The 144,179-nt window shown below is 42.3% G+C and overlaps 1 long non-coding RNA gene and 9 other non-coding genes across 11 annotated transcripts; 5 read left to right on the top strand and 5 right to left on the bottom strand.

Annotated features, from left to right (window-relative positions):
* Positions 1–47,131: 47,131 nt before the first annotated feature.
* trnak-cuu (transfer RNA lysine (anticodon CUU)) lies at positions 47,132–47,204 on the top strand. Its single transcript has one exon. It is a non-coding gene; the product is annotated as a tRNA-Lys (tRNA).
* Positions 47,205–49,215: 2,011 nt separating this feature from the next.
* On the top strand, positions 49,216–49,297 carry trnal-aag (transfer RNA leucine (anticodon AAG)). Its single transcript has one exon. It is a non-coding gene; the product is annotated as a tRNA-Leu (tRNA).
* Positions 49,298–53,129: 3,832 nt separating this feature from the next.
* Positions 53,130–53,201, top strand: trnaa-cgc (transfer RNA alanine (anticodon CGC)). The gene has a single exon. It is a non-coding gene; the product is annotated as a tRNA-Ala (tRNA).
* A 17,381-nt stretch (positions 53,202–70,582) lies between these two features.
* On the bottom strand, positions 70,583–70,655 carry trnar-acg (transfer RNA arginine (anticodon ACG)). Its single transcript has one exon. It is a non-coding gene; the product is annotated as a tRNA-Arg (tRNA).
* Positions 70,656–74,143: 3,488 nt separating this feature from the next.
* trnan-guu (transfer RNA asparagine (anticodon GUU)) lies at positions 74,144–74,217 on the top strand. The gene has a single exon. It is a non-coding gene; the product is annotated as a tRNA-Asn (tRNA).
* Positions 74,218–90,282: 16,065 nt separating this feature from the next.
* On the bottom strand, positions 90,283–103,536 carry LOC147272247 (uncharacterized). 2 transcript variants are annotated; one of them, XR_015115854.1, is made up of 4 exons: positions 103,459–103,536; positions 102,457–103,090; positions 90,585–90,722; positions 90,283–90,489 (listed from the first exon to the last, which is right to left on the bottom strand). It is a non-coding gene; the product is annotated as an uncharacterized LOC147272247 (long non-coding RNA). The 2 variants fall into 2 exon arrangements; XR_015115856.1 differs by having other exon boundaries at positions 103,319–103,506.
* A 671-nt stretch (positions 103,537–104,207) lies between these two features.
* trnaa-ugc (transfer RNA alanine (anticodon UGC)) lies at positions 104,208–104,279 on the bottom strand. The gene has a single exon. It is a non-coding gene; the product is annotated as a tRNA-Ala (tRNA).
* A 4,086-nt stretch (positions 104,280–108,365) lies between these two features.
* On the top strand, positions 108,366–108,447 carry trnas-uga (transfer RNA serine (anticodon UGA)). Its single transcript has one exon. It is a non-coding gene; the product is annotated as a tRNA-Ser (tRNA).
* Positions 108,448–130,227: 21,780 nt separating this feature from the next.
* trnam-cau (transfer RNA methionine (anticodon CAU)) lies at positions 130,228–130,299 on the bottom strand. The gene has a single exon. It is a non-coding gene; the product is annotated as a tRNA-Met (tRNA).
* A 10,590-nt stretch (positions 130,300–140,889) lies between these two features.
* Positions 140,890–140,972, bottom strand: trnal-cag (transfer RNA leucine (anticodon CAG)). Its single transcript has one exon. It is a non-coding gene; the product is annotated as a tRNA-Leu (tRNA).
* Positions 140,973–144,179: the final 3,207 nt, after the last annotated feature.

Genomic DNA, 144,179 nt, shown 5'->3' with positions numbered 1-144,179 from the left:
AGGTTGTTCGAAACACTTAGTACATTACTGTAAGCATCACTGAGTTGATTAGCAACTATCACTACATTACTGTTAGCATCGTTTTGAGTTCATTAGCAATTCTTACTAAATCACTGTCACATCATTTTGAGATCTTTTGCAATTCTTTCGACATCACTGTCAGCATCATTTTTTATTTACTCGCAACTCAAACAACATGACTGTCAGCATCACTTTGAGGTTATTCGAAACTTTCACTCCATTACTGTTAGCACCCTTTTGTGTTCATTAGCAATTCTTACTAAATCACTGTCGCATCATTTTGAGATCATTAGCAATTCTTCCGACATCACTGTCGCAACATTTTGAGGTTCGTATTAACTCTTACTACATGACTGTCAACATCACTTTGAGGTAATTCGAAACTTTCACTCCATTAATGTTAGCATCATTTTGAGTTCATTAGCAATTCTTACTAAATCACTGTCGCATCATTTTGAGATCATTAGCAATTCTTCTGACATCACTGTCGCATTATTTTGAGGTTCGTAGCAACTCTTACTACATTAATGTAAGCATCACTTTGAGGTTGTTCGAAACGTTCACTCCATTGCTGTTAGCATCATTTTGAGTTCATTAGCAATTCTTACTAAATCACTGTCGCATCATTTTGAGATCTTTTGCAATTCTTCTGACATCACTGTCGCATTATTTTGAGGTTCGTAGCAACTCTTACTACTTGTCTGTCAGCATCACTTTGAGGTTATTCGAAACTTTCACTCCATTAATGTTAGCATCATTTTGAGTTCATTGGCAATTCTTACTAAATCACTGTAGCATCATTTTGAGATCATTAGCAATTCTTACTAAATCACTGTCGCATCATTTTGAGATCTTTAGCAATTCTTCTGACATCACTGTCGCATTATTTTGAGGTTCGTAGCAACTCTTACTACATTATTGTTGCATTATTTTAAGGTTCGTAGCAACTCTTACTACATTACTGTCATCATCACTTTGAGTTTATTAGCAACTATCACTACATGACTGTCAGCATCACTTTGAAGTTGTTCGAAACACTTACTACATGACTGTCAGCATCACTTTGAGGTTATTCGAAACTCTTACTACATTACTGTAAGCATCACGCAGTTTATTAGCAACTATTACTACATTACTGTTAGCATCATTTTGAGTTCATTAGCAATTCTTACTACATCACTGTCGCATCATTTTGAGATCATTATTAATTCTTCCGACATCACTGTCGCATTATTTTGAGGTTCGTAGAAACTCTTACTACATGACTGTCAGCATCACTTTGAGGTTATTCGAAACGTTCACTCCATTAATGTTAGCATTATTTTGAGTTCATTAGCAATTCTTACTAAATCACTGTCGCATCATTTTGAGATCTTTAGCAATTCTTCTGACATCACTGTCGCATTATTTTGAGGTTCGTAGCAACTCTTACTGCATGACTGTCAGCATCACTTTGAGGTTGTTCGAAACACTTAGTACATTACTGTAAGCATCACTGAGTTGATTAGCAACTATCACTACATTACTGTTAGCATCGTTTTGAGTTCATTAGCAATTCTTACTAAATCACTGTCACATCATTTTGAGATCTTTTGCAATTCTTTCGACATCACTGTCAGCATCATTTTTTATTTACTCGCAACTCAAACAACATGACTGTCAGCATCACTTTGAGGTTATTCGAAACTTTCAGTCCATTACTGTTAGCACCCTTTTGTGTTCATTAGCAATTCTTACTAAATCACTGTCGCATCATTTTGAGATCATTAGCAATTCTTCCGACATCACTGTCGCAACATTTTGAGGTTCGTATTAACTCTTACTACATGACTGTCAACATCACTTTGAGGTAATTCGAAACTTTCACTCCATTAATGTTAGCATCATTTTGAGTTCATTAGCAATTCTTACTAAATCACTGTCGCATCATTTTGAGATCATTAGCAATTCTTCTGACATCACTGTCGCATTATTTTGAGGTTCGTAGCAACTCTTACTACATTAATGTAAGCATCACTTTGAGGTTGTTCGAAACGTTCACTCCATTGCTGTTAGCATCATTTTGAGTTCATTAGCAATTCTTACTAAATCACTGTCGCATCATTTTGAGATCTTTTGCAATTCTTCTGACATCACTGTCGCATTATTTTGAGGTTCGTAGCAACTCTTACTACATGACTGTCAGCATCACTTTGAGGTTGTTCGAAACACATAGTACATTACTGTAAGCATCACTGAGTTGATTAGCAACTATCACTACATTACTGTTAGCATCATTTTGAGTTCATTAGCAATTCTTCCTAAATCACTGTAGCATCATTTTGAGATCATTAGCAATTGTTACTAAATTACTGTAGCATCATTTTCACATCATTAGCAATTCTTCTGACATCACTGTCGCATTATTTTGAGGTTCATAGCAACTCTTACTACATGACTGTCAACATCACTTTGAGGTTGTTCGAAACTCTTACTGCATTACTGTAAGCATCACTGAGTTGATTAGCAACTATCACTACATTACTGTTAGCATCGTTTTGAGTTCAATAGCAATTTTTACGACATCACTGTCAGCATCATTTTTTATTTACTCGCAACTCAAACCACATGACTGTCAGCATCACTTTGAGGTTATTCGAAACTTTCACTCCATTACTGTTAGCATCATTTTGAGTTTATTAGCAATTCTTACTAAATCACTGTCGCATCATTTTGAGATCTTTAGAAATTTTTCCGACATCACTGTCGCATTATTTTGAGGTTCGTAGCAACTTCTACGACATGACTGTCGCATGATTTTGCGGTTCGTTGCAACACTTACTACATGACTGTCAGCATCACTTTGAGGTTATTTGAAATGTTCACTCCATTACTGTTAGCATCATTTTGAGATCATTAGCAATTCTTACTAAATCACTGTCGCATCATTTTGAGATCTTTAGCAATTCTTCTGACATCACTGTCGCATTATTTTGAGGTTCATAGAAACTCTTACTGCATGACTGTCAGCATCACTTTGAGGTTGTTCGAAACACTTAGTACATTACTTTAAGCATCACTGAGTTGATTAGCAACTATCACTACATTACTGTTAGCATCATTTTGAGTTCATTAGCAATTCTTCTGACATCACTGTCGCATTATTTTGAGGTTCGTAGCAACTCTTACTGCATGACTGTCAGCATCACTTTGAGGTTTTTCGAAACACTTAGTACATTACTGTAAGCATCACTGAGTTGATTAGCAACTGTCACTACATTACTGTTAGCATCATTTTGAGTTCATTAGCAATTCTTCCGACATCATTGTCGCAATATTTTGAGGTTCGTTGCAACTTTTACTACATTGCTGTCGCATTATTTTGGGGTTCGTAGCAACTCTTACTCCATGACTGTCAGCATCACTTTGAGGTTATTCGAAACTTTCACTCCATCACTGTTAGGATCATTTTGAGTTCATTAGCAATTCTTACTAAATCACTGTCGCATCATTTTGAGATCATTAGCAATTCTTCCGACATCACTGTTGCATTATTTTGAGGTTCGTAGAAACTCTTACTACATGAGGTTAAGGTTATTTGAAACTTTCACTCCATCACTGTTAGGATCATTTTGAGTTCATTAGCAATTCTTACGACATCACTGTCGCATCATTTTGAGATCATTAGCAATTCTTCCGACATCACTGTCGCAATATTTTGAGGTTCGTAGCAACTCTTACTACATGTCTGTCAGCATCACTTTGAGGTTATTCGAAACTTTCACTCCATTAATGTTAGCATCATTTTGAGTTCATTAGCAATTCTTACTAAATCACTGTCGCATCATTTTGAGATCATTAGCAATTCTTCCGACATCACTGTCGCAACATTTTGAGGTTCGTATTAACTCTTACTACATGACTGTCAACATCACTTTGAGGTAATTCGAAACTTTCACTCCATTAATGTTAGCATCATTTTGAGTTCATTAGCAATTCTTACTAAATCACTGTCGCATCATTTTGAGATCATGAGCAATTCTTCTGACATCACTGTCGCATTATTTTGAGGTTCGTAGCAACTCTTACTACATTAATGTAAGCATCACTTTGAGGTTGTTCGAAACGTTCACTCCATTGCTGTTAGCATCATTTTGAGTTCATTAGCAATTCTTACTAAATCACTGTCGCATCATTTTGAGATCTTTTGCAATTCTTCTGACATCACTGTCGCATTATTTTGAGGTTCGTAGCAACTCTTACTACATGACTGTCAGCATCACTTTGAGGTTGTTCGAAACACATAGTACATTACTGTAAGCATCACTGAGTTGATTAGCAACTATCACGACATTACTGTTAGCATCATTTTGAGTTCATTAGCAATTCTTCCTAAATCACTGTAGCATCATTTTGAGATCATTAGCAATTGTTACTAAATTACTGTAGCATCATTTTCACATCATTAGCAATTCTTCTGACATCACTGTCGCATTATTTTGAGGTTCATAGCAACTCTTACTACATGACTGTCAACATCACTTTGAGGTTGTTCGAAACTCTTACTGCATTACTGTAAGCATCACTGAGTTGATTAGCAACTATCACTACATTACTGTTAGCATCGTTTTGAGTTCAATAGCAATTTTTACGACATCACTGTCAGCATCATTTTTTATTTACTCGCAACTCAAACCACATGACTGTCAGCATCACTTTGAGGTTATTCGAAACTTTCACTCCATTACTGTTAGCATCATTTTGAGTTTATTAGCAATTCTTACTAAATCACTGTCGCATCATTTTGAGATCTTTAGAAATTTTTCCGACATCACTGTCGCATTATTTTGAGGTTCGTAGCAACTTCTACGACATGACTGTCGCATGATTTTGCGGTTCGTTGCAACACTTACTACATGACTGTCAGCATCACTTTGAGGTTATTTGAAATGTTCACTCCATTACTGTTAGCATCATTTTGAGATCATTAGCAATTCTTACTAAATCACTGTCGCATCATTTTGAGATCTTTAGCAATTCTTCTGACATCACTGTCGCATTATTTTGAGGTTCATAGAAACTCTTACTGCATGACTGTCAGCATCACTTTGAGGTTGTTCGAAACACTTAGTACATTACTTTAAGCATCACTGAGTTGATTAGCAACTATCACTACATTACTGTTAGCATCATTTTGAGTTCATTAGCAATTCTTCTGACATCACTGTCGCATTATTTTGAGGTTCATAGAAACTCTTACTGCATGACTGTCAGCATCACTTTGAGGTTTTTCGAAACACTTAGTACATTACTGTAAGCATCACTGAGTTGATTAGCAACTATCACTACATTACTGTTAGCATCATTTTGAGTTCATTAGCAATTCTTCCGACATCATTGTCGCAATATTTTGAGGTTCGTTGCAACTTTTACTACATTGCTGTCGCATTATTTTGGGGTTCGTAGCAACTCTTACTCCATGACTGTCAGCATCACTTTGAGGTTATTCGAAACTTTCACTCCATCACTGTTAGGATCATTTTGAGTTCATTAGCAATTCTTACTAAATCACTGTCGCATCATTTTGAGATCATTAGCAATTCTTCCGACATCACTGTTGCATTATTTTGAGGTTCGTAGAAACTCTTACTACATGAGGTTAAGGTTATTTGAAACTTTCACTCCATCACTGTTAGGATCATTTTGAGTTCATTAGCAATTCTTACGACATCACTGTCGCATCATTTTGAGATCATTAGCAATTCTTCCGACATCACTGTCGCAATATTTTGAGGTTCGTAGCAACTCTTACTACATGTCTGTCAGCATCACTTTGAGGTTATTCGAAACTTTCACTCCATTAATGTTAGCATCATTTTGAGTTCATTAGCAATTCTTACTAAATCACTGTAGCATCATTTTGAGATCATTAGCAATTCTTACTAAATCACTGTAGAATCATTTTGAGAACATTAGCAATTCTTCCGACATCACTGTCGCAATATTTTGAGGTTCGTATCAACTTTTACTACATTACTGTCGCATTATTTTGAGGTTCGTAGCAACTCCTACTACATGACCGTCAGCATCACTTTGAGGTTATTCGAAACTTTCACTCCATTACTGTTAGCATCATTTTGAGTTCATTAGCAATTCTTACGACATCACAGTAGCATTAAATTGAGTTCATTAGCAACTCTTACTACATGACTGTCAGTATCACTTTGAAGTTGTTCGAAACGCTTACTACATGACTGTCAGCATCACTTTGAGGTTGTTCGAAACTCTTACTTCATAACTGTAAGCATCACTGAGTTTTTTAGCTACTATCACTACATTACTGTTTGCAACATCTTGAGTTCATTAGCAATTCTTACGACATCACTTTCGCATCATTTTGAGATCATTAGCAATTCTTACGACATAACTATCGCAATATTTTGAGGTTCGTATTAACTCTTACTACATGTCTGTCAGCATCACTTTGAGGTTATTCTAAACTTTCACTCCATTAATGTTCGCATCATTTTGAGTTCATTAGCAATTCTTACTAAATCACTGTAGCATCATTTTGAGATCATAAGAAATTCTTCTGACATCACTGTCGCATTATTTTGAGGTTCGTGGCAACTCTTACTACATCACTGTAGCATTATTTTTAGGTTCATAGCAACTCTTACTACATCACTGTCAGCATCACTTTGAGGTTGTTCGAAACACTTACTACATTACTGTAAGCATCACTGAGTTGATTAGCAACTATCACTACATTACTGTTAGCATCATCTTGAGTTCATTAAAAATTCCTCCGACCTCACTGTCGAAATATTTTGAGGTTCGTAGCAACTTTTACTACATTACTGTCGCATTATTTTGAGGTTCGTTGCAACTCTTACTACATGACTGTCAGCATCACTTTGAGGTTATTTGAAACGTTCACTCCATTACTGTTAGCATCATTTTGAGTTCATTAGCAATTCTTACTACATCACTGTCGCATCATTTTTAGATCATGAGCAATTCTTCCGACATCACTGTTGCATTATTTTGAGGTTCGTAGAAACTCTTACTACATGACTGTCAGCATCACTTTGAGGTTGTTCGAAACACTTACTACATTACTGTAAGCATCACTGAGTTGATTAGCAACTATCACTACATTACTGTTAGCATCATCTTGAGTTCATTAAAAATTCCTCCGACATCACTGTCGAAATATTTTGAGGTTCGTAGCAACTTTTACTACATTACTGTCGCATTATTTTGAGGTTCGTTGCAACTCTTACTACATGACTGTCAGCATCACTTTGAGGTTATTTTAAACGTTCACTCCATTACTGTTAGCATCATTTTGAGTTCATTAGCAATTCTTACTAAATCACTGTAGCATCATTTTGAGATCATGAGCAATTCTTCTGACATCACTGTCGCATTATTTTGAGGTTCGTAGCAACTCTTACTGCATGACTGTCAGCATCACTTTGAGGTTGTTCGAAACACTTAGTACATTACTGTAAGCATCACTGAGTTGATTAGCAACTATCACTACATTACTGTTAGCATCATTTTGAGTTCATTAGCAATTCTTACGAAATCACTGTAGCATCATTTTGAGATCATTAGCAATTCTTACTAAATCACTGTAGCATCATTTTGAGATCATTCGCAATTCTTCTGACATCACTGTCGCATTATTTTTTAGGTTCGTAGCAACTCTTACTACATTACTGTCAGCATAACTTTGAGGTTGTTCGAAACGTTCACTCCATTACTGTTAGCATCATTTTGAGTTCATTCGCAATTCTTACTACATCACTGTCGCATCATTTTGAGATCTTTAGCAATTCTTCCGACATCACTGTAACATTATTTAGAGGTTCGTAGCAACTCTTACTGCATGACTGTCAGCGTCACTTTGAGGTTATTCGAAACACTTAATACATGACTGTAAGCATCACTGAGTTGATTAGCAACTATCACTACATTACTGTTAGCATCATTTTGAGTTCATTAGCAATTCTTACTAAATCACTGTAGCATCATTTTGAAATCATTAGCAATTCTTACTAAATCACTGTAGCATCATTTTGACATCATTAGCAATTCTTCTGACATCACTGTCGCATTATTTTTTTAGGTTCGTAGCAACTCTGACTACATGACTGTCAGCATCACTTTGAGGTTGTTCGAAATGTTCACTCCATTACTGTTAGCATCATTTTGAGATCATTAGCAATTCTTACTAAATCACTGTCGCATCATTTTGAGATCTTTAGCAATTCTTCCAACATCACTGTCGCAATATTTTGAGGTTTTTATCAACTCTTACTAAATGACTGTCAGTATCACTTTGAGGTTATTCGAAACTTTCACTCCATTAATTTTAGCATCATTTTGAGTTCATTAGCAATTCTTACTAAATCACTGTAGCATCATTTTGAGATCATTAGCAATTCTTACTAAATCACTGTAGCATCATTTTGAGATCATTAGCAATTCTTACTAAATCACTGTCGCATTATTTTTTAGGTTCGTAGCAACTCTTACTACATGACTGTCAGCATCACTTTGAGGTTGTTCGAAATGTTCACTCCATTACTGTTAGCATCATTTTGAGTTCATTAGCAATTCTTACTAAATCACTGTCGCATCATTTTGAGATATTTTGCAATTCTTCTGACATCACTTTCGCATTATTTTGATTTTCGTAGCAACTCTTACTACATGACTGTCAGATTCACTTTGAGGTTTTTCGAAACTCTTACTGCATGACTGTAAGCATCACTGAGTTGATTAGCAACTATCAGTACATTACTGTTAGCATCGTTTTGAGTTCAATAGCAATTTTTACGACTTCACTGTCAGCATCATTTTTTATTTACTCGCAACTCAAACCACATGACTGTCAGCATCACTTTGAGGTTGTTCGAAACGTTCACTCCATTACTGTTAGCATCATTTTGAGTTCATTAGCAATTCTTACTACATCACTGTCGCATCATTTTGAGATCATTAGCAATTTTTCTGACATCACTGTCGCATTAATTTGAGGTTCGGAGAAACTTTTTCTACATCGCTGTCGTATTATTTTGAGGTTCTTAGCAACTCTTACTACATGACCGTCAGCATTACTTTGAGGTTATTCGAAACTTTCACCTCATTACTGTTAGCATCATTTTGAATTCATTAGCAATTCTTACTACATGACTGTCGCATCATTTTGACAGCATTAGCAATTCTTCTGACATCACTGTCGCATTATTTTGAGGTTCGTAGCAACTCTTACTACATGACAGTCAGCATCACTTTGAGGTTGTTCGAAACACTTACTACATTACTTTCAGCATCACTGAGTTTCTTAGCAACTATCACGACATTACTGTTAGCATCATCTTGAGTTCATTAGCAATTCTTCTGACATCAGTCGCAATATTTTGAGGTTCGTAGCAACTTTTACTACATTACTGTCGCATTATTTTGAGGTTCGTAGCAACTCTTAGTACATGACTGTCAGCATCACTTTGAGGTTATTTGAAACGTTCACTCCATTACTGTTAGCATCATTTTGAGTTCATTAGCAATTCTTACTAAATCACTGTCGCATCATTTTGAGATCATTAGCAATTCTTCTGACATCACTGTCACATTATTTTGAGGTTCGTAGCAACTCTTACTACATTATTGTTGCATTATTTTAAGGTTCCTAGCAACTCTTATTACATTACTGTCAGCATCACTTTGAGTTTATTAGCAACTATCACTACATTACTGTCGCATCATTTTGAGTTTATGAGCAATTCTCACGACATCACTGTAGCATTCAATTGAGTTCATTAGCAACTCTTACGAAATGACTGTCAGCATCACTTTGAGGTTGTTCGAAACTCTTCCTACATTACTGTAAGCATCACTGAGTGAATTAGCAACTATCACTACATTACTGTTAGCATCATTTTGAGTTCAATAGCAATTCTTCCGACATCACTGTCGCAATATTTTGAGGTTCGTAGCAACTTTTACTACATTACTTTCGCATTATTTTTTGGTTCGTAGCAACATTTACTACATGACTGTAAGTATCACTTTGAGTTTATTCGAAAGTTTCACTCCATTACTGTTAGCATCATTTTGAGTTCATTAGCAATTCTTACTACATCACTGTCGCATCATTTTGAGATCATTAGCAATTCTTCCGACATCACTGTCGCAATATTTTGAGGTTCGTAGCAACTCTTACTACATTATTGTTGCATTATTTTAAGGTTCCTAGCAACTCTTACTACATTACTGTCATCATTACTTTGAGTTTATTAGCAACTATCACTACATTACTGTCGCATCATTTTTAGTTTATGAGCAATTCTCACGACATCACTGTAGCATTGAATTGAGTTCATTAGCAACTCTTACTAAATGACTGTCAGCATCACTTTGAGGTTGTTCGAAACTCTTCCTACATTACTGTAAGCATCACTGAGTTGATTAGCAACTATCACTACATTACTGTAAGCATCATTTTGAGTTCATTAGCAATTCTTCCGACATCACTGTCGCAATATTTTGAGGTTCGTAGCAACTTTTACTACATTACTGTCGCATTATTTTGAGGTTCGTAGCAACACTTACTACATGACTGTAAGTATCATTTTGAGGTTATTCGAAAGTTTCACTCCATTACTGTTTGCATCATTTTGAGTTCATTAGCAATTCTTTCTACATCACTGTCGCATCATTTTGAGATCATTTGCAATTCTTCCGACATCACTGTCGCAATATTTTGAGGTTCGTAGCAACTCTTACTACATTATTGTTGCATTATTTTAAGGTTCGTAGCAACTCTTAATACGTTACTGTCAGCATCACTTTGAGTTTATGAGCAGCTATCACTACATCACTGTTAGCATCATTTTGAGTTGTTGAGCAATTCTCACGACATCACTGTCGCACTAAATTGAGTTCATTGGCAACTCTTACTACATGACTGTCAGCATCACTTTGAGGTTGTTCGAAACTCTTACTACATTACTGTAAGCATTACTGAGTTTCTTAGCCACCATCACTACATTACTGTTAGCATCATCTTAAGTTCATTTGCAATTCTTCCGACATCACTGTCGCAATATTTTGAGGTTCGTAGCAACTTTTACTACATTACTGTCGCATTATTTTGAGGTTCGTAGCAACTCTTACTACATGACTGTCAGCATCACTTTGAGGTTATTCGAAACTTTCACTCCATTACTGTTAGCATCATTTTGAGTTCATTAGCAATTCTTACGATATCACAGTAGCATTAAATTGAGTTCATTAGCAACTCTTACTACATGACTGTCAGTATCACTTTGAGGTTTTTCGAAACTCTTACTACATTACTGTAAGCATCACTGAGTTTATTAGCAACTATCACTACATTACTGTTAGCATCATCTTGAGTTCATTGGCAATTCTTCCGACATCACTGTCGCATGATTTTGAGATCATTAGCTATTCTTCTGACATCACTGTCGCAATAATTTCAGGTTCGTAGCAACTTTTTCTACATTACTGTCGCATTATTTTGAGGTTCGTAGCAACTCTTACTACATGACTGTCAGCATCACTTTGAGGTTATTTGAAATGTTCACTCCATTACTGTTAGCATCATTTTGAGTTCATTAGCAATTCTAACTAAATCACTGTCGCATCATTTTGAGATCTTTAGCAATTCTTCTGACATCACTGTCGCATTATTTTGAGGTTCATAGAAACTCTTACTGCATGACTGTCAGCATCACTTTGAGGTTGTTCGAAACACTTAGTACATTACTGTAAGCATCACTGAGTTGATTAGCAACTATCACTACATTACTGTTAGCATCATTTTGAGTTCATTAGCAATTCTTCCGACATCACTGTCGCAATATTTTGAGGTTCGTATTAACTCTTACTACATGACTGTCAGCATCACTTTGAGGTTATTCGAAACTTTCACTCCATGAATGTTAGCATAATTTTGAGTTCATTAGCAATTCTTACTAAATCACTGTCGCATCATTTTGAGATCATTAGCAATTCTTCTGACATCACTGTCGAAATATTTTGAGGTTCGTAGCAACTTTTACTACATTACTGTCGCATTATTTTGAGGTTCATAGCAACTCTTACTACATGACTGTCAGCATCACTTTGAGGTTATTTGAAACGTTCACTCCATTACTGTTAGCATCATTTTGAGTTCATTAGCAATTCTTACTACATCACTGTCGCATCATTTTGAGATCATGAGCAATTCTTCCGACATCACTGTTGCATTATTTTGAGGTTCGTAGAAACTCTTACTACATGACTGTCAGCATCACTTTGAGGTTATTTGAAACGTTCACTCCATTACTGTTAGTATCATTTTGAGTTCATTAGCAATTCTTACGACATCACTGTCGCATCATTTTGAGATCATTAGCAATTCTTACGACATCACTGTCGCAATATTTTGAGGTTCGTATTAACTCTTACTACATGTCTGTCAGCATCACTTTGAGGTTATTCGAAACTTATACTCCATTAATGTTAGCATCATTTTGAGTTCATTAGCAATTCTTACGAAATCACTGTAGCATCATTTTGAGATCATTAGCAATTCTTACTAAATCACTGTAGCATCATTTTGAGATCATTAGCAATTCTTCTGACATCACTGTCGCATTATTTTTTAGGTTCGTAGCAACTCTTACTACATGACTCTCAGCATCACTTTGAGGTTGTTCGAAATGTTCACTCCATTACTGTTAGCATCATTTTGAGTTCATTAGCAATTCTGACTAAATCACTGTCGCATCATTTTGAGATCTTTTGCAATTCTTCTGACATCACTGTTGCATTATTTTGAGGTTCATAGCAACTCTTACTACATGACTGTCAGCATCACTTTGAGGTTGTTCGAAACTCTTACTGCATTACTGTAAGCATCACTGAGTTGATTAGCAACTATCACTACATTACTGTTAGCATCGTTTTGAGTTCATTTGCAATTCTTACTAAATCACTGTCGCATCATTTTGAGATCTTTTGCAATTCTTTCGACATCACTGTCAGCATCATTTTTTTTTTACTCGCAACTCAAACAACATGACTGTCAGCATCACTTTGAGGTTATTCGAAACGTTCACTCCATTACTGTTAGCACCCTTTTGAGTTCATCAGCAATTCTTACTAAATCACTGTCGCATCATTTTGAGATCATTAGCAATTCTTCCGACATCACTGTCGCAATATTTTTAGGTTCGTATTAACTCTTACTATATGACTGTCAACATCACTTTGAGGTTATTCGAAACTTTCACTCCATTAATGTTAGCATCATTTTGAGTTCATCAGCAATTCTTACTAAATCACTGTCGCATCACTTTGAGATCATTAGCAATTCTTCTGACATCACAGTCGCATTATTTTGAGGTTTGTAGCAACTCTTACTACATTGATGTAAGCATCACTTTGAGGTTGTTCGAAACGTTCACTCCATAGCTTTTAGCATCATTTTGAGTTCATTAGCAATTCTTACTACATCACTATCGCATCATTTTGAGATCATTAGCAATTCTTACGAAATCACTGTAGCATCATTTTGAGATCATTAGCAATTCTTAATAAATCACTGTAGCATCATTTTGAGATCATTAGCAATTCTTCTGACATCACTGTCGCATTATTTTTTAGGTTCGTAGCAACTCTTACTACATGACTCTCAGCATCACTTTGAGGTTGTTCGAAATGTTCACTCCATTACTGTTAGCATCATTTTGAGTTCATTAGCAATTCTGACTAAATCACTGTCGCATCATTTTGAGATCTTTTGCAATTCTTCTGACATCACTGTTGCATTATTTTGAGGTTCATAGCAACTCTTACTACATGACTGTCAGCATCACTTTGAGGTTGTTCGAAACTCTTACTGCATTACTTTAAGCATCACTGAGTTGATTAGCAACTATCACTACATTACTGTTAACATCGTTTTGAGTTCATTAGCAATTCTTACTAAATCACTGTCGCATCATTTTGAGATCTTTTGCAATTCTTTCGACATCACTGTCAGCATCATTTTTTTTTTACTCGCAACTCAAACAACATGACTGTCAGCATCACTTTGAGGTTATTCGAAACGTTCACTCCATTACTGTTAGCACCCTTTTGAGTTCATCAGCAATTCTTACTAAATCACTGTCGCATCATTTTGAGATCATTAGCAATTCTTCCGACATCACTGTCGCAATATTTTTAGGTTCGTATTAACTCTTACTACATGACTGTCAACATCACTTGAGGTTATTCGAAACTTTCACTCCATTAATGTTAGCATCATTTTGAGTTCATTAGCAATTCTTACTAAATCACTGTCGCATCATTTTGAGATCATTAGCAATTCTTCTGACATCACAGTCGCATTATTTTGAGGTTCGTAGCAACTCTTACTACATTGATGTAAGCATCACTTTGAGGTTGTTCGAAACGTTCACTCCATAGCTTTTAGCATCATTTTGAGTTCATTAGCAATTCTTACTACATCACTGTCGCATCATTTTGAGATCATTAGCAATTCTTCCGACATCACTGTCGCAATATTTTGAGGTTCGTAGCAACTTTTACTACATTACTGTCGCATGATTTTTAGGTTCGTTGCAACACTTACTACATGACTGTCAGCATCACTTTGAGGTTATTCGAAACTTTCACTCCATTACTTTTAGCATCATTTTGAGTTCATTAGCAATTCTTACTACATCACTGTCGCATCATTTTGAGATCAGTAGCAATTCTTCCGACATCACTGTCGCATTATTTTGAGGTTCGTAGAAACTCTGACTACATGACTGTCAGCATCACTTTGAAGTTATTCGAAACGTTCACTCCATTAATGTTAGCATCATTTTGAGTTCATTAGCAATTCTTACTAAATCACTGTCGCATCATTTTGAGATCTTTTTCAATTCTTCTGACATCACTGTCGCATTATTTTGAGGTTCGTAGCAAATCTTACTACATGACTGTCAGCATCACTTTGAGGTTGTTCCAAACACTTACTACATTACTTTACGCATCACTGAGTTGATTAGCAATTATCACTACATTACTTTTAGCATAATTTTGAGTTCATTAGAAATTCTTACTACATCACTGTCGCATCATTTTGAGGTCATTAGCAGTTCTTCCGACATAACTGTCGCATTATTTTGAGGTTCATAGCAACTCTTACTACATGACTGTCAGCATCACTTTGAGGTTATTCGAAACGTTCACTCCATTACTTTTAGCATCATTTTGAGTTCATTAGCAACTCTTCCTACATGACTGTCAGCATCACTTTTAGGTTGTTCGAAACAGTTACTACATTACTGTAAGCATCACTGAGTTGATTAGCAACTATCACTACATTACTTTTAGCATCATTTTGAGTTCATTAGCAATTCTTACTACATCACTGTCGCATCATTTTGAGTTCATTAGCAATTCTTACTAAATCAGTATCGCATCATTTTGAGATCTTTAGCAATTCTTCTGACATCACTGTCGCATTATTTTGAGGTTCGTAGCAACTCTTACTACATGACCGTCAGCATCACTTTGAGGTTATTAGCAACTATCACTACATTACTGTTAGCATCATTTTGAGTTCATTAGCAATTCTTACTACATCACTGTCGCATCATTTTGAGATCATTAGCAATTCTTCTGACATCACTGTCACATTATTTTGAGGTTCGGAGCAACTTTTACTACATCACTGTCGCATTATTTTAAGGTTCGTAGCAACTCTTACGACATGACTCTCAGCATTACTTTGAGGTTATTCGAAACTTTCACTCCATTACTGTTAGCATCATTTTGATTTCATTAGCAATTCTTACTACATGACTGTCTCATCATTTTGACATCATTAGCAATTCTTCTGACATCACTGTCGCATTATTTTGAGGTTCGTAGCAACTTTTACCACATTACTGTTGCATTATTTTCAGGTTCGTAGCAACCCTTACTACAAGACTGTCATAATCACTTTGAGGTTGTTCGAAACACTTACTACATTACTGACAGCATCACTTTGACTTTATTAGCAACTATCACTACATTACTGTTAGCATCATTTTGAGGTTAGTAGCAACTCTTATTACATGACTGTCAGCATCATTTTGAGATCATTAGCAATTCTTCTGACATCACTGTCGCATTTTTTGAGGTTCATAGCAACTCTTACTACATTATTGTTGCATTATTTCGAGGTTCTTAGCAACTCTTAATACATTACTGTCAGCATCACTGTGAGTTCATTAGCAGCTATCACTACATTACTGTTAGCATCATCTTGAGTTCATTAGCAATTCCTCCGACATCACTGTCGCAATATTTTGAGGTTCGTAGCAACACTTCCTACATGACTGTCAGCATCACTTTGAGGTTATTCGAAACGTTCACTCCATTACTGTTAGCATCATTTTGAGTTCATGAGCAATTCTTACTAAATCACTTTTGAATCATTTTGAGAGCTTTAGCAATTCTTCTGACATCACTGTCGCATTATTTTGGGGTTCGTAGCAACTCTTACTACATGACTGTCAGCATCACTTTGAGGTTATTCGAAACACTTACTACATTACTTTAAGCATCACTGAGTTGATTAGCAACTATCACTACATTACTGTTAGCATCATTTTAAGTTCATTCGCAATTCTTCCGACATCACTGTCGCAATATTTTGAGGTTCGTAGCAACTTTTACTACATTACTGTCGCATTATTTTGAGGTTCGTAGCAACACTTACTACATGACTGTCAGCATCACTTTGAGGTTATTCGAAACACTTACTACATTACTTTAAGCATCACTGAGTTGATTAGCAACTATCACTACATTACTGTTAGCATCATTTTAAGTTCATTAGCAATTCTTCCGACATCACTGTCGCAATATTTTGAGGTTCGTAGCAACTTTTACTACATTACTGTCGCATTATTTTGAGGTTCGTAGCAACACTTACTACATGACTGTAAGCATCACTTTGAGGTTATTTGAAAGTTTCACTCCATTACTGTTAGCATCATTTTGAGTTCATGAGCAATTCTTACTCCATCACTGTCGCATCATTTTGAGATCATTAGCAGTTCTTCCGACATCACTGTCACATTATTTTGAGGTTCGTAGCAACTCTTACTACATTATTTTTGCATTATTTTGAGGTTCGTAGCAACTCTTACTACATGACTGTCAGCATCACTTTGAGGTTGTTCGAAACACTTACTACATCACTGTCAGCATCACTGAGTTCATTAGCAACTATCACTACATTACTGTTCGCATCATTTTGAGTTCATGAGCAATTCTTACTGAATCACTGTCGCATCATTTTGAGATCTTTAGCAATTCTTCTGACATCACTGTTGCATTATTTTGAGGTTCATAGCAACTCTTCCTACATGACTTTCACCATCACTTTGAGGTTATTCGAAACACTTACTACATTACTGTAAGCATCACTTTGAGTTTATTCAAAACTCTTACTACATTACTGTAAGCATCACTGAGTTGATTCGCAACTATCACTACATTACTGTTAGCATCATTTTGAGTTCATTAGCAATTCTTCCGACATCAATGTCGCAATATTTTGAGGTTCGTAGATACTTTTACTACATTACTGTTGCATTATTTTGAGGTTCGTAGCAACACTTACTACATGACTGTAAGCATCACTTTGAGGTTCTTCGAAAGTTTCACTCCATTACTGTTAGCATCATTTTGAGTTCATTAGCAATTCTTACTACATCACTGTCGCATCATTTGGAGGTCATTAGCATTTCTTCTGACATCACTGTCACATTATTTTGAGGTTCGTAGCAACTCTTATAACATTATCTTTGCATTAGTTTAAGATTCGTAGCAAATCTTACTACATTACTGTCAGCATCACTTTGAGTTTATTAGCAACTATCACTACATTACTGTTAGCATCATTTGGAGTTTTTGAGCAATTCTCACGACATCACTTTAGCATTAAATTGAGTTCATTAGCAACTCTTACCTAATGACTGTCAGCATCACTTTAAGGTTTTTCGAAACTCTTTCGACATTACTGTAAGCATCACTGAGTTTCTTAGCAACTATCACTACATTACTGTTAGCATAATCTTGAGTTCATTAGCAATTCTTCCGACATCACTTTCACAATATTTTGAGGTTCGTAGCAACTTTTACTACATTACTGTCGCATTATTTTGAGGTTCGTAGCAACTCTTACTACATGACTGTCAGCATCACTTTGAGGTTTTTCGACAGTTTCACTCCATTACTTTTAGCATCATCTTGAGTTCATTAGCAATTCTTCCGACATCACTGTCGCAATATTTTGAGGTTCGTAGCAACTTTTACTACATTACTGTCGCATTATTTTGAGGTTCGTAGCAACTCTTACTACATTACTGTCAGCATCACTTTGAGGTTGTTTGAAACACTTACTACATTACTGTCGCATTATTTTGAGGTTCGTAGCAACTGTTAGAACATGACTGTCAGCATCAATTTGAGGTTATTCTAAACTTTCACTCCATTACTGTTAGCATCATTTTGAGTTCATTAGCAATTCTTACTAAATCACTGTCGCATCATTTTGAGATCATTCGCAATTCTTCTGACATCACTGCCGCAATATTTTGAGGTTCGAAGCAACTCTTACTACATTATTGTTGCATTATTTTAAGGTTCCTAGCAACTCTTACTACATTACTGTCACCATCACTTTGAGTTTATTAGCAACTATCACTACATTACTGTTAGCATCATTTTGAGTTTATGAGCAATTCCCACGACATCACTGTAGCATTGAATTGAGTTCAATAGCAACTCTTACTAAATGACTGTCAGCATCACCTTTAGGTTGTTCGAAGCAACACTTACTACATGACTGTAAGCATCACTTTGAGGTTATTCGAAACTTTCACTCCATTACTGTTAGCATCATTTTGAGTTCATTAGCAATTCTTACTACATCACTGTCGCATCATTTTGAGATCATTAGCAATTCTTCCGACATCACTGTCGCATTACTTTGAGGTTCGTAGCAACTCTTCCTACATTATTGTTGCATTATTTTAAGGTTCGTAGCAACTCTTACTACATGACTGTCAGCATCACTTTGAGGTTGTTCAAAACACTTACTACATCACTGTCAGCATCACTGAGTTGATTAGCAACTATCACTACATTACTGTTAGCATCATTTTGAGTTCATGAGCAATTCTTCTGACATCACTGTCGCATTATTTTGAGATTCGTAGCAACTCTTTCTACATTATCTTTGCATTATTTTAAGGTTCGTAGAAACTCTTACTACATTACTGTCAGCATCACTTTGAGTTTATTAGCAACTATCACTAAATTACTGTTAGCATCATTTTGAGTGTATGAGCAATTCTCACGACATCACTTTAGCATTAAATTGAGTTCATTAGCAACTCTTACTAAATGACTGTCAGCATCACTTTGAGGTTTTTCGAAACTCTTAATACATTACTGTAAGCATCACTGAGTTTCTTAGCAACTATCACTACATTACTGTTAGCATCATTTTGAGTTCATTAGCAATTCTTACTAAATCACTGTCGCATCATTTTGAGATCATCAGCAATTCTTCTGACATCTCTGCCGCAATATTTTGAGGTTCGTAGCAACTCTTACTACATTATTTTTGCATTATTTTAAGGTTCCTAGCAATTCTTACTACATTACTGTCAGCATCACTTTGAGGTTTTTCGATACTCTTTCTACATTACTGTAAGCATCACTGAGTTTCTTAGCAACTATCACTACATTACTGTTAGCATAATCTTGAGTTCATTAGCAATTCTTCCGACATCACTTTCGCAATATTTTGAGGTTCGTAGCAACTTTTACTACATTTCTGTCGCATTATTTTGAGGTTCGTAGCAACTCTTAGTACATGACTATCAGCATCACTTTGAGGTTTTTCGAAAGTTTCACTCCATTACTGTTAGCATCATCTTGAGTTCATTAGCAATTCTTCCGACATGACTGTCGCAATATTTTGAGGTTCGTAGCAACTTTTACTACATTACTGTCGCATTATTTTGAGGTTCGGAGCAACACTTACTCCATGACTGTAAGCATCACTTTGAGGTTATTCGAAAGTTTCACTCCATTGCTGTTAGCATCATTTTGAGTTCATTAGCAATTCTTACTACATCACTGTCGCATCATTTTGAGGTCATTTGCATTTCTTCTGACATCACTGTCACATTATTTTGAGGTTTGTAGCAACTCTTACGTCATTATTGTTGCATTAATTTAAGGTTCGTAGCAACTCTTACTACATGACTGTCAGCATCACTTTGAGGTTGTTCAAAACACTTACTACATCACTGTCAGCATCACTGAGTTGATTAGCAACTATCACTACATTACTGTTAGCATCATTTTGAGTTCATGAGCAATTCTTCTGACATCACTGTCGCATTATTTTGAGATTCGTAGCAACTCTTACTACATTATCTTTGCATTATTTTAAGGTTCGTAGAAACTCTTACTACATTACTGTCAGCATCACTTTGAGTTTATTAGCAACTATCACTAAATTACTGTTAGCATCATTTTGAGTTTATGAGCAATTCTCACGACATCACTTTAGCATTAAATTGAGTTCATTAGCAACTCTTACTAAATGACTGTCAGTATCACTTTGAGGTTTTTCGAAACTCTTACTACATTACTGTAAGCATCACTGAGTTTCTTAGCAACTATCTCTACATTACTGTTAGCATAATCTTGAGTTCATTAGCAATTCTTCCGACATCACTGTCGCATTATTTTGAGGTTCGTAGCAACTCTTACTACATGACTGTCAGCATCACTTTGAGGTTATTCTAAACGTTCACTCCATTACTGTTAGCATCATTTTGAGTTCATTAGCAATTCTTACTAAATCACTGTCGCATCATTTTGAGATCATCAGCAATTCTTCTGACATCTCTGCCGCAATATTTTGAGGTTCGTAGCAACTCTTACTACATTATTTTTGCATTATTTTAAGGTTCCTAGCAACTCTTACTACATTACTGTCAGCATCACTTTGAGTTTATTAGCAACTATCACTACATTACCGTTAGCATCATTTTGAGTTTATGAGCAATTCCCACGACATCACTGTAGCATTGAATTGAGTTCAATAGCAACTCTTACTAAATGACTGTCAGCATCACCTTTAGGTTGTTCGAAGCAACACTTACGACAGGACTGTCAGCATCACTTTGAGGTTACTCGAAACTTTCACTCCATATCTGTTAGCATTATTTTGAGTTCATTAGCAATTCTTACTACATCACTGTCGCATCATTTTGAGATCTTTAGCAATTCTTCTGACATCACTGTCGCATTATTTTGAGGTTCATAGCAACTCTTTCTACATGACTGTCATCATCACTTTGAGGTTATTCGAAACACTTACTACATCACTGTCAGCATCACTGAGTTGATGAGCAACTATCACTGCATTACTGTTAGCATCATTTTGAGTTAATGAGCAATTCTTACTAAATCACTGTCGCATTATTTTGAGATTCGTAGCAACTTTTACTACATTACTGTTACCATCATTTTACGTTCATTAGCAATTCTTCCGACATCACTGTCGCAATATTTTGAGGTTCGTAGCAACTTTTACTTCATTACCGTTGCATTATATTGAGGTTCGTAGCAACTCTTAGTACATGACTGTCAGCATCACTTTGAGGTTATTCGAAACACTTCCTACATTACTGTAAGCATCACTGAATTGATTAGCAACTATCACTACATTACTGTTAGCATCATTTTGAGTTCATTAGCAATTCTTCCGACATCAATGTCGCAATATTTTGAGGTTCGTAGCAACTTTTACTACATTACTGTCGCATTATTTTGAGGTTCGTAGCAACACTTACTTCATGACTGTAAGCATCACTTTGAGGTTATTCGAAAGTTTCACTCCATTACTGTTAGCATCATTTTGAGTTCATTAGCAATTCTTACTACATCACTGTCGCATCATTTTGAGGTCATTAGCATTTCTTCTGACATCACTGTCACATTATTTTGAGGTTCGTAGCAACTCTTACTACATTATCTTTGCATTATTTTAAGATTCGTAGCAAATCTTACTACATTACTGTCAGCATCACTTTGAGTTTATTCGCAACTATCACTACATTACTGTTAGCATCATTTTGAGTTCATTCGCAATTCTCACGACATCACTTTAGCATTAAATTGAGTTCATTAGCAACTCTTACTAAATGACTGTCAGCATCACTTTGAGGTTGTTCAAAACACTTACTACATCACTGTCAGCATCACTGAGTTGATTAGCAACTATCACTACATTACTGTTAGCATCATTTTGAGTTCATGAGCAATTCTTCTGACATCACTGTCGCATTATTTTGAGATTCGTAGCAACTCTTACTACATTATCTTTGCATTATTTTAAGGTTCGTAGAAACTCTTACTACATTACTGTCAGCATCACTTTGAGTTTATTAGCAACTATCACTAAATTACTGTTAGCATCATTTTGAGTTTATGAGCAATTCTCACGACATCACTTTAGCATTAAATTGAGTTCATTAGCAACTCTTACTAAATGACTGTCAGTATCACTTTGAGGTTTTTCGAAACTCTTACTACATTACTGTAAGCATCACTGAGTTTCTTAGCAACTATCTCTACATTACTGTTAGCATAATCTTGAGTTCATTAGCAATTCTTCCGACATCACTGTCGCATTATTTTGAGGTTCGTAGCAACTCTTACTACATGACTGTCAGCATCACTTTGAGGTTATTCTAAACGTTCACTCCATTACTATTAGCATCATTTTGAGTTCATTAGCAATTATTACTAAATCACTGTCGCATCATTTTGAGATCATCAGCATTTCTTCTGACATCTCTGCCGCAATATTTTGAGGTTCGTAGCAACTCTTACTACATTATTTTTGCATTATTTTAAGGTTCCTAGCAACTCTTACTACATTACTGTCAGCATCACTTTGAGTTTATTAGCAACTATCACTACATTACTGTTAGCATCATTTTGAGTTCATGAGCAATTCCCACGACATCACTGTAGCATTGAATTGAGTTCAATAGCAACTCTTACTAAATGACTGTCAGCATCACCTTTAGGTTGTTCGAAGCAACACTTACTACAGGACTGTCAGCATCACTTTGAGGTTACTCGAAACTTTCACTCCATATCTGTTAGCATCATTTTGAGTTCATTAGCAATTCTTACTACATCACTGTCGCATCATTTTGAGATCTTTAGCAATTCTTCTGACATCACTGTCGCATTATTTTGAGGTTCATAGCAACTCTTTCTACATGACTGTCAGCATCACTTTGAGGTTATTCGAAACGTTCACTCCATTACTGTTAGCATCATTTTGAGTTCATTAGCAATTCTTCCGACATCACTGTCACATTATTTTGAGGTTCGTAGCAACTCTTACTACATTATTGTTGCATTATTTTAAGGTTCGTAGCAACTCTTACTACATGACTGTCAGCATCACTTTGAGGTTGTTCGAAACACTTACTACATTACTGTAAGCATCACTGAGTTGATTAGCAACTATCACTACATTACTGTTAGCATCATTTTGAGTTCATGAGCAATTCTTCTGACATCACTGTCGTAATATTTTGAGGTTCGTAGCAACTTTTACTTCATTACTGTTGCATTATATTGAGGTTCGTAGCAACTCTTAGTACATGAGTGTCAGCATCACTTTGAGTTTATTAGCAACTATCACTACATTACTGTTAGCATCATTTTGAGTTTATGAGCAATTCTTCCGACATCACTGTAGCATTGAATTGAGTTCATTAGCAACTCTTACTAAATGACTGTCAGCATCACTTTGAGGTTGTTCGAAACTCTTACTACATTACTGTAAGCATTACTGAGTTTCTTAGCAACTATCACTACATTGCCGTTAGCATCATCTTGAGTTCATGAGCAATTCTTCCGACATCACTGTCGCAATATTTTGAGGTTCGTAGCAACTTTTACTACATTACTTTCGCATTATTTTGAGGTTTGTAGCAACACTTACTACAGGACTGTCAGCATCACTTTGAGGTTGTTCAAAACATGTTCCACATTACTCTCAGCATCACTTTGAGGTTATTCGAAACTTTCACTACATTATTGTTCGCATCATTTTTGAGTTAATTAACAATTTATCCTACCTCACTGGAGCATTATTTTGAGGTTATTAGCAGCTCTTACTACATCACTGTCAGCATCATTTTTAGGTTACTCGCATCTCGAACCACATGACTGTCAGCATCACTTTGAGGTCATTCGAAACTTTCACTCCATTACTGTTAGCATCATTTTGAGTTCATTAGCAATTCTTACGACATCACTGTCACATCATTTTGAGATCAATAGAAATTCTTCCTTCATCACTGTCGCATTATTTTGAGGTTCGTAGCAACTCTCACTACATGACTGTCAGCATCACTTTGAGGTTGTTCGAAACACTTACTACATCACTGTCAGCATCACTGAGTTGATTAGCAACTATCACTACATTACTGTTAGCATCATTTTGAGATCAATACCAATTCTTCCGACATCACTGTCGCATTATTTTGAGCTTCGTAGCAACTCTTACTACATTACTGTCAGCATCATTTTTAGGTGACTCGCAACTTTAATCACATGACTATCAGCCTCACTTTGAGGTTGTTCGAAACACTTAGTACATTACTGAAAGCATCACTGATTTTATTAGCAGCTATCACTACATTACTGTTAGCATCGTTTTGAGTTCATTAGCAATTCTTACAAAATAACTGTGGCATTATTTTTAGGTTCGTAGCAACTCTTACTACATGACTGTCAGCATCACTTTGAGGATATTTGCAACTTTCACTACATTACTGTTAGCATCATTTTGAGTGCATAAGCAATTTTTACTCCATCACTGTCGAATCATTTTGAGATGTTTATCAATTCTTCCGACATTACAGTCGCATTATTTTAAGGTTCGTAGCAACTCTAACCACATGACGGTCAGCATCACTGAGTTTATTTGCAACTGTCACAAAATTACTGTAAGCATCATTTTGAGATTATTAGCAATTCTTACGACATCACTGTAGCATTATTTTGAGGTTATTAGCAACTCTTACTACAGTACTGTCAGCATCATTTTTAGGTTATTCGCAACTTTCACTACATTACTGTTAGCATCATTTTGAGTTCATTAGCAATTCTTACTACATCACTGTCGCAATATTTTGAGGTTCGTATCAACTCTTACTAAATTACTTTTGCGTTAGTTTGAGGTGAGTAGTAACTCTTACTACATGACTGTCAGCATCACTTTGAGGTTGTTCGAAACACTTACTACATTACTGTCGGCATCACTGAGTTCATTAGTAACCATCACTACATTACTGTTAGCATCATTTTGAGTTCATGAGCAATTCTTACTACATCACTGTTGCATTATTTTTAGCTTCGTAGCAACTCTTACTACAATACTATCAGCATCATTTTTAGGTGACTCGCAACTTTAATCACATGACTGTCAGCCTCACTTTGAGGTTATTCGAAACACTTTGTACATTACTGAAAGCATCACTGATTTTATTAGCAGCTATCACTACATTACTCTTCGCATCATTTTGAGTTCATTAGCAATTCTTGCGAAATAACTGTGGCATTATTTTGAGGTTCGTTGCAACTCTTACTACATGACTGTCAGCATCACTCTGAGGTAGTTCAAAACACTTACTACATTACTGTAAGCATCACTGAGTTTATTATCAACTATCACTACGTTACTGTTCGCATCATTTTGAGTTTAATAGTATTTCTTACGACATCACTGTCAGCTTCATTTTTAGGTTATTAGAAACTTTCACTCCATTATTGTTAGCATCATTTTGAGTTCATTAGAAATTCATGCGACATCACTGTCACATTATTTTGAGGTTCGTAGCAACTCTTACTACATTATTGTTGCATTATTTTAAGGTTCGTAGCAACTCTTACTACATTACTGTCATCATCACTTTGAGGTTGTTCGAAACAGTTACTACATTACTGTCAGCATCACTGAGTTTTTTAGCAACTCTCACTACATTACTGTTAGCATCATTTTGAGTTCATTAGCAATTCTTACGACATCACTGTAGCATTATTTTGAGGTTTGTAGCAACTCTTACTACATGACTGTCAGCATCACTTTGAGGTTGTTTGAAACACTTACTACATTACTGTAAGCATCACTGAGTTTATTAGCAACTATCACTACGTTACTGTTAGCATCTTTTTGAGTTTAATAGCAGTTCTTATGACATCACTGTCAGCATCACTTTGAGGTTATTCGAAACTTTCACTCCATTACTATTCGCATCATTTTGAGTACATTCGCAATTCTTACTACATCACTGTCGCATCATTTTGAGATCATTAGCAATTCTTCCGACATCACTGTCGCATTATTTTGAGGTTCGGAGCAACTCTTACTACATCACTGTAGCATTATTTTGAGGTTATTAATAACTCTAACTACATTACTTTCAGCATCATTTTTAGGTTACTCGCAACTCAAACCACATGACTGTCAGCATCACTTTGAGGTTATTCGAAACTTTCACTAAATTACAGTTAGGATCATTTTGAGATCATTATCAATTCTTCTGACATCACTGTCGCATTATTTTGATATTCGTAGCAACTCTTACTACATTACTGTCAGCATCACTTTGAGGTTGTTCGAAACATTTACTACATTACTGTCAGCATCACTGAGTTTATTAGCAACTATCACTACATTACTGTTAGCATCATTTTGAGGTTAATGGCAATTCTTACGACATCGCTGTCAGCATCATTTTTAGGTTACTCGCAACTCTAACCACATGACTTTCAGCATTACTTTGAGGTTATTCGAATTTTTCACTACATTACTGTTAGCATCATTTTGAGTACATTAGCAATTCTTACTCCATCACTGTCGCATCATTTTGAGATCATTAGCAATTCTTCTGACATCACTGTCGCATTATTTTGAGGTTCGTAGCAACTCTTAATACGTTACTGTTGCATTATTTTAAGGTTAGTAGCAACTCTTACTACATGACTGTCAGCATCATTTTGAGATGATTAGCAATTCTTCCGACATCACGGTCGCATTATTTTAAGGTTCGTAGCAACTCTAACCACATGACTGTCAGCATCACTTTGAGGTTGTTCGAAACACTTACTACATTACTTTCAGCATCACTGAGTTTATTAGCAACTCTCACTACATTACTGTTAGCATCATTTTGAGTTCATTAGCAATTCTTACGACTTCACTGTAGCATTATTTTGAGGTTTGTAGCAACTCTTACTACATCACTGTAGTATTATTTTGAGGTTTGTAGCAACTCTTACTACATGACTGTCAGCATCACTTTGAGGTTGTTTGAAACACTTACTACATTACTGTAAGCATCACTGAGTTTATTAGCAACTATCACTACGATACTGTTAGCATCTTTTTGAGTTTAATAGTAGTTCTTAAGACATCACTGTCAGCATCATTTTTAGGTTACTTGCAACTCCAACAGCATGACTGTCAGCATCACTTTGAGGTTATTCGAAACTTTCACTCCATTATTATTCGCATCATTTTGAGAACATTAGCAATTCTTACTACATCACCGTCGCATCATTTTGAGATCATTAGCAATTCTTCCGACATCACTGTCGCATTATTTTGAGGTTCGTAGCAACTCTTACTACATCACTGTAGCATTATTTTGAGGTTATTAGCAACTCTTACTACATCACTGTCAGCATCATTTTTAGGTTACTCGCAACTCAAACCACATGACTGTCAGCATCACTTTGAGGTTATTCGAAACTTTACTCCATTACTGTTAGCATCGTTTTGAGTTCATTAGCAATATTTACTACATCACTGTCGCATCATTTTGAGGTTCGTAGCAACTCTTAGTACAAGACTGTCAGCATCACTTTGAGGTTGTTCGAAACACTGAGTACATTACTGTAAGCATCACTGAGTTTATTAGTAACCATCACTACATGACTGTTAGCATCATTTTGAGTTCATTAGCAACACTTACTACATGACTGTCAGCATCACTCTGAGGTTTTTCGAAACACTTACTACATTACTGTAAGCTTCACTGAGTTTATCAACTATCACTACGTCATTGTTAACATCATTTTGAGTTCATTAGCAATTTATACTACATGACTGTCAGCATCATTTTGAGGTTCGTAGCAACTCTTAATACATGACTGTCAGCATCACTTTGAGGTTATTCGAAACTTTCACCACATTACAGTTAGCATCCTTTTGAGATGATAAGCAATTCTTACGACATCACTGTCGCATCATTTTGAGATCATTACCAATTCTTCTGACATCACTGTCGCATTATTTTGAGGTTCGTAGCAACTCTTAATACGTTACTGTTGCATTATTTTAAGGTTAGTAGCAACTCTTACTAAATGACTGTCAGCATCACTTTGAGGTTGTTCGAAACACTTACTACATTACTTTCAGCATCACTGAGTTTATTAGCAACTCTCACTACATTACTGTTAGCATCATTTTGAGTTCATTAGCAATTCTTACGACTTCACTGTAGAATTATTTTGAGGTTTGTAGCAACTCTTACTACATCACTGTAGCATTATTTTGAGGTTTGTAGCAACTCTTACTACATGACTGTCAGCATCACTTTGAGGTTGTTTGAAACACTTACTACATTACTGTAAGCATCACTGAGTTTATTAGCAACTATCACTACGTTACTGTTAGCATCTTTTTGAGTTTAATAGCAGTTCTTAAGACATCACTGTCAGCATCATTTTTAGGTTACTTGCAACTCCAACAGCATGACTGTCAGCATCACTTTGAGGTTATTCGAAACTTTCACTCCATTATTATTCGCATCATTTTGAGTACATTAGCAATTCTTACTACATCACCGTCGCATCATTTTGAGATCATTAGCAATTCTTCCGACATCACTGTCGCATTATTTTGAGATTCGTAGCAACTCTTACTACATCACTGTAGCATTATTTTGAGGTTATTAGCAACTCTTACTACATCACTGTCAGCATCATTTTTAGGTTACTCGCAACTCAAACCACATGACTGTCAGCATCACTTTGAGGTTATTCGAAACTTTCACTACATTACAGTTAGCATCATTTTGAGATAATTATCAATTCTTCTGACATCACTGTCGCATTATTTTGAGGTTCGTAGCAACTCTTACTACATCACTGTAGCATTATTTTGAGGTTTGTAGCAACTCTTACTACATGACTGTCAGCATCACTTTGAGGTTATTCGAAACTTTACTCCATTACTGTTAGCATCATTTTGAGTTCATTAGCAATATTTACTACATCACTGTCGCATCATTTTGGGATCATTAGCAATTCTTCCGACATCACTGTCGCATTATTTTAAGGTTCGTAGCAACTCTAACCACATGACTGTCAGCATCACTTTGAGGTTGTTTGAAACACTTACTGCATTACTGTAAGCATCACTGAGTTTATTAGCAACTCTCACTACATTACTGTTAGCATCATTTTGAGTTCATTCGCAATTCTTACGACATCACTGTAGCATCATTTTGAGATCATTACCAATTCTTCCGATGTCACTTTCGCATTATTTTGAGGTTCGTAGCAACCCTTACTACATGACTTTCAGCATCACTTTGAGGTTATTCGAAACTTTCACTCCATTACTGTTGGCATCATTTTGAGTTCATTAGCAATTCTTACTAGATCACTGTCGCATCATTTTGAGATCATTAGCAATTCTTAAGACATCACTGTAGCATTATTTTGAGGTTATTAATAACTCTAACTACATTACTTTCAGCATCATTTTTAGGTTACTCGCAACTCAAACCACATGACTGTCAGCATCACTTTGAGGTTATTCGAAACTTTCACTAAATTACAGTTAGGATCATTTTGAGATCATTATCAATTCTTCTGACATCACTGTCGCATTATTTTGATATTCGTAGCAACTCTTACTACATTACTGTCAGCATCACTTTGAGGTTGTTCGAAACATTTACTACATTACTGTCAGCATCACTGAGTTTATTAGCAACTATCACTACATTACTGTTAGCATCATTTTGAGGTTAATGGCAATTCTTACGACATCGCTGTCAGCATCATTTTTAGGTTACTCGCAACTCTAACCACATGACTTTCAGCATTACTTTGAGGTTATTCGAATTTTTCACTACATTACTGTTAGCATCATTTTGAGTACATTAGCAATTCTTACTCCATCACTGTCGCATCATTTTGAGATCATTAGCAATTCTTCTGACATCACTGTCGCATTATTTTGAGGTTCGTAGCAACTCTTAATACGTTACTGTTGCATTATTTTAAGGTTAGTAGCAACTCTTACTACATGACTGTCAGCATCATTTTGAGATGATTAGCAATTCTTCCGACATCACGGTCGCATTATTTTAAGGTTCGTAGCAACTCTAACCACATGACTGTCAGCATCACTTTGAGGTTGTTCGAAACACTTACTACATTACTTTCAGCATCACTGAGTTTATTAGCAACTCTCACTACATTACTGTTAGCATCATTTTGAGTTCATTAGCAATTCTTACGACTTCACTGTAGCATTATTTTGAGGTTTGTAGCAACTCTTACTACATCACTGTAGTATTATTTTGAGGTTTGTAGCAACTCTTACTACATGACTGTCAGCATCACTTTGAGGTTGTTTGAAACACTTACTACATTACTGTAAGCATCACTGAGTTTATTAGCAACTATCACTACGATACTGTTAGCATCTTTTTGAGTTTAATAGTAGTTCTTAAGACATCACTGTCAGCATCATTTTTAGGTTACTTGCAACTCCAACAGCATGACTGTCAGCATCACTTTGAGGTTATTCGAAACTTTCACTCCATTATTATTCGCATCATTTTGAGAACATTAGCAATTCTTACTACATCACCGTCGCATCATTTTGAGATCATTAGCAATTCTTCCGACATCACTGTCGCATTATTTTGAGGTTCGTAGCAACTCTTACTACATCACTGTAGCATTATTTTGAGGTTATTAGCAACTCTTACTACATCACTGTCAGCATCATTTTTAGGTTACTCGCAACTCAAACCACATGACTGTCAGCATCACTTTGAGGTTATTCGAAACTTTACTCCATTACTGTTAGCATCGTTTTGAGTTCATTAGCAATATTTACTACATCACTGTCGCATCATTTTGGGATCATTAGCAATTCTTCCGACATCACTGTCGCATTATTTTGAGGTTAGTAGCAACTCTTACTACATGACTGTCAGCATCACTTTGAGGTTGTTCGAAACACTGACTACATTACTGTAAGCATCACTGAGTTTTTTAGCAACTATCACTACATTACTGTTAGCATCATTTTGAGTTCATTAGCAATTCTTACGACTTCACTGTAGCATTATTTTGAGGTTTGTAGCAACTCTTACTACATCACTGTCGCATTATTTTGAGGTTTGTAGCAACTCTTACTACATGACTGTCAGCATCACTTTGAGGTTGTTTGAAACACTTACTACATTACTGTAAGCATCACTGGGTTTATTAGCAACTATCACTACGTTACTGTTAGCATCTTTTTGAGTTTAATAGTAGTTCTTAAGACATCACTGTCAGCATCATTTTTAGGTTACTTGCAACTCCAACAGCATGACTGTCAGCATCACTTTGAGGTTATTCGAAACTTTCACTACATTACAGTTAGCATCCTTTTGAGATGATAAGCAATTCTTACGACATCACTGTCGCATCATTTTGAGATCATTACCAATTCTTCTGACATCACTGTCGCATTATTTTGATATTCGTAGCAACTCTTAATACGTTACTGTTGCATTATTTTAAGGTTCGTAGCAACTCTTAATACATGACTGTCAGCATCACTTTGAGGTTGTTCGAAACACTGAGTACATTACTGTAAGCATCACTGAGTTTATTAGTAACCATCACTACATGACTGTTAGCATCATTTTGAGTTCATTAGCAACACTTACTACATGACTGTCAGCATCACTCTGAGGTTTTTCGAAACACTTACTACATTACTGTAAGCTTCACTGAGTTTATCAACTATCACTACGTCATTGTTAACATCATTTTGAGTTCATTAGCAATTTATACTACATGACTGTCAGCATCATTTTGAGGTTCGTAGCAACTCTTAATACATGACTGTCAGCATCACTTTGAGGTTATTCGAAACTTTCACCACATTACAGTTAGCATCCTTTTGAGATGATAAGCAATTCTTACGACATCACTGTCGCATCATTTTGAGATCATTACCAATTCTTCTGACATCACTGTCGCATTATTTTGAGGTTCGTAGCAACTCTTAATACGTTACTGTTGCATTATTTTAAGGTTAGTAGCAACTCTTACTAAATGACTGTCAGCATCACTTTGAGGTTGTTCGAAACACTTACTACATTACTTTCAGCATCACTGAGTTTATTAGCAACTCTCACTACATTACTGTTAGCATCATTTTGAGTTCATTAGCAATTCTTACGACTTCACTGTAGAATTATTTTGAGGTTTGTAGCAACTCTTACTACATCACTGTAGCATTATTTTGAGGTTTGTAGCAACTCTTACTACATGACTGTCAGCATCACTTTGAGGTTGTTTGAAACACTTACTACATTACTGTAAGCATCACTGAGTTTATTAGCAACTATCACTACGTTACTGTTAGCATCTTTTTGAGTTTAATAGCAGTTCTTAAGACATCACTGTCAGCATCATTTTTAGGTTACTTGCAACTCCAACAGCATGACTGTCAGCATCACTTTGAGGTTATTCGAAACTTTCACTCCATTATTATTCGCATCATTTTGAGTACATTAGCAATTCTTACTACATCACCGTCGCATCATTTTGAGATCATTAGCAATTCTTCCGACATCACTGTCGCATTATTTTGAGATTCGTAGCAACTCTTACTACATCACTGTAGCATTATTTTGAGGTTATTAGCAACTCTTACTACATCACTGTCAGCATCATTTTTAGGTTACTCGCAACTCAAACCACATGACTGTCAGCATCACTTTGAGGTTATTCGAAACTTTCACTCCATTATTATTCGCATCATTTTGAGAACATTAGCAATTCTTACTACATCACCGTCGCATCATTTTGAGATCATTAGCAATTCTTCCGACATCACTGTCGCATTATTTTGAGGTTCGTAGCAACTCTTACTACATCACTGTAGCATTATTTTGAGGTTATTAGCAACTCTTACTACATCACTGTCAGCATCATTTTTAGGTTACTCGCAACTCAAACCACATGACTGTCAGCATCACTTTGAGGTTATTCGAAACTTTACTCCATTACTGTTAGCATCGTTTTGAGTTCATTAGCAATATTTACTACATCACTGTCGCATCATTTTGGGATCATTAGCAATTCTTCCGACATCACTGTCGCATTATTTTGAGGTTAGTAGCAACTCTTACTACATGACTGTCAGCATCACTTTGAGGTTGTTCGAAACACTGACTACATTACTGTAAGCATCACTGAGTTTTTTCGCAACTATCACTACATTACTGTTAGCATCATTTTGAGTTCATTAGCAATTCTTACGACTTCACTGTAGCATTATTTTGAGGTTTGTAGCAACTCTTACTACATCACTGTCGCATTATTTTGAGGTTTGTAGCAACTCTTACTACATGACTGTCAGCATCACTTTGAGGTTGTTTGAAACACTTACTACATTACTGTAAGCATCACTGGGTTTATTAGCAACTATCACTACGTTACTGTTAGCATCTTTTTGAGTTTAATAGTAGTTCTTAAGACATCACTGTCAGCATCATTTTTAGGTTACTTGCAACTCCAACAGCATGACTGTCAGCATCACTTTGAGGTTATTCGAAACTTTCACTACATTACAGTTAGCATCCTTTTGAGATGATAAGCAATTCTTACGACATCACTGTCGCATCATTTTGAGATCATTACCAATTCTTCTGACATCACTGTCGCATTATTTTGAGGTTCGTAGCAACTCTTACTACATCACTGTAGCATTATTTTGAGGTTTGTAGCAACTCTTACTACATGACTGTCAGCATCACTTTGAGGTTATTCGAAACTTTACTCCATTACTGTTAGCATCATTTTGAGTTCATTAGCAATATTTACTACATCACTGTCGCATCATTTTGGGATCATTAGCAATTCTTCCGACATCACTGTCGCATTATTTTAAGGTTCGTAGCAACTCTAACCACATGACTGTCAGCATCACTTTGAGGTTGTTTGAAACACTTACTGCATTACTGTAAGCTTCACTGAGTTTATCAACTATCACTACGTCATTGTTAACATCATTTTGAGTTCATTAGCAATTCTTACTACATGACTGTCAGCATCATTTTGAGGTTCGTAGCAACTCTTACTACATGACTGTCAGCATCACTTTGAGGTTATTCGAAACTTTCACTACATTACAGTTAGCATCCTTTTGAGATGATAAGCAATTCTTACTACATCACTGTCAGCATAATTTTTAGGTTACTCGCAACTCAAACCACATGACTGTCAGCATCACTTTGAGGTTATTCGAAACTTTCACTACATTACAGTTAGCATCATTTTGAGATAATTATCAATTCTTCTGACATCACCGTCGCATTATTTTGAGGTTCGTAGCAACTCTTACTACATCACTGTAGCATTATTTTGAGGTTTTTAGCAACTCTTACTACATGACTGTCAGCATCACTTTGAGGTTATTCGAAACTTTACTCCATTACTGTTAGCATCATTTTGAGTTCATTAGCAATATTTACTACATCACTGTCGCATCATTTTGGGATCATTAGCAATTCTTCCGACATCACTGTCGCATTATTTTAAGGTTCGGAGCAACTCTAACCACATTACTGTCAGCATCACTGAGTTTTTTAGCAACTATCACTTCGTTACTGTTAGCATCGTTTTGAGTTTAATAGCAATTCTTACGACATCACTGTCAGCATCATTTTTAGGTTACTCGCAACTCTAACCACATGACTGTCAGCATCACTTTGAGGTTATTCGAAACTTTCACTACATTACTGTTAGCATCATTTTGAGTTCATTAACAATTCTTACTACATCACTGTCGCATCATTTTGAGATCATTAGCAATTCTTCTGACATCACTTTCGCATTTTTTGAGGTTCGTAGCAACTCTTACTACATTACTGTTGCATTATTTTGAGTTTAGTAGCAACTCTTACTACATCACTGTCAGCATCACTTTGAGGTTGTTCGAAACACTTACTACATTATTGTAAGCATCACTGAGTTCATTAGCAATTCTTACAACACCACTGTCGCATCATTTTGAGGTCATTCGCAATTCTTACGACATCACTGTAGCATCATTTTGAGATCATTACCTATTCTTCCGATGTCACTTTCGCATTATTTTGAGGTTCGTAGCAGCCCTTACTACATGACTTTCAGCATCACTTTGAGGTTATTCGAAACTTTCACTCCATTACTGTTAGCATCATTTTGAGTTCATTAGCAATTCTTACTAGATCACTGTCGCATCATTTTGAGATCATTAGCAATTCTTTAGACATCACTGTAGCATTATTTTGAGGTTATTAGCAACTCTTACTATCTTACTGTCAGCATCATTTTTAGGTTACTCGCAACTCTAACCGCATGAGTGTCAACATCACTTTGAGGTTATTCAAAACTTTCACTACATTACTGTTAGCATCATTTTGAGTTCATGAGCAATTCTTCTGACATCACTGTCGCATTATTTTGATATTCGTAGCAACTCTTACTACATTATTGTTGCATTATTTTAAGGTTCGTACCAACTCTTACTACGTGACTGTCAGCATCACTTTGAGGTTGTTGTAAACACTTACTACATTACTGTAAGCATCCCTGAGTTTATTAGCAACTCTCACTACATTACTTTTAGCCTCATTTTTAGTTCATTAGCAATTCTTACGACATCACTGTTGCATTATTTTGAGATTGGTATCAATTCTTACTACATCACTGTCGCATCATTTTGAGAGCTTTCGCAATTCTTCCGACATCACTGTCGCATTATTTTGAGGTTCGTAGCAACTCTTACTACATGACTGTCAGCATCACTTTGAGGTTGTTCGAAACACTTACTACATTACTGTAAGCATCACTGAGTTTATTAGCAACTATCACTACATTACCGTCAGTACCATTTTGAGTTTATTAGCAAGTCTTAAGAATATCACTGTCACCTCATTTTGAGATCATTAGCAATTCTTCTGACATCACTGTCGCATTATTTTGAGGTTCGTAGCAACTCTTACCACATTACTGTGTCATTATTTCAAGGTTTGTTGCAACCCTTACTACATTACTATCAGCATCACTGAGTTTATTAGCAACTATCACTCCATTACTCTTAGCATCATTTTGAGTTTATTAGCAATTCTTACTACAGCACTGTCGCATCATTTTTAGATCATTAGCAATTCTTCCCACATCACTGTCGCATTTTTAGGTTTGTTTCAACTCTTACTACATTACATTCAGCATCACTGAGTTTATTAGCAACTATCACTACATTACTGTTAGCATCATTTTGAGTTCATTAGCAATTCTTACTACATCACTGTAGCATCATTTGGAGATCATTAGCAATTCTTACGACATCACTGTAGCATCATTTTGAGGTTATTAGCAACTCTTACTACATCACTGTCAGCATCATTTTTAGGTTACTCGCAACTCTCACCACATGACTGTCAACATCACTTTGAGGTTATTCGAAACTTTCACTACATTACTGTTAGCATCATTTTGAGATCATTAGCAATTCTTCCGACATCACTGTCGCATTATTTTGAGGTTAGTAGCAACTCTCACTACATGACTGTCGCATTATTTTGAGGTTCGTAGCAACTCTTACTACAATACTGTTGCATTATTTTAAGTTTAGTAGAAACTCTCACTACATCACTGTAGCATCATTTTGAGGTTTGTAGCAACTCTCACTACATCACTGTAGCGTAATTTTATCCTTGAGATTGGGGACCAATAATTTTATTTTCCATTTTTGGGACATGTACTGTACACAGACACACAGATTTATGAAAGTCACTTTCAGATGCCTGAAATTCCTTTGGGGACTAAAGTCTAGAAAAGTAATTTGAACATTTGTGTGTACTTTGTTTTGTGATGATAAGATTTACACCGACCAAGTCAGCCATATTGGCACCACAATCCAATTGGCATGTCAATAAACATCACCCAATAAACCAAGGTCTTCTGTCTCAATGTATGTCACTGAAACATACTGTATTGTATTGCCTCACACTTACAGCATACAAGGATGCATGGCGTGGGTGGAACTGCCTGAATCTCTTCTGCAATGGAAGTTTGGTCAACCGTGTGGAACATTCCTGCACGATCCCCTTTGAGTGGGAAAGTAGCATCAACACAGCACCACGTGGTCCACCAGCAGCTTGGATTTCTGCTCCTTGTCTTGTAGTTCCACTTGACTTCTCCAAGGGAAGAGACTGCAAATAGTCAAGAACTCTGGGAAATTTGGTGGCTGTGGCCTCCTCAAATTCCACATTGATGTGGACACCAGTTCAAAGTTTGAAGTGCAGTTATCAACTCTGCACTGAAGTTGTTTCGTTAAAGGATAAATGATTTCCATTGTCCAATGATTATTTTACATTCCAATCCTCTAAAGTGATGGAGTGATACTGTAAATATGTAGAAATTCTCTATTGTTCAAAGTACAGATTCTGTGTTTATACATTGTATTAGTTTTTATACTTGGAGAAACCAGAATCTAACAGGAAATCACTGTAGAAAGTTGGCTCAGTTTCATAAAGTAACAACTAAATAGCTTCAATTGACAGTGATTGACCTTAAACTTGGCAATTTTAATCACTATGCTTGCTTTTCCACTGTCAAATGAACTTTTTAATGGGAAATTCCTGCTCATAGACTGGTTTGTTTCATACATGAACCAGTAAGAGCCCTGAACTTAGAGAAGAACCTGAAAGGTCCTTGTTCTTCATGTGTTTTTACGTGATGGGCCTTTTTTCCTGCAGTTTAATTCACATTTATCAACAATTAAAGGGCACCTAGAATGAAAATCATTGTTTTTGTGTTTTTGGTGTTTCTTCAACGTCCCCCAGCTGTGGGGAACACACACCAAGTGTGAGGCAGTGTCATAACCTCTGTTTGAAGGATCTCCCCTTTTTTGAATCGCCGTGGGAAAATGGACCAATGCGATTTTGGCTGAAGTGTTACGTCACAGTTCAGTCAGTGCCCCCCCCCCCCACTCACACACACCCCTTTGACATATTTCGGGGGGGGGGGGGGGCGATTATGCGAGCGAGCCGAGTGAGTGCAGCGCTCTTGTGTCGCAACTGGAGCCTGCAGCAGCAGCACTGACTGAGCAGATTGATTGAAGGAATGGCCTCGATAGAATTGAGACCTTTGTTTTATCTGCGCTGTCTGTCGCTAGCTGGCCTGGCCTGGCTTGAGGGGGAAGGAATCTCGCCAGCCAGGCAGGCTACCAAGGGGCCAGGCCACCAGGAAAACTCCCAGTTGTCCCGACGGTCACCCCGCCGCTGCATATACGGCTGGATCTGCGAATGGGCCGTGGCTACTTGGTATCTTATCTTACGAATGTTGTTGTATGATATGGAATGTTGTCAATTGACAGTAGCCGTCACACTTAGCACTGGCGACAGTTAGCCGAGAAAGTGGGAGTACTTTCTTTTCAGTGACAGTGAGGGCAGCCAATCACCGAGTAGTAGTTAAATGAGGTTGCCAGATAAACAACGGCAACTGATCGCCGTCAACTCATGCACTTGCATAAATAATGAGGTTGCCAGATGAGGTCAGAAACGACCCCAATAGGGACAAATGAGGCATTCTAAACCCAACATGGTAACATAGCGGTTTCAGAGAGCCTTTTAGGAAGCTTCTGAGCCATCACAGACCCAACCATTTTTTGTGGGGTTACATATCACACCACAGAACAAGAATTAATATCCCTTCAACCTCTCTATGGCACCTTTAATGTACTGTAATTTAATGAGTTGGGACTGTGAAAGCTGCTGTGTATTTTTACAGTTTATTCCATGTAATTTTGTGGAACAGTTCATCACTGTAATTTGACGGTATTCGTCTGGAAACTCTGCTGCCAGACTTTTTACCGTTTTTTTATAGTTTTTTTTCTTGACAGTGTACACAGAGGTCTCGTGGTTGAGCCGGGGCACACAGAGTCCCGCCCCCACACAGCTGAGAAACGCAGCTCTGAGCAGCTGCCTCAGTCACACAGAAGATAGACGCGTTTCCTGGTTGGCGAGTGCAGACACAACTTCTCTGAGTGCAGGGTTCACTTCTCTCATTGCTGTTTGTTCACTGTTGAGGTTTTATTCCTCCACCAACCTGCTTCTGTCTGGAAAGAAACAAATAACTGGAGTGCTGCACATCAACAGACTTGGTGTTTGGACACGGACGAATGAAGTTTGGCTTTTTGTTTCTTCCATCAGATCAGAGCTGATAGGAAAAACAATCAGGTGGTTTTATTAAACCAGCAGTGAGCTGGACTTCAGCCCAGGTCCTCAGTCCCACTGTCAGTTCACTTCAACATGGACGAACTAAATCCAACCCTCACCTGGCCTGGAAATCAATAACAATTACATAACAACTCCTTTATTTCTCTCCTGTTCAGGTCCAGTTGGACTCCATCCATCATCATCTTCCGCTTATTCCTTACTATTAAGGGTCGCGGGGGGGCTGGAGCCTATCCCAGCATCTACGGGCAAGAGGCGGGGTACACCCTGGACAGGTCGCCAGTCCCAGTTGGACTCATTCATCTCTATATGGTAGGATTTCACTTCATGAGTTCAGAAGCATCTTCACATGAGATGCTGGTTCCTCAAATTGATTGATTGTTGAATTCTGTGTTTGATGTCTGAATTCTGTCTTTGATCTCTGGGTTCTGTGCATTGAATTCCTGCTCCAGTCTTTGATCTCTGACTGATTCTAAACTCATCAAAGGATCACATCAGCATCTTGGTCCAGACTCCAGATGGTGATTTTACCAAGTGCACCACAGTCCTTGTTGCTGTCTGCTGTTGGGTCACAGCAAAGTAATGAAACAGCCTGACGGTCCTCAGGAGGAAATCCAACAACCTCCAAAGATGGAGGTGAATCTAGACCCTCTCATGTTGGCCATCCTTGATGAACTTGGGCGGTACTGTGGTGCTGGGATGAGGTCATGGAGCTGATCTGGGAGCAGTCCTGATGTTAAATGATGAGATGAAGGACAGTGTGGAGGCAAAATGGACAAAATGTGTTAACATAAAATAAAATTGTAAACCTGTTTGAAGTCTTATTTTGTGTTTGATGGACATTTTTAAAATCACTAATGATTTTTTGACTGAACGTCCTGGATCCTGTGGTGCCTGATGAGGAGACAACTTGAGTACAGAGTTGGAGAAGAGGGTTTTTGGAGGGGAGATGATTTTTGCAGTGCTACAAGTCAATAAAATGTCATCATTTTTCAAAATGTCCTCACTAAGATGGTTATTAATTCTCTCTCTCCCTCATTCTCAGCTGCTACAGCCTTTAAAGAAAACCTTTGACTGGTGGATCTAACAAAGATCAGATGTTGTCTCCTCTAGAACATCAACAGCTTAACGTTGTGGGCAGGACTCCTACCTGAGCAGGGAGACCCCAATGGATTTCTAGTCCTGATAGGGAGAGGGAGCCTCCTGGGTCACGGAGTGGGGAACCTGATAGGGAGTGGGATGACCCGCCCATTGTGGGTGATTGACAGGGCAGGTTTGATCTATGTTTTCATTTTCAAAAGTAATTTTGAATATTTGTGGAAAGTTAGCCCAACTTGAACATGGAGAAGATGTCTTCTGATAGTGAATCGACTGTTGTCACATTTAAGGATCACTTGAGCTGATAAGATGAAGGCTACACAGGACCAGCTGGAGATTCCAGGGATTGAACCCAGGGCCTCATACATGCTCAGCATGCGCTCTACCACTGAGCTACACCCCCTCTGGTAGAGTCACTGTTTAACTGATGCAGGAACACAAACACAGACACAACATTTATTTTCTTCATTTTAGGGATGTCTGTGTAGGTTCTCATTCGTCCAGGTCATCGTAGATCGAAGCGAAGTAAAATCTGGTCAAATGGACGTAAGTTTATCTTGAAGACGTTTCACCTCTCATCCGAGAGGCTTCTTCAGTTCTAGTGAAGAGTGTGGAAACTCCAGCTTATAAACCTATGTGGGAGTGGTCAGTGCTATTGTGGTGGAAACGACCCTCCCGAGACTCCCGAACACTGTCGTTTGGGGCCTCCCCAAACGACAGTCGTTGTGCGGTGTCAGGGAGTTTCACCGACCACTCAGATGCTAATGGACTGTGCTGGCAGCAGCAACTCAGTCGCGTTTTAAGGTCTCATATGTGTGAATGTCACTGAGAAGAGAACTGATCTTGTCCTGGTAGTCAGTTGTGTCAAGGACCACCATGCATCTTCCTTTGTCAGCCGGAAGGATGGTGATGTTCTCATCTTTGCTCAGTGCATTCAAGGCCTTCCTTTCCTGGACCGAGAGGTTGGCAGAGGGGACCTTCGCTTCGGAGAGGGCCGCTGTGACCTTGAGTCGTAGTTCATCTGCTTTTGTGGTGGAGAGGTTGTTCTTCTTGATGGCGGATTCTGTGGCAGTGATGAGGTCCACCGTCGGGAGATGTTTCGGGGTGACAGCAAAGTTCATTCCTTTGGCAAGGACGCGTTTCTCAGGACTGGTGAGCTCCCTGTTGGATAAGTTCCTTATCCACCTGTCCTGCGAGTCCGCTGGGGTTGGGCCTTCTGCTTCTCGTTCCCGGTCGAGGCGAGACTGGAGGCGAGCGAATGTCCTTTTCTGCCTCTCCTTGCTCTTCTGATGTTGAGATAGTTGGGCTGTCCCAACGAAGGAGGTGACCTTGTCCAAGATGGCGGGTGGCAAAAATGGCGATAACTCTTGATTAAGGTGATCTAGCTTGGTCTTTAGTCCCTCGATGGTGAAATGGACCTGTCTCACTCTCTCGTTGAGAAGCTGATTTTGTGCCCGTTCCAAAATCTTGCTGGCCCTGTGGCCCCTCACGGTGGATCCTAGTAGTAGGCTAGTGGGAATGAGGTTGTGTTGGCGGCATCGGAGGTTGGAACGTAGATGGTTCCTGTAGTCTGCGATTTTCCTTGCAGTCCTTTCGCATTCCCGCACCACACTAAGGATGTCCTTCCCATAGTGTTCGGCAAGATGTCTGTGTAGGTTCTCATTCATCCAGGTCATCGTAGATCGAAGCGAAGTAAAATCTGGTCAACTGGACGTAACTGAGCCTGTGATCTCAAAGGCTCTGTGATCTCTGTCATTTCACTGTGATGTCAGCCCTCACAGTCTGAAGGCGTGTTCACATCAATCGTGACACAAATTTTCGTGCAACAAGTTCACATGTAAAGTCCATGTAGAGAGCTGAACTGGTGTGTGTACTCGCCGGCAACATGAGTGACGCGTATTCATGCATTTGAAAGTATTCAACTTTTGTGACAAATTCTCATGACAAGGAGTCCAGAGAGCCTGTCAGCGTTGAGATTCCCCTGGCGTCAGGGAAGTCATGTCAACGGTCCTGGAGCCTGGAGTTGGTGTTGGACCTTGATATCCTGGCACCGATCCTCACAAACAGGTCATCGAACAGGAACCTCGTCAGCCTGAAGTAGCGCTGGAAACGGCCGTCGTCCAGGCACAGTTCTTGGAGAAAGAGAGTTAAGAAGTTTAGAGGTCCAAGAAGCTTCTTCAGTTCAAAACTTGCCTTTAACCTTCAGTCTAACGCTGTTCCAGCATTGGATGAAAGAGACTGGTGCTCTCATCTTCTTCAACACTGACTTGTTCTACCAGGACAAGAGAATCTGAGCTTGGATGTCATTTAGCAGTCAAAGGCTTGTTAAACTGGTCAACATCAGCTGGTGTTCACTCTGATGATGTAGCGATGGTCTGGATTCTTCCTTCTGGAGCACCAAGCTGCTGGGAAGAAGCCTGATGATGTCAGAGTTGTGTTCAGTGGCTCCTGCTGGGTCCATTTCTGACAAATGGGCTCCAAAGAGTTCAGCTGTTTCAAAGGTCAGGGTTGCTGTTAGCAGACGAGGTGGCCGAGTGGTTAAGGCGATGGACTGCTAATCCATTGTGCTCTGCATGCGTGGGTTCGAATCCCATCCTCATCGCAAGTGTCTCTAGTTTCTGCTCCTAGATTATGGAAAGACTCTGAACTGTGAGGCTTTTAACTGACACAGATACCAGTTGAGTCAACTTCCCTTTCACAACCTGACCAAAACAACTCTGACACCCAGAGCTCACATGTGTCAATCACCTCTGGAGAAGGTCCCGCCCCCTTAGAGCCATAAATCCTCCCATCAGTGAAGAAAACTGAAGACACCTCTTGGATGAGAGCTGAAGCGTCTTCTAGAAACCTGAAAAAGTCCACTTGGAACGTTTAAATCATTCTACAATCCTACAGTTTCACTGAGCTTTTGTCCAAAGCCATGTTCATGTATCACATGTATATAATATATATGTGACACTCTTTCATCTACTCATTAACCAAAAATACAGTCTCATACCAGTAAATTTGTGCAGAAGAAAACGTTATTTGTGCTGCTTCTTTATTCATTTATTAAGTTTAGTTAGTATTTTTTAATGTGTTTTCTTTCAAGTCACATTTTGTCCATTAACTTCATAATCAGAGTCGCCATCTCATCACATGACTAAAGTCTGGGTTCTGTATTGGTGGTAAAATATCCTTCCATGCCCCTCACTAGTTTGCACACAGAAAAGCATATTTTACTGGTTTCAGATCTCTTAGCTTGTTCTCTCTCTTAAACCAGCTGAGGCAGCTTTCATTGTGTGATTGATTTTAAAATATAAATATGGAACAGAACCATTGGAATCAGATGTCAGGACATTTGAAGGAATGTCAATCTCCTGTTGAAATGTTGCAGTGTGCAGCTGAGGCTCTCTGGCAGTGGCACCAGGAGCCACAATGGCAGAACCTGGACCCTCCTGGAGGAGAACCACAGGTGAGGGCCTTCTTGGCTCCAGATTGATGGAAATCAAGTGTCTGAGGCTGTTAGCAGCCATGAAGTTGATCTGGTTGGCACTGGTATTTGTTCTTGCTGCAGCTCAGGAGTGATTCAGGAGAAGAGTTTCAGAACAGCCCAGGTTGGGGACTGGAATTTTAAAATTTCCCCTGGAACCAAACAACCTTGGGAGGTAAAACCTCCAATCATAGCCACTCAGATGCAGCAGCAGAAAGAAGCTGTCATCCACCCTGACAGTCAGAGCATCAAGTCAAGAAAACATCACCATCTTGTAGTTCCAAACCTCCACCTGTCAGATTCAGCTACTTCTTATTGTGGGACTTTAAACTTGAACACCATGGAATTTGGACAAGGAGTTTTCCTTCAAGTCCAAACATCATCGTCCAGCCTCCAACCAGAGGTCCATCAGTTATCATGGAGCCACAGGTGGAGTCTGGATTCTTTTCAGGAATGAGACGGCAATGAGAGTCCTGCCAAGTGACATCACTGACATGAATGGATGACTTCAGTCATGTGACTGGATGACTTCAGTCACGTGACTGGAGGACACCCAGATAGCAAAGGTCCACTCGTGTGTCCTCACTGCTCCACAGGTCTGTCAAATGTTCTGTAAAATAGTTGGACCCAGCAGAGCTGCTAGATTAGGAGTTGATGGAGTCGTTGCAGATACCAGGGTCCAAAGTCCAGCTTGAACCTGGTTTGTGCAGTTCTTTGTCAAGCTAGCAGCCATTCTTTTCACTGCCAAGCTAAAGTGACTTCTGTCAACAAAGGTCAACATACAAAAGGATATTTCTACTGGCAGTTCAAGATTTTGATCAAACTCCTTTTTCAGAGCTGGAACCTTCCTCTTGTGTCAGCTTTCTGTTCCCATCTCCATGGTAACGGTCAGTTTTGACCCACGTCTTCAATCAGCTGTCAAATAAACTAAAACAGTTTTCTATCCTCCAAGTTGTTTCCATCTCTTGGTGACCTTGTTAGGCTTCCTTATCCATGGAAATATTGGTTTGAAGATTTAGTTGTGGGCCTCTGGACCTTTTTTTAGTCACTAAACCCTGGATTTATTTTTTCAGCAACAGAACTTTAATACAAACACAAAATGAAAAGCAGAACAAGCCAGAACCCAAAATATGGATTTGCAAGGTCAACAAACAACAACCAGTCAAGCAAACCAAACCAACAGAAACCAACTACAAATTGTTTGAGTCATGACAAAGTCCAGGACCCACTTTTCACCCTACAATGTAAACCAATGGGAGGCTGTCTCCTCAGACACACATAGCCTCAAACTGACGCTTCTCTCGTCTACACTGTAACTCTCTCCACTTCACAAATAACTTCACTACATTCCTGACAAAAATGCCTACTAAAATATGTTACATTCAACTTTTGACCACAATCTGGGGATTGATGAGCCTTTTTCAAACAACAAACTCTCCAAAAATCCTCTCTCCTCTCCACTCTGACAGAGAGCAGCGGGGGAGGGGCTCTTAGAGGCTCAGCTCTGATTCTCACTTGGTGTCACACTGAGGCTTCTACCTCCTAAACTACAAGTCCCACCGCTCTCATAAAATACATCCTTGGATTCAGGACGACTCCTGCTACTTTTCTGCAGTGGACAGAAGGAGGCTCAGGCCCAAACTACACTGCCTCCAGCTTTAATTAAGACCTCAGTTTTGTTCTCTGCCTCCATGACAGGTTAATGGACATCAACTGGTCCTGAGTCACCAGGAGACAAGGCGATGTCCAGCTGAGTGACATCAGCAGGACTGTGGAGGTTTATACTGAGTCTCCTGACGACAAGTGGCAGTACAGAGATATTAAAGAGGGTCTGAGCTAAAACTGAACCTTGGGGAACTTCAACCTTTGATCTCAGAGTTCTGTTTTTAATCTTAGAATTCTTTCTTTGATCTCTCCTTGATTTCTCAATGATTTCTTTGTGGACTCCAATTGTCTCTGATCTCTCAGTGAGACAAAGACAGAGCAGCTCCAACCTCAGCCTCCAGGAGGCCCTGATCCTCTAGTGGTCAGTCCTCTGTGTTGTGGCTGCAGCAACCCTGGTTTGAATCAGGGTCCCAGCAGCAACATTCCTACTGACTAGTGTTTGTTGTTCAACTGGACAGTTGGTCTGGTGAAGCTCTCTCAGACACTCCTTTCTTCATCCTCCCTTCAGGCTCAGCAGCATCAGTGTCAATGCGTCTGACTCGGACCAGAACCCTCAACCTGGAGGCTGTGGTGCAATGAGAACACATCTGACAACCAATCAGAGGAGGGTCTGTTTGACTCCTGGAAACTCCATGAAAGCCTGAGAGGAACTTGTTCTTCATCTCCAAATTCCCTCCCTGCACGTTGTCTCTCCAGAAATCATTCAAGTCCAAGTTGAACCTTAGACTAAAAGCTCCCAGTAGGTGATGCAGGCTCCACCTCACTCCTGGTTCTGGAACCTCACCAGTTCTTGCTCTCTCACCACTTGGATCTCATGTTCCTGACATCTCTGAGCTTGTTTCCTATCCACCTGTCTCATGTTGATGAGGTCATCCAGCCTGATGATGTCTAGGTTCTCCTTTGAGTGTTTCCCTCTGGGAGAGTTCTCTCTCTGTAACTTGTGTGTGTGTTTGCTCGTATCCTGTTTCTCCTTGACAGCACTTTAGTGTTTTTACCACTGGTGTCTCATCTGTGGTTCACCTTTTATTTGACTTCTTTGTCAAAGATGAAGGTGTTTGTGGTCATTCATCAATCATGTGATGGCTCATGTGACTGTGAGTCTGATGGAGAGCTTGTAGCGTCTCTCACTCTGATCACTTCAGGCTATTGAAGCTACTCTGATGTAGCCTGACTAGCTCAGTCGGTAGAGCATGAGACTCTTAAACTCAGGGTCGTGGGTTCAAGCCCCACGTTGGGCGTTCATCTTGAACATCCCTGCTTGTCCTCTCACTTTCTGCAGCTGTGATTGGGAATTGTAAGAAAAATCACTGAATGAACAACACAAACACAGACTGTGTCTGAAGTTCCACACCTGCACCCGACTCAGAATGAAAAACCAGTTTGGAATCAATTGTATCCACTGTCAATCCTGATTCTGGAGAAATTTCTTCATATGTATTGATGGACGCGAGCCAAGCAGAAATTTCCCACAATGCCATAGTGTTTGGTCAGTGTTGAGCAGGCGTCAGTCTGACAATGATGTCATATTATTGTGTCATCACCTGACCAGACCCAAAAGTAGGCTCAGGTATCAGTTTCTTCTCAATGCTAATGTCTGCTAGCTTAGTCTGCTACTTTGATGGCTCTGCCTGCTCAAAGGTCCAGACCCCTGGATGTGGTGGTTCCTACCTGAACGTAGATTCTGTCAGCTCATGTTGTTAAATCAACTCACCAGGAACACCAGTAGATTTCAATGGACTGACAATGAGTCTCATTGAATGGGTGTCTCGTCCAACGAGAAACACTCAGTCTCAGGTTGAAGCTCATCAATGAGGTCTTGTGGATCAGTGGCTTGCATGAATGAATGAGTTGGAAGACTTCTTGGAAATTAAAGAGGATTTAATACAATTAAGAAAACCCTTAAGACAGAGTGATAATTCCAGCAGAGTAATTAAGGCCCATATTGAGTAGCAGGTATGAATTAGCCTGGATTTATCTGAGCTTCAAGTAGACGTCAAAGAGGCAGGTGGAAAGGTGTGTAGGATGAACGATGGTGACCTCCAACCAAATGAAGAGGACTGAGTGGAGGCTGACCAGCTCTACGGAGTCAGGCGGAGTTTGGCAGCGAGACAGGAGTCCAGGCCTGAATCGGTGTGTGGCAGCACAGACAGCTGTGAGCTGTCATGCCTAATTGGCAATTGCACAGCCAACCACCGGAGGCGCCCTCACTCATAAGAGGGGCGATTCCCTCCCTGCCCCATCTCTCTCTCTCTCTCTCTCTCGCTGCTCCTGACGGGTGACGTCATTTCCGCGCCGGATGTTTTGCTTCGGACAGGTAACGCGGCTTGTCTGCTCACCTGCTGCTCTTGGCTCACGTAGCACTGAGCTAATGATTGTGTATTGTGCTGCAGAGCGGCCGATTTGGTAATGAGAGTCCTGCCAAGTGAAATCACTGACATGAATGGATGACATCAGTCACATGACCCAAACAGCGACCATCAGTCTCCCTCCAATCCTGTACTTGGGTAAACAACAAAAACAGAGTAAAAGTCTCTGGCAACATATTTGTTTCCTGTAGGGTTTCTTCATGTATGTGTGGTGTACCTGCTTTCCCAGAGGACTGCCATCTTTGTTCTGTGGGCTGACATGTTTTAGTGTCAGCACAGGTCATAGCGCTGAGACTGAACTCTCATTCTCCTCCAAGTATTATTTCCACCTCACACTCCTGCATATATTCAAGTGAACAGGGAACACAAATTTATGCTCAACTTCTCCTGTGTATTCATCCACAGTCACTAAACAACAACCAAACCAAACAAAAGGGGGTTTGCTAGCATGGCGATCAGCTGTAGTTCACCATCTTATCCAGGTCACATGACTCAGGAGTAGCGTGGCCGTCTGGCAACCAAAGGGTGGCTGGTTTGATCCTCACTTTCTCCAGTGACCATGTCAAAGTGTCCTTGAGTAAGAGACTGAACCCCTAAATACTTCTGATGAGTAGGTTGGCTCCTTGCATGGCAGCCTTCAGCATCAGTGTGTGAGTGTGTGTGAATGAGAGGACATTGTTCAGCTCCTTGAGTGCTGCTGAGGTAGAAAGGCTCTGTACAAACTGAGTCCTTTTACCATTTCTTTCCTGCTTCTAGCAGCGCTGTCGTCACTTCCTGTGACCGTGGGAGGAAAGGGGTCCCCCTTCAGAATAAGTTTTATATCATTATGTTACTTCCTCTTCAACATGCCTTTAGCAGACCAACTCAGAGAACAGCTCAGTGAGGTAGTGTGGCCGAGCGGTCTAAGGCGCTGGATTAAGGCTCCAGTCTCTGAGGAGGTGTGGGTTCAAATCCCACCACTGCCATCATGTCACTGGAGAGGTGTGGCAGGTCTCTCGCAGCCTTTCCTTTCACTTCCACAGGTATCTTCAAACCTGTGACCAAAAGAAGAAGTGGGTCCTGAAAACTCTCCAGCTGGTCCAGAACGCTGCTGCCTGACTAGAACTAGTAGAAGAGACCATGTCTCTCCTGTACTGGCTTCTCTGCATGGCTCCCTGTCACATTCAGAATAGAATTCTAAATTCTCCTTCTACCATCAAAGTCCTCAACAGTCAGGCTCCTTCCTACCTGACAGAGCTCCTAGTCCCCTATTATCCAGCTAGAACCCTTCGCTCCCAGGATGCAGGGTTACTGGTGGTTCCTAGAGTTCTAAAAGTAGAATGGAGCCAGAGCCTTCAGCTATCAGGCTCCCCTCCTGTGGAACCGTCTCCCAGTTTCAGTGCTCACAGTGGTCCTCAGCGAGCTCAGGGAGCTTGTGAGGATAACCAGACACATGAAAAACTAGAGGGAACATTGGCTGGAGCTCAGTGTCTCCTGATGTACATGGCAGGGCAGCTGCTGCTGATGTCATCAAAATGAGCCCTGGAATCACAAGGTTTGCTGTGACGAGAGGCAGTGACATCAAGACATGTTTGGAGCTGTTTATGGTTGATGGTTCTGTTCATGCCACTGTCACTAAAAAGAGTCAGCATTGCTGTGACAAACCTCAAAGGAAAAAAAGTCCATGGTGACAAGTGGAAAGACATTGATGAGGGACACCTGGATGCTTCTGTTGGTGTTCTTCTTCTTCCTGGAGTGTTCAGATCCTGCAGTGAGGCCACTGATCGTCTCTGGGACGCATCGACAGGCAGAAATATTTTCCGGGCCACAAGGCCACTTCAGAACTTTCAACGAACATCAAGAGTCCTCAGATTTGACGACAGAGACACCGGAGCAAGAACTGACAAGCTTGCCCCCATTGGGGATGTCTGGGAAAGATGGGTGCAGCTCCTTGCACCAACATTCAACCCAGGGCCAGAGGTGAGAGTGGATGAACGTCTTGTCCCTTTCTGAGGAAAATGCCCCTTCCAGCAGTCCATGCCCAGTCACCAGGAAGGACGGCAGAGCAGAGTTTGTGTTCTGGCCTGTTCTGCTTTTCATTTAGTGTTTATATTAAAGTTCTGTTGCTGAAAAAAAGACTTTTATGCCAAACCCAAAGGTTCATTTTATCATTTTTTTAATTGAAATTGAGGGTTTACTGACTAAAAAAAGGTCCAGAGGCCCACAACAAAATATTCAAATCAATATTTCCATGGATAAGGAAGCCTAACAAGGAAACCAAGAGATGGAAACAACTTGGATGATAGAAAATTGTTTTTAGTGAATTTTACAGCTGATTGAAGATGTGGGTCAAAACTGACCGTTACCATAGAGATGGGAACAGAAAACTCAAATGGAAGCTCAAAAGGGGACTGAGCTCCAATGGTAGAGTGCTAGCTTAGCATGTGGGAGGTAGAGGGATCGATGCCCTCATTCTCCAGATTACTTCAGCTTGTTCTGTTGATCAGAGGAGCTGCTGGGTGATGAATGCTGATGTTTGTCCACTGGTGTGATAAAGTGTCCCCTGTTACTGAGATGTGGATGAACACCTGCTCAGGTCAAAGCTGCAATCAAACCAGGGACTCTGAACCTCCCACACAGTGAAGGAGTTTGTCCTGCAGGTTGATGGACGCTTATTAAGTTCTATCTTTGATCAAATATAAGAAATGTAAAATAATTCAACATTGATTGCATTTCCCTCCTTTCTTTGGTGCCCTCAGACTTTCTGAGAACTGTAGGAGGAACTGCCCACTATTCTGTGTTTCTTCTGCTCAGTGGAGGAAGGAACGAAGGACCGGAGCTCTAAGATTTTCAGTTCCTACATCAGTGAACAGACTTTCTGTGCTGCAAGGAACCAAAGCTACTAAGGAGGATTACAGAGTTTGGGAGTCAGTGACTTAATAGAGTCTAACAAAGGGTTGAACCTGAATGAGACAGTCACCCTTCAACATGGGGCCATGGCAGAGTGAACCAAGAACACTACAATGGGGGTGAGAGTGGAGCCATGATGGATTCACAGTTCATCACCTCCACCATCATGTGGACCACCTGATCACCTCTCCCTCAACCTCTAAATAACTCATTCCCTGACCGGGAATCGAACGCGGGCTGCGGCGGTGAAAGCGCCGAATCCTAGCCACTAGACCACCAGGGACCACACTGAGCTCTCCAACAACAGAGACTATAGACAATGACTCAAGAACACAGGACTCTGTTGTCTCAGCTTGAGATGCAGAGGGTCCACCAAGACCACCAGACACCTCAGCCTCCTAAAGACAGTCCACCCCAAGGATCCTGTCCCCCTCTGCTCCAACTCAGCCCTCCATTCATAACTGACTTTGTCTCAGTCTCTTCCCAATGCCAGTCACTGAAACACTGACAATGTGATGGGGGCTTCCTGTCTTTATTACATTTTCTTCAAAGGATCCCGTGTGTCTTCTTTCTCTCTGTCTGTACTGGAGTGTGGTACCAGGCCCAGCTTGAACGGGTGACTGTGTCTGAGTGGGTCGAGGCTGGGCTGCAGGTATTGGGAGGTTTGAACCCATCTGTGAGGCTCCAGGTGGAGCGATCACCTGTGAGGGTCCAGGGACAGCAGGAAGCTGCACAGATGGTAAAGACATGGAGGGGAGACAGGTGGTGCTGGAGCAGTGACAGGAAGTGTCTGGCATTTTGGTTCATCCTGTGAGATGACGTGAGGTTGTGGTTTTGCCTCCAGCCTCACCTCCTCATCAGTGTTCAAAAGGTTCAAAGGTGAAAAAATGGGATTCAACCAAACAGCTGGAATGAAGAGTTGGTAACACTTGCAGAGCTGCAGGGAGCTGGACAGGTCTCACCGTGGGGGGATTTGTCCCACAGATCCTGCTGAAGTGGCTCCTTCTCCTGAGACCTGCAATGCTGGCTGGACCTTTGGAAAAAGAACACAACAAATCTTCATAAACATTTACTTCAGCAGGAACACACAAGAAGGTGGGACTGGTTCCTTTTTCATGTTCACTATTTTGTCGTCTTGGTTCATGTTTTGGTTGTCAAAGTCAATTCTGAATATTTGTGGAAAGTTCGCCTGCCTTTACTTGTACCAATACTTTCTTTAGTAACAAATTAAAAAGCTCAAGCTAAACTTCAGTCAGGACAACCATTCTTTCTCATTCTTCGACCTCTGTTTTATGTCCATGACCATCCTGTCTGTCACCTTTGGTGATGGAGACATCAGTTGATGACATCAGCAACGGTCCTCAACCTAACTGCCTCTGCCAGAAGCGAGCTGTCATCTGTCTCAGGGGACACAGTCGGGTGGACCGGGGCGGATGAGGGCCTGCTGCTTCCTTGAAATATTTCTAAATATTTCAGTTGCAACTGTATAGTGATGGTGGCTCAGTTTAGAGCTGTCAATCAATGTTAATAACTGATCTTAGCATCTGGAGATTATTTTAGGAACACAAATACTTTTACTTCATTCTGAGGATGAGCAGATGTTCAATATAATTCTCATTTCCTGGTCAAAGACTCCTGCTAGTCAGAGAGGATCTGGGCTGGATTGGAAAGCTTCTGAGAGGAAAACCTTCACTCTGGACTGGACTGAGAACGGAGCAGCCTCAGCTTCCTGGAGCCTGACTTGCCTCTGTGGTCTAAGGCTGTGTGGGCTGACATCACAGTGAAACTACTGAGATCACAGAGCCTTTGAGATCACAGGCTGACTTCCTTTTTATCCCTAAAATGAAGAATAAAAATGTTGTGTCTGTGTTTGTGTTGCTGCATCAGTTAAACAGTGACTCTGACAGAGGGGATGTAGCTCAGTGGTAGAGCGCATGCTTCGCATGTATGAGGCCCCGGGTTCAATCCCCGGCATCTCCAGCTGGTCCTTTGGAGCCTTCATCTTATCAGCTAAATTGATCCATAAATGTGACAACAGTTGATAACAAACTACCAGAAGAGAAACCAGTCTGTTGCATATCAAAGTATTTGTAGCTGGGTCAGTGTGACTGTGAGCCTTCATAGCCAGCATGAAGGAGCTGGTTTCATCTTTGCTGGGGAAATCCCACACACACTGCTCTCAGTTCCAAATGTGTGTGTCCTCACTCCTCCGTCCTCCTGCTGCCCTCAGAATACAGACACAATTCAACCTGGCAAGTTTGGAGCATAGAAGTGCTCCTGAAGAGATGTGTGTCAGCCCACAGCTGGCTGTTCTTACCTGGAACCTCAAGATGAAACTGCTTCCACAGATTGGAAATGAATCTGATGTTGACTTTTGGACAAATCACCTGTTCATCAGTTCATCATCACTTCCATCCATTTCTACTGCTTATCTTGTTATAGAAAGGAGTCTATCTGCTGTGTGACTGAGGCAGTTACTGTGAGCTGCTGCATGTCTCAGTGTGTGTGTGGGGGGGGGGGCTGTGTGTGACTGGTCGGCTGCCAAGGATTATTGATGAGATCAATCATGATCAGCTCTGAGATCACGGCACAGAAGAAGGAGACTTTTTGATTTTTGGGGGTTCAGTTTCTAAGTCAGACACATCATCACAATTTGAAGTTTTCCTCCAGTAAAAAACAAAACCAAACAAAAACATGATTTGACTTTTGATGTCTCCATTTTTTGGAAATTGTGAGTCCAACAAGCAGGAGGCCGTTTGAGCTTGGAAACTGTGAAGCATCACCAGTAACTGCTGGTTAATTTACAGGTGTTTCCTCCAAAAAGTTTAAAAATGAACTCAATGCTGAATCCCTCGTCGTCATCACTGAGCTGCAGAACTGGTCCATGCAGGAGGCTGAGCAGGTCTTCCTCTCTGGTCCAGTGTCTCAGCACAGGTCAGAGTAGAGAATTAAAACATGAACACAAATCTTTATCAGCTGTTTACTGATATCAGTGACTACCTTCAAGTAAGAGTGTTAGTGAATGGACCCTTTTTAAAGTTTATGTTATAATGTTTGAAAAATGATGCTCACAAAAACACTATAAAAGTGTTTGTGCTAAAATGATTCCGTAGATTTTATTGCCATTTTAAGAGTTCAAGCGTATTTTGGTGACATTGTTTGATATCATGACTCTCAGTTCCTTTAGCAGGACCATCGTGACATGAAATCTTCCTCATCATCCCATATCGACCCTCAACCCCTCACACAGAACCAGGAGCCCTCAACTGAAGGAACCTTTAAAACTGAGAAGTTGGACAGAAAGCAGTATTTTGGTGGAACGAACCTTTAAAACTATAAATTAGAAAGTATTTTGGTGGAACGAACCTTTAAAACTATAAATTAGAAAGTATTTTGGTGGAACAAACCTTTAAAACTATAAATTAGAAAGTATTTTGTTGGGATTGGAATAAACCTTTTATACTATAGTTAGAAACTAAAGGACAGGAAGTAGTATTTTGGTGGAATAAACCTTTAATACTACAGTTAGAAAGTAGTATTTTGCTATCATCTAATTCGATAGGTGGCGCTGTCACCAAAAAACAAAAGTTCCAGAACTGCATTTTATCATCCAATTCAGTAGGTGGTGCTGTGGGGTCCTGGAACTGCAGCTCTCTGGTGCTGCAGGATCTCCTCTTGGAAAGCCTCACAGTTCAGAGTCGTTCCAGAATCTAGGAGCAGAAACCAAAGTCTCCTACGACGAGGATGGGATTGGAACCCACGCCTGCAGAGCTCAATGGATCAGCAGTCCATCACCTTAACCACTCGGCCACCTCGTCTCCTGACCACCATGATGTGCTGCTTTCTCTGAGCCTTTGAAACAGCTGAACTCTTTGGAGCCCATTTGTCAGAAATGGACCCAGCAGGAGCCACTGAACACAACTCTGACATCATCAGGCTTCTTCCCAGCAGCTTGGTGCTCCAGAAGGAAGAATCCAGACCATCGCTACATCATCAGAGTGAACACCAGCTGATGTTGACCAGTTTAACAAGCCTTTGACTGCTAAATGACATCCAAGCTCAGATTCTCTTGTCCTGGTAGAACAAGTCAGTGTTGAAGAAGATGAGAGCACCAGTCTCTTTCATCCAATGCTGGAACAGCGTTAGACTGAAGGTCTGAAGGTCCCTGGTCTGGTCCAGGTTTCAACAGGGGACCAGCATCAGCCAGCATTTAAATGTGGACAGCAGTGGAGGTGAAGCCCACATCAAGGAAACAAGCCTCCTATCACTGTCCTGTGCTGAGTTTCTTTAAAAAAAAAGTGAGACAAACTCAAGAGTTTCTGTTTCCTGTGTTGGACTTTGGCTCAGAGAATCAGAGCCAATCAGAAGCTTGTTGGTCTTGGATGCTGGTGATCAGGAGCAATGAGGGGCTCAGTGTCTTGCTCAAGGACACTTCAACATGGTCACCAGCTGAAGTGAGAACTGAACCAGCAACTCTGCTAGACGGCCACTCTTCGTCCAGGCCGTGCCCCCCTAACCTGAATCATCATGATGTCATTATTTGTTGCTTTAATTCACCAAATGTGTGACGTGGTGAGTTTGTCAGGAGTTTAAAGACCAAAGTTGTGAACACACAGAGAAGTAAACCTGTCAAAGCTGCTTCACTTGATGAGAGAAACTGAGGAACTGATAGAAGAGCAACAAAGAAAATGGAGTCAGAAGGTCGTCTTCTTCACTGCTCAGTCACAACACTGACACACACACACACACACACACACACACACACACACACACACACACACACACACACAAATAGTTTGTCTTTGAGAGAGGCCAAAAAATATTTGACTGTGCTGACATGAACTTTCATTGTCTAATTTCAGTCTCCTACAAAAGTGTGTGAATGTGGTCGTTGTGGCCGAGTGGTGAAGGCGATGGACTAGAAATCCATTGGGGTCTCCCTGCTCAGGTTGGAGTCCTGCCAACAACGTTGAACTGTTGACAATTTAAAATTGACTCATTTTTCCTCCACACTGTCCTTCATCACAGCATTTAACATCAGGACTGCTCCCAGATCAGCTCCATGACCTCATCCCTGCACCAGAGTCCCACCCAAGTTCATCAAAAACGGCCAAGCATAAATATATAATATGTATATAATGTGAACACACCTGTACAGGTGCGTTAACGTGCTTAATAATAGAGAATGAGTGAAGGGTGTGTTCAGAGTGGAGTGCAGTACCACAGTCAGGCCAGCAGGTGGGGCTTTCGTTGGTGCTGTCTACCTAATTGCGGTATCTGTGCTCTGCCAGCAGAGGTCGTGCTTCACCACCAATCTTCTCGGGTGTCTGAGTGGTGCCGCCATGTTTAGGTCGTAGCAGGAGGACGTAGGTTGGTACTTGGCAGTTCGGACGTAGCGAAAGTCACGTTATGAATGGAGGGCTGAGTTGGAGCAGAGGGGGGCAGGATCCTGGGGGTGGACTGTCTTTAGGGGGCTGAGGTGTCTGGTGGTCTTGGTGGACCCTCTGCATCTCAAGCTGAGACCACAGAGTCCTGTGTTCTTGAGTCATTGTCTATAGTCTCTGTTGTTGGAGAGCTCAGTGTGGTCCCTGATGGTCTAGTGGCTAGGATTTGGCGCTCTCACCGCCGCAGCCTGGGTTCGATTCCCGGTCAGGGAATGAGTTATTTAGAGGTTGAGGGAGAGGTGATCAGGTGGTCCACATGATGGTGGAGGTGACGAACTGTGAATCCATCATGGCTCCACTCTCACCCTCATTGTAGTGTTCTTGGTTCACTCTGCCATGGCCCCATGTTGAAGGGTGACTGTCTCATTCAGGTCCAACCCTTTGTTAGACTCTATTAAGTCACTGACTCCTGCAAGGACAAACTGTAATCCTCCTTAGTAGCTTTGGTTATTGATGATCTGCAATGGTTCGTGGGGGGTGGAGCCTATCCCAGCAGCCTTCAGGTGAGGGGCGGGGTTTATCCTGGACAGGTCACCAGTCCATGGCAGGGCCAACACATAGAGACAGATTGCTTATAAAAATGTTCATCCCCAGTTTGAAGTTAGAGACAGGATTTAAGTGTAGAAGGTTTTTGTGTCTTCAATTTAATTCAAAGCGTTGTAAACTGTTTCTAACAAACTCTGCTGTTCAACAGTCAAAATGTTTTCTAACCAAGCTGAATGCTCTCATATACTTTTTAAAGTTGAGTTTCTTTCATGTCCTCCTGAGATCAAAGACAGAATTCTAGGTACAAATAAATAAACAATAAAAGCCCCCTGATGACATCATCATCAATTCTGACTTTGATCTGGAGGCTCTTGCTTCAAATAAAAAACGTTGTTCCATGGAAAGATTTGCATATAAACACACAAACAAACACAGACACAGACACACACACACACACACACACACACACACACACACACACACACACACACACACCCTCCCAGTCACTAACCCATATTGTCACCACTTAAACACCACTGGAGTATTGAAAGAGATTCCACAAGATTATGTGCAATGACAAGATTATGTGCCTTTGAGTGCCTCTAAAATTCTCCTACCAGAGAAAAGTTTTCCATACTTTCACACACATTTTTTTAAGACTTTCCAGACCTGTGCCAGCACCCTGTACAGGTGCCTCCACCTCTGGAGCAGCCTGTCCTGAGTGGATCCAACAGTTTCCCATGGGTGACTCTGTCATGGTCTCTCTCCTCCTGCTGTCTCCAATTCTCAGAGCGCTTCTACTGGTTTCTCCCCATCGTCCCTGTTGCTAGGCAGAGCACTGGTGAGGACTGAGGCCAGTGATGTCATCACCTCCAGCTGAGACGTGCCAGGTGGTCCTGCTTCATTCAACTCTGCTGCCTCTGCCACTGCCCTGACTGGTGAGGCTGACAGCAGGTTCTCTCTCATCTAAACGCTCTGTTTACAATGGAGGCTGAAATCCTTGTGATTGGTGGTTCAATCATCAGGTCTGTTGAACTCCCAGGTGCCATCACCTGCTGTCTTCCTGGTGCCAAAGTTGTGGACATTATTGAACGTCTCCAGGACTCATCGATCTCCACCCCTCCTGCAGGTTCTCCCTGTCTCTGTGGTGGTTCTTTCTGGTACTCCAGCTTCCTCCCACAGTCCAAAGACATCAAGAGGGTAGTGGTTACCTGGACACTCTGAATGACTGTGAGTGTGAATGGTTGTCTGTCTGTGTGTGTTGGTCCTGGGATGGACTGGCGACCCATCAAGGGTGAACCCCCTCCTCACCTGATGTCAGCTGTGATAGACTCCACCCCCACGAACCATTGCAGACAATCAGTATAGAAATGGAAACTTAGCTGCTATGTTGAATCACAAAAACCTTCTGAAGTCTACTTTTGCTTCAGTGGAAAAGTAGAATGTTATTAACTCTCCCAATGGTTTGAATTCTGATTTCCACCTCTTTTTAACAGATTCACATTTAAAAAAAAAACTACTTTCTTTTACCAGAGGACAGTTTTGATCCATCAACCTCTGGGTTCTGGTCCCAGCACGCTTCCTCTGCACCACCATTTATTAAATAGGCCTTGATTTAGTATTATTTATTTCTTCTTTTATTATTATTATTAATTATTTTATTGACTTCACCCTGATAACCAGGAGGTAACCTGGTAGTCAGAGCAGCGGTGCTCAGGTCTGTGGACTCAGAGGAGGATTATGTCTGGATCTTTTCTTTTGATGTCCTGCTGTCTGCTCTTGCTTTTGGAGCTTCCTTCAACAACTACCAGGCCTCCTGGGTACTGTAGGAAACATGGTCAAGTTCTTCTGACTTCTCCAGGAACGTCCTGCTCTCATTGGTCTGTCTTCATTTTGACTCCTCCCACTGCCACAATGACCAGCCTTTATACTCTTGGTGACTGGGGCCCTGGTTGCTGCAGGCCTCAACACCAGCCTGTGGTTGTGAGCAGGGCAGAACAGAACTGACAGTATCTCCCGTGCAGGACCTGGGTCAGCGCCTGGTGCCAGCTGGCCAACGTCCTGGAGTTCATTCAGCCTGGAGAACCAGATGCTGGTTCCTTCTTTTACCAGGCAGGAACGGGCAGCAGATCCAAGATCAGTAGGTGTGGATGAAAAAATGAAGAAAAAATAAAAACGAGAAAAAGCAGTTTGGTTTGGAGTGCATTCCTGCCTGATGTTCTTGATTGGTACAACTCTCCTTCAAGTGTGGGGAAAACAGCAAAAAGAATAAAACACTTGACATTGAGAGAACAAAGACTTCTAAGATCAAACACAAAACTCTGAGATCAAAGGTTGAAGTTCCCCAAGGTTCAGTTTTAGCTCAGACCCTCTTCAAGGTGGAACCAGCAGAGGAGCTCAGTAGAGACAACTGGACAGCAGCAGGACAGAACAGAGGCTCTCCACAATGGCAGGAGACAGGAAACAGGTTTGGACCATCTGGGCTTCTGTCCACTTTGATGTTTTTCAAACATTGAAGGAAATTGTAAAAATCAACATTGTGGGAAACGTTGGTTTGCCAGTGTGTTTACATCAGGATTTATATTTGAGAGTGTTTGCTCATCTGTTCCAGAAGCTTCTTCTAGAGTTGAGCCTGGATGAGTGGAGGGACCTTTTTGACCATCAGGACTGGTTTTTGATGGCCTGATGGTGCATCGGGGTCATCATGGTCCTCCACCATCTGCAGGGGTTCCAGGACTGTTGTGGTGTTTGTGGGAACTGCAGGGGGGAGCCCTCAGACCTGGAGAGGAAGTCCTGACACCAGCAGACCCCTCACCACCTGCAGCCTTTTTCCAGCTCCACCAAACCCACCATTCACTGCCTCCTCATCATCTGGGCATCAAAAGCAGCTCAGACCTGCTGCAGCTCAGAGACCTCAGCCATTTTTAGGATGTCTCCATGATTCTCCTTCACAGGATTTTCATTCAGAAACAAGAGAACTGTCAAAGACCACAACAGTTTTCAGCTTGCTGCTAAACAGTACTTCAACTACCATTCCACTGTGTAATGGCAGTGACTGATGTGTACTATATGCAGTACTAATCAAGTACAAGGCAAGGCAAGGCAAGGCAATTTTATTTGTAGAGCCCGTTTTCACCAACAGTTTGTCTCAAAGGGCTTCACATGGCATCATAACAACATCCTCTGCCCTTAGACCCTCACATCGACTGAGGAAAAACTCCATAGAAAACCCTACCCTACAGCCTTGACTGCTACTTTATCTCCAGTGATAGGAAGGATAAGAATGTTGAAATGGACCCAGCAGGAAGAGAATCTCAAGTCATGGCAACTTTACTGAGCAGCACTCTAAACCTGCTTTGTGAAACGGGCCCCTGGTCTCTTTTAAACGCCCGGGCTACAAATTGATCATTTACGGTACATGTAACATGTGTGTGTGCCTCTAATTTACATAAACTGTTAATACCAAGACAAATGCTACCTTCAATTAATCATTGATGTCATGGAACCCTTGGTCTCCATTACATTGGTCAACCAGAGAAGCTTCAACTGGTGACGCTCATTCAACCATGCATGAAGGTCAAGGTGCATTATCTGCTGTGCTCCTGAACAGGGGAATTAGCTGCAATGGTAGAGCGCTCGCTTAGCATGTGAGAGGTAGAGGGATCGATGCCCTCATTCTCCAGAATACTTTAACTTGTTCTGTTGATCAGAGGAGCTGCTGGGTGATGAATGCTGATGTTTGTCCACTGCTGTGATAAAGTGTCCCCTGTTACTGAGATGTGGATGAACACCTGCTCAGGTCAAAGCTGCAATGAAGTCAAGTCATCACCCTGTAAAGCAACAAATAACAACAGTAACACTTTACAAGTAGAACAGGTCCAGTTCCACACTCCCTAAATGAATTTACACCCAACTATTCTTCATGAGCAAGCACATCCTAGCTTAGGCCCAACTTTTCTTGGCGCTCTCCCAGATGCTTGGGAGCTGCTGGGGGAGCGCTAGTTGGGCCTAAGCTAGGAGCTAAGCTAAGGTGGTCTGCACCAGCTAATGAGGGCTGGCTAGCTCTCGCAGCTTTGGTGCAGAGCCGCTGCAGGTCCAATTCAACATCGCTAAGCCTCACCTCCAACACAACAAGAAAACTACATTTAACACACTTATCAGTATCACTACAGGAGGCAGAGGAGGAACAAAACATGTGGCACTCTGAGCAGGAGAGAGGAGGACAAGAGGGAGAAGCCATCGTTAGCTTAGCGTGTTTACAAGGCAGAAAGACTGTTGCTACCAGAATGATGGTCTTTTAAACTTCAGCCAAATAAAGCAATTAGGTATTAATTTTTGGTGGGTAATTAGTCAACGAAATAAGGAATTAGCAGGGAGGATCACACTTTAGCGAGCACAATGAAGCAAGGCTCTACGTTCAGCAACACAGAAAAAGGAGTTGAGGTCACAGGCTTCCTGCAGCCAAGGTCAAAAATCCAGGACGGACGAAGGGGAGGACAACAAAGACAAAGACACAAGAAACAGAGATAATAACCTTAAACTACATAACAACCATAACACATATTGCCCACACACACACACACGCGCACACACACACACACATTTTGTGAAACAACTCAGGAGTCATTAGGTGTTTTACTCAGAGGGATTCATTCATGATAAATGAGCATGGAGGAGACCCAGTAATCATCAACACAAGCGTCACATGAGCAGGTCACCACCCACTTTTATTGATTGGTTCTTGTAAGAATCACTCCTAACGCCATCAGCAGGTCATTTTTTGTCCTGCCCTGTCTCAACTGTTGGAGCACAGCTACAGCCTGAACTCTGCCACTACCTTATCCCTCCCTAACATCCTCATACAGACCCACTATCTGGACTAGCCTGACCCCCCCTGACCCTCATCAGTCACTCGTTGTGCCTCACACTGGAGGGAATAGGAGCGTCTGTGAGCTCTGACTGTTGGGATGCACATCCATGCGATGGAAGAGCTGTTTTAAACAGGGAATCATTTGACCTCTTGATCTGTGTGGGCAGGTACAGAGGGACGATTCCATGAACAATAATATTACAAAACAAATGGGTCTTTAGCGTCTTTCTAAAGGTGTCCACAGCGTCCTCATGTCCAGTGGGAGAGCGTTCCAGAGTCTAGAAGCTGCAACCTGGAAGGTTCCCTCTCCTTCAGTGAGGCTGAATCCCTGTGGTCAGGGAGGATAAGGGACCCCACAGGTGTCACTAAAGTGCTTTAGACTGCAAAGCACTCAGCTAATCAAGCTGGGATCAACTGCTGTGGTGATCAAGGTATCATCATATAGAACAAACAAAGAAAACAAAGTTGAGGAAAAGCACACAAAGAAAAAACTATGAACATGAACAGAGCATCTTCAACACCAGATGTCACACGGCTCAGTAGACCTCTGGTTTGACCCCTAGCAGGTCCAGTCTCCAGGGTGCCCCCATCATTCTGCTCTTCAGTCACAGGACATGCAGCAGAATCCCGTCGCTCCTCTGCAGAAGAACATGTGAGAGCGTCTGCTTGCTCTTCTCTGGCTGGACGTAGGGGAGAGTCTGCTTGCTCTTCTCTGGCTGGACGTAGGGGAGAGTCTGTTTGCTCTTCTCTGGCTGGATGTAGGGGAGAGTCTGCTTGCTCTTCTCTGGCTGGACGTAGGGGAGAGTCTGCTTGCTCTTCTCTGGCTGGACGTAGGGGAGAGTCTGCTTGCTCATCTCTGACTGGACGTAGGGGAGAGTCTGCTTGCTCTTCTCTGGCTGGACGTAGGGGAGAGTCTGCTTGCTCTTCTCTGGCTGGACGTAGAGGAGAGTCTGTTTGCTCTTCTCTGGCTGGACGTAGGGGAGAGTCTGCTTGCTCTTCTCTGGCTGGACGTAGGGGAGAGTCTGCTTGCTCTTCTCTGGCTGGACGTAGGGGAGTGTCTGTTTGCTCTTCAGAAGTTTGCTGGACCTTCACTTGAAGGTCATGATTTTCCTCTTTCAAACAGCTTTTTAAATCATGAAGATTTCCCAGGATTTCCCACTGAGCACTGCTCCTTTTCTTCTTTTGTGTTCTCACTGCACATAGAAGACTCTGAACTTCACCGTTCAGACTGCCAGTCTTTGTGGGGTCCTGGTCCTTCCTTGATTCAAGGTGGGCCAACTCAGCAGTGAAGGTCTCTGTCTCCTGAGATGCAGTAGAAACTCGTCTCCTCAAACATCCATTTTCTGCCTCTCTCTCCTCACTCTGGGACCTCAGCTGTTCAAGAGTCGTCTTCTTCTCAGTGAGTTCTTCCCTCATTTTGTTCTTCTCTGCCTGGATGGAGTTGAGCTCACACTTGAGGTCACACTTCTCCTTGCAAACCATCTTCACCTCAAGCTGAAGATTGTGGACTTGTGTGTTCAGGTCTCTGATCTGAGTCTGGTTCTCCTCCCTCACAGATTCAAGGTTGCCCACCATGGCAGACATGTTCTCTACCAGCTGATATGCAATGATCTTCTCTTGTCCAAGACTAGAAACCTGTCCCCACAAATTCTGGTTTTCTGTCCATCTCTTGTCACACAGAGACTGAAGCTGATCAAGTGCACTTTTCTTCTCAGTCAGGTCTTCCTCAAGACATTTCATCTCCACCTGTTCACTCTCCCTCAGAGACTGAACCTGGGTCAGCTCTTTTCTGAGCTCATTGTTCTCTCCATCAACCTTCCTCCCCTCACACTGAAGACTGTGGACTGTTGCGTTCAGATCTTCTATCTGAGTCTGGTTCTTGTCCTGGACCGTTTGGAGGTTGGCCACCACAGCAGTGAGGTTCTGTAGCTCCTGGATTGCTCTTTTATTCTCACGTTCAAGAGTAGAAACTTGTTCCCTCAAATTCTGGTTTTCTGCCTGTGTGTTGTCACTCAGAGACTGAAGCTGCTCAAGGGCAGCTTTCTTCTCAGTCAGGTCCTCCTGCTCTGTCAGCCTGAGAGATGGAGGAGCAGGATCACATTGACCAGGATCATTCAGTGGATAAATACAGCTCCTACTGAGATCCACCAGATCTCTGAATGCTCCAACGATACAATCCAATGGAGTCATAGCCTTCTGTCCTGGGTTGATCTGAAGATCTTGAGCCAGACTAAATCTCCTGGAACTGTCAAGTCTTTAAAGACCAAAACTGCCCCAGAAATGAGGAGTCTGGATTCTTTTCTATAATGTGATGGCAATGACAGTCCTGCAGAGTGACATCACTGACATGACTGATGACTTCAGTCACATGACTGGATGACAGTGTAGATTCCAATGTAGAGGTTGGGGAAATAGTCTCTGAGAATCCAGCTTGAAGCCACGCCCTCTTTGTTCTTCAAAAACCCAAACAGCGACCATCAGTCTCCCTCCAATCCTGTACTTGGTTCAATGTTGCTGTTCCATTTTGCAGCAGTAGGTGTCGCTGTGATACCAGGTTCAGTTCAAGAGTCCCAACTCCAGCTCATGTTGGTGACCTCAGTACCAGGGTAAAATGGCGCTTCAGTGGATCATGTGATCAACTCATGTGTGTCCTCACTGCTCCACAGGTCTGTCAAATGTTCTGTAAAATAGTTGGACCCAGCAGAGCTGCTAGATTAGGAGTTGATGGAGTCGTTGCAGATACCAGGGTCCAAAGTCCAGCTTGAACCTGGTTTGTGCAGTTCTTTGTCAAGCTAGCAGCCATTCTTGTCACTGCCAAGCTAAAGTGACTTCTGTCAACAAAGGTCAACATACAAAAGGATATTTCTACTGGCAGTTCAAGATTTTGATCAAACTCCTTTTTCAGAGCTGGAACCTTCCTCTTGTGTCAGCTTTCTGTTCCCATCTCTATGGTAACGGTCAGTTTTGACCCACGTCCTCAATCAGCTGTCAAATAAACTAAAACAATTTTCTATCCTCCAAGTTGTTTCCATCTCTTGGTGACCTTGTCAGGCTTCCTTATCCATGGAAATATTGATTGATTGATTGATTGTGTGTGTTTAGATTCATGTGTGACACTTGTGTGTGTTCTCTGCAGAGATGTTTCCTGCAGTTGAAGCACAATCCATTTGTCCTGCTGTCCTGACTGCTTGGGCAGTCCTGACACCTCTTTCTTCTGGAACCAGATCCTGAGTGGGGTTGTGGCTGTGGCTGTTCTGGTTGGTGTTGAGGCAGGGCTGCTGAGGAGGACGCTGTTGCACTCTTGGTGGATGTGGGTCCACAACACAAATGCATTCTATGCAGACACATCAAGGATGGTCTTTGTTTGTTGTGTTGTTGTGCAGGTCGATGGGAGAACGAGGCTGATGAGAGTCCCTGAAGCTCCCATGACTGGGAGAGGAGCTGCTGGCAGTGTTGCTGACAGTGCACTTCTGACTTCAGGTTTGGCTCTGATTGTTGCTTTATCATCTTATTTTGATAACTGGTCCAGACAGACCCTCACTATTTGGTCATTCAGTGAAAAACATTTGTTGGTTTTATTTTGTTGAACTAGAGGTTCCTGACAAAGTCAAAAATCCTTGATACAATAAACAAATTGATGTGGTTCTTTGATGCATTTAAATCCTAAAACAGGTCCCACAGGAGGAAGGTTAAATCATGTGACCATCATCATAACAGCTGTTGACCTTGTTTAACTAGTTGGTGGTGCTAAATATCACCAGCTTGCTAACGTTAACTAGCTAATGTTGCTAGCTAGCTAATATTATTTTCAAACTTCAGGCCTAAATTTTGGATTGACTGTTAAAATTGTTCCCCTCACCTTTGTAACACCAGGTTTTGTCTTGATGATGTCACTGTCACTGCCTTTCTGATTCTAAAATATAAATGCATCCAAGAATAAAAATTCAAACTGCCCCTCCATGGAAACATCATATTTAATATACTGCAATATTCTTTTCCAGTGTACTACACTATATTTTTGTTTTATCAGAGAGACTTTAATGTCCGTCTTTGATCTCTAAACTCTGACTCTGATGTCATTGGTGGTGACTGAATTCTACCCCCTGACAGACTGGGAAGGCTCATATTGGTGATGTCATCATAAATATATGAAGGTCTTGTTTCAGTGAATTGAAGTGAAATAACTTGTTATTTTGTTTGTTGTTGTCATGGTGATTCGTGGTATCAGGGCTCCATTGATGATGTCATTTTGTCATGGTTGTACACATGTGACACTCAAGGTGAACGTACTCACAGCTGATTGAGTATCAGGTTCAGAAAAGCTGATCTGACTTGGTCCAGAGTTTCCATCTCAGTGTCAACTCAGGAGTGACTGAGGAGAAGAGTTTCAGAACAGCCACAGTTGGGGGACTTCCATCCAGCAGCCATTTTCTATCCCTGTAAGGGAGTGAAGGGATCTGGAGCTGCTGGGTTCAGGTGGATCCAGAACACAAGATGGAGGTCAGTCAGGACCCCAGAAGGAGACCAGCATCTGGAAGGTGGCGATGCTTTAATCTGACAGCGTTGTGTCAACAGTTCTGAAATCAGAACAAAAATAAACAGTAGTATTTCCACCTCACACTCCTGCATGTATTCAAGTGAACAGGAACACAGATTCATGCTCAACTTCTCCTGTGTGTTCATCCACAGTCACCAAACAACAACCAGACTGAAGACCTCCTTCATCTCCCGAGCCATTAAACTGTTAAACTCCTCACTGGAGGGGGGGAGGGCCAACAGAAGGACTGTTGGAGAGGGCTGAGCACCATTAGCTTGCCCCAATAACAACCGGACACTCGTGCAATATAAGAGACTGTACATTATTATTCTTATTCTTATTATTGTTATTATGATTATTATTATAACTATTATATTTTTATTATATTATATCATCATCACCATTATTATATGATATCATCATCATTATTAGTGTTATTAGTATTATTATTGTTATAATAACAATGAAGAACAATTAATATTATGATTATTCCTGTCACTATGCATATATACATAACCATCCAGGTACACACAGGCACGTGTATATATGCATATATATATCTATATATATATCTATATATATCTATATCTATATATATATATATATATATATATATATATATCTATAGATATAGATATATCTATCTATCTATATATATCTATAGATATAGATATATCTATCTATATATATCTATAGATATAGATATATCTATCTATCTATATATATCTATAGATATAGATATATCTATCTATCTATATATATCTATTGATATAGATCTATCTATCTATCGATCTATATCTATAGATATAGATCTATCTATCTATCTATCTATATCTATAGATATAGATATATCTATCTATCTATCTATATCTATAGATATAGATATATCTATCTATCTATATATCTATCTATCTATATATCTATCTATCTATATATATATATATACATATATATATATATATATATATATATACATATATATATATATAGTCTTTGTTTTCTCTTCTTTGCTATTTTTAGTCTAATCTATTGTAACAGTGCTGTGAATGTATGTTGAGGAGAGTGGAATTTCCCTCGCGGAACGTCCAAAAGGGATTAATAAAGTAGTCTGTCTGTCTGTCTGTCTGTTCAAACCAGACAAAAGGGGGTTTGCTAGCATGGCTGCTGAAGTAGAAAGGCTCTGTTTAAATTGAGTCCTTTTTCCATTTCTTTCCTGGCTTCTTCTAGCGGCGCTGTCGTCACTTCCTGTGACCGTGGAGGGAAGGGGTCACCCTTCAGAATAAGTTTGAAATCATTGTTACTTCCTCTTCAACATGCCTTTAGCAGACCAACTCACTAAACAGCTCAGTGAGGTAGTGTGGCTGAGCGGTCTAAGGCGCTGGATTAAGGCTCCATTCTCTGAGGAGGTGTGGGCTCAAATCCCACCACTGCCATCATGTCCCAGGTCTCTGGAGAGGTGTGGCAGGTCTCTCCTCCCTGTGCTGGAGGTGTTGGCTGTTTTTGTCACTCAACAATGTGCAGTAACGCTGAGCTGCCTTCAAGCCAACAACATGGGCACAGTGTACCCAGAGCCACAGGCTCCTCCCAGTATATACAGCACTGCCAGTGACCTCTGCTTCAGTGTAACAGTGACTCTCCAAACTGAAGCTGATCCAGGACCAGCTCAGGAGGAGCCATGGAGCAGACAGGCTCTCTGATTTAATGCTGCTGTCTGTTGAGAGGAACATCCCAGTTGACTCAAACAAGGCTGCTGATGTCTTCAAACCCAGGACCAGAAGAAGAACCCTCCTCTGAGTCCACAGACCTGAGCACCGCTGCTCTGACTACCAGGTTACCTCCTGGTTATCAGGGTGAAGTCATGGTGAGGTGGTCAGTTGTTCCTTGGGTTTTATTCTAGAGGCCTGGGAGTTAAACACTGAAGTAAATCATTTTAATTCTTTACATGAAGTTTCCTGCTGTTTAGCTGGAAATGTAAGACAACTTCCTCCATGCTGGTGCCCCATCACACACAACAGGTGCACTTGTCCTCTTTTCACCTCTGACCCTCAAACATTCCACCAGTGAACGTCCAGAAACTGAAGCATCAACAGTTCAGCAACAATGGATTCTTCAAATCACCTCTGAAATAAGAGATGAATCTTTACCTGCTGAGGCTTCAGAGCCAAATTGTGAACCTTAAACTCTCACATTCCTGTTCTTGTCTCAGTCCTGCTCTCCTAAATCAAGACCTGTTTAATAGATGGTAGAGCAGAGAGGAGCAGAGGAAGAGAGCTGGGCCAGAACCAGAGGTTGATGGATCAAAACTGTCCTCTGCTCAAAGAAAGGAGAAAAATAAACCTGGTTGTTTTGAAATGTGGATCTGTTAAAGAGGGGTGGAAATCCGAATTCAAACCATTGGGAGAGTTAATAACATTCTACTTTACCACTGAAGCAAAAGTAGACTTCAGAAGGTTTTAGTGATTCAACATAGCAGCTAAGTTTCCATTTCTATACTGATTGTCTGCAATGGTTCGTGGGGGTGGAGCCTATCACAGCTGACATCAGGTGAGGAGGGGGTTCACCCTTGATGGGTCGCCAGTCCATCCCAGGACCAACACACACAGACAGACAACCATTCACACTCACAGTCATTTAGAGTGTTCAGGTAACCACTACCCTCTTGATGTCTTTGGACTGTGGGAGGAAGCTGGAGTACCAGAGAGAACCCACACAGAGACAGGGAGAACCTGCAGGAGGGGTGGAGATCGATGAGTCCTGGAGACGTTCAATAATGTCCACAACTTTGGCACCAGGAAGACAGCAGGTGATGGCACCTGGGAGTTCAACAGACCTGATGATTGAACCACCAATCACAAGGATTTCAGCCTCCATTGTAAACAGAGCGTTTAGATGAGAGAGAACCTGCTGTCAGCCTCACCAGTCAGGGCAGTGGCAGAGGCAGCAGAGTTGAATGAAGCAGGACCACCTGGCAGGTCTCAGCTGGAGGTGATGACATCACTGGCCTCAGTCCTCACCAGTGCTCTGCCTAGCAACAGGGACGATGGAGAGAAACCAGTAGAAGCGCTCTGAGAGTTGGAGACAGCAGGAGGAGAGAGACCATGACAGAGTCACCCATGGGAAACTGTTGGATCCACTCAGGACCGGCTGGACAGACACAGATCAAAGACAGAATTGATGATGATGTCATCACGAGGCTTTGATAGTGTCTTTATTTGTACCTAGAATTCTGTCTTTGATGTCAGGAGGACATGAAAGAAACACAACTGAGGAAAGTAGAGGAGAACATTCAGCTTCATTCGAAACACTTGAACTGTTGAACAGTAGAATTTGTTTGAAACAGTTTACAACACTGAGTGACAGGATTGAAGAGGGAAGAGTTTTGTATTTTCAGTTTAATTCTAACTTTAAACTGGGCATGAACATTTTTAGTGGTTCATATTCTAACATACAGAGGAAGTCATGTCATTCCCTTTTTAAGAAAAGAAAAAACATGTGAAGCTCCTCCCCCCAGCTCCAGATGGACAGACAGACATGAGAGTGGCCAGGAAGCAAAGAAGTGTTGTGCTCCTCTCCAGTGCTCTGGTGTTGTTGTGTTCTTCTCAGCTCCATCATGAAGACCTGCTGGCACTGGGCGCTGGTGGAAGTTTGCAGCTCTCACTGGAAAGTCCTGAGGCTCCTCCCACTCTGAAGCAGGCAGTTGCTCCCAGCCAGCCCACACTTTCACTCTCTGGTGTAGGAGTGAAGAACAAAATCAGAATCAAGAACCATCTCTCTTTCATTGGGGCTCCTTTCTCCTTGTTCTGATCCAGAAACTCAACAGCTTCTATCATTGATTTGACAGGAAATGTTGCTGACACACTGGGATTTTTGTTCTTCTGCTGTCACTGTCAAGTGCAGCTTAACATGAGAGGTAGCAGGATCATTCATGTGTTCATGTTTCCAGCAGACAAGGAGGAAACCTGGGAGGACTTCAGTGACTCTGATCAGTGGTTCTCACTTCATCTTCTCAGTATAAAGTTCCAAGCGAGCTGGCCAGGAGTTGAACCTAGAATCTTCTGATCCGTAGTCAGACGCGTTATCCATTGCGCCACCAGCCCTGTGAAGAAGCTGCTATGTTCATGTGTGCTTGCTTTTACAGAAAAGCCCAACAAGGTGGTGGCATTTTCAGGGGACACAATGGTGCAGTGGTCAGCACTGTGGCCTCCCAGCAAGAAGGTTCAGCTCTCCTCCTATTTGGTTGCTAGGAACCTGAATCAGTCCTCAGTGGAGCGGTGCTGCTGAGGCTGAGTGAGGCTGAGTGAGGGACTGAGCAGGAGCCAGCAGGTCCAAGCAGGTTCAGGCAAACTCCCCTCAGTCCACCAACATCAAAGCAGAGGAACAGAGTTCATCCAACAAAATGGATTCATATCATCTCCTCTTGGAATGTTCTGGAACTACAAGTACACTTAAAATGGCTGACTTATGACAACAGAAGGTACTTTGAAGTAGATTTGATTTATTTAAGTCAGTGACAGTCATTTTTGTTCATTTTTTGTTCTTGTCTTGCCACTGTGAGACAGTCGCTAGAAAACTGACCAACAATAATTTCATGTGGCATGCAATTAACAAAAGACCCACATTGATGGTCGAGGGGTCTGGAGCCTTTCCCAGCATCTACGGGCCAGAGGCGGGGTTCACCCTGGACAGGTCACCAGTCCATCACAGGGCCAACATACAGAGACAAACAACCATTCATACCTACGGTTAATTTAGAGTGTCCAATCAGCCTCGTCCCAAATTACACGTCTTTGGACGGTGGGAAGGAACCGGAGTACCCGGAGAGAACCCACGCATTCACGGGGAGAACATGCAGGCTCTACACAGAAAGATTCTGCACCCGAGCCTGGACTCAAACCCAGAACCTTCTTGCTGTGAGGCCACAGTGCTAACCACTGCACCATCATGCTGCCATGCTCTCTTCTACTTTCCTCAATTGTCTTTCTTTCATGTCCTCCTGAGATCAAAGACAGAATTCTAGCTACTGTCAAAGCCCTGATGACATCATCATTCATATCTGACCATTACAGCTCACTACATTAGCGACTGGGTCCTCGCATGCCATGTTCTTCAAACCAGAGCCGTGGAAACCAGCCACACAGCGAGAAATCTCAGCAGCAAATATTGTCCGCGCTGCGGAGATGACGGGCTTGTTGCACATTGGTTGCTTTGCACACCTTCTTAATTGAAGTCCCTACAGCTGCACGCTTGCTCGGCAGAGTCAGACGCATCGCTGCATTTTTTCATCTTAGCTCTACGGCGAGCCGCATCCTCAGTGAGAAGCAAAGGGTGCTGGAGCTTCCTGAGCACAAGATGGTGATTGACGTGGTGACACGTTGGAATAGCTCACTGGAGATGCTGGACCGTTTTCTCCAGCAGCAACCAGCCATCTCAGCAGCTCTGCTGTCACCTGAAGTACGCAGAAACGAGAAAGATGTCTGCACGTTGACAGAAGTGGACGTAAGAGTAGCAGAGGAAATCGTCTCTGAGAATCCAGCTTGAAGCCACGCCCTCCTTGTTCTTCAAAAACCCAAACAGAGACCATCAGTCTCCCTCAAATCCTGTACTTGGTTCAGTGTTGCTGTTCCATTTTGCAGCAGCAGGGGTCGCTGTGATGCCAGGTTCAGTTCAAGATTCCCAACTCCAGCTCATGTTGGTGACCTCAGTGGCAGGGCTCATACAAAAAGAGTCAACACCTTCATTTGTATAACAGAAAATTTCAATGATGTGGTGGCATTTTCTTTTTTTGTGCTGTCTGATTTTCTAAATATCAGGTTTAGATCCTCAAATTAACACTGGGACACCAAAAGAGAACACAGTAATTCTCCAGTGCTCTGGTGTTGTTGTGTTCTTCTCAGCTCCATCATGAAGACCTGCTGGCACTGGGCGCTGGTGGAAGTTTGCAGCTCTCACTGGAAAGTCCTGAGGCTCCTCCCACTCTGAAGCAGGCAGTTGCTCCCAGCCAGCCCACACTTTCACTCTCTGGTGTAGGAGTGAAGAACAAAATCAGAGTCAAGAACCATCTCTCTTTCATTGGGGCTCCTTTCTCCTTGTTCTGATCCAGAAATTCAACAGCTTCTATCATTGATTTGACAGGAAATGTTGATGACACACTGGGATTTTTGTTCTCCTGCTGTCACTGTCAAGTGCCAGTTCAGATGTACTTGATGTTACAGAAAATCCAGCACGGTGGTGCAGTGGTCAGCACTGTCTCCTCACAGCAAGAAGGTCCCAGGGTTCCAGTCCTGGCTCCATCACAGGATCTTTCTGTGTGAGTCTCCATGTTCTCCTGTTCCTGTGTGGGTTCTCTCTGGTACTCCAGCTTCCTCCCACAGTCCAAAGACATCAAGAGGGGACGAGGCTGATTGATACTCTAAATTGACTGTAGGTGTGACTGTGAGTGTGAATGGTTGTCTGTCTCTATGTGTTGGTCCTGTGATGGACTGATCACCTGTCCAGGGTGAACCCCGCCCCTCGACCAATGTCAGCTGTGATAGGCTCCACCCCCCACGAACCTTAACAAATAATCAGTGGAGAAATGGAAATTTAGCTGCTATGTTGAATCAGAAAAACCTTTTGAAGTCTACTTTTGCTTCAGTCAGAAAGTGGACTGTTGTTAACTCTCACAATGGTTGGTGATTGTGGAGGAAGACAAAATCCTTATGAACCTCTTTTTAACAGACACACATTTCTATAGATGCAGGTTCATTTTATTTTTCTTCTTTTAGCAGAGGATGGTTTTGATCCATCAACCTCTGGTTTTGGTCCCAGCTCTCTTCCTCTGCACCTCTCTGCTCTACCATTGACTGAACAGTCCTTGATTTAGGAGAGCAGGATTGTGACAAGAACAGGATTTTGAGTTTCAAATGTTTCCCAGTTTGGCTCTGCAGCAGGAGGTCTTGTAGAAACAGGGACTGACCTGACACCAGCTCCCTCTGGAACAATGGTTCATTCATTCATCGGTGCCAGGAGGCCTAAAAACACAAAACACCAATGAAACCCAGCATCTTGGATCCTAAACTGAAGCTCCAGACCACACGGTGGCTCTGCTGGGGCTCCCACAGGTGAGTGAGGCTGAGCTCCAGTCTGCTCTGAGGAGGCAGCAGACATCTGCACCACTCAGAGGTTTGGTTGGTGGCTTTGACAAAATCCCAACAAACTCAAATCCTGTTGAATCAGGAAGTTCTAGTTGAACTCTCATCCACGTCACATGACCAAGAAAACCTCCTCTTTCATTCAGACCAGAACAGACAAACATAGAAACATTGTTTCAGCTTCTGATCAAACAATAACATGTTCTTGATTGTTTGCCATGTTCTATTAATCAGACTGATGATCTCTGGATGTTCTAGGAGGGGGGTCTGTTTCTGATGAAGCCTGTTTGGTCTGGGGGGGTTAAGATGGTGGGGCTGTTTCAGTTCTAGTGCTGAAGGCTTTCACCATGACAGTCAGACTCTCCTCTGTCCTTCATGGTCCCTCAAATGTGCAGTGTGGACCTCACACACTGAAATTTAGCCTGAAAAGTCTTCATGAAAAGCGGTGACTCAGAGTCTCTGTGGCGCAATCGGTCAGCGCGCTCGGCTGTTAACCGAGAGGCTGGTGGTTCGAGCCCACCCAGGGACGATGAACAGGCTCTACTGGTGCTTAGGAGTCGCTGTGTTAATGATCTGAATGTGGACAGACAGACTGACCCTCCACAGCAGACTCATGTCACAGATCTCTGGATGAGACGCTTCAGTGTTAAATTTAGTCGTCGTGTGTCATGCAGTGTTGAGGAGGCCTGCTGGCTGTGGGTAAAGTGGGGGCTCAGAGTTTGTGGAGTCGGCTCTGGAATGAAGGGGGTCACTGTTTGGTTCTCAGATGCTCCAGCTCAGGTTAGCGAGGTGGTGGAGAAACCAGTGAGAGCTCTGCCAGCTGGAGCCTCTTGGGTCCTGGGAGGCTTCACTCCTGGAGGTGGAAATGATGAGGAGTTTTAAAATCTGCTCCTCTTTCACGCTGACTTGTTTTCTTGGGTTCCCTCTTTTATTCATGTGTGATTTTAGTCTCAGCTCTCTAAACCTGAATGGAGCCAGAACCCATTTTAAAAGAGCTGCTCTTTTAAACTCCTGGAGATCAAGAGGATCCTGCCATGTTTGTCCAGGAGACCCACAGCACAACAGTCAGTGAATGGGGATGCAGGCAGGCTTTTAATGGGGGTCATTTGAAGTCCCAAGTCCAGTTGGAGCAGAGGGTGGAGTTTGATTGTCCAGGAGTTTTTGTTGTTGTTTTTTTTACCAGTTTCTTTTGATTTGGAGGAAATCATTCCAGGTGTTTGAAAGAAGGTGAGAGCAACTTTGGAAAATGTTCAACTGGTGTTTTTAAATGTCTTTGCACCAACAAATGGTGGACAGGACAGCTTTTGAGACATTTTAATGCCACCGTTCAACAGTGAATCTGCTGGTTTCCTGTTTTTAGGAGCTGATGGGAGCTGCACAGAGAAGCTCTTTGAGACAGGAACCATTCAGAGCTCCACCCTGCTTCTTCCAGCAGGATCCACAGATCCACCAACACACCAGCTGTTTGATGAGTGGAGGCTTTTGACCAGGATTCCTAGACAGCACAGCTGGACTCACGCAACAGCTAACTTGTTAGCACCAACTAGACAGGAGCGCTTCTATGGTTTTACTCAGTGGTTCAATATTTTTAAGAGATGTCCCATTCAGCCTGTGGGTTTGAGTGATCACTCTTCAGTCTCCTGTTCTGTTTTATTAAAATATTCATTTAAAAGCTCCTGAGAGAGAGAGAGGGAGAGGGAGGGAGAGAGAGAGAGGGAGAGAGAGAGATAGAGGGAGGGAGAGAGAGAGGGAGAGAGAGAGAGAGAGAGAGGGAGGGAGGGAGAGAGAGAGGGAGAGAGAGAGGGAGAGAGAGAGAGAGAGGATCAAACTGATCTCAAACTTGACTTCAAAATTCTGATTATAATCATTTTTACTCCTTGATAGATTCATCACTACAGTGTCATAGAGGGTCCATTACTATTGCAGTATATTAAAGAATATAAGAACGAGGTTACCATCCATGGAAATATAGTATTTCATGTATTGCAGTATATTTTCAAAGATATAACACTTTAATTTTTTTTAATAAGAGAGGCTTTAATGTCTGTCTTTGATGTCTAAACTCTGACTCTGATGTCATTGGTGGTGACTGAATTCTACCCCCTGACAGACTGGGAAGGCTCCTATTGGTGATGTCATCATAAATACATGAAGGTCTTTTTTCAATGGTATAACATTAAAGCTCATCTTGGTAAAACAATCAAGTTACCTGAACTAAGTTCTTGAAAAAAATGACTGTCACTGACTTAAATAAATCAAATCTACTTCAAAGTTCCTTCTGTTGTCATAAGTCGGCCATTTTAAGTGTACTTGTAGTTCCAGAACATTCCAAGAGGAGATGATATGAATCATGTTGTTAGATGAACTCTGTTCCTCTGCTTTGATGTTGGTGGACTGAGGGGAGTTTGCCTGAACCTGCTTGGACCTGCTGGCTCCTGCTCAGTCCCTCACTCAGCCTCACTCAGCCTCAGCAGCACGGCTCCACTGAGGACTGATTCAGGTTCCTAGCAACCAAATAGGAGGAGAGCTGAACCTTCTTGCTGTGAGGCCACAGTGCTGACCACTGCACCATTGTGTCCCCTGAAAATGCCACCACCTTGTTGGGCTTTTCTGTAACAGCAAGCACACATGAACATAGCAGCTTCTTCACAGGGCTGGTGGCGCAATGGATAACGCGTCTGACTACGGATCAGAAGATTCTCGGTTCAACTCCTGGCCAGCTCGCTTTGAACTTTATACTGAGAAGATGAAGTGAGAACCACTGATCAAAGTCAGTGAAGTCCTCCCAGGTTCCCTCCTTGTCTGCTGGAAACATGAACACATGAATGATCCTGCTACCTCTCATGTTAAGCTGCACTTGACAGTGACAGCAGGAGAACAAAAATCCCAGTGTGTCATCAACATTTCCTGTCAAATCAATGATAGAAGCTGTTGAATTTCTGGATCAGAACAAGGAGAAACCCACCCCTCACAGCCAGAAAAGCAATCTGCATCTGACAGCGTATACCAGTGAGGCCTGCATGGATCTCTAGATAGGGGAAACCAAACAGCCCCTCAACAAGCGCATGGCCCAACATAGAAGAGCCAACACTGGAGGACAGGACTCAGCGGTTTTCCCCCACCTCAAGGAGGAAAGCCACTCCTTCCAGGACGACCATGTCCAAATACTCGACAGAGAGGACAGATGGTTTGAAAGAGGAGTTAAAGAAGCCATCCACGTCAGGATAGAGAAACCATCTTTGAACAAAGGAGATGGACTGCGACATTTCCTTTCACCTATTTACAACCAAGTCCTTTCAAAACTTCCCCAAAGAGCTCAGCTGAAAGACCCATGTGGAACGGCTGATGCCAGCACAGCCCATTAGCATCTGAGTGGTCGGTGAAACTCCCTAACGACCACCCCTGAAACTCCCTGACACCTCACAACGACTGTCGTTTGGGGAGGCCAGGTGAGTCTCGGGAGGGTCGTTTCCACCACAATAGCACTGACCACTCCCACATAGGTTTATAAGCTGGAGCTTCCACACTCTCCACTAGAACTGATGAAGCCTCTCGGATGAGAGGTGAAACGTCTTCAAGATAACTTACGTCCAGTTGACCAGATTTTACTTCGCTTCGATCTACGATGACCTGGATGAATGAGAACCTACACATACATTACTGTCAGCATCACTTTGAGTTTATTAGCAACTATCACTCATAACTGTTAGCATCATTTTGAGTTTATGAGAAATTCTTACGACATCACTTTAGCATTAAATTGAGTTCATTAGCAACTCTTACTAAATGACTGCCAGCATCACTGTGAGGTTGTTCGAAACTCTTACTACATTACTGTAAGCATCACTGAGTTGATTAGCAACTATCACTACATTACTGTTAGCATCATCTTGAGTTCATTAGCAATTCTTCCGACATCACTGTCCCATCAGTTTGAGATCATAACCAATTCTTCTGACATCACTGTCGCATTATTTTGAGGTTCAAAGCAACTCTTACTACATTACTGTCAGCATCACTTTGAGTTTGTTCGAAACACTTACTACATTACTGTCAGCATCACTTTAACTTTATTAGCAAATATCACTACATTACTATTAGCATCATTTTGAGGTTAGTAGCAACTCTTACTACATGACTGTCAGCATCACTTTGAGGTTGTTCGAAACTCTTACTACATTACTGTAAGCATCACTGAGTTAATTAGCAACTATCACTACATTACTGTTAGCATCATTTTGAGTTCATTAGCAATTCTTCCGACATCACTGTAGCAATATTTTGAGGTTCGTAGCAACTTTTACTACATTACTGTCGCATTATTTTGAGGTTCGTAGCAACTCTTACTACATGACTGTCAGCATCACTTTGAGGTTATTCGAAACTTTCACTCCATTACTGTTAGCATCATTTTGAGTTCATGAGCAATTCTTACTACATCACTGTCGCATCATTTTGAGATCATTAGCAATTCTTCTGACATCACTGTCACATTATTTTGAGGTTCGTAGCAACTCTTACTACATTACTGTAAGCATCACTGAGTTAATTAGCAACTATCACTAAATTACTGTTAGCATTTTTTTGAGTTCATTAGCAATTCGTACGACATCACTGTCCCATCAGTTTGAGATCATTACCAATTCTTCTGACATCACTGTCGCATTATTTTGAGGTTCAAAGCAACTCTTACTACTTTACTGTTGCATTATTTTAAGTTTCGTAGTAACTCTTACTACATTACTGTCAGCATCACTTTGAGTTTGTTCGAAACACTTACTACATTACTGTCAGCATCACTTTAACTTTATTAGCAAATATCACTACATTACTATTAGCATCATTTTGAGGTTAGTAGCAACTCTTACTACATGACTGTCAGCATCACTTTGAGGTTGTTCGAAACTCTTACTACATTACTGTAAGCATCACTGAGTTAATTAGCAACTATCACTACATTACTGTTAGCATCATTTTGAGTTCATTAGCAATTCTTCCGACATCACTGTCGCAATATTTTGAGGTTCGTAGCAACTTTTACTACATTACTGTCGCATTATTTTGAGGTTCGTAGCAACTCTTACTACATGACTGTCAGCATCACTTTGAGGTTATTCGAAACTTTCACTCACTTACTGTTAGCATCATTTTGAGTTCATTAGCAATTCTTACTACATCACTGTCGCATCATTTTGAAATCATTAGCAATTCTTCTGACATCACTGTCACATTATTTTGAGGTTCGTAGCAACTCTTACTACATTACTGTAAGCATCACTGAGTTAATTAGCAACTATCACTAAATTACTGTTAGCATTTTTTTGAGTTCATTAGCAATTCGTACGACATCACTGTCCCATCAGTTTGAGATCATTACCAATTCTTCTGACATCACTGTCGCATTATTTTGAGGTTCGAAGCAACTCTTACTACTTTACTGTTGCATTATTTTAAGTTTCGTAGTAACTCTTACTACATTACTGTCAGCATCACTTTGAGTTTGTTCGAAACACTTACTACATTACTGTCAGCATCACTTTAACTTTATTAGCAAATATCACTACATTACTATTAGCATCATTTTGAGGTTAGTAGCAACTCTTACTACATGACTGTCAGCATCACTTTGAGGTTGTTCGAAACTCTTACTACATTACTGTAAGCATCACTGACTTGATGAGCAACTATCACTACATTACTGTTAGCATCATTTTGAGTTCATTAGCAATTCTTCCGACATCACTGTCGTAATATTTTGAGGTTCGTAGCAACTTTTACTACATTACTGTCGCATTATTTTGAGGTTCGTAGCAACTCTTACTACATGACTGTCAGCATCACTTTGAGGTTATTCGAAACTTTCACTCCATTACTGTTAGCATCATTTTGAGTTCATTAGCAATTCTTACTACATCACTGTCGCATCATTTTGAGATCATTAGCAATTCTTCTGACATCACTGTCACATTATTTTGAGGTTCGTAGCAACTCTTACTACATTACTGTAAGCATCACTGAGTTAATTAGCAACTATCACTAAATTACTGTTAGCATTTTTTTGAGTTCATTAGCAATTCGTACGACATCACTGTCCCATCAGTTTGAGATCATTACCAATTCTTCTGACATCACTGTCGCATTATTTTGAGGTTCGAAGCAACTCTTACTACATGACTGTCAGCATCACTGAGTTTATTAGAAACTATCACTACATTACTGTTAGCATCATTTTGAGGTTAGAAGCAACTGTCACTACATGAGTGTCAGCATCACTTTGAGGTTGTTCGAAACTCTTACTACGAATCTAACAGTAATGGAGTGAAACTTTCGAATAACCTCAAAGTGATGCTGACAGTCATGTCGTAAGTGTTGCTACAAACCTCAAAATAATGCGACAGTAATGGAGTACAAGTTGCTTCGAACCTCAAAATATTGCGACAGTGATGTCGGAAGAATTGCTAATGAACTCAAGATGATGCTAACAGTAATGTAGTGATAGTTGCTAATCAACTCAGTGATGCTTACAGTAATGTAGTAAGTGTTTTGAATAACCTCAAAGTGATGCTGACAGTCATGTAGTAAGAGTTGCTACGAACCTCAAAATAATGCGACAGTAATGTAGTAAAAGTTGCTACGAACCTCAAAATATTGCGACAGTGATGTCGGAAGAATTGCTAATGAACTCAAAATGATGCTAACAGTAATGTAGTGATAGTTGCTAATCAAGTCAGTGATGCTTACAGTAATGTAGTAAGAGTTTCGAACAACCTCAAAGTGATGCTGACAGTCATGTAGTAAGAGTTTCTACGAACCTCAAAATAATGCGACAGTGATGTCAGAAGAATTGCTAATGATCTCAAAATGATGCGACAGTGATGTCGGAAGAATTGCTAATGAACTCAAAATGAGGCTAACAGTAATGTAGTGATAGTTACGAATCAACTCGGTGATGCTTAATGTAATGTAGTAAGTGTTTCAAATAACCTCAAAGTGATGGTGAAAGTCATGTAGTAAGAGTTTCTACGAACCTCAAAATAATGCGACAGTGATGTCAGAAGAATTGCTAAAGATCTCAAAATGATGCGACAGTGATTTAGTAAGAATTGCTCATGAACTCAAAATGATGCTAACACTAATGGAGTGAACGTTTCGAATAACCTAAAAGTGATGCTGACAGTCTTGTACTAAGAGTTGCTATGAACCTCAAAATAATGCGACAGTGATGTCGGAAGAATTGCTAATGATCTCAAAATGATGCGACAGTGATGTAGTAAGAATTGCTAATGAACTCAAAATGATGCTACAGTGATGTCGTGAGAATTGCTCATAAACTCAAATAATGCAAACACTAATGTAGTGATAGTTGCTAATAAACTCAAAGTGATGCTGACAGTAATGTAGTAAGAGTTGCTACGAACCTTAAAATAATGCAACAGTAATGTAGTAAGAGTTGCTACGAACCTTAAAATAATGCAACAATAATGTAGTAAGAGTTGCTACGAACCTCAAAATAATGTGACAGTGATGTCAGAAGAATTGCTAATGATCTCAAAATGATTCGAAAGTGATTTAGTAAGAATTGCTAATGAACTCAAAATGATGCTAACAGTAATGGAGTGAACGTTTCGAATAACCTCAAAGTGATGCTGACAGTCATGTACTAAGAGTTGCTACAAACCTCAAAATAATGCGACAGTAATGGAGTAAAAGATGCTACGAACCTCCAAATATTGCGACAGTGATGTCGGAAGAATTGCTAATGAACTCAAGATGATGCTAACAGTAATGTAGTGATAGTTGCTAAGAAACTCAGTGATGCTTACAGTAATGTAGTAAGAGTTTCGAACAACCTCAAAGTGATGTTGACAGTCATGTAGTAAGAGTCTTTACGAACCTCAAAATAATGCGACAGTTATGTAGTAAAAGTTGCTACGAACCTCAAAATATTGCGACAGTGATGTCGGAAGAATTGCTAATGAACTCAAAATGATGCTAACAGTAATGGAGTGAACGTTTCGAATAACCTCAAAGTGATGCTGACAGCCATGTACTAAGAGTTGCTACGAACCTTAAAATAATGCGACAGTAATGTCAGAAGAATTGCTAATGATCTCAAAATGATGCGACAGTGATGTAGTAAGACTTGCTAATGAACTCAAAATGATGCTAACAGTAATGGAGTGAACCTTTCGAATAACCTCAAAGTGATGCTTACAGTCATGTAGCAAGTGTTGCTACGAACCTCAAAATAATGCGACAGTAATGTAGTAAAAGTTGCTACGAACCTCAAAATATTGCGACAGTGATGTCGGAAGAATTGCTAATGAACTCAAATGATGCTAACAGTAATGTAGTGATAGTTGCTAATCAACTCAGTGATGCTTACAGTAATGTAGTAAGTGTTTCGAATAACCTCAAAGTGATGCTGACAGTCATGTACTAAGAGTTGCTACGAACCTCAAAATAATGCGACAGTGATGTCGGAAGAATTGCTAAAGTTCTCAAAATGATAGAACAGTGATTTAGTAAGAATTGCTCATGAACTCAAAATGATGCTAACAGTAATGTAGTAAGAGTTTCGAATAACCTCAAAGTGATGCTGACAGTAATGTAGTAAGTGTTGCTACGAACCTTAAAATAATGCAACAACAATGTAGTAAGAGTTGCTACAAACCTCAAAATAATGTGAAAGTAATGTAGTAAAAGTTGCTACGAACCTCAAAATATTGCGACAGTGATGTTGGAAGAATGGCTAATGAACTCAAGATGATGCTAACAGTAATGTAGTGGTAGTTGCTAAACAAGTCAGTGATGCTTACAGTAATGTAGTAAGTGTTTCGAACACCCTCAAAGTGATGCTGACAGTCATTTAGTAAGAGTTGCGAATGAACTCAATTCAATGCTACAGTGATGTCGTGAGAATTGCTCATAAACTAAAAATGATGCTAACAGCAATGTAGTGATAGTTGCTCAAAAACTCAAAGTGAGACTGACAGTAATGTAGTAAGAGTTGCTACGAACCTCAAAATAATGTGACAGTGATGTCAGAAGAATTGCTAATGAACTCAAAATGATGCGACAGTGATTTAGTAAGAATTGCTAATGAACTCAAAATGATGCTAACAGTAATGGAGTGAACGTTTCGAATAACCTCAAAGTGATGCTGACAGTCATGTACTAAGAGTTGCTACGAACCTCAAAATAATGCGACAGTAATGTACTAAGAGTTGCTACGAACCTCAAAATATTGCGACAGTGATGTCGGAAGAATTGCTCATGAACTTAAAATGATGCGACAGTAATGTAGTGGTAGTTGCTAAACAAGTCAGTGATGCTTACAGTAATGTAGTAAGTGTTTCGAACAACCTCAAAGTGATGGTGACAGTCATGTAGGAAGAGTTGCTACGAACCTCAAAATAATGCGACAGTAATGTAGTAAGAGTTGCTACGAACCTCAAAATAATGCGACAGTGATGTCAGAAGAATTGCTAAAGATCTCAAAATGATGCGACAGTGATGTAGTAAGAATTGCTAATGAACTCAAAATGATGCTAACAGTAATTTAGTGATAGTTGCTAATAAACTCAGTGATGCTTACAGTAATGTAGTAAGAGTTTCGAACAACCTCAAAGTGATGCTGACAGTCATGTAGTAAGAGTTGCTACGATCCGTAAATAATGCAACAGTCATGTAGTAAGAGTTGCTATGAACCTCAAAGTAATGCGACAGTGATTTCAGAAGAATTGGTAATGATCTCAAAATGATGCGACAGTGATGTCGTAAGAATTGCAATTAAACTCAAAATGATTCTAACAGTAATGTAGTGATAGTTGCTAATAATCTCAGTGATGCTTAAAGTAATGTAGTAAGTGTTTCGAACAACCTCAAAGTGATGCTGACAGTCATGTAGTAAGAGTTGCTACGAACCTCCAAATAATGAGACAGTGATTTAGTAAGAATTGCTAATAAACTCAACATGATGCTAACAGTAATGTAGAAATAGTTGCTAATAAACTCAAAGTGATGCTGACAGTAATGTAGTAAGAGTTGCTATGAACCTTAAAATAATGCTCTAGTGATGTCAGATGAATTGGTAATGATCTCAAATTGATGCGACAGTGATGTCCTAAGAATTGCGAATGAACTCAAAATAATGCTAACAGTAATGTAGTGATAGTTGCTAATCAACTCAGTGATGCTTGCAGTAATGTAGTAAGTGTTTCGAATAACCTCAAAGTGATGCTGACAGTCTTGTAGTAAGAGTTGCTACTACCCTCAAAATAATGCTACAGTGATGTAGTGGGAGTTTCAACTATTCTCAAAAGGATGCTTCAGTGTTGTAGTGAGATTTGCTACTAACCTCAAAATGATGCTGCAGTAATGCAATGAGAGTTGCTATTGACCTAACAAATGATGCTACTGTGATGTGGTGAGAGTTGCGAAAAACCTCAAACATGCTGACAATAATGTAGAAAGAGTTGCTAAAAATCTCAAAATGATGCTACAGTAATGTAGTGAGAGTTGCTACGAACCTCAAAATGATGCTACAGTGATGTGGTGAGAGTTGCGACTAACATTAAAATGATGCTCCAGTGATGTTGTGAGAGTTTCAAAAAACCTCAAAATGATGCTACAGTAATGTCGTGAGAATTCTCCTCACCTCAAAATAATGCTGACAGTAATGTAGTGAGAATTGCTAGGAACCTTCAAATGATTCGACAGTGGTGTAGTAAGAGTTACTACTATCCTCAAAACGATGCTCCAGTGATGTAGTAAGAGTTGCTACTACCCTCAGAAATGATGCTCTAGTGATGTGGTGAGAGTTGCTAAAAACCTCAAAATGATGCTACACTGATGTGGTGAGAGTTCTACGAACCTCAAAATGATGCTAGAGTGATGTGAGAGTTGCTACTAATTTAAAAATGATGCTAAAGTGATGTAATGAGAGTTGCTACGAACCTAAGAAATTATGCGACAGTGATGTCAGAAGAATTGCTAATGATCTCAAAATGATGCGACAGTGATGTAGTGAAAGTTTCGAATAACCTCAAAGATATGCTGACAGTCATGTAGTAAGAGTTGCTACGAACCTCAAAATAATGCAACAGTGATGTCGGAAGAATTGCTAATGATCTCAAAATGATGCTAACAGTAATGTAGTGAAAGTTGCGAAGAAACTCAAAGTGATGCTGACAGTCATGTAGGATGTGTTGCTACGAACCTCAAAATAATGCGACAGTGATGTCAGAAGAATTGCTAATAAACTCAAAATGATGCTAACAGTAATGTAGTGATAGTTGCTAATAAACTCAGTGATGCTTACAGTAATGTAGTAAGTGTTTCGAACAACCTCAAAGTGATGCTGATAGTCATGTAGTAAGAGTTGCCACTAATCTCAAAATAATGCAACAGTAATGTAGTAAGAGTTGCTACGAAACTCCAAATAATGCGACAGTGATTTAGTAAGAATTGCTAATAAACTCAAAATGATGCTAACAGTAATGTAGAGATAGTTGCTAATAAACTCAAAGTGATGCTGACAGTCATGTAGTAAGAGTTGCTATGAACCTTAAAATAATGCAACAGTGATGTCAGATGAATTGTTAATGATCTAAAAATGATGCGACAGTGATGTCGTAAGAATTGCGAATGAACTCAAAATGATGCTAACAGTAATGGAGTGATAGTTGCTCATAAACTCAGTGATGCTTACAGTAATGTAGTAAGAGTTTCGAACAACCTCAAAGTGATGCTGAAAGTTATTTAGTAAGAGTTGCTACTAACCTCAAAATATTGCTACAGTGATGTTGAAGAATTGCTAATAAACTCAAAATGATGCTAAAAGTAATGTAGTGATAGTTGCTAGTAAACTCAGTGATGCTTACAGTAATGTAGTAAGAGTTTAGAACAACCTCAAAGTGATGCTGACAGTCATGTAGTAAGAGTTGCTACGAACCTCAAAATGAGTCTGACAGGAATGTAGTAAGTCTGCTAATAACCTTAAAATAATGCTACAGTGATGTAGGAAGAATTGCTAATGAACTCAAAATGATGCTTACAGTAATGTAGTGATAGTTGCTAATAAACTCAGTGATGCTTACAGTAATGTTGTAAGTGTTTCAAACAACCTCAAAGTGATGCTGAAAGTCATGTAGTGAGAGTTGCGACGAACCTCAAAATAATGCGACAGTGATGTCAGAAGAATTGCTGAAGATCTCAAAATGATGTGACAGCGATTTAATAAGAATTGCTAATGAACTCAAAATGATGCTAACAGTAATGGAGTCAACGTTTCGAACAACCTCAAAGGGATGCTGACAGTAATGTAGTAAGAGTTGCTCCAAACCTCAAAATAATGCGAAAGTGATGTCGGAAGAATTGCTAATGATCTCAAAATGATGCGACAGTGATGTCGTAAGAATTGTTATTAAACTCAAAATCATGCTAACAGTAATGTAGTGATAGTTGCTAATAAACTCAGTGATGCTTACAGTAATGTAGTAAGTGTTTCGAACAACGTCAAAGTGATGCTGACTGTCATGTAGTAAGAGTCGCTACTAACCTCCAAATAATGCTACAGTGATGTCGGAAGAAATGCTAATGATCTCAAAATGATGCGACAGTGATGTAGTAAGAATTGCTAATGAACTCAAAATGATGCTAACAGTAATGGAGTGAAAGTTTCGAATAACCTCAAAGTGATGCTGACAGTCATGTGGTTAGAGTTGCGAGTAACCTAAAAATGATGCTGACGGTGATGTCGTAAGAATTGCTATTAAAATCAAAATGATGCTAACAGTAATTTAGTGATAGTTGCTAATAAACTCAGTGATGCTTACAGTAATGTAGTAAGTGTTTCGAACAACCTCAAAGTGATGCTGACAGTCATGTAGTAAGAGTTGCAACGAACCTCCAAATAATGCGACAGTGATTTAGTAAGAATTGCTAATAAACTCAACATGATGCTAACAGTAATGTAGAGATAGTTGCTAATAAACTCAAAGTGATGCTGACAGTAATGTAGTAAGAGTTGCTATGAACCTTAAAATAATGCGACAGTGATGTCAGATGAATTGGTAATGATCTCAAAATGATGCGACAGTGATGTCCTAAGAATTGCAAATGAACTCAAAATGATGCTAACAGTAATGGAGTGATAGTTGCTCATAAAGTCAGTGATGCTTACAGTAATGTAGTAAGAGTTTCGAACAACCTCAAAGTGATGCTGACAGTCATGTAGGATGAGTTGCTACTCCCCTCAAAATAATGCTACAGTGATGTAGTGGGAGTTTCAACTGTTCTCAAAAGGATGCTTCAGTGATGTAGTGAGATTTGCTACTAACCTCAAAATGATGCTACAGTAATGCAATGAGAGTTGCTATTGACCTAACAAATGATGCTACTGTGATGTGGTGAGAGTTGCGAAAAACCTCAAACATGCTGACAATAATGTAGAAAGAGTTTCTAAAAATCTCAAAATGATGCCACAGAAATGTAGTGAGAGTTGCTACTAATTTAAAAATGATGCTTACAGTAATGTAGTGAGAGCTGCTACTATCATCAGATTGATGCTACAGTAATGTCGTGAGAGTTCTCCTCACCTCAAAATAATGCTGACAGAAATGTAGTGAGAATTGCTAGGAATCTTTAAATGATTCGACAGTGGTGTAGTAAGAGTTACTACTATCCTCAAAACGATGCTCCAGTGATGTAGTAAGAGTTGCTACTACCCTCAGAAATGATGCTCTAGTGATGTGGTGAGAGTTGCTAAAAACCTCAAAATGATGCTACACTGATGTGGTGAGAGTTCTACGAACCTCAAAATGATGCTAGAGTGATGTGAGAGTTGATACTAATTTAAAAATGATGCTAAAGTGATGTAATGAGAGTTGCTACGAACCTAAGAAATTATGCGACAGTGATGTAGTGAGAGTTGCTACTAATGTTAAAATGATGCTGACAGTGATGTAATGAGAGTTGCGACGAACCTCAAAATGATGCTTACAGTGATGTTGTGAAACTGCGACTAACATCAAAATGATGCTTGCAGTGATATAATGAGAGTTGTTACGAACCTCAAAATGATGCTCCAGTGATGCAGTAAGAGTTGCTTAAAACCTTAAAATGATGCCACAGTGATGTAATGAGAGTTGCTATTAACCTAAGAAATGATGCGACAGTGATGTCGTGAGATTCGCTACGAATCTCAAAATGATGCTACAGTGATGTGAGAGTTGCTCCTAACCTCAAAATGATGTTACAGTCATGTGGTGAGAGTTGCTACTAATCTCAAAATGATGCTAAAGTGATGTCATTAGAGTTGCTACTAACCTAAGAAATGATGCGACAGTGATGGAGTGAGAGTTGCTGGGATGCTCAAAATGATGCTGACAGTCATGGAGTGAGAGTTACTACGAACCTCAAAATGATGCTGCAGTGATGAAGTAAGAGTTGACACTATCCTCAAAATGATGCTTACAGTCATGTAGTGAGAGTTTCTGCTTAACTGAAAATAGAGCAACAGTGATGTAGTGAGAGTTGCTACTCATCTAAAAATTATGCGACAGTCATGTAATAAGAGTTTCTTCTCAAATAAGAAATGATAATCAAGTAATGCAATGAGAGCTGCTACTAACCTAAGAAATTATGCTACAGTGATGTAGTGAGAGTTGCTACTAATGTCAAAATGATGCTGACAGTGATGTAATGAGATTTGATACTCACCTAAGAAATGATGCTACATTAATGTAGTGGCAGTTGCTACGAATCTCAAAATGATGCAAAAGTGATGGAATGAGAGTTGCGACAAACCTCAAAATGATGATTACAGTGATGTAGTGAGAATTGCTACTAATCTCAAAATGATGCTAGAGTTATGCAATAAAAGTTGCTACTAATCTAAGAAATGATGCTACAGTGATGTAGTGAGAGTTGCTCCTAATGTCAAAATGATGCTGACAGTGATGTAATGAAAGTTGCGACAAACCTCAAAATGATGATTACAGTGATGTAGTGAGAGTTGCTACTAATCTAAGAAATGATGCTACAGTGATATAGTGAGAGTTTCTACGAATCTCAAAATGATGCAGACAGAACAATAGTGAGAGTTTATGCTGACGTCAAAATGATGCTACAGTGATGTAGTGAGAGTTTCAATTAATCTCAAAATGATGCTTCAGTGATGTGAGAGTTGCTACTAACCTAAAATGATTTTACAGTCATGTGGAAACAGTTGCTAAAAATCTAAAAATGATGCTACAGTAATGTAGTGAGAGTTGCGACGAATCTCAAAATGATGCTGACAGTGATGTAGTGAGATTTGCTACGAATCTCAAAATGATGCTGACAGTGATGTAACGAGAGTTGCTACTAATGTCAAAATGATGCTTAAGTGATGTAGTGAGAGTTGCTACGAATCTCAAAATGATGCTTAAGTGATGTAGTGAGAGTTGCTACTAATGTCAAAATGATGCTACAGTAATGTAGTGAGAGTTGCTACTAATGTCAAAATGATGCTGACAGTGATGCAATGACAGTTGCTACTAATTTCAAAATGATGCTAAAGTGATGTAATGAGAGTAATGAGAGTTGCTACTAATTTCAAATTGATGCTACAGTGATGTAGTGAGAGTTGCTTACAACCTCAAAATGATGCTAACAGTCTTGTGAGCTTCATCAAGACCCAGGCCACTATTTGTGGTCATGCATCATTGTGGCTGACCAATGGTCCAACTTCATCAGTCAGTCAGTCAGAGACATTCGCATTTGTCGGCCTGGCCTGCTGCCAAAGACTAACTCTGCTATAGTTGATTTACCTGTGCAGCCATGTCACGCTCCTCTCGGCCACCTCCACGGTCAGACGCCAGGTTAAACCAGCCAATGGCGTAAGAATCACTCTCAGAATCTGAAGCGCTCGTAGCTGCAGGGTTTTTCCACACAGCTTCTGTTGAGAGACAAAGTCCATCACTTGATTAACTCTCACCAACAGAAATGTGCAGTTTTCCACTCAGGACAGCTGCTGCATGCTGCTGTTTGTAAAAAGAAGGTCCAGTGGATCCGTTCAGTTCTACATTATTCAGCAGAGAGATGTCACCATTGAATAATGACCATATTTCCTAAAATTATAGCTCAACCACAGAGGGACCAGGCTACTAGAATGACCTCTGTTTACTAGAAGTGCTTCTCCTATGGTGGTGAACTCCTCAGCTGTCAGTGGAGTCAAATCTGTCTTAGTGAGGCCAGAGGTTCCCACACTGGTTCCCTCTCATCATGCAGCCCTGACAGCTGTGTGTGCTGTTCCAGCGTGTTGGCACCTCACTGATGAGTTTCAGGGTTGGCCCTCCCATCTGTTGCTGCACCTGAGCCAGCTTCTCCTTGGCTGTAGTGCTGATCTGAAGGATGTGACAGTGTTCCTGGCTTTGTGTCTGATGATGGAAGTGGGGATCTGATCACAGGATTTTCTGACTCCTAGATTCAGACGATGTGCAGTGCAGACTGAGTGGTGAATTTGGAGCTGTCTAGTGGATGCTGTCATGTTTGGTGCTGCATCGCTCACAAGACACTTCACTTTGTTGGTGATGGCCCAGTCCTCCATCAGGCCTCTTTGGACTGGGGCCAAACTGTCAGCAGGGTGACTTTGTGGAAAGTCTTGCACTCCCAACACATTCATTCTCACGAATGCAGTGACAGGTCAGAGCCAAGGGAGCCTCCATGTCCACAGATGTCCACATGGCAGCTGGACTTCCTTTTTCACTCCTTCCCGTTCCTCCTGGTTCATTTTGGCCACCGTTTGTTTGATGGTCTGAAAATGACACCCAGAGTAAATCAATACATTGAAATTAGAGATGAAATAAACTGGAGATATCAACGACTGCTTTAGATCATTTCCACACAAACCTTCCTGGTTGGCAAACATATGAGGCTCAAGGACCTGAACCAGTTCCCTGAACCCTTCCCTCTCAACAGTGCTGAGGGGCTGGCAGTCCTTCAGGATCAAATTCAGCAGAGCCTCATCCAGCATCTGCTTCCTGGAAGCTGGATGGTTAAAGATGAAGGAGAGAAGAAATGAAGAGGAATTAATGATCAATGAAGCAACTGTGAGTCAGTTGGAGAGTGGCTGTACACCTGAGTTCATCCTGGTGGATCTGGGACTTCATTCTCATGCCTGGCCCCATCATGCCTCAGCACTGAAGAGGTGCTTTTGTTGAGATGAGACGCTTCTGTCCAACAAATGCCACATTCAACCTGCAGTAAAGAACATGAGTACTCAGCTAAAAGTTCCTTTCTTCATGGTGACTGGTGTTTCTTAGTCTTAGACCACCAGGTTTCCAATGAGGTGTATCGGATACGTTGTTGTGTGCCGCTGAAATCCGTCCAATTCCAGCGTTGTTTCCTCATGAAATATGTTTGCCTTAAAGCTCATTAAAGTGTTGAACCACAATATCGTTCACCATAACTGAGTCAACTTCAAGATAACCTACTTCTACATTCCAGTCCCGGCTGCTCCTGTTCTGCTGCAGTCCAGAAAACAACAACCCGATACAATTGGCGCTCCTTCCCACAGCTCCGGCCCGGATCCGCATGGTTCCGCTGACTGACTGTGAGACGCGCTCCCTCCAGGGTGGCACAGCCCGATGGGGGTCCTTATCTGGCACGGGGGCGTAAAACAGGTGCGACTGGAAAACCTGGTTTATTCTGCGTCGGGGGAACGCGTTGCTCTGCAATACACCGCCAAGCCGCTAGGGGGTGTGGCTTTGTCTTTATTGTTTACGGGCTCTTGTCGGATTCCTCGGTTTTCTTCCGGTCACAGACAACAATTGTTGGCCATTTGTCAGTCTTTGTAGTGCCGCGAAGAGGAGTTGTAGAGGTGGTCGTACTTGAGCACCTCCTCGATAATCCTCTCTTCGGCTTGGTCCATTTTTTCTTGGAGCTTTCACCACAGAAACTTTGAAAATGGCGGTGTTGCTTTGCCGCGACTCAACCGGAAATAACGTTCTGAGCGGGACCAATCACAGTCCTCGACGTTGACGTCACCACGCGTCGACGCGATGCGTAAGCAGGATTTTTTGGAGGCGCGTTTCAGGCTACGGCGTACGGTCTGCGTCGACGGCGTAGGTACGAATACTACTCGAAACAGAAGCATAAATCAGGCTTAAATCAGGCTTTATAGTCCAACAGGAAGTTAGCATGTCAGGGATGAGACACCCTGATAGTCCAAAAGGAAGTTAGCATGTCAGGGATGAGACACCCTGATAGTCCAACAGGAAGTTAGCATGTCAGGGATGAGACACGCTTATCGTCCAACAGGAAGTTAGCATGTCATGGATGAGACACGCTTATCGTCCAACAGGAAGTTAGCATGTCAGGGATGAGACACGCTGATAGTCCAACAGGAAGTTAGCATGTCAGGGATGAGACACGCTTATCGTCCAACAGGAAGTTAGCATGTCAGGGATGAGACACGCTTATCGTCCAACAGGAAGTTAGCATGTCAGGGATGAGACACGCTTATCGTCCAACAGGAAGTTAGCATGTCAGGGATGAGACACCCTGATAGTCCAACAGGAGGTTAGCATGTCAGGGATGAGACACGCTTATCGTCCAACAGGAAGTTAGCATGTCAGGGATGAGACACCCTGATAGTCCAAAAGGAAGTTAGCATCTCCATGGTTCCCTTGACCAGAAGCCAGTGGGATCGTTCCATTCTGACATCTTGATTGACATTTGTCTTTCTCTTAGCTAAATAGCTGGCAATCATTTGAAAAAAACCTTGATTTACTTTTTGTATTTTGATCTTCAGCTCATTTGCATACTTTTGTTAAAATTCTCCCCTTTTTGTCTTTTTTTTCTGCTGTTTTTAGCACAAAGTCCACCTGGTGCCTAAAGACCAGTTCAGCATGGACTACGTTGAACCTTCAGTCCGCTGCATCAGCACCCATGGACGGTTCCCCCCTGACAGGAGGATTCTGGTGAGGAACATTAGTGGGACAGCGCTCTTGTTAGAACGGTTCTGATCCACCTCCCCCCCCCCCCGTAGCTCCTCCTGTGTCCCCTCAGCGCTCTTGTTAGAACGGTTCTGATCCACCTTCCCTCCCCATGTAGCTCCTCCTGTGTCCCCTCAGCGCTCTTGTTAGAACGGTTCTGATCCACCTTTCCTCCCCCTGTAGCTCCTCCTGTGTCCCCTCAGCGCTCTTGTTAGAACAGTTCTGATCCACCTTCCCTCCCCCTGTAGCTCCTCCTGTGTCCCCTCAGCACTCTTGTTAGAACGGTTCTGATCCACCTTCCCTCCCCCTGTAGCCCCTCCTGTGTCCTCTCAGCGCTCTTGTTAGAACGGTTCTGATCCACCTTCCCTCCCCCTGTAGCTCCTCCTGTGTCCCCTCAGCGCTCTTGTTAGAACGGTTCTGATCCACCTTCCCTCCCCCTGTAGCTCCTCCTGTGTCCCCTCAGGCTCTTGTTAGAACAGTTCTGATCCACCTTCCCTCCCCCTGTAGCTCCTCCTGTGTCCCCTCAGCGCTCTTGTTAGAACGGTTCTGATCCACCTTCCCTCCCCCTGTAGCTCCTCCTGTGTCCCCTCAGGCTCTTGTTAGAACGGTTCTGATCCACCTTCCCTCCCCCTGTAGCTCCTCCTGTGTCTCCTCAGCGCTCTTGTTAGAACGGTTCTGATCCACCTTCCCTCCCCCTGTAGCTCCTCCTGTGTCCCCTCAGCGCTCTTGTTAGAACGGTTCTGATCCACCTTCCCTCCCCCTGTAGCTCCTCCTGTGTCCCCTCAGCGCTCTTGTTAGAACGGTTCTGATCCACCTTCCCTCCCCCTGTAGCTCCTCCTGTGTCCCCTCAGGCTCTTGTTAGAACAGTTCTGATCCACCTTCCCTCCCCCTGTAGCTCCTCCTGTGTCCCCTCAGCGCTCTTGTTAGAACGGTTCTGATCCACCTTCCCTCCCCCTGTAGCTCCTCCTGTGTCCCCTCAGGCTCTTGTTAGAACGGTTCTGATCCACCTTCCCTCCCCCTGTAGCTCCTCCTGTGTCTCCTCAGCGCTCTTGTTAGAACGGTTCTGATCCACCTTCCCTCCCCCTGTAGCTCCTCCTGTGTCCCCTCAGCGCTCTTGTTAGAACGGTTCTGATCCACCTTCCCTCCCCCTGTAGCTCCTCCTGTGTCCCCTCAGCGCTCTTGTTAGAACGGTTCTGATCCACCTTCCCTCCCCCTGTAGCTCCTCCTGTGTCCCCTCAGCGCTCTTGTTAGAACAGTTCTGATCCACCTTCCCTTCCCCTGTAGCTCCTCCTGTGTCCCCTCAGCGCTCTTGTTAGAAGGGTTCTGATCCACCTTCCCTCCCCCTGTAGCTCCTCCTGTGTCCCCTCACGTTTCCAAACTCCCTCCCACTGGCTGGTGCTGAAGGAGGGCCAGAGCTCCTCCTACAGGAGCCCATCCTGGCCTCCCCCGCTGCAGCTCCTCCACTGACCTCCCACCAGAGAGATGAGCCCCCTGGTTCAGAGGTGACAGACCACCTCTGGGAGCAGACAACAGAGACCACATCAGGCTGGACTCCGTGCAGGTACGGAGGCTGACGGCTGCTGAGTGAGTGAGTTTACGACGCTCCCACCACTGCTGCTGGATTGATTTAACACATCTGGAATATTTAGATTTATTCTGGGTCAACATCTGCATCTTTTGAAGTCCTCAGTCTCCATGCAGGTGGTGTTGTTCCAGATAAAAGGTCTCAATAACAGCATCACTCCAGGTTAAACCATTCCAAAGAAGGCTAAGTGGAGCTGGCATATCAGCCCCCAATGGAAGCCTGCTGCTGCTGCCAAGCTCTCCATGTCATCATGGAAAAGTTGATTGTTCAACTCAATGTTTTTCCCATTGGGAGGAGATTTGTTGTTCCACCATGAAGTCTTTTCTTGTGATGAGTTTGTGTGTTGTAGTAGCATGAAGATATCTTGTTATCATGATCAACTCATCTGGCCTGGTGGAAGAACGCTGCTGTGTTTGGATTCAGACGAGTCAAATCTGAACCAGGGACTTGTAGTTTTATCCTCGGTCTCTGGACTCATAAAATGGAGACCGGCCCAGTTTGACACTTTTGAACTCCTCCATGATGTTCAAATCTCATGACTGAGATTCGTGATTGGAAACATCGGCGGTTCAGGAAAGAAAACATGTACCATTGAACATCGCTCTCATCCTTCTACTCAGAACGCTGCGGTGGACTCCACCGTGTCCAGGCTTTGGGCAGATACGTCTTCATCCTCCACCACCGCCAGCCGCTCCACCCCACCCACCCTGTGCAGGTCTACATTACCAGGGTCGGATCTGGCAGGGTGGAGGATCTTTGATTCATCTTAGCTTTCCTGCTCCGGCTGTTTGAGAAACATTCAAATGGAGATGGTTGTTTGTGTCTTTCAGGCCACGCCAACGCCTCCTTCTGTCCCCACGCTTACGGCTGCCGAAACGTGCCGGTGTCTGAAAACCAGATCATTCTGGATGTGCCGGACCACCAGGTCCTCCTCACCTGCAGGTTCCTGCAGGCAGAGCCCTGTGGTGGTAGGTTTCCTGCTCCTCTGCTGGACTGATACCCTCTCCCTTTCCCCACACGTATCTGCTGTTTCTACTCTGTGCCTCCTTCTCCTCTGTCAGGCCTGGACTTGTTCCTTCTGTCTCTCCAGGATCACGTCCTGGTGGTGCCTGAGAGCAGCTCCAGCTCCAGCTCCCTGAACCAAGAACCACTGGAGAAATCTGACCACTTCATTAGCAACTGTGGCCTCAATAGCTTTCATGTCAAGTCGGTGTCTCTCAGCCTGAGTTGGTCCCTGTTCTGTATCCCTGAATGTTCTAGAGGAACTAAACTGGGCCTGACTGGGACGCTTCTGTCTGCTCAGATTTGGGTTGTGAATGCATTCAGATGTCATTTACAAGCATTGGAACTAAAGACCTGAGCCTCAAGAATATTTAGTTCTTGATTTACTTTCTCTTGCAGGATTTCATTTTGTGCTAATTTTCTTTTGAAGATCTTTGTTTTTTTGTTGTCCTTCCATTTAGCAAGTTTGGCTAAGAACCTTTTCCCCACTAAACTAATTTTCCTAAAATGTCTCGCTAACGTTTCCTTTTTCTCTGTCGTCCCTCCTGTCCTTCGTCTCCATTCTGTCTCAGCTCAGCTGTGTCTCTTGGGCTCTCTTCACCAACAGCGCCCTGCCTTGTGCCTGCCATGAGGTTGGAGCTGAGAGTGACACCTGCGAGCCATTTGGTGGTCGGTGCCGCTGCAGGCCCCATGAGATTGGCCGAGACTGCTCCATGTGTGCCGCGGGCTGCTGGGGATTCCCCACTGCAGACGTGAGTGTCAGATTGGATGAATGATGAGTAATAAGGGCTTTTAATGAGTGAGAGGACGGACCAAACCAACCTGTCCAACCATCAGAGGACAGTTTGTTGTTCTAGTTTCAACTCTTACTACATTACTGTAAGCATCATTTCGAGGTTATTAGCAACTATCACAACATTACTGTTAGCATCATTTCGAGGTTATTAGCAACTATCACTACATTACTGTTAGCATCATTTCGAGGTTATTAGCAACTCTTCCGACATCACTGTCGCATCATTTTGAGTTTATTATCAGTTCTTACTACATCACTGTAGCATTATTTTGAGGTTTTTAGCAGCTCTTACTAAATTACTGTCATCATTTTGAGGTTATTAGCAGCTCTTAATAGATTACTGTTAGCATCATTTTGAGTTCATTAGCAATTCTTACGACATCACTGTTAGCATCATTTTGAGTTCATTAGGAATTCTTCCAACATCACTGTAGCATTATTTTGAGGTTATTAGCAACTCTTACTACATTACTGTCAGCATAATTTTTAGGTTACTCGCAACTTTCACTACATTACTGTTAGCATCATTTTGAGTTCATTAGCAATTCTTCTGACATTACTGTCGCATTATTTTGAGGTTCGTAGCAACAGTCGTACCTGACTGTCAGCATCAATTTGAGGTTATTCGAAACTTTCACTCCATTACTGTTAGCATCATTTTGAGTTCATTAATGAGTTCATTAGCAATTCTTACGACATCACTAGCATTATTTTGAGGTTATTAGCAATTCGCAGTACATCACTGTCGCATTATTTTGAGTTCATTCGCAGCTCTTACTACATGACTGTAAGCATCACTTTGAGGTTACTCGCATCTTTCACTACATTACTGTTAGCATCATTTTAAGTTCATTAGCAATTCTTACGACATCACTGTAGCATTATTTTGACGTTAGTAGCAACTCTGACTACATGACTGTCAGCATCATTTTGAGTTTATTAGCAATTCTTACGACATCACTGTACCATCATTTTCAGGTTAGTTTCAACTCTTCTTACATTACGGTCAGCATCATTTTGAGGTTCGTAGCAACTCTTAGTACATTACTGTAAGCATCAATGAGTTGATTAGCAACTATCACTACGTTACTGTTAGCATCATTTTGAGTTCAATAGCAATTCTTACGACATTACTGTCCCATCAGTTTGAGATCATTAACAATTCTTTTGACATCACTGTCGCATTACTTTGAGGTTCGAAGCAACTCTTACTACTTTACTGTTGCATTATTTTAAGGTTCGTCGCAACCCTTACTACATGACTGTCATAATCACTTTGAGGTCGTTCGGAACACTTACTACATTACTGTAAGCATCACTTTGAGTTTATTAGCAACTATCACTACATTACTTTTAGCATCATTTTGAGGTTAGTAGCAACTCTTACCACATGACTGTCTGTAAGCATCACTGAGTTTATTAGCAACTATTACTATGTTACTGTTAGCATCGTTTTGAGTTCATTAGCAATTCTTACTAAATAACTGTCGCATATTTTTGAGATCTTTAGCAATTCTTCTGACATCACTGTCGCATTATTTTTAGGTTCATAGCAACTCTTACTACATTTCTGTTGCAATATTTAAAGGTTCGTAGCAACTCTTACTACATTACTGTCAGCATCACTTTGAGTTTATTAGCAACTATCACTACATTACTGTTGGCATCATTTTGAGTTTATGAGCAATTCATTGACAAGAGGTTAGTAGCAACTCTTACTACATGACTGTCGGCATCACTTTGAGGTTGTTCGAAACACTTACTAAATTACTGTAAGCATCACTGAGTTTATAGCAACTATCACTACATTACTGTTAGCATCATTTTGAGTTCATTAGCAATTCTTCCGACATCACTGTCCCATCATTTTGAGATCATAAACAATTCTTTTGACATCACTGTCGCATTACTTTGAGGTTCGAAGCAACTCTTACTACATGACTGTCAACATCATTATGAGGTTGTTCGAAACACTTACTACATTACTGTAAGCATCACTGAGTTTATTAGCAACTATCACTACGTTACTGTCAGCATCGTTTTGAGTTCAATAGCAATTCTTACGACATCACTGTCAGCATCATTTTTAATTTACTCGCAACTCTTACTACATTACTGTCAGCATCACTTTGAGTTTATTCGCAACTATCACTACATTACTGTGAGCATCATTTTGAGTTTATTAGCAATTCAGAGACATCACTGTAGCATTATTTCGAGGTTCGTAGCAACTCTGACTACGTGACTGTCAGCATCACTTTGAGGTTGTTCGAAACACTTACTACAGTACTGTAAGCATCACTGAGTTTATTAGCAACTATCACTACATTACTGTTAGCATCATTTTGAGTTCATTAGCAATTCTTACGACATCACTGTCCCTTCAGTTTGAGATCATTAACAATTCTTTTGACATCACTGTCGCATTACTTTGAGGTTCGAAGAAACTCTTACTACTTCACTGTTGCATTATTTTAAGGTTCGTAGCAACCCTTACTACATGACTGTCATAATCTCTTTGAGGTTGTTTGAAACACTTACTACATTACTGTAAGCATCACTGAGTTCATTAGCAACTATCACTACATTACTGTTAGCATCATTTTGAGATCATTAGCAATTCTTTCGACATCACTGTCGCATTATTTTGAGGTTCGTAGCAACTCTTACTACGTGACTGTCTGCATCACTTTGAGGTTATTCGAAACGTTCACTCCATTACTGTTCGCATCATTTTGAATTCATTAGCAATTCTTACTACATCAGTGTCACATCATTTCGAGATCATTTGCAATTCTTCCGACATCACTTTCGCATTATTTTGAGGTTCGTAGCAACTCTTACTACATGACTGTCACCGTCACATTGAGGTTATTCGAAACTTTCACTACATTACTCTCAGCATCATTTTGATTTCATTAGCTATTCTTACTACATCACTGTAGCATCATTTTGAGTTCATTAGCAATTCTTACGACATCACTTTCAGCATCATTTTTATTTACTCTCAACTCAAACCACATGACTGTCAGCATCACTTTGAGGTTATTCGAAACTTTCACTCCATTACTGTTAGCATCATTTTGAGTTCATTAGCAATTCTTACTACATCACTGTCGCATCATTTTTAGATCATTAGCAATTCTTCTGACATCACTGTCACATTATTTTGAGGTTCGTAGCAACTCTTACTACTTTATTGTTGCAGTATTGAAAGGTTCGTAGCAACTCTTACGACATTACTGTCAGCATCACTTTGAGTTTATTAGCAATTCTTACGACATCACTGTAGCATTAAATTGAGTTCATTAACAACTCTTACTACGTGACTGTCAGCATCACTTTGAAGTTGTTCGAAACACTTACTACATGACTGTCAGCATCACTTTGAGGTTGTTCGAAACTCTGACTACATTAGTGTAAGCATCACTGAGTTTATTAGCAACTATCACTACATTACTGTTAGCATCATCTTGAGTTCATTAGCAATTCTCACGACATCACTGTCCCATCAGTTTGAGATCATTTGCAATTCTTCTGACATCACTGTCACATTATTTTGAGGTTCGAAGCAACTCTTACTACATGACTGTCAGCATCACTCTGAGGTTGTTCGAAACTCTTACTACATTACTGTAAGCATCACTGAGTTTATTTGCAACTATCACTACATTACTGTTAGCATAATCTTGAGTTCATTAGCAATTCTTCCGACATCACTTTCACAATATTTTGAGGTTCGTAGCAACTTTTACTACATTACTGTCGCATTATTTTGAGATTTGTAGCAACACTTAGTACATGACTGTCAGCATCACTTTGAGGTTATTCGAAACGTTCACTCCATTACTGTTAGCATCATTTTGAGTACATTAGCAATTCTTACTAAATCACTGTCGCATCATTTTGAGATCTTTAGCAATTCTTCCGACATCACTGTCGCAATATTTTGAGGTTCGTAGCAACTTTTACGACATTACTGTTGCATTATTTTGAGGTTCTTAGCAACTCTTACTACATGACTGTCAGCATCACTTTGAGGTTGTTCGAAACACTTACTTCATTACTGTCAGCATCACTGAGTTGATTAGCAACTATCACTACATTACTGTTAGCATCACTGAGTTTATGAGCATCTATCACTACGTTACTGTTAGCATCGTTTTGAGTTCAGTAGCAATTCTTACTACATCACTGTCGCATCATTTTGAGATCATAGCAATTCTTCTGACATCACTGTCACATTATTTTGAGGTTCGTAGCAACTCTTACTACATTATTGTTGCAGTATTTAAAGGTTCGTCGCAACTCTTACGACATTACTGTCAGCATCACTTTGAGTTTATTAGCAACTATCACTACATTACTGTTAGCATCATTTTGAGTTCATGAGCAATTCTTCCGACATCACTGTAGCATTAAATTGAGTTCATTAACAACTCTTACTACATGACTGTCAGCATCACTTTCAGGTTGTTCGAAACTCTTACTACATTAGTGTAAGCATCACTGAGTTTATTAGCAACTATCACTACATTACTGTTAGCATCATCTTGAGTTCATTAGCAATTCTTCTGACATCACTGTCGCATTATTTTGAGGTTCGAAGCAACTCTTACTACTTTACTGTTGCATTTTTTAAGGTTCGTAGCAACTCTTACTACATGACTGTCAGCATCACTTTAAGGTTGTTCGAAACTCTTACTACATTACTGTAATTATCAGAGTTTATTAGCAACTATCACTACATTACTGTTAGCATCAATTTGAATTTATTAGCAATTCTTACGACATCACTGTAGCATTAAATTGAGTTCATTTGCAACTCTTACTACATGACTATCAGCATCACTTTGAAGTTGTTCGAAACACTTACTACATTACTGTTAGCATCATTTTGAGTTCATTAGCAATTCTTACTTAATCACTGTCACAATATTTTGAGGTTCGTAGCAACTTTTACTACATTACTGTCGCATTATTTTGAGGTTCGTAGCAACTCTAAGTACATGACTGTCAGCATCACTTTGAGGTTATTCGAAATGTTCACTCCATTACTTTTAGCATTATTTTGAGTTCATTTGCAATTCTTACTAAATCACTGTTGCATCATTTTGAGATCTTGAGCAATTCTTCCAACATCACTGTTGCATTATTTTGAGGTTCATAGCAACTCTTCCTACATGACTGTCAGCATCACTTTGAGGTTATTCGAAACTTTCACTACATTACTTTTCGCATCATTATGAGTACATTAGCAATTTTTAATCCATTACTGTCACATCATTTTGAGATCATTAGCAATTCTTACGACATCACTGTCGCATCATTTTGAGATCATTAGCAATTCTTAAGACATCACTGTAGCATCATTTTGAGGTTACTAGCAACTCTTACTACATTACTGTAAGCATCACTGAGTTTATTAGCAACTATCACTACATTACTGTTATCATCATTTTGAGATCATTAGCAATTTTTACAACATCATTGTAGCATTATTTTGAGGTTATTAGCAACTCTTACTCCATCACTGTCGCATCATTTTGATATCATGAGCAATTCTTCTGACATCACTGTCGCATTATTTTGAGGATCGTAGCAACTCTTACTACATTTCTGTCAGCATCAATTTGAGTTTATTAGCAACTATCACTACATTACTGTCAGCATCATTTTTGTATTCATTAACAATTCTTCCTACATCACTGTCGCATCATTTTGAGATCATTAGCAATTCTTCTGACATCACTGTCGCATCATTTTAAGTTTATTATCAATTCTTACGACATCACTGTCGCATCATTTTGAGATCATTAGCAATTCTTACTACATTACTGTTAGCATCATTTTGAGATCATTACCAATTCTTCTGACATCACTGTCGCATTATCTGGAGGTTATTAGCAACTCTTACTACATTACTGTCAGATTCATTTTTAGGTTATTCGAAACTTTCACTCCATTACTGTTAGCATCATTTTGAGTTCATTAGCAATTCTTACTACATCAATGTAGCATTATTTTGAGGTTATTAGCAACTCTTACTACATTACTGTAGCATTATTTTGTGTTCATTAGCAATTCTTACGACATCAGTGTCGCATTATTTTGAGGTTCGTAGTGTGGCAAGGCGAGTGGTGGGGAACAGTTGCCGACAACGCCACCTGGGGGCTTTCACCCCAGGATATAAACAAAATTTCAAAATGACCAGGCTTCCATTTGAACAAAGGCACACAGTTCGAGAGATACAACAGGACAGGACCGTGATTTCCAATAATAAAAATACTTTTATTAGAAAAATAGTTTAAAATGAGCAACAGACTAAATGAATACCAATGGATATAATAAGGAGTGCAAGACGAATTACCGAAAGGAAAAGGGGACAGGGCTGGGGCTTACCACGACAGCGGTAACGAAAAGGGGAGGGATCCAAAAAACTACACTGCGCCCGTGACACAGCAACCCAAAAAAACAGGAATAAGGAACCACCACCAGGGGGACCGCTGCCGCTCTGGGCCCTCAACACCTGTCAAAGAAAAGAAAAGAACACCATCAAAAACATGAAATCAAGGCAACCCTCACACACGAACTAAATATCACTACCACAAATACCCCAACAGAAACTATTTTAAATCCAAATGATCAAAATGGGGAGCAAAAGGCAAAATAATAATAATAATAATAAGCGTTCTAAACAATAAATCAAATGTAACCCACAAAAATTAACAGTAATAATTCAAAGAAAGAAATAACAAATAGAAAAGGAATAAACTCAAGTAATTAAGGAAATGTCTGCCCCTCTAATTAAAACCAGTCTCCAAGGGGGATGGCTCAGCGCCGATGAGGGTCGGGATGCCCTCTCTTTGCCCACGTTGAGGCTCTTATAAAGGCCGTCGTGCACGGCTTTAACCGCCGTTACTGGGATCAGAGCCGTTATGAGCCGAATCAGCAAGAATCCAGACTGAAGAAGAAGAGGAGAAGAGGAAGAACCAAAACAGCAGCGAGGCTCACAGCAGCAATTGACGGCTGCGCACTGCAAAATAAACAAGTTAACCTAATTAAAATGTGGATGAAGGTCATTACAGAATAACAAAAGCTAAGAATAAACATTTCCTCCTGGAGAGCAGAATCATGGCGTCAGACGAGGCAGGAGGAGGAAGTCCGCAGCCCAGACTACACAAACGATGGCCGGGAGAGGATAATCAGAACACCACAGATCATCGGCAGCTTGATATGAAAGGCAGACAACTACGCGTCTTACCCACAGAAAGCGCACCACGCACACACTGGCCCAAGGGAGACAGCCCAGCTCCCAGTAACACCACACCGCTGGACGGAGCAAAACTGGAGTAAACAGGGGGCCCATGACACTGAATAATGGAGCAGAGCAAGCATGCATACCTTTGTTTGTAACCGATCTGCTGACCAGCGAGACGCCACCACGCACGGCTGTCGGCTCCGTAAAGGAGGGAGAGGAAGTGGAAAGGACGGAGAAGGGTCGGACCAGGTCTACTTCTAGGTGACCACTCACTATCGTCTGCCACACTGCCCCTCACGGTGGGGAGTGTGGCGCTATCCTGCCACAACACACACACTCACACACACACACACACACACACACACACACACTGAGACATGCAGCAGCTCACAGTAACTGCCTCAGTCACACAGCAGATAGACTCCTTTCTATAACAAGATAAGCAGTAGAAAATGGATGGAAGTGATGATGAACTGATGAACAGGTGATTTGTCCAAAAGTCAACATCAGATTCATTTCCAATCTGTGGAAGCAGTTTCATCTTGAGGTTCCAGGTAAGACCAGCCAGCTGTGGGCTGACACACATCTCTTCAGGAGCACTTCTGTGCTCCAAACTTGCCAGGTTGAATTGTGTCTGTATTCTGAGGGCAGCAGGAGGACGGAGGAGTGAGGACACACACATTTGGAACTGAGAGCAGCTGTGTGTGGGATTTCCCCAGCAAAGATAAAACCAGCTCCTTCATGCTGGCTATGAAGGCTCACAGTCACACTGACCCTGCTACAAATACTTTGATATGCAGCAGACTGGTTTCTCTTCTGGTAGTTTGTTATCAACTGTTGTCACATTTAAGGATCAATTTAGCTGTAAAGATGAAGGCTCCAAAGGACCAGCTGGAGATGCCGGGGATTGAACCCGGGGCCTCATACATGCAAAGCATGCGCTCTACCACTGAGCTACATCCCCTCTGTCAGAGTCACTGTTTAACTGATGCAGCAACACAAACACAGACACAACATTTTTCTTCTTCATTTTAGGGATAAAAAGGAAGTCAGCCTGTGATCTTAAAGGCTCTGTGATCTCAGTAGTTTCACTGTGATGTCAGCCCACACAGCCTTAGACCACAGAGGCAAGTCAGGCTCCAGGAAGCTGAGGCTGCTCCGTTCTCAGTCCAGTCCAGAGTGAAGGTTTTCCTCTCTGAAGCTTTCCAATCCAGCCCAGATCCTCTCTGACTAGCAGGAGTCTTTGACCAGGAAATGAGAATTATATTGAACGTCTGCTCATCCTCAGAATGAAGTAAAAGTATTTGTGCTCCTAAAATAATGTACAGATGTTAAGATCAATTATTAACATTGATTGACAGCTCTAAACTGACCCATCATCACGATACAGTTGCAAACTGAGGACTGGAATATTTAGAAATCCACAGATGCTCATAACAACTGGTAGTACAAGTACACAGTAGAGACGACTGTAGGAAGTAGCAGTAGTGAGCCTTGAAGAAAATGCAGTAAAGACAGGAAGCCCCCATCACATTGTCAGTGTTTCAGTGACTGGCATTGAGAAGAGACTGAGACAAAGTCAGTTATGAATGGATGGCTGAGTTGGAGCAGAGGGGGGCAGGATCCTGGGGGTGGACTGTCTTTAGGGGGCTGAGGTGTCTGGTGGTCTTGGAGGACCCTCTGCATCTCAAGCTGAGACCACAGAGTCCTGTGTTCTTGAGTCATTGTGTATAGTCTCTGTTGTTGGAGAGCTCAGTGTGGTCCCTGATGGTCTAGTGGCTAGGATTCGGCGCTTTCACCGCCGCAGCCCGGGTTCAATTCCTGGTCAGGGAATGAGTTATTTAGAGGTTGAGGGAGAGGTGATCAGGTGGTCCACATGATGGTGGAGGTGATGAACTGCGAATCCATCATGGCTCCACTCTCACCCCCATTGTAGTGTCCTTGGTTCACTCTGCCATGGCCCCATGTTGAAGGGTGACTGTCTCATTCAGGTTCAACCCTTTGTTAGACTCTATTAAGTCACTGACTGCTGCAAGGACAAACTCTGTAAAGTATATCCATGGTGAGGCCTCCCTCAGGAACTAGAACACCAAAGATGAACTGCACTTCATCCGTCAAGCTCAGTTGTGTTGGTGTTCTATGAAGTACTGCCTTCAGAAAGGCACCAAGGATGTCTTGTTGGTCCTCACTGTCCAGGTAGACAGGCTCAGGAAGAGGATCACACAACTAAAATACAGTACAAATAAATACATCCATCCATCCATTGTCTTCCACTTATTCCTACACAACGGGCGAGAGGCAAGGTTCACCCTGGACAGGTCGCCAGTCCATCGCAGGGCCAACACACAGAGACGAACAACCATTCACATTCACATTCATACCTACGGTCTGTTTAGAGTAGTCAAAGTACAAATACATATTTATTTTTAAGAATCAATGTATTACAAGTACTTTCAGGAAAAAACTAACCAAAATGTTGTTAAAAAAACAAAACAAAAATGTTCTTAAAGAAACAAAACAAAAATGTTCTTAGCAAAAACCTCTTCACCGTGTGTGTACCGCACATCTGTAAAGTGAGTGTGTGAGAGTGTGTGAGCGTCAGTGTGTAACAGTCAGTGAGCGTGACAAGAACTCCTGAAACGCTTCATCAAAGTGCTTTCAAATCTTGTTCAACTGCAACATCGTCCATTCAAACTTGACCTCATCGGTTTGGCATTGTGAAGTTTGTCACTTCAAATCTTCATTCAAGACAATTTCACCTTTAATGCGTGGACTTTGGGGGACAGTTGAAGTCCATCCAGATCCAAGAGAAGTTTTTGAAACACTTCAGAAGTGTAGCACAGTCGTGGGGGACATGCAAGGTTGAGGGCACCCATCAGTCCCATTAGCAGTGCACAGGCCTGGGCAGCATTCCTGCATGTAGGCAAAGTCAGAGTAGTCAAAAAAGTACATCCAACTCTGTAGCGCCACCTAAGTAGAATACCAATGTTTGAGATCCTGCTTGTTCAGCATGAATGTTCCAGCAGTGGTCACCTACCTGTGTACTTTCCAATAGTCACCAGTCGCTCTTGGTGCCACCCCTGCTTGCACCAGTGTCTCCAACAGTGTCTCCAACAGTGTCTCAGCAGCGCCTGTGATCTTAGCAGGACTGATGAGCCTGTGGTTCAGGAACAGGTCCTTTCTAATTGTGCAGATGAGGTTTCTGTTCCAAAGCCTGGATCGTATGTTTTCATGATCTCTTTCAAAATAGTCATCAGGTATTTCCTCCCCACGTGTGGTTGCTCTCACATGAATGCTTCATCACCAGTCATCAGTCCACTGTGTGTTCATGGCAGCATTGAGCAGCAGTCAGACAACAGTTCTTAGACGCTCCATGAGTTTGGCTGAAAGTTCCCGATCCATGAGCCCGTCTTCATGATCCAGGTATGGTCCTGCACACCCTGAAGCTTCCTCTGGTGGAGATTCCAGCTGCCTGGCCTCCATCTCTGAATACACTCGCTGGCCCTCAGCTTGTTTTGTTCCATACAGTCAAAGAGAAGCAGAAATAACATCACCATTAAACAGAGGTCAAACAGCCAGAGCAGCTCAAAGGCAGGGTTGGGGTTCCTCACCCCTCCTCCCCTAAAACAGAAGGCACGTGGTCAATCTGGGTGTTTGAAAGCAAAGGTCATGGGCTAGAAGTTTTAGTGGTTTACTCAATCAAATATTTATTTGTTAATGATATGATCATACAGAGAGGCTCACCGGACTTTTCCTCAACAAAAAAAGGTTTCAAATGTTGAAAAGCACTCTAGTAATTTATCATCGCATCAGTTAAAGACAACAATACATAAAGAAATTGCTTACCGTTGCAATCGGCCATTTTCCAAAAAACAAAGACTTCTCTCCTGGTGAAAAGAAAAGAAGAGTCGTACGGTCCTCTGAGGTCCTGTTGTGTCTTTTGGTCAGAGACAAACAAAGTGTGTGCCAAGTCGGCTGTGATGAATCTACCAGTAAACCAGGGGTTGGGTTCCCCACACCTTCCTCCCCTCAAACAGAAGGCCAGACGTGTGACTTGGAACACCAAACAGGACCAATGGTCTGTTTGAGGCTTGAGGGAGGACATGTCTGTCTTCTTGCAGTAGTTACTTTCCCTGGTGAGTAGTTACTTTCAGAGTGGAGGAACTCAGGTACTATCTCAGTTACATTTTGGCAGAAGTAACTAGTAACTATAACTACCTACTTTTGCAAAGTCCCGTGCCAGACACTGAACATGAGACACTTGCGGTCTCTTGGTGTGACAATCAGCCGCTCTGTGACAGCAGTGGAGACACCAGCAGACAGGGCGGAACCAACTGGAGCAGAGGAAGAGGAAGTAGCCCCACAAGAGCCCTCCCTCCCTCTCATTCTCTCTCTCTCTCTCTTTTGTCTTTTCTTCTATTTATTTGCCTTCTGTTGTCTGTCCTTTCCTGCTCTCGTTTAAAAACCAACCGCAGCAGACGTGCGTTCCCATGATGAAAATTATTATAAAAGATAGATTTGTTTTCCTCTTAAATTTCGAAGCATTTTCAGATTCATGAAAAGATCATCAATCAGTGCAGTATTTCAGACAGACTTCTGGTCCGTGAGGACGAGGAATCCAGGACAGACCCACAGAACTCCAACTGCCATCTTTGATGGTTCCTTCTCAGTCTGTAGGGTGGAGAGATCCTCCTGAGTCAACGAGCCCTTTTAGGATCCACCTCCATTTATGGATGGAATTTATACAGCATCCACTCACCAGTGGAGTCTGATATTCAACAATAAAGATTCCCAAGTCACCGTCCAACACTGGCTGGAGCAGCAGAGCTGGCAAAATGTCATCTTTTCTGTCATTGTTTCAAAATGTCCTCACTAAGATGGTTATTAATTCCTCATTCTCAGCTGCTGCAGCCTTTAAAGAAAACCTTTGACTGGTGGCTCTAACAAAGATCAGATGTTGTCTCCTCTAGAACATCAAAATGATGATAATAAAGATAAGAATAAAGATAATTTGGTGAATTTCAGTCTCCTACAAATGTGTGTGAATGTGGTTGTTGTGGCCGAGTGGTTAAGGCGATGGACTTGAAATCCATTGGGGTCTCCCTGCGTAGGTTCGAGTCCTGCCAACAACGTTCAACTGTTGATGTTCCATATCAGACCTCTTCCCCTACTTTGTGCTCCAGTTGTCTCCTCATCAGGCACCACAGGATCCAGGAGTCAAAGCAAATCATTAGTGACTTTAAAAATGGCCATCAAACACAAAATAAAGCTTGGAATAAGTTTCAAATTTAATTTTATGTTGACATGTTTCATCCATTTCACCACCACACTGTCCTTCATCACAGCATTTAACATCAGGACTGCTCCCAGATCAGCTCCAAGATCAGAGATCAAAGACTGAAGCAGGAGATCAATGCTCAGAACCCCGAGATCAAAGACTGAATTCAGAGATCAAACACAGAATTCAGAGATCAAACACATAACCTATGGAGGCTACACCCCCCCCCCCAACAGTTTCCATTTCAGTCAAATCAATTTTATTTTTTTAGTGCCAAATCACAACAAAAGTGATCTCATGACACTCTACAAGTAGAGCAGGTCCAGCACCTCAGTCCTTCCATCAGTTAACACCCAACAATTCTCCATCAGCAAGCACATCCTGCAACAGTAGTGACTAAAACCTTCTTTTAACAGGCAGGAATGTAGACCAGATCCAGGATCAGTGGGAACTGATGTCTGCTTTGACCCCCTGGTGAAAGAATATGTCCTGTCTTGTCTCCTGTCTTCCTCCAGAAAGGTGGCAACCTGACAGCAAACAAACCCATCCTCTGAACTAGGAGTCTCAGTTGAGGCTCCATCTGAAACCAAAGACTTTGGATGAATGACTATCAACCTCCATTCTTTGTTGGACTAAACATTCATTAGTTAGCAGTTAGCTAAGCTACCTGTGGTCAAACCTGCAGCTGATGGAACACAGTAAGAGCAGGCTAGCTAACATTCAGGTTTGATTTATGAATGGAAAGAACCAGAGACAAATAGAATGACATCATCAATACAAAACCTGGTGTTACAAAGGTGAGGTGAACAATTTTAACAGTCAATCCCAAATTTAGGCCTGAAGTTAGAAAATAATATTAGCTAGTTAGCAACGTTAGCGTATTCTGCCCAAGTAGAAAACATGATTTGTTTATCTGGATGAAATAAAAATGGATGAAAACGTCCAGAACTTCCCTCCCAAATCTGATTTCTTCAACTGAAAGAACTCTAACATTTCTAGATTCATTCCCTCCAGTAAGGTCTCATTTCCAGCTCTGCTCTCCCTCCACTACTGTTCAGTGTAGTATTTATTTTACTGACTACTTCATTGACAGGTGGTAAAAATGTCTGGTGTTTCCTGAACTTAACTGAGTGCTGCTCAGTAAAGTTGCCATGACTTGAGATTCTCTTCCTGCTGGGTCCATTTCAACATTCTTATCCTTCCTAGCATTGGAGATAAAGTAGCAGTCAGGGCTGTACTTGATTAGTACTGCATATAGTACACATCAGTCACTGCCATTACACAGTGGAATGGTAGTTGAAGTACTGTTTAGCAGCAAGCTGAAAACTGTTGTGGTCTTTGACAGTTCTCTTGTTTCTGAATGAAAATCCTGTGAAGGAGAATCATGGAGACATCCTAAAAATGGCTGAGGTCTCTGAGCTGCAGCAGGTCTGAGCTGCTTTTGATGCCCAGATGATGAGGAGGAGGTTTGGTGGAGCTGGAAAAAGGCTGCAGGTGGGGAGGGGTCTGCTGGTGTCAGGACCTGAGTCGTTGGGTCACAGTCCAAATCCATCTTTGTCGTCATGACAGCTGGACTGCCACAACATTCGGAGGATGATAGTGGCCTGGGTCTGTCCCTGACTCAAGATGTTTTGTGTCTGACCTGAGCAACAGACTGCAACGTGGTAAGTACAGCCTAAAGATTTACACAACAGAAGTCAATTGTCTCCCTCCTTTAATCCACTCTCAGGTATCCATTATACATTACAGGAGAGTTTGATGGCCTTCTGCTGGGTGACAGGGGTTCCCCATGCCAACGTAGGCTGCTGACCCCTTACCTGCACCCTGAACCAGGCCCCCAACAGAACTTCAACTGGGCTCACTGCAGGACCAGAGCCCGGGTGGAGATGACCACAGGCCTGCTAAAAGCCCGTTTCCAGTGCCTACGTCACCTCAGGGTGACCCCTGAGAGGGCCTGTGATATTCTTGTGGCATGTGTTCTTCATAATATTGCCACTATTAGAGGAGAGCAACACCCTGCCCTACAAATAGAAGAGCCTGATGACGACCCCATCCACCTGCCAGCTATCCAGGACAGCAGAGCCGTCAGAGACACCATATGTCAGAATCACTTTGGCATTTAATTAGCAATCATCCTCCCCACCACAGTCCAATAAAGGAACAATACACATTTCATTTGGTCTTCTTTATTTCCTAGCAATAAAAAAGCTCGTTCAGTTCACATTCCACTAGTTAACATATTCACCTGGAGCCATGCACCCCCCTCTAACTTGGGCTCCAGTCGTTCTGTTTCCAGATCTGCTTTCCTAATCTGGCGGTCCAAGGACTGCATTTCTTTGTCACTTTTTTACATTTTTCTCAGCAGGTGGACTCTGTAAAGTTCCTTTACTGGTAACTGAGAACATGAGGATTAGACAGTTGGACATGAATCTGTTGACTGAACATCTCACTGTGTCAGTGTGTGCACTGGAGGTCGAGGGACCCTCCTGCCCAGCCATGCTCTGTTAAAGAGGACAAGACTGTCTTCATACTTCAGTGTAGGCTGATGTCTCTATATTCCACCAGAATGGTAAGAAATATGAATGGGAGAAGAATCAGGAATCTATCAAGATGTGACTTCTACAGGCCTTTCTGGATCCCCCACTGTAAAGGCAGCAGACAGCGTTTGTCCATCCTCTTCGTCCTGGAGGAGAGATGTTTCAGTAACTTAAAATAACATTGAGAAAATCTTTACTGACAGTGACTGTGTCTGTTGTGGCACAAGGCAAATGGCACCAGCAGAGTCTGTTGGGAAATAAAGTCATGGGTGCATATCTATATCTATATCTCTATATATCTATATATATATATATAGAGAGAGAGAGCCATATTACATTTTATGAAGGCACTGGTGTCTTGGGGGTTGGGTTCTAAGGATGAACTCCCTCAGCCACTGGCCTTCCTAAACTCTGGCTCCTGTGCCTGTTAGAGGTGGTGGTGCTGGACCACCACCCGTTTTACGGGCGTCTGCCTTCTTTCTGTTGTCACACATTGACCCGAGCAGCAAAGTTCCTCCACGCCATCTCTCTCTCTTTTGCAGCTGCAGCGGTGTTGCACTTCTTTTTAACGCGTGTTGGAACTCTTCACATGATCGCATCAAGATTTCCAACTCCACTGACGTGAAAAACAAAGCTCTCCTCTTCTCCGTCGCCATGGTGACTCGGTGCATCGGGGCTCCATTTATGCTGGCTTTTTAGAGTTGTCGTGATCGCGCTTTACCCCAGGTGGACCTACTCAGAGTTGATCAAACTGATTCAAATCCGCTGTTCTGAAACCAAAAACTCAGAGTTTTCTATCTCAGGGAAGATCAACTCAGAGATCAGGATGAAACTCAGGGTTTGATGAACCTGCTTTGTGAAACGGGCCCCTCAAGTCCCAGTCTTCAAGAGTTTCTCCCCAAACTGTCAACCTGCTGTGACTCATACGACAACCGACACACAAACATCTGTTAAAATGACTCATCATTTCAAATGCTTTTATTGTGAAGCCCTGGATGGAACACATTCCCATGAAAATGCTGCTTTTATTGTGAGGCTTGGCCTCCAAATCAGTCCACACATTCAACTCTGATGTCATCAGATCAGAAGGTGGCAGTGTTGTGTCTGTTTGTGTGTCTCTGGTTCCTCTGCCTGCCTCTGCTGTCTTCTTTCAGGTCTTCTTGATGGTCTGGCTTCTTCTCCTCCATCGAGGGGTTGCTCTCACAGAGTGGAAGCCTTGTAAACCTGGTGATTCCAAGATGGCTGCTGCGTTCATTCCTCGTTACTGTTATGGTGTTGATTCACTACACGCCCACATTGTTGTGCTGATTAGAGAAAAAGGTTATGTTTCCATCCAAGTGTCCTGCATAACTCTCAGCAAGTAACTTAACATAAGAGGTAACTTGGTTTGTAGAGTAGAAAATACTTGAAGTGGGAAAATACTTGAAGTGGGAAGACTGAGAATACTTCAATATGTGAGCCTGTGTACTTGAGCTTTGGCCTTGTTTCAGTGTCAGGAACCAATCAGAGCAGCCTCCTCCTGACTAAACAGCTCTACTCATCAAGCCCCTGACCCCAGACTCTTCTTGGTGAACTGATCAGAGATCAGATTAGTAGAGAAGCAGTGACACAAAGGGAAACTTCCTCATTCCCTGAACGCAGCTTCGTCAAACAGAGCAATGCTAACTGGTCACCTGCAGTAGTGATGTCATCAGGACAGGAAGTTGATCAGACATGGGAACTTTGACTCAGATCAACCAGGGAGGGAGGAGTTCTCAGAGTTTGATTGTGCTGATGAATCATCAGAACTCTCCATCACGCCGTGGTCTCAGCGTTTGACCTGAAGTCCCAGGCTTCAAGGGTTCTCCCCAAACTCTCAGGGTGGGTCTGACCACATCTGAAGGAAGTCATTCCACCTGTGTTACACTCAATGCCATGTCTCCCTACTACAGAGATCCCTGATTCTGAATTGAGTCATTGGAGGTGGACCTCATAGCAGATAAAACTGCAGGTTCACTACCAACAACTCCAGACTCCATTGCTCCTTAAAAAAAAGATCCTTAAACAACAGAGAACAGCTGTGTGGTAGAATTCCATCACCAGGCAACTAAACAAGAGGCAGACAAGTCTTCAAATGGATAAGAAGGTCCTCAGTAGAGCCAGAGCCTCCTATTATTCATCACTAACAGAGGAACAGAAAACAGTCCAGGTTTCTTTCCAGCACTGAGCTAAACTGACAGAGTCCTGACTCTGTAGACCCTGGATTCCTTCAGGTCTCAGTAGAGACGACTTTAGGAGCTTCTTTGAGGACAACATAGGAACTATTAGGATCAAATTAATCAGCTCCTGTCCTCAAGAGATTCTAATTGACCTGTAAACTCAGTCAACACAGAAACTGCTGTTGAACCAGATGTTTCTTTAGACCACTTTTATCAAATTAACAGTCCAGAACTTCATTCAATGATGACCTCATCAAAACCTTCAACCTGTCTCTTAGATTCAAGACCTTCTAGGCTGCTGGATGAAGTCTTTCCCTCTGTGAGTCGATTAGAGTTTGTACTCATTTATGATAAATCTTAGATCTAACCAAAATTTAAACATGGTGTTCCTCAAGGTTCAGTGCTGGGGCCGATACTCTTCATTTTATATATGCTTCCTTTAGGTCATGTTATTCAAAAACACTCCATCCATTTCCACTGTTACACAAATGATACCCAGTTTATTTCTCAATAAAGCTGGATGAAGGCCAACAGTTGTCTAAACTACAAGCATGCATTCCAGACATGAAGGCCTGGATGACTTATAACTTTTCACTGTTCAACTCTGATAAGACAGAAGTTCCTGTGCTTGGCCCCAAACCCTTCGAGACACATTATCTAGTGATGTCACTGCTCTATTGTGACTCTTTATTATCAGGCTGTACTAACAAGTGTTTGAAGACTCTGCAGCTGGTCCACAATGCAGCTGCATGCAAATTGACAGGAACTAAGAAGCAAGACCCCCAAGTCTTAACTTCGCTGCACTGGCCTCCAGTAAAATCCAGCGTGGAGTTTAAAATCCTTCTCCCCGCTTGTGAAGCTCTTCAAGGACAATTCCAGTGCAAAACAAACCTAATGTGTGTTCTTGTGTTATTAATTATTTTGAAGAATTGCAGGGATGTATTTTTGCAGCATCCAAATGTAACCAAGTTTGTGCGCATAACGCAAATTAGCTCCCAACACAGGTTGAACTGAAAAGTCAAGCGGAATCTCATGTCTTTCATGATGTTTCTGGTGTTGAAGCAGGTATGTGGAGGGTGGGGAGCTGATCAGTCCTCCGAGTTGGAAGCACCTGGGCCCATTTTTGATTTACTGTTGTGTTTTAATAGTTAGATACATTCATTATTTGACTTTCAACCTGCTTCTCCCACTCTTTTCTCACAGCTTCAGTGCCATGTTTAGACAAATGGTTTCTCCCCAGTGTGCGTTCTTATGTGTTTTTTCAGATTTCCCTTGTCTGACCATCTTTTGCCACAAACTGAGCAGGGGAATGGTTTCTCCCCAGTGTGTGTTCTCATGTGTCTTTTCAGATGTCCCTGTTCTGAGAATATTTTGCCACAAACTGAGCAGGGGAACGGCTTCTCTCCAGTGTGCGTTCTCATGTGTCTTATCAGTGGTCCGTTTTCTGAGAATCTTTTGCCACAAACAGAGCAGGGAAATGGTTTCTCCCCAGTGTGGGTGCTCATGTGTCTTTTCAGTTGTCCCTTTATTGAGAATCTTTTAGCGCAAACTGAGCAGGGGAATGGCTTCTCCCCTGTGTGAGTTCTCATGTGCTTTTTCAGACATCCATTTTCTGAAAATCTCGTGCCACACACTGAGCAGGGAAACGGTTTCTCCCCAGTGTGTGTTCTCATGTGTGATTTAAGATGTCCCTGTTCTGAGAATCTTTGGCCACAAACTGAGCAGGGGAACGGCTTCTCTCCAGTGTGCGTTCTCATGTGTCTTATCAGTGGTCCATTTTCTGAGAATCTTTTGCCACAAACAGAGCAGGGGAATGGTTTCTCCCCAGTGTGGGTGCTCATGTGTCTTTTCAGTTGTCCCTTTACCGAGAATCTTTTAGCGCAAACTGAGCAGGGGAATGGCTTCTCCCCTGTGTGAGTTCTCATGTGCTTTTTCAGACATCCATTTTCTGAAAATCTTTTGCCACAAACTGAGCAGGGGAACGGTTTCTCCCCAGTGTGAGTTCTAATGTGTCTGTTCAGACATCCCTTTTCTGAAAATCTTCTGCCACAAACTGAGCATGAGAATGGTTTCTCCCCAGTGTGTGTTCTCATGTGTCTTTTCAGATATCCCTTTTCTGAAAACCTTCCTCCACAAACTGAGCATGAGAATGGTTTCTCCCCAGTGTGTGTTCTCATGTGTACATCCAACTTCCTTCTGTTTCTAAAACCTTTACTGCATGCTGAGCACCTGAAGGGACGATCATCCTCACTGACTTCTGTCTGAGATTCAGAAGGACCAAAGGTCACGTTCCTGATGATCTCTGATTCTCTTTCAGTCTTTACTTTTTGCTCTTTTGAGCTGCAATGAGTCACTTCCTGTCCTGGGCTCAATTTCTGAAGCAAATTCTTCCTTGAGCCAAAGGGTTCCTTGTGCTCAGAGGAGGCTGTGTTATCAGGTCTGACCCAATCATCCTCACTGACTGCTGTCTCGGATTCAGAAGAGTCTGACATCTGGTCTTCAGTCTGGGGTTGTTCAAGTGGATCTGGATCTACCTTGCTGGCTGGTTCTGGTTCTGGTCCTCCACACTCTTCTCCATCAGCTTCTGTTTTCAGAGGATGAATTGGGCTGCTGCTCAGAGACTCTTCTTTCAAGTTCTCCTCAGTTAGACTCTGATGAAGCTGTGGGAACTGAGGTTTCTCTTTGTCCCCTTCACTCTTCACAGGGACCAGAGTGAAGGGGAACGTGGTGATATCAGCCTCCTGCTGCCCTTGAAGCTGCCCTCCCTCCTCACTGGTCCAGAGCTCCTCCCACTCCTCTTTAATGTGGGGGGGCTCTGGGTCCTGCAGCTCAGGGGGAACCTCTTCTTTAATCACCAGCAGCTGCTCCACATCTGCAGGACACAAACAGCAACATCAGAAATCTCTTCATTTTACTCTGAAACAGTGGAGCAACAGACAGAAACAGAAATCAACTCAATGAAAAGAGACGTCCTGCTACTGACGACCAGTCAGCAAACTGGGAACAGAAACACTGGCTTCAGATGCTTGGATCAACGTTGTGTCACCCAGGTCAAAGGTCATAGTTCCCATCATATCTGCCAGTTGATTCATCAGTAATTTCTAGAATGAGATCCTGCAGGAGAATGAGAGTTAAAGTGCTGTACAAAAGTATTTGCCCACTAACCAATTTCTGATATTTCTTGCACATTTGTAACGATCATCCATTTCAGATCCAGCAAACCTAAATATTATGCGAAGATAAAACACAAGAAAGTTATAAAGTTAGTTGTTATTTAATAAGGTAAAAAACATCTGAGCCTAGAAAGGCCCATGTGAATAAATGATTGCCCCCCTGCCTCTAACAGCTGGTTGCACCACCTTTTGCAGCAATAACTGCAGTCAAGTGTGAGCGATAAGAGGCGATGAGTCTTTCACATCGCTGTGGTGGGATTTTGGCCCACTGGGTTGCACTCAGAATGACGTTTCTCTTTCTCTCTCTCTCCCTTCAGAAAGTAACAGATGAGCCACAAACTGAATGTGGACCAGATTGACTGCAGAAGCTGAAGAATCCACTGGAAAAGGCAGCAATGAGAGGACAGGTTCACCTCCTCTCTTTCCCTCCGTGCCCTGTCATTGATGCGTCTCAGCATCTTCTACAATTCTACAATTTCATTTAGCAGACGCTTTTGTCCAAAGCGACGTACAACACAAGCAAGAATTTAGACCTAATTAAGGAAAAGTCCATAGGAAGCGCAAAAGTGCTTCAGTTGTGATTTGGTCACAGGTACTGCCATCTAGTGGCAGAAGAAGTGTCGCCCCCCCCCCTTTTTTTTAAAAATATAATATAACAGACATACAACATCACACAACACAGTTAGTGCTACATAATCACTAAGGGCTGGGTCTTGGACCCTCTGACTTATTCTACCCCACAGGACAAAGAGGAGAAGAGTCAGGTTAAGTGCATCGGTGCACTCTGAACAATTGAGTCTTCAATTGTCTCTTGGGAGAGTTCCTTCTCTACTTTGTCATGGATCTGAACCCCCTACCATCAAACCATGTTCCATCAAAGAAAGAGGACTTTGGTCAACTTGGGCCATGAGAAGTCCAGAACAAATGACTTGGATATGGAGGTTTGTTAGAGTTTGCGGAGGGAAACAGGAGGCTGTTGTTGAGGAGTGGATTGGTGAGAAAGGAGAGTGGAGCTGTTCAGGTGCAAACACAGAGTTCAGGTGCTCCAAACAAGAAGCTGAGAACAGGACAAGAAGACAAACAAGAGGTTTAACAACGCCAACCCTTCAGTTTGGTAAATATCGGCTACATTGAGAGCTCTTATAATTCTGACTTTATTTTGTAAGTTGATCTCAGAATTGGAACCAGAAATGTTTTTGTAGTTTTCTTTTTTAATTTGGCCCCGAGGGACTGCCACCTGCTCCTGGTCAGGGCTTTGGGGCCTCAGGGACCCTCAGAGTTCCACCAGCAGAAGCTCAAGCCCTGTTCAAACTACGCTACTTTTGTTAGCGACAGGCCCTGTTGTTCACACCGTCGACGCTCAATCAGGCTGCTGTTCACACGACAAGATTTGTCGGCGCACAGGAGCGTTCATTAATGCCTCAGCCTGATGGGGAGGGAAGTCACTGACGCCTAAAATCTTGCAGTGTGAACTGAGCTTTAGCCTTCATGTGGGACCAGGTTGGACCGGTCTGAGGGTGAAGGTCTGACAAAGTGCAATCCAATTACATGACAACAACAGTGATCCAGAGAACCACCTTACCCCCCCCCCTCAAAACCACCACATCCTTTCCGGCCTCAAGCTTGATTTATGCTTCTGCGTCGTGGCGACGCCGTACCTACGCCGTCAACGCAGACCCCTACGCCGTAGCCCGACGTGCACCTCCAAAAAATCCTGACTACGCGTCGCGTCGACGCATAGTGACGTGAACGTCAACGGACTGTGATTGGTCCGCTCACATGACGTTTCCGGTTCAGCACAACAACACCGCTATTTTTTAAGTTTCTGTGGTGAGAGCAACACGCAAAAATAAAAATGGACCAAGCCGAAGAAAGAGTTATCGAGGAGGTTCGCAGGTATGACCACCTTTACAACTTCCATTGTTGTCTCTGTCTCTGACCCATGTGCTTTGACCGGAAGAAAACTAAGGAATTCGACAAGAGTCCCCCAAAACCATACGAAGATAAAGCCACACCCCTCTAGTGGCTTGGCGGTGAATTACAGAGCAACGCGTTCCCTCGACGCAGAACTATAAATGCACAATGACGACGTAGGGGCTACGGCGTCGCCACGATGCAGAAGCATAAATCAGGCTTCAGTCACCACCATGTGCCCCCTTCACATTCCTGTCTGCCCCCTTACATATGCCTGTCTAGAACCGGCCCTGCTGCAGCTCCACTTCCTGGACTGAATGAGGGGCCCAGCAGGTCCCTGCGGGGACTCACCTGCTCTGTCCAGCCTGACTCGGGGCTTCAGCACGGCATCGAGCAGCAACCTCTGCCGGCGGTTCTCCCGCTCGTACTCCGCCACGGTTTCCTCCAGCAGAGCCACGATCTGCTCCGCGGCCGCCGCCAGCCGCTCGGTGAGCAGCGCTCTCAGCACTGGGACTCCAGCCGCTGAGTCTCCTTCTCCCAGCTGCAGCAGGAAGTCTTCAGCGGCGGCGAGGATCCGCTCCTGGACCGACACCCGCAGCAGCTGCGCGGCGCACATGTTGAGGCTCTACCGGCGCCACTCAGCCTTCAGGAGACAAAGACCGAGGCCGGGGCTTCACGGACTTCTCCTTCTTTCCTTGTTGTGTTCAAAGCTTCCCGCGTCTTCTTCTCGTTTTGTGAAGCGCGTATTGATGACGTATGTGGTGACGTCCAAAGCCTCGCCAGCCAGCAGTGACCACGTGACTGATTCAGGCCCTGCTTCTCCGGCTTGGCGTGAGATTCTAAATGTAAAGCAGTGAAACGCCGTGGTTTCCTCCCTCTGGTTCGCGCGTCTGTTGCAGCTTCGTTTCCATCACAGCTCTCTCAGCCCCATCAGCCATGTTGTTCATCATCGTGTTGGTTTTTGGAAATTGTACTAAAAGGACGGTTTGTTTGTTTGTTTGTTTTTTCTTTAAATGACCTGTGGCAGCACTTGGATGATGAAGTGGGGAGACTTGGAAGAAGTGGAACTCCAGCGAGTACATCAAGTACAGCGAGTACATCAAGTACATCAAGTACAGCGATACTAGCAGATACTGGACGGACTCAAGATCCTCTGGTGCACTGAAGAGCCAGCAGACTGCCTGTCCCAGCCTCTTCCTGCTGGCCACAGACTTCCTGTGCAGGCCGTCATCATCAGGGCCATGTGAGCGTGTGTTCTCCATGGCAGGAGAAATCGCTTCAAGAAACCCAACAGACTTGATTTGAAAACGTTGGAAAAACTTCTTTTTTAATAAAAAATTGTAAAAACAAAGCGTCCTCAGTCCCATCACTTTCACTGAGACTTTCACATCATGGTCCCATTGTTCAAAGACATGGAACGATCCAGTATGAACGCAAAGACTTCAATGATCTCATTGTGTTCACGGGTCATCAAATCAGTGTCAGTTCAGTCGGTCAAGCCTGCAGGGAAGTTTACAGTCCAGCAGGTGTCAGTATTCAGTGACAGTAACACAGTGTCATGGCGTCCACAGGCTTCATGACGCCTCATCCACCCTTCACTCCTGTCTCGTCCTTGTGTGCTCACTCCAGCCCGTTGATCCACAGTTCCTGCCACAGCCTCTACCTTGTTAATGCAGCCGTGCCTGTCTTGTGTTCTTCAGCCTCTGAGAGTTTTTGAAAGTTTTATCCGATAGTCTAGATTTAGTGGATACGTTTGCAGCTGTTTGGTTTCTCTGCTCGGAGTACAAGAACATCAACGTCCCTTGCCGTGAACCCTGCTTCTGTCCTGAGTCTGAGCCTGGTCCTGTCAATCACAATGATCCAATTTTTGGAACTGACCATATTTTTCTTTCAAAAACAAAAGAAATCAAGAGAGCGATTCCTCAGTGATGGAATGAAAAGATCTTCCTCACAAACGTGGACGATACAAAGCTCTCTTCCTCTTCATCTCCAATTATTTGACCAAATTTGGCCGTCAAACTGGAGAGAAAACTCAGCCCTGTTGAACTCTGGCACCTTTCCATTTACAAATAACACGTGTCCACGTGACAAAGTGTGTGAGCAGGAAGGAAGGGAGGAGGGGGGCTGAGAAAATAACAGCAGATCCCTGGATGGAGACCCCGTGCTCTTCTCTCCACCTCTCTTCCTCCCTGCTCTCTCCACCCCTCTTGAACAACACTGCAGGTGAACAGTTAGCATTGCTCTGTTTGATGAAGCTGCGTTCAGGGAATGAGGAAGTTTCCCTTTGTGTCACTGCTTCTCTATTAATCTGATCTCTGATCAGTTCACCAAGAAGAGTCTGGGGTCAGGGGCTTGATGAGTAGAGCTGTTTAGTCAGGAGGAGGCTGCTCTGATTGGTTCCTGACACTGAAACAAGGCCAAAGCTCAAGTACACAGGCTCACATATTGAAGTATTCTCAGTCTTCCCACTTCAAGTATTTTCTACTCTGCACACCAAGTTACCTCTTATGTTAAGTTACTAGCTGAGAGTTATGCAGGACACTTGGATGGAAACATAACCTTTTTCTCTAATCAGCACAACAATGTGGGCGTGGAGTGAATCAACACCATAACAGTAACGAGGAATGAACGCAGCAGCCATCTTGGAATCACCAGGTTTACAAGGCTTCCACTCGGTGAGAGCAACCCCTCGATGGAGGAGAAGAAGCCGGACCATCAAGAAGACCTGAAAGAAGACAGCAGAGGCAGGAAGAGGAACCAGAGACACACAAACAGACACAACACTGCCACCTTCTGATCTGATGACATCAGAGTTGAATGTGTGGACTATTTGGAGGCCAAGCCTCACAATAAAAGCAGCATTTTCATGGGAATGTGTTCCATCCAGGGCTGCACGGTGGTGCAGTGGTCAGCACTGTCTCCTCACAGCAAGAAGGTTCCTGGTTCCAGTCCCGGCTCCAGCACAGGATCTCTCTGTGTGAGTCTCCATGTTCTCCTGTTCCTGTGTGGGTTCTCTCTGGTACTCCAGCTTCCTCCCACAGTCCAAAGACATCAAGAGGGGACCAGGTTAATCCAGACTCTAAATTGACTGTAGGTGTGACTGTGAGAGCGAATGGTTGTCTGTCTCTATGTGTTGGACCTGTGATGGACTGGTGACCTGTCCAGGGTGAACCCTGCCTCTCGCCTGAAGATACTGGCATAGGCTATGGACATCAGGCAGCTGGTGTGTTGGTGGATCTGTGGATCCTGCTGGAAGAAGCAGGGTGGAGCTCTGAATGGTTCCTGTCTCAAAGAGCTTCTCTGTGCAGCTCCCATCAGCTCCTAAAAACAGGAAACCAGCAGATTCACTGTTGAACGGTGGCATTAAAATGATGCCAGTGCTGGTTGTCTCTGTCTAAGGGTTGTGAGGGCATCCAGCTGCAGCCAGGAGACAAACAGGGATGCTGCTTGAGGACATCATCCAGGAGGCTGTCCATGGGGTGGAGCTGGGGTCTCAGACTGGGGACATTGGACAAGAACTTCTCAGAGGAAACTCATCATGGTGGCTCAGTGAAGAAAACTAGACCTGAGCTGCCTGCTGGAACCTAGCAGGTGAAGGACAGAGCTCCACCTCTTTAGAGACACCACCACTGTGGGCTCATGTTGGCAAAAGAAGTGGGTCAGTATTTGACACACACACACACACACACACACACACACACACACACACACACACACACACACACACACACACACACACACATGCATGTTCTTACACACAGAGACTTTTCCTCTGTTTTTGTTTTTTACTGGTTTTGAACCAGTAACTGGTTTCTGTTGGTTTGATTTGCTTGACTGGTTGTTGTTTGTTGACCTTCCAAATCCACATTTTGGGTTCTGGCTTGTTCTGCTTTTCATTTTGTGTTTGTATTAAAGTTCTGTTACTGAAAAAGAGACTTCTTTCTCTTTTTCTTGAAGTAAATATATGAGGGTCTAAACTGACCCATAACACCATGGATGTTCCAATAGTTAATGATATTAAAATGAATACTAAATCAAACCAGTCCATGTCAGAGATGTGTTCTAACACCCTCAGTAACGGTCAGGAAACACAACAACCTTTGGTTCATTTCTAGGATTTTCTTGAGGTTCATTTTACCATTTTTTAAACTGAAATCGAGGGTTTAGTGACTATAAAAAGGTCCAGAGGCCCACAACTAAATCTTCAAACCAATATTTCCATGGATAAGGAAGCCTAACAAGGTCACCAAGAGATGGAAACAACTTGGAGGATAGAAAATTGTTTTTAGTTTATTTGACAGCTGATTGAAGACGTGGGTCAAAACTGACCGTGACCATAGAGATGGGAACAGAAAGCTGACACAGAGGAAGGTTCCAGCTCTGAAAAAGGAGTTTGATCAAAATCTTGAACTGCCAGTAGAAATATCCTTTTGTATGTTGACCTTTGTTGACAGAAGTCACTTTAGCTTGGCAGTGAAAAGAATGGCTGCTAGCTTGACAAAGAGCTGCACAAACCAGGTTCAAGCTGGACTTTGGACCCTGGTATCTGCAACGACTCCATCAGCTCCTAATCTAGCAGCTCTGCTGGGTCCAACTATTTTACAGAACATTTGACAGACCTGTGGAGCAGTGAGGACACACATGAGTTGATCACATGATCCACTGAAGCGCCATTTTACCCTGGTACTGAGGTCACCAACATGAGCTGGAGTTGGGAATCTTGAACTGAACCTGGTATCACAGCGACACCTACTGCTGCAAAATGGAACAGCAACACTGAACCCAAGTACAGGATTGGAGGGAGACTGATGGTCGCTGTTTGGGTTTTTGAAGAACAAGGAGGGCGTGGCTTCAAGCTGGATTCTCAGAGACTATTTCCCCAACCTCTACATTGGTATCTACACTGTCCTCCAGTCATGTGACTGAAGTCATCCAGTCACGTGACTGAAGTCATCCAGTCATATCAGTGATGTCACTCTGCAGGACTGTCATTGCCGTCTCATTCTAGAAAAGAATCCAGACTCCACTTTTATGGGGCAGTTTTGGTCTTTAAAGACTTGACAGTTCCAGGAGATTTAGTCTGGCTCAAGATCTTCAGATCAACCCAGGACAGAAGGCTGTGACTCCATTGGATTGTGTAGTTGGAGCATTCAGAGATCTGGTGGATCTCAGTAGGAGCTGGATTTATCCACTGAATGATCCTGGTCAATGTGATCCTGCTCCTCCATCTCTCAGGCTGACAGAGCAGGAGGACCTGACTGAGAAGAAAGCTGCCCTTGAGCAGCTTCAGTCTCTGTGTGACAACACACAGGCAGAAAACCTGAATTTGAGGGAACAAGTTTCTACTCTTGAACATGAGAATAAAAGAGCAATCCAGGAGCTCCAGAACCTCACTGCTGTGGTGGCCAACCTCCAAACGGTCCAGGACAAGAACCAGACTCAGATAGAAGATCTGAACGCAACAGTCCACAGTCTTCAGTGTGAGGGGAGGAAGGTTGATGGAGAGAACAATGAGCTCAGAAAAGAGCTGACCCAGGTTCAGTGTCTGAGGGAGAGTGAACAGGTGGAGATGAAATGTCTTGAGGAAGACCTGACTGAGAAGAAAAGTGCACTTGATCAGCTTCAGTCTCTGTGTGACAAGAGATGGACAGAAAACCAGAATTTGTGGGGACAGGTTTCTAGTCTTGGACAAGAGAAGATTATTGCATATCAGCTGGTAGAGAACATGTCTGCCATGGTGGGCAACCTTGAATCTGTGAGGGAGGAGAACAAGACTCAGATCAGAGACCTGAACACACAAGTCCACAATCTTCAGCTTGAGGTGAAGATGGTTTACAAGGAGAAGTGTGACCTCAAGTGTGAGCTCAACTCCATCCAAGCAGAGAAGAAAAAAATGAGACAAGAACTCACTGAGAAGAAGGCGACTCTTGAACAGCTGAGGTCCCAGAGTGAGGAGAGAGAGGCAGAAAATGGATGTTTGAGGAGACGAGTTTCTACTGCATCTCAGGAGACAGAGACCTTCACTGCAGAGTTGGCCCACCTTGAATCAAGGAAGGACCAGGACCCCACAAAGAGTGACAGTCTGAACGGTGAAGTTCAGAGTCTTCTATGTGCAGTGAGAACACAAAAGAAGAAAAGGAGCAGTGCTCAGAGGGAAATCCTGGGAAATCTTCATGATTTAAAAAGCTGTTTGAAAGAGGAAAATCATAACCTTCAAGTGAAGGTCCAGCAAACTTCTGAAGAGCAAGCAGACTCTCCCCTACGTCCAGCCAGAGAAGAGCAAACAGACTCTCCCCTACGTCCAGCCAGAGAAGAGCAAGCAGACTCTCCCCTACGTCCAGCCAGAGAAGAGCAAACAGACTCTCCCCTACGTCCAGCCAGAGAAGAGCAAGCAGACTCTCCCCTACGTCCAGCCAGAGAAGAGCAAGCAGACTCTCCCCTACGTCCAGCCAGAGAAGAGCAAGCAGACTCTCCCCTACGTCCTGCCAGAGAAGAGCAAGCAGACTCTCCCCTACGTCCAGCCAGAGAAGAGCAAACAGACTCTCCCCTACGTCCAGCCAGAGAAGAGCAAGCAGACTCTCCCCTACGTCCAGCCAGAGAAGAGCAAGCAGACTCTCCCCTACGTCCAGCCAGAGAAGAGCAAGCAGACTCTCCCCTACGTCCAGCCAGAGAAGAGCAAGCAGACTCTCCCCTACGTCCAGCCAGAGAAGAGCAAGCAGACTCTCCCCTACGTCCAGCCAGAGAAGAGCAAGCAGACTCTCTCCTACGTCCAGCCAGAGAAGAGCAAGCAGACTCTCCCCTACGTCCAGCCAGAGAAGAGCAAGCAGACTCTCCCCTACGTCCAGCCTGAGAAGAGCAAGCAGACTCTCCCCTACGTCCAGCCAGAGAAGAGCAAACAGACTCTCCCCTACGTCCAGCCAGAGAAGAGCAAGCAGACTCTCCCCTACGTCCAGCCAGAGAAGAGCAAGCAGACTCTCCCCTACGTCCAGCCAGAGAAGAGCAAAAAGACTCTCCCCTACGTCCTGCCAGAGAAGAGCAAGCAGACTCTCCCCTACGTCCAGCCAGAGAAGAGCAAACAGACTCTCCCCTACGTCCAGCCAGAGAAGAGCAAGCAGACTCTCCCCTACGTCCAGCCAGAGAAGAGCAAGCAGACTCTCCCCTACGTCCAGCCAGAGAAGAGCAAACAGACTCTCCCCTACGTCCTGCCAGAGAAGAGCAAGCAGACTCTCCCCTACGTCCAGCCAGAGAAGAGCAAGCAGACTCTCCCCTACGTCCAGCCAGAGAAGAGCAAGCAGACTCTCCCCTACGTCCAGCCAGAGAAGAGCAAGCAGACTCTCCCCTACGTCCAGCCAGAGAAGAGCAAGCAGACGCTCTCATATGTTCTTCTGCAGAGGAGCGACGGGATTCTGCTGCATATCCTGCAACTGAAAAGCAGAATGATGGGGGCACCCTGGAGACTGGACCTGCTAAGTGTCAAACCAGAGGTCTACTGAGCCGTGTGACATCTGGTGTAGAAGATGTTCTGTTTATGTTCATAGTTTTTTCTTTGTGTGCTTTTCCTCAACTTTGTTTTCTTTGTTTGTTCTATATGATGATACCTTGATCACCACAGCAGTTGATCCCAGCTTGATTAGCTGAGTGCTTTGCAGTCTAAAGCACTTTAGTGATACCTGTGGGGTCCCTTATCCTCCCTGACCACAGGGATTCAGCCTCACTGAAGGAGAGTGAACCTTCCAGTTTGCAGCTCCTAGACTCTGGACCTAGACTCTGGAACGCTCTCCCACTGGACATGAGGACGCTGAGGACGCCTTCAGAAAGAAGCTAAAGACCCATTTGTTTAGTAATATTATTGTTCATGATGGAATCGTCCCTCTGTACTTGCCCACACAGGTCAAGAGGTCAACTGATTCCCTGTTTAAAACAGCTCTTCCATCACATGGATGTGCATCCCAACAGTCAGAGCTCACCGATGCTCCTATTCCCTCCGGTGGGAGGCGCTATGAGTGACTGAGGGTCAGGGGGGTCAGGCTAGTCCAGATAGTGGGTCTGTATGAGGTTGTTAGGGAGGGATAAGGTAGTGGCAGAGTTCAGGCTGTAGTTGTGCTCCAACAGTTGAGACAGGGCAGGACAAAAAATGACCTCCTGATGGCGTTAGGAGTGATTCTTACAAGAACCAATCAATAAAAGTGGGTGGTGACCTGCTCATGTGACGCTTGTGTTGATGATTACTGGGTCTCCTCCATGCTCATTTATCATGAATGAATCCCTCGAAGTAAAACACCTAATGTCTCCTGAGTTGTTTCACAAAATGTGTGTGTGTGTGTGTGTGTGTGTGTGTGTGTGTGTGTGTGTGTGTGTGTGTGTGTGTGTGAGTGTGTGGGAAATAACTACAAGTTATCTATGTATAGATCAAAAAATTATGAATCAGTTGGATACATTGACAGTGGAAGTTCAGGTTTCCTGTAATTCAGTTTGCAGACAACACAGAAAACTGCCCCTGACCCCTCCCCTCATTCTGGAGGCTTTAACATGAAAATGAAAATGCTGAGAGACACAAATGCAAATCAGAGTATTTGACCAGAGGTGACATTTTTTAATGCTTTTCTTGTTATATTTGTTATATATGTTCTGTATGGTTATATTTGTTATGGTTTTTATGGAGTTTATGGTTATTATCTCTGTTTTTTGTGTCTTTGTCTTTGTTGTCCTCCCCTTCGTCCGTCCTGGATTTTTGACCCTGGTTGCAGGAAGCGTGTGACCTCAAGTCCTTTTTCTGTGTTGCTGAACGTAGAGCCTTGCTTCATTGTGTTAGCTAAAGTGTGATCCTCCCTGCTAATTCCTTATTTCGTTGACAAATTACCCACCAAAAATTAATACCTACTTGCTTTATTTGGCTGAAGTTTAAAAGACCATCATTCTTGCAGCAACAGTCTTTCTGCCTTGTAAACACGCTAAGCTAACGATGGCTTCTCCCTCTTGTCCTCCTCTCTCCTGCTCAGAGTGCCACATGTTTTGTTCCTCCTCTGCCTCCTTTAGTGATACTGATAAGTGTGTTAAATGTAGTTTTCTTGTTGTGTTGGAGGTGAGGCTTAGCGATGTTGAATTGGACCTGCAGCGGCTCTGCACCAAAAGCTGCAAGAGCTAGCCAACCCTCACTCGCTGGTGCAGACCAACTTAGCTTAGCTCCTGGCTTAGGCCCAACTAGCGCTCCCCCAGAAGCTCCCAAGCATCTGGGAGAGCGCCAAGAAAAGTTGGGCCTAAGCTAGGATGTGCTTGCTCATGAAGAATTGTTGGGTGTAAATTCATTTAAAGAGTGTGGAACTGGACCTGTTCTACTTGTAAAGTGTAACTTTTGTTATTTGGTGCTTTACAGGGTGATGACTTGACTTCATTGCAGCTTTGACCTGAGCAGGTGTTCATCCTCATCTCAGTAACAGGGGACACTTTATCACAGCAGTGGACAAACATCAGCATTCATCACCCAGCAGCTCTTCTGATCAACAGAACAAGTTAAAGTATACTGGAGAATGAGGGCATCGATCCCTCTACCTCTCACATGCTAAGCGAGCGCTCTACCATTTGAGCTAATTCCCCTGTTAAGGAGCACAGCAGATGATGCATGTTGACCTTCATGCATGGTTGAATGAGCATCACCAGTTGAAGCTTCTCTGGTTGACCAATGTAATGGAGACCAAGGGTTCCATGACATAAATGATGAATTGAAGGTAGCATTTGTCTTGGTATTAACAGTTTATGTAAATTAGAGGCACACACACATGTTAATGGTGAGGTTTATTGAATCAGCAAACATGTGAAACATTTTCTATGCCATGTGTTCCAGGGAGGGACCTGGGAAGCACAGGGGGACCGGCCATCCTGCCTGTGGAAAATGAAGACCCCAGTGTCAGTCAGTGGGAATCACTGTGCAAGGCCTGGTATTTAGTGTTGATCTAGTTTGTCTTATGTAAATGTGGCAGTTTCAGTCGTCACGTCAGTCCTCACCTCTTCCTGGTGGTTTCCTTAAAGGGGGTGGAGCCAAAAGGGGAGAGTGGCCCAAGGAAGCTCCTTAAGAGCTGTAGGTGCAAACCTTTGCTCCCAGATGGGAGAGGGGGTACAATCACAGGCGAGGTTCATTGAATGATTATGTGGATGTATGATTGAGTTGGTGAAGTAGTCTGGAATCATGTATATATTTGGTCAGGTTAAGTTGTTGCTGGTTTGATGTAAATATTGATTGTAGAGCATGGTTGTGGTCTCACGTCCACTCTATGGGCCATCCATCGTCATCTTCTGCTTATTCCTTACTAGTAAGGGTCACGGGGGGGGGGGGGGCTGGAGCCTATCCCAGCATCTACGGGCGAGAGGCGGGGTTCACCCTGGACAGGTCACCAGTCCATCGCAGGTCCAACACACAGACGAACAACCATTCACGCTCACGCCTACGGTCAATTTAGAGTATCAATCAGCCTCGTCCCCTAATGTCCATGTCTTTGGACAGTGGGAGGAAGCCGGAGTACCTGGAGAGAACCCACGCAGGCCTGGGGAGAACATGCAAACTCCACACAGAAAGATCCCACGCCCGAGCCAGGACCCGAACCCGGAACCTTCTTGCTGTGAAGGCACAGTGCTGACCACTGCACCACCGTGCAGCCCCGCTATGGGCTGGTCTGTCTAATTTCCTGCAGCCAGGAGGGAATTAAAGGCAGTCAGGGGTTTTTAATGGAAGTTGATGGTGTCTCATGCAATCTCTTTCAATACTCCAGTGGTGGTTTAAGTGAAGAAAAACATGGGTTAGTCAGTAGGACTCTGTGTGTGTGTGTGTGTGTGTGTGTGTGTGTGTGTGTGTGTGTGTGTGTGTGTGTGTGTGTGTGTTTCCATGCAGACTTTCCTTGTGACAACCGATTTGATTTGGAAACCATCTCATCTAAATCTCCTCTCCAAAAACCCTCTTCTTCAACTTTGTACCCAAGTTGTCTCCTCATCAGGCACCACAGTATCCAGTAGGTTCAGTTAAAACAGTCATCAGTGATTAATGTTCATGTTCAATGATGAGGTTTTGATTTATTCTTCCAGAATCATCTGAACAAACCCTCCTCAACACAGTGAAGCCTTCATCTGACAGGAGGAGTTTCTTTCCCCAGTGATTCCACTGATAATGAAAAGCTTCGTTCATCAGACTGGTCTGATAGGATCAACTACTGGTTGCTCTGGAGTGGAAACAGCAACCTGTCAGGAAACATTAGTCAGATCAAAGCCAAGATTAAAGCAAGAGCCTCCAGATCAAAGACAGAATTGATGATGATGTCATCAGGGGGGCTTTGATAGTGTCTTTATTTGTACCTGGAATTCTATATTTGATCTCAGGAGGACATGAAAGAAACACAACTGAGGAAAGTAGAGGAGAACATTCAGTTTCATTTGAAACACTCGAACTGTTGAACAGTAGAATTTGTTTGAAACAGTTTACAACACTGAGTGACAGGACTGAAGAGGGGAGATTTTGGTATTTTCAGTTTAATTCTAACTTAAAACTGGGCATGAACATTTTTAGTCGTTCACATTCTAACATACAGAGGAAGTCATGACATTCCCTTTTTTTTAACCTGTCCTGTTCAGGAAATGGAAATGGAAATTTAGCTGCTATGTTGAATCAGAAAAACCTTTTGAAGTCTACTTTTGCTTCAGTCAGAAAGTGGACTGTTGTTAACTCTTACAATGGTTGGTGATTGTGGAGGAAGACAAAATCCTCACGAACCTCTTTTTAACAGACACGCATTTCTAAAGACACTGGTTCATTTTATTTTTCTTCTTCTAGCAGAGGATGGTTTCGATCCATCGACCTCTGGGTTATGGGCCCAGCACGCTTCCTCTGCGCCACTCTGCTCTACCATTGATGGAACAGTCCTTGTTTTATGAGAGCATTCTCTGTCTTTGTCTCTGCCCTGCTCTCCTGCTCTCTTTCCCCTCATTTAGTCCTTGACATGATCCATGCTCTACAGCTCTGCGGGTGGAATGAAGACCTGCGTCTGCTCTGCCCGTGCCATCCTTCGTCTCAACCTAAATTGTTTGACCCACCTTTATAATGATCGGACTCGCTCCCGCTGAGCGTGCCAGGCGTGCTCTCGCTGCAGACAACACAACCAAACTGGCCCGATCAGGATTTGACAGGCCGAACTCGCGCCGAAATCTTTACAAAAAATCCATTTTTGTCACCCACGTGAAGATGGGTGGGAACATGCCCTAAAAACACCAAGAATAATATTCACCACCTTCTGAACGGGTCCTGGCCCGTCTCCTGCATCAGGGGCCGCCGCAGTCGCCCATCAGCTGTTCAACAGCTGTTCGCCGCAACACTCAATGAGACAAAGACATAGAAGCTCAAACTGCTGTTGCGGAAGCCATGATCGTATAGTGGTCAGTACTCTGTGTTGTGGCCGCAGCAACCCTGGTTTGAATCCGCGTCACGGCAGCATGAGATAAATTTCTTTGTGTGTGTTGATGGACACAAGCCAAGCAGAAATTTCCCACGATGCAATAGGGCAGTGTTTGGTCAGTGTTGAGCAGGCGTCAGTCTGACAACAATGTCATATTATTGTGTCATCACTTGACCAGACCCAAAAGTAGACTCAGGTATCAGTTTCTTCTCAATGCTAACGTCTGCTAGCTTAGTCTGCTACTTTGATGGCTCTGCCTGCTCTAAGGTCCAGACCCCTGGATGTGGTGGTTCCTACCTGAACATAGATTCTGTCAGCTCATGTTGTTAAATCAACTCACCAGGAACACCAGTAGATTTCAATGGACTGACAATGAGTCTCATTGAATGGTAAACATGTCAAATATGAAGTCATCACCTGAGGAGGTCTGCTGCTGGAATGAAGCTCCAGATATTCACAAGATATTCTAGATCTTAAAATAAAGCATTTTTATATTTGATTTATTGTTCATTAGCCTGCTTCACATTGTTTGATTTTATGTGTTGGATATAAATAGAACTTTGATCCACAACCTCCACAAACACTCTTGTCCAACTTTTGTGCCCAAATTTTCTCCTCATGAGGCACCAAATCAAGTCAAATCATTTTTATTTGTTTGAACCAAATCACAACAAAGTTCTCTCATGACTCTTCACTAGTAGAGCAGGTCCAGCACCAAACTGCTTCAATGAATCTACACCCAACAATTCTCCATCAGCAGCACATCCTGCAACAGTGGTGATGAACACCTTCCTTTTAAAAGGCAGGAACGTCGAGCAGATCCAGGATCAGTGGGGACGGCCTTCTGCTTTGACCGGTTGTATTTAAAGCTCCATCAGATTGGAACAACCTTTCCTCCTCACTTGGGTCTCTCACTTCCTTTCTCATCTTCAAATCATCAAGCATTTTCAAACATCTGCTCTCGTTTCTGATGCACCTCCCCTTTTCTCTCCAGGATTCACTCTCTACTTGTTCTTGTTTGTTCTCTGTACTGTAAATATGTGGATATTTGTGTATGAATATGCATTGTGTACTTTAATGGTGCATGGAAGCAGTATTTATTTAGATGGGTGTTTAAATGTATGAGTATGTGAACACAGGCCCACTCCTTTTCTGTAGTGGGATCTCTGATCATACTTTGTATAATACTGGATGGTGGTGGTGGTGGGGGGGGGGGGGGGCTTTGGGGAACATTGTTGGCCTGTACCTGGGTGTATGATGTGTGTGTCCTTGTGTTGAAAATAGAATCTACTTTTATTATTGTTGTATTGTTGGTCATTATTTGTCAGGACCCCTCCAAAATGAGATGGTGCATCTCAAGGGGCTGCCCTTGAAATCAAGTATCAAGAATGAAGGTGTCTGCTGGTCTTGGTGGACCCTCTGCTTCTCCAGTTGAGTCAACAGATTCCTGTGTTGCTTGAGTCATTGTGTATCCTGGCTGCATTCAGTGCTTTCACCGCTGCAGCCTAGCTTGATTGCCAGTCAGGACAGGTGTTATTAAGAATGGAAGAGGGGACAGTTTTGGCAGGACAAGTTGCTCCACATTCAGGAGATGGTGGGAAGTTTCAAAGCTGCCATAAATCTTGATGACAAACTCCTTCACTGTGTGGTTCAGAGTCCCTGGTTTGATTGCAGCTTTGACCTGAGCAGGTGTTCATCCACATCTCAGTAACAGGGGACACTTTATCACACCAGTGGACAAACATCAGCATTCATCACCCAGCAGCTCCTCTGATCAACAGAACAAGTTAAAGTATTCTCAGAAGGACGGCATGGATCCCTCTACCTCTCACATGCTAAGCTAGCACTCTACCATTGGAGCTAAGTCCCTGCTAATGAGCACAGCAGATAATGCAGGTTGACCTTCATGCAGGGTTTAATGAGCGTCACCACTTGAAGCTTCTCTGGTTCAACAAACCCTTGGGACCAAGACACGAATTGTAACCTGTGCAGGTCCAGACCCATACTGAAGTTGGTGGAGACAATTGTTTCAACCAGGGACTGAATGAAAAGACTTGCCCAGACTCCAGCTCACTCTTCTGAACAGACCCCTCATCTCTGTGTGGAGTAAACATCAGAGGTGGGGGGTGCAGGTTCTGCTTTGACCTCCTGACCTCCTGGGTAAAGCAGTGGAGATGTTGAGCTTGAAGGAGTTGACGGCCTCCTTCATCTTCTCATTGGTTTGCGAAACCCAGCATCATGAAGTGTTGCTGAAATTCAACATGTCAGCTGAGGCCAGAGATTCCTGCGTTCCCTGAGTCCTTGAGTGTCGTCTCTGTTGTTTGAAAGCACAAAGCTGTTCCTGATGGTCCAGTGTGTCAGATTCTGGGCTCTCACAGCTGTAACTGGGGTTTGAGCTCCGTTAAGGGACTGGTTTTGTGGAGAGAACCAAGCAGAAGAATTGACAGTTTCAGCAGGAAAGGTGACCATTGCTCCACAACCTCAGTCCCAGGATTCATTCCTGCTTCACCCAGCATGGCCCTATGATCAACAGAAATGAACTGCCAGTGGATGTCCTCAGTAATCCAGGTCATGGTTTCTCTAGATTGCTGTGTTGTAGTCAGGACACTTGCAAATATCAGCCTCTTTCCTCCATGATCTCTCATTCTTTCTGTTCTCTCCATTTCTCCTCTTCGTTTCTACTCCTTGCTGACTGTTGTTCCTCACTTGTGGCAGAGTTCAGTCAGTGGACCAGACATTTTGCCACTGCACTGTCCATCATCAGGGCATTTAACATCCAGGACTGGCTCCCAGATCATGGCCATGACCTCATCCCCTGCACCAGTGGACAGTTCATCAAGGATGGCAAACATGTGGGTCTCAATTCCCCTCCATCTTTGTAGGTTGGTTACATTTCCTCCTGGTCTTTAATCCATCTTTAGTTGACATTTTTCTGTTGAGCCCAGTTTGTTGACTGCCAGGCTGTCTTACTTTTCAATGGCACAACAGCAGACAGCAAGAGGGTTGCTATGGTGCAGTTGGTAAAATCCCTATCAATGGTCTGCAGAAATATGCTGGGAGTTCTTTTTTATTATGAACCAGAATTCAAAGACTGACCAAGGAAACCAAAGCACAGAATTTAGAGATCAAAGAAAGAAATCAAAGACAGAACCTGAAGATCAGGAAATGGCACAGATCAATGAGATCCATGGACTCATCAGTGAAGGTTTTCTTTTGGTTCATGGTCACTTGTTGTCGTACTGGTGTGATGATGTCAGACCCTTCACATTCAGTTCAAACAGACTCCAAAGTGTAGCTGTGATGCAGAGGGCAGCAGCCTTGTGCTTGGTACCGTCATGGTTCTCTGCATTGTTAGCAAACTCACCAAAGACCTCCCTGAAAGCAGGATCATTTTCCCACAGTGCTTTTTTAACCAAGTACCAATTTGTCCCCCTTTAAAAAAACAACAAAGATGAGATCAGACTGAGATGGACGAGATGATATGGATGTGATTTATGGCTTTCAAACTCCAAATATTCAATTTTTCTTCAGGGCTTTTGAGAGGTTCTGGGTAATGAATGAAAATTTAAGTTGGGCAAAAACGACATGCGGGGTCACTGTGTGTGTTTACACGTGTGTGTATTTCTTGTTTTATGGTGTTGGAGACCATTTCCATCATCAACACTGATCAGGAGTCCTCGTCCTCATGGGGACCAAAGACCGGCCCTGATGCAGCGCAATGCAGTTTGTGAGTTCTTTCAGAGTGAAGGTCTGGATTGAGTTTAGTTTCAAATAAAGATTAAGATTCAGTTGGTTAAGATTAAGATTAAGATTAAGGTTAGGCTGCACATAGAATGAAGTTGATCGAATGTTCTCATAAGAATAGCTGGGCACACCTGAGTGTGTTTACATGCAGACTTCCTCTTGTGACAACTGATGTCATTGGAAACCATCTTGAGGACATTTGGAGAAAGTTCAATCATTCAGCTGCAGGTACAGTGACTTACAACACTGCAACAACAACAAAAAATCACCCTCCACAAACACTCTTGTCCAACATTTGTGCCCAAATTTTCTCCTCATGAGGCATCAAATCACTACAAAAACAGCCATTAAGTTGATCTGGTTGGCACTGGTATTTGTTCTTGCTGCAGCTCAGGAGTGATTCAGGAGAAGAGTTTCAGAACAGCCCAGGTTGGGGACTGGAATTTTGAAGTTTCCCCTGGAACCAAACAACCTTGGGAGGTAAAACCTCCAATCCTAGCCACTCAGATGCAGCAGCAGAAGAAGCTGTCATCCACCCTGACAGTCAGAGCATCAAGTCAAGAAAACATCAACCATCTTGTATGTGGAGTCTGGATTCTTTTCTAGAATGAGACGGCAATGACAGTCCTGCCAAGTGACATCACTGACATGACTGGATGACTTCAGTCACGTGACTGGATGACTTCAGTCACATGACTGGATGACCTGAATGAATAAGAAATCAAATATAAAAATGCTTTGTTTTAAGATCTAGAATATCTTGTGAATATCTGGAGCTTCATTCCAGCAGCAGACCTCCTCAGGTGATGACTTCATATTTGACATGTTTACCATTCAATAAGACTCATTGTCAGTCCATTGAAATCTACTGGTGTTCCTGGTGAGTTGATTTAACAACATGAGCTGACAGAATCTACGTTCAGGTAGGAACCACCACATCCAGGGGTCTGGACCTTAGAGCAGGCAGAGCCATCGAAGTAGCAGACTAAGCTAGCAGACGTTAGCATTGAGAAGAAACTGATACCTGAGTCTACTTTTGGGTCTGGTCAAGTGATGACACAATAATATGACATCGTTTTCAGACTGACGCCTGCTCAGCACTGACCAAACACTGCCCTATTGCATTGTGGGAAATTTCTGCTTGGCTTGTGTCCATCAATACACACAAAGAAATTTATCTCATGCTGCCGTGACCCAGATTCGAACCGGGGTTGCTGCGGCCACAACGCAGAGTACTAACCACTATACGATCACGGTTTCCGCAACAGCAGCTTGAGCTTCGATGTCTTTGTCTCATTGAGTGTTGCGGCGAACAGCTGTTGAACAGCTGATGCGCGACTGCGGCGGCCCCTGATGCAGGAGACGGGCCAGGCCCCGTTCAGAAGGTGGTGGATATTATTCTTGGTGTTTTTAGGGCATGTTTCGGCCTGTCAAATCCTGATCGGGGCCAGTTTGGTTGTGTTGTCTGCAGCATTATAAAGGTGGGTCAAACAATTTAGGTTGAGACGAAGGACGGCACGGGCAGAGCAGACGCAGGTCTTCATTCCACCCGCAGAGCTGTAGAGCATGGATCATGTCAAGGACTAAATGAGGGGAAAGAGAGCAGGAGAGCAGGGCAGAGACAAACACAGAGAATGCTCTCCTAAAACAAGGACTGTTCTGTCAATGGTAGAGCAGAGTGGCGCAGAGGAAGCGTGCTGGGCCCATAACCCAGAGGTCGATGGATCGAAACCATTCTCTGCTAAAAGAAGAAAAATAAAATAGACCTGCATCTTCAGAAATATGTGTCTGTTAAAAAGAGGTTCATAAGGATATTTTCTTCCACCAGAGTCACCAACCATTGTGAGAGTTAACAACAGTCCACTTTCTGACTGAAACAAAAGTAGACTTCAAAAGGTTTTTCTGATTCAACATAGCAGCTAAATTTCCATTTCCATTTCCTGAACAGGACAGGTTATAAAAAAGGGAATGTCATGACTTCCTCTGTATGTTAGAATATGAACGACTAAAAATGTTCATGCCCAGTTTAAAGTTAGAATTAAACTGAAAATACCAAAATCTCCCCTCTTCAGTCCTGTCACTCAATGTTGTAAACTGTTTCAAACAAATTCTACTGTTCAAAGGGTTCAAGTGTTTCTAATGAAGCTGAATGTTCTCCTCTGCTTTCCTCAATTGGGTTTCTTTCATGTCCTCCTGAGATCAAAGACAGAATTCGAGGTACAAATAAATATACTATCAAAGCCCCCTGATGACATCATCATCAATTCTGTCTTTGATCTGGAGGCTCTTGCTTTAATCTTGGCTTTGATCTGACTAATGTTTCCTGACAGGTTGCTGTTTCCACTCCAGAGCAACCAGTAGTTGATCCTATCAGACCAGTCTGATGAACGTAGCTTTTCACTGTCAGTGGAATCACTGGGAAAAGAAACTCCTCCTGTCAGATGAAGGCTTCACTGTGTTGAGGAGGGTTTCTTCAGATGATTCTAGAAGAATAAATCAAAACCTCATCATTGAACATGAACATTAATCACTGATGACTGTTTTAACTGAACCTACTGGATACTGTGGTGCCTGATGAGGAGACAACTTGGGTACAAAGTTGCAGAATGGTTTCCAAATCAAATTGGTTGTTACAAGGGAAAGTCTGCATGGAAACACACACACACACACACACACACACACACACACACACACACACACACACACACACACACACACACACAGAGTCCTACTGACTAACCCATGTTTTTCTTCACTTAAACCACCACTGGAGTATTGAAAGAGATTGCATGAGACACCATCAACTTAAATTAAAAACCCCTGACTGCCTTTAATTCCCTCCTGGCTGCAGGAAATTAGACAGACCAGCCCCTAGATCGGGCCTGCATGGTGGTGCAGTGGTTAGCACTGTGCCCTCATAGCAAGAAGGTTCCAGGTTCGAGTTTTGGCTCGGGCGCGGGATCTTTCTGTGTGGAGTCTCCATGTTCTCCCCGTGCCGGCGTGCGTCCTCTCTGATACTCCAGCTTCCTCCCATAGTCCAAAAACATGCAATTTGGGGACGAGGCTGATTGGATTCTTTAAATTGACCGTAGGTATGAGTGTGAATGGTTGTTTGTCTCTGTGTGTTGGCCCTGCGATGGACTGGCGACCTGTCCAGGGTGAACCCCGCCTCTCGCCCATAGATGCTGGGATAGGCTCCAGCCCCCCCGCGACCCTTACTAGTAAGGAATAAGCAGAAGATGACGATGGATGGCCCATAGAGTGGAGGTGAGACCACAACCATGCTCTACAATCAATATTTACATCAAACCAGCACCATCTCAACAACTTAACCTGACTAAATATATACATGATTCCAGACTACTACACCAACTCAGTCATACATCCACATAATCATTCAATGAACCTTGTCTGTGATTGTACCCCCTCCCCCATCTGGGAGCAAAGGTTTGCACCTACAGCTCTTAAGGAGCTTCCTTGGGCCGCTCTCCCCTTTTGGCTCCACCCCCTTTAAGGAAACCACCAGGAAGAGGTGAGGACTGACCGTGACGACTGAAACTGCCACATTTACATGAGACAAACTAGATCAACACTAAATACCAGGCCTTGCACAGTGATTCCCACTGACTGACACTGGGGTCTTCATTTTCCACAGGCAGGATGGCCGGTCCCCCTGTGCTTCCCAGGTCCCTCCCTGGAACACATGGCATAGAAAATGTTTCACTTGTTTGCTGATTCAATAAACCTCACCATTAACATGTGTGTGTGCCTCTAATTTACATAAACTGTTAATACCAAGACAAATGTTACCTTCAATTAATCATTGATGTCATGGAACCCTTGGTCTCCATTACATTGGTCAACCAGAGAAGCTTCAACTGGTGACGCTCATTAAACCATGCATGAAGGTCAAGGTGCATTATCTGCTGCGCTCTTTAACAGGGGAATTAGCTCCAATAGTAGAGCGCTAGCTTAGCATGTGAGCAGTAGAGGGATCGATGCCCTCCTTCTCAGAATACTTTAACTTGTTCTGTTGATCAGAGGAGCTGCTGGGTGTTGAATGCTGATGTTTGTCCACTGCTGTGATAAAGTGTCCCCAGCAAGTCATCACCCTGTAAAGCACCAAATAACAAAAGTTACACTTTACAAGTAGAACAGGTCCAGTTCAACACTCCTTAAATGAATTTACACCCAACAATTCTTCATGAGCAAGCACATCCTAGCTTAGGCCCAACTTTTCTTGGCGCTCTCCCAGATGCTTGGGAGCTTCTGGGGGAGCGCTAGTTGGGCCTAAGCCAGGAGCTAAGCTAAGTTGGTCTGCACCAGCTAGTGGGGGTTGGCTAGCTCTCGCAGCTTTTGGTGCAGAGCCGCTGCTGGTCCAATTCAACATCGCTAAGCCTCACCTCCAACACAACAAGAAAACTACATTTAACACACTTATCAGTATCACTAAAGGAGGCAGAGGAGGAACAAAACATGTGGCACCCTGAGCAGGAGAGAGGAGAACAAGAGGGAGAAGCCATCGTTAGCTTAGCGTGTTTACAAGGCAGAAAGACTGTTGCTACCAGAATGATGGTCTTTTAAACTTCAGCCAAATAAAGCAGGAAGGTATTAATTTTTGGTGGGTAATTAGTCAATGAAATAAGGAATTAGCAGGGAGGATCACACTTTAGCAAGCACAATGAAGCAAGGCTCTACGTTCAGCAACACAGAAAAAGGACTTGAGGTCACACGCTTCCTGCAACCAAGGTCAAAAATCCAGGACGGACGAAGGGGAGGACAACAAAGACAAAGACACAAGAAACAGAGATAATAACCATAAACTCCATAACAACCATAACAAATATAACCATACAGAACATATATAACAAATATAACAAGAAAAGTATTAAAAGATGTGTCACCTCTGGTCAGATACCCTGATTTGCATTTATGTCTCTCAGCATTTGCATTTTCATGTTAAAGCCTCTAGAATGAGGGGATGAATGCTGCAAAATGGAACAGCAACATTGAACCCAAGTACAGGATTGGTGGGAGACTGATGGTCGCTGTTTGGGTTTTTGAAGAACAAGGAGGGCATGGCTTCAAGTTGGATTCTCAGAGACAATTTCCCCAACCTCTACATTGGAATCTGCACTGCCATCCAGTCACATGACTGAAGTCATCCAGTCACATGACTGAAGTCATCCTGTCATGTCAGTGATGTCACTTGGCAGGACTGTCATTGCCGTCTCATTCCAGAAAAGAATCCAGACTCCACCTGTGGCTCCATGATAACTGATGGACCTCTGGTTGGAGGCTGGACGATGATGTTTGGACTGGAAGGAAAACTCCTTGTCCAAATTCCATTGTGTTCAAATTTAAAGTCCCACAATCAGAAGTAGCTGAATCTGACAGGTGGAGGTTTGGAACTACAAGATGGTGATGTTTTCTTGACTTGATGCTCTGACTGTCAGGGTGGATGACAGCTTCTTCTGCTGCTGCATCTGAGTGGCTATGATTGGAGGTTTTACCTCCCAAGGTTGTCTGGTTCCAGGGGAAATTTTAGAATTCCAGTCCCCAACCTGGGCTGTTCTGAAACTCTTCTCCTGAATCACTCCTGAGCTGCAGCAAGAACAAATACCAGTGCCAACCAGATCAACTTCATGGCTGCTAACAGCCTCAGACACTTGATTTCCATCAATCTGGAGCCAAGAAGGCCCTCACCTGTGGTTCTCCTCCAGGAGGGTCCAGGTTCTGCCATTGTGGCTCCTGGTGCCACTGCCAGAGAGCCTCAGCTGCACACTGCAACATTTCAACAGGAGATTGACATTCCTTCAAATGTCCTGACATCTGATTCCAATGGTTCTGTTCCATCTTTATATTTTAAAATCAATCACACAATGAAAGCTGCCTCAGCTGCTTTAAGAGAGAGAACAAGCTAAGAGACCTGAAACCAGTAAAATATGCTTTTCTGTGTGCAAACTAGTGAGGGGCACGGAAGGATATTTTACCACCACTACAGAACCCAGACTTTAGTCATGTGATGAGATGGTGACTCTGATTATGAAGTTAATGGACAAAATGTGAATTGAAAGAAAACACATTTCTTCAGTAGACTTTGATCCAACATTGAAGTTAGAGTTTGGTGGCTGCTCCATGTTGGAGGAAACCAGGCAATGTTGGACCATCACAGGGAAGCTCCTTTGCATCCTCTGCTGCCAGTTCAACCACTCACTCCCATCAGTGGAGAGCAGCTTCAACTGGTTTTGGAATTTACCACTGTGGATGCATAGGAATGTGGAGAAAATGTCCTTTGTCAGAAGTGGGATTTGAACCCACGCCTCCAGGAGAGACTGCGACCTGAACGCAGCGCCTTAGACCGCTCGGCCATCCTGACAGACACTGAAAGTTGCAGACTTCAATATCAAATGAATTCATTCACTGACAAAGTAGAATTTTTTCCACAGGAGCTACTGGCTCCTTAGTTGTTACATTTATTGTTAACATTAAACACACAGTCTGAGTTCATGGCAGTAAGAAATGAACCAGAACATTTGAACCACGTAACATCTCTTGATCAGTTTGTTTCATGGGACACATTCCAGACAGGAAGGTCCTTCTGAGACTTGAACTGGGATCACTGGACGCAGAGTCCAGAGGGCTCACCATTCCACCATGGAACCAAACACAAAGAGGAGGTTCCTCTGAATACCACTTGACATCACCTGCAATCAACCTGTTGATATTTGGAGGTTCATCTTGCTCTTGTTCCAGACTACATTGGCAAAAGGATCATGAACCACAAGGAAATCATGGAACTCCAGATTGATTCAGGACTTTCTAACTCCATCGTATGACGTGGGAGCAAAGACTGGCAAGGCCTTCCTTAATTTATCAGTTAATTACTGCTTCAACAAACATGCCACTTAATTAAGTTACCAGAATTTCTCTCATTGAAAAACCCACCAGCCTGATTTCTTGACACGACATGAAAAATTCTCCAAGAACCCACAGTTGGGTGGAAAGATACCAGGTTAACCAGGAGGAGTCCTGTTCCTGAACCATGGATGGAACAAAGTCCACTGTAAAACTCAGCAGTTCCTGAGTGCCAGATCCATCCGGGAGCTTGGGTCTCCCCTTGACTGTGGTGATCCATGAGATCAAGGAGGACAGAGGAAAGAAGGATCCTGTTGGAGATCTCCTCCCTTCTTCCTCCACTTCACTACTACTTGGATGTCAGGAATATGAGGTACTTTACTCAAATGAGGTATTAGGAGTTTCCTGTTTGACAAGAAGGAAGTCAGAGGTTCATACCTCACTTGTTGGTGGTGCCCTCAACCTGCTGAGAGCATCACTTAGTTCTCTACAGAGAAACATGGCAGCTCTGCTGAAGGCTGCAGGAAACCTGCTGGAACTGAGACTTGGACTCAGATCACTGGATTCAAAGTCCTGGGTGCCAACAGGTCCACCAGGGCATCTGTGCTTTACTTACCGTGTAAAAAGGACCACAGTGGTCGTCTGGTTTTAATTTAACAAACAAATACGGTTGAAAACTTTGAGACAGAGACACAGGGCTCTTATTTGAAGGGCCATGGGATGGGAAATATCCCAGACCTCAGAGATCAGAGCTCTCACTTTGATCTCAGGGTCCTGACTTTGGGGGTTCTTCCTTTGGTCTTCAAATACTTGTGGTTTTTATTGGCAGAACTTTCAACTTGCATGCAAAGAGAATCACAGTCAATGTAAACCCAGCAGACAGTGTTTATTTCTAATAAATCAGACAATCGCACAAATGAGAATGAAAGGAAAAAACAATAAAAGGTTTTAAAATCCTTCTCCACTCTAAAGCTTTTTAAAGTTCATTTGAAGGTTCAAAGGTGGAGGTGAGGAGGTCACCCTGATCCTCCCTGTCGTCACTGCCAGGATTCTTTCTTCTGGTGCTGTGGTTCTTCTGATGAAGGGGGCGTGATGTTTGCTGTCTCAGGCTCCACCAAATGTCCTCTTTAGGACGCCACAATGTGGCCTCTTCACTGCTCCATCTTCCCTGCATCGGAGACACCAGGGTTCCTCCTGGTGCCGACCCCATCGTCCTTCTACCCAATGGTGCGGCCATGGATCCTCAGAGGAGGCTAGGATCCTTCTTCTCATCAGAGCCACAGTTTTTCCTGGAGGGAACAACAGGAGCTTTGTTGTAATGTTTTGCTCTGTGTTTCCTGCACAGACCGTCAGGATCTGTGACGCCATCTTGTGGTAGGGGGTCATCATCTTGTTGTGTGGTAGTGGATTCATTGATCTGCTGTTTCAACACATTCAAGTTCATTATCCTACAAGTCAAAGTACATTTGGTGTGGAGTTTTAGTTTCTGGCCTCAATCATAACGTGTGCCTTTCTTCTTCATGAACATTTCTCAGCTTTGTAAGTTTATTCTAGTTTTTCTTCCTCACTTTTCTATTCCATTGTTGTTGAAGATTCGACTGCAGGTTGGAGTTCCCTGTTGACTGAAGCAGAAACAGGAACAAAAAGCTGGAGGCTGTCAGAGCTCCAAGTTGGGGGCTGATATTAAAGTAGGAGATGAACACATCCAGGTTAGCATCCCTCTCAGAAGCTGCTACTTTAGCTCTTCAGAGTACAGCAGCCTAGCATAGCTTCATCTGGCCAGTTAGTGGCCCACTTTGTCTGGGATATCAGGTTCAAGGTTCTTCACAGCTCTGAATGAAGGCTTTCTAAAGTGTTAACCAGTACTCCAGTTGTAAAAAACAATCAGGGGGATGGTAGATTTTGATGTTTAGGAACAGATCATTTGTGCTGATGACAGCACATCAGGTGAGAGACCAACAGTGTACCCTTACTCCTCTCAAACAACAAGCATGCTATGGATATTACCTGTCTGCTACTCCTGTCATTGATCTTGACCAAGCCCCCAGGCTGACACTGCTACCACTGCTCCTCCATAGTGAGAGTCAAATGCAGAGGACATTTTCCCACCGGGTGCAAGTGCAACTTCATACTCATGATACCTATAAATCTGGGAATTCTTCTAGATTTTGAAACAAAACATTCTCAAGTCAAGTCCATTTTAATTAAAGTGCAAGAGCAAAAGAATGAAACAAATGTACCGTGGCAGGATAGCGCTACACTCCCCACCATGAGGGGCAGTATGGCAGACGATAGTGAGTGGTCACCTAGCAGTAGACCTGGTCCGACCCTTCTCCGTCCTTTCCACTTCCTCTCCCTCCTTCACGGAGCCGACAGCCGTGCGTGGTGGCGTCTCGCTGGTAAGCAGATCGGTTACAAACAAAGGTACCTCAAAACCTCAAAATAATGCTACAGTGATGTCGGAAGAATTGCTCATGATCTCAAAATGATGCTAACAGTAATGTAGTGATAGTTGCTAATAAACTCAAAGTGATGCTGACACGAATGTAGTAAGAGTTGCTACCAACCTCAAAATAATACGACAGTGATGTTTGAAGAATTGCTAATGATCTCAAAGTGATGTGACAGTAATGGATTAAGAATTGCTAATGAACTAAAAAAGATGCTAAATGTAATGTAGAAAGTGTTTCGAACAACCTCAAAGTAATGCTGACAGTCGTGTAGTAAG

This window comes from Aulostomus chinensis, chromosome 1, assembly GCF_037954235.1.
Source record: "Aulostomus chinensis isolate RoL2024-O1b breed Wild chromosome 1, RoL_Achi_v1.0, whole genome shotgun sequence".
In the NCBI taxonomy this organism is placed as follows: domain Eukaryota; kingdom Metazoa; phylum Chordata; class Actinopteri; order Syngnathiformes; family Aulostomidae; genus Aulostomus; species Aulostomus chinensis.
Note: the sequence above shows the minus strand (reverse complement) of the source record. Positions and strands in the feature narration are given on the sequence as shown.